The following is a 112,467-nucleotide window of genomic DNA, read 5'->3' as shown; positions in this document are numbered from 1 at the left end:
AAAAAAAAAAAAAAAAGAAGAAGAAAGAAACAGATTGGGCACCTGGGTGGCTCAGTCGATTAAGTGCCAGACTTTGGCTCAGGTCATGATCTCAGGTCTGTGAGTTCGAGCCCCTCAGCAGGCTCTGTGCTGACAGCTCAGAGCCTGGAGCCTGCTTTGGATTCCGTGTCTCCCTCTCTCCGCCCCTCCCCTGCTCCTGCTCTCTCTCTCTCAAAATAATATTAAAACAAATTTTTAACATATAAATAAATTACGAAGAAAAAATAAAGTAACATCTACCAGTCATTAAAAAAGTAATAAACTAAAAAACAAAGTTACTTAGCCCCAGTAAGGATATGCACCTTTAGGGCAGTTGAAGAAGATACTGGTAATTAATTGTGCTTACGAAAGACAATAAAAAGGTTAAGTATGTCAAGCTACAAATCTGATGAAAGTAGTATTTTAGAGAAATTGATCTTTTGTGGTAGCAACCAATCTATCCCTTTTCATGAAAAACATATAGAAAAGAGAACTTTGATTTCCCTAAGAAAAGACCTACTACATAGTTATGAGACATGTAGAGTGTGACAAGGTCTCTATGAACTCACTAAAGATGTCAGCAAGAAACAAAACTTTCCTGTTTAATAACAGGACACTTAGTTCACATGAGGTGGTGAAGACAAACATGGTATTATTCAATATGAAAACACCACATGACCACAGAATTATTAAAGCCTTGTTGAAAAGGCAAAGTAAGTCTCTAGGCCCCCCAGGAGTCCATCCCTTCTTTACCATATACCCCCTACTACCCACAACCAGACTAGCGCAATTATTCTTGAGTTTTGATCCTTCACAGGTGAGCATATCATTGACTTCAGTTCAATGATCTATGGATTCCTGTTTCGAATTCATGGAACTTATAAGTTCTTATCATTCGCTGTGGGATTTTCATTTTTCCAATTCCCAATCATTTTGCCTAACAAGGTAAGAGGTAATAATACTGAACACCTGCACAAATGTTGCTGTAAAGACATAAACCAAGATGGCCTGCTGTGGAGGTTGAACTATCGTGACTATCAGGTAACCAATGACGGTCCACTCTCAAAGGACTGAAGGAAGTTATGTCAACGAATCCATGGATAGTTTGCAAAAAGTGGAACAGGAGAAAATACAGGACTACCAGCAGAAGACAGAAAGGAAACAGCACATACCTCCTGTTCCCCGGCCAGTTCCCATTCTCAGTCATAACCATCTTAAACAACTGGATCACCAGTTTGCAGTGGGCTGTGTAGGCAGTTATGACAGGAGTACAATCCTTTTCCAAGTTTCAACTTCTCCAATTACTCAAATCATAATTCAAGTCTCAGATGCTTTGGGTAGCACTTCTAGCTATAGCCAAGTTAAAGAGGTCAGCAAATCCTCTCCTCAAAAATGCAACTATAATGCCAAGGGGGGTGGGGGGAAGTGGCAAAACAACTTTGGTGCTCTGGAAACTGGCCCAAAGCATACAGCAATCTGAGACGTGTTTGTTTGGAAAATTGCTGAACTTTGTGGATGAACAGTGGGAGACTGTGGCGTTCTCACCCAGGGCTGTTACCATTCCCTACTCCCCCAGCTCAGTCATCATGGAGGTTCTGTCCAGGCAAAACAGAACATGAAGACCAGCAGGTTCCTGTGGTTGAAGATGGGGTTCACTCAATTTGGAGTGACAGATGATACCAACATCCAATAGCTTTATCAATAGAAGTAATGACCACATTGCTATGCAAGCAGGACACCTGGTGGCTCTATTAACCCTGAGGTTGCAATCTAGTTGGAACGTGCAGCTTTCTGGCCGATCTGAAGCTGCACACATGCAGAGGAGAGACCAGAGAGGTCCAAGCTGTATATTTCTGGCTAACTCTGAGGCTGCTTTCATGTGCACAGGAACTTAAAAGGCGTTCAGCGAAAAGTAAAAGCCAGGACAGACTTGAAAACACCCCAAACACTGAAGTCACTCCCCATCTACAAACAGATCGATCAGCAGAGGGCAGAAATCTGACTGGTTGAGGTGCCTGTCTGGTGGTTGGCTGACCACTAAGCTATGCAGACACAGGGCAACCCCCTAGAAAACTGAGCTTAAAAATAAACACAAAGTTTCTTAAAAAATAACTAAAAAACTGAATAGAGACAGATTATATAAAAAAGAACCCAGTGAAATTGTAAGGTTGAAATGTACAGGGGCACCTGGGTGGCTCCTTCAGTTGAGTGTCCAACTTCGGCTCAGGTCATGATCTCGTGGTTCCTGAGTTGGAGCCCTACACTGGGCTCTGTGCTGACAGTTCAGAGCCTGGAGCCTGCTTCAGATTCTGTGTCTCCCTCTCTCTCTGCCCTCCCCTGCTCATGCTCTGTCTCTAAAAAATAAATAGATGTTAAAAAAAAATAAAAAAGAAATAAAAAGAAATGTACAATAACAAATGAAAAGTCCACTAGAGAAGCTCGGCAATAGATGACAGGAGAAAAAATAAGTGAACTTAAAGATAAATCAACAGAAATGATTCAATCTGAAGGACAGAGAAAAGAGATTGAAGAAAACAGAACAGCACCCTGGAGACCTATGGGACATACCAAGCACATCAACATATGTGTAATGAATCCAAGAAGGAGAGAAAAGAAAGGGTCAGAGAAATATTTCAAAAAACAATGGCAAAAAAACCTCAAAGTTGACAAAAACCATTAATCTATACTTCCAAAAACTCAAATAACTCCAAGAGGGATAAATACAAAGAGATCCCCACCTAAATACATAATATTTAAACTGTTGAATGCCAAAAAACAAAGAGAAAATTTGAAAGCAAGAGAAAAAAATGACTCATTACTTACTACAGGGGACCAATTAACATCAGACTCTTCATCTGAAACAATGGGAGTCCAGGAAGCAGCGGAATGACAGAGTGCTTAAAATCCAAGGATTTTGTATCACCCAAATCCACTCTTCAAAAGCAAAAGTAAATGAAAACATTGCTAGCAGACCTGCCTTATCAGAAATACTGGAGGAAGTCCTTCATGCTAAAAGCAAATTAAGACAGCAACTTGAATCCTTGGAAAGAAACGATCAGAAATGGTATAAATATATGGGTTAACGAAACTGGGTGTGTGTATTTTCTCGACTCTTCTATAAAGACCTAAGACTGTATAAAGCAATAATTTATAACATTGCATCACTGAGTTTATAATACATACAGCACACAGGAAGGAAGTCTAGGAAAAGGAAATAAATTGGAGCAAACTTTCTGAATTTTGCCAGAATATTAATTTGAAGTAGGTTGTGATAAATGAAGATATAACAACTATGGAAGTAACTCACAAATACAGTAAAAAAGAAAATCAAAAGGGATTAAAAGGATACACTAAAAAAATATTTAATGCAAAAGAATGCAGGTACAGGAGGAAGAGGAGGAAAAAGACAGGAGACATATAGAAACAAAATAGGAAATACAAAAAAAAAAAGAAAACAGAAAAAAATATCAATAATTCTATTAACTATAGATGGCTTAAATAACCCAAAAGGCAGAGTTCTGTCAGACTGAATTTAACAAGCAAGACAGAGCTTAAACTATATGCACCAATAGGCTAAAAGTAAGTAGATGGAAAAGATCCGCCATGGATACAAAACAGTAATCAACAGAGAGCTGGAGTGGCTCTACTAATACCAGACAAAATAGCTTTAGAACAAGAAATATTCATAGAAACAAAGGTATTTCATAATAAAAGCATCAACACATCAGAAAGATACAACAAACATAAACATTACATATGCAGCTAGAAGAGTTGTAGATGCTTTGAAGCAGTAATTATGACCAGAGGCCATGCCTGGAGTTGCCTTAGTGTTGGGTAAAACTATAGTTCTAGTAAATATTGCTTCAAATTTCCTGAAAACAGGAAATGTTTTCAGTTAAGAGAATGTTACCTTTTTTTTTTTTTTAGATGAATATTTCTCTGAGCATAGTGACCTCTACTGGTATTTACATAAATTAAAATGCCGTTTCTGCCATCATAGAAAGGTTCCATTCCAGCATAGGGTCATTTGCTTTGAGAAAGGAAAAGAGAAACATGATACATATTAGAACCTTCTTTTGAATCACATGAGTATTGCAAACTTTCTTACTATAGTAGCAAGAAGCCAGGCCAATCTGTCCAGTAACTAGTGAACTAGGAGAGGGCATCACTAACCCCTACAGCAATAGTTTTCTATTCTGGCTATATGTTAGAATCACCAGGGAATATTGTTACAATATTGATGCTCAGGCATCACTCTCAGCAATTTTGATTTCACTGGAATGTTTTGAAGGCTTCTGGGGGATCCTAATGCATAACTAGGGATGAGACACTCCCCTAGAGTAAAAGCTTTCACCAATATTATAAAGTACATAAATGTTTAGCTAGAATTTGCCCCCTTAGCTTCATGAAGCACTTCCTCAAGAATGAGTCACAGAGAAACAATCTTCCTAGACCAGAAGTATGTCTTGGTAAGGCCATCACAACCCTACCAGTAATGGCACCCAAGATCTGCAGAAATAATTATATTGAAGGTGGTGAAGAGCTAAAGATAAATACCTAAACCAGGGGTGGCATTTTCTGTAAATGGTCAAAGAGTAAATGTTTTAAACTTTTGGGACTTCCAGTCTGTCACAATTACTTACCTCTACCACTGTAACACAAAAAGTCAAGAAACAATAGGTAAACAAATGAGCCTGGCCACATTCCAATAATTCTTTACAGATGCTGCAATTTGAATTTCACATAATCTTCATGTCATTAAGTGTTATTATACTTTTAATTTTTTTCAACCACACAAAAATGTAGAAACCATCTTAGCTCATTAGCTGTATGAAAAAAGCAGTGGGCCAGATCTGGCCTGTGGGCCACAATTTTCTGAATCCTCGTCTAAATAAATAGCCTGCACTCTGAAGGAATATAAACATTAAAGTATTGTGCAGCCATCTTTAAAGAAAGCAGTATGTTCTTATTATAAGAGCCCTGGAACTCTGGTGATGGTTCTTCTGACAATGGCCAAGATAAACTAGCCCATCTACCTTTACCTCAGTCATACGTATTTGCTTTACAGCCAGAAATTTTTTAGCCTTGGCATTGAAAGAATTCATTTTCTGGAATCCAGATTTCTTGAAGATCTGCTACATTCCAAAATAAAAACTTAACAGTGCATTCGTATAGGATCACATCCAGACACCTTTAAGCAAGCTTTGGTCACTGAGGACAACCCAAGGGACCTGCAGAGCTGGATAGGATATAACCTTAGGCAGCTGATAGATGAAATGGTTGCTGTTGGTCTTATGACGTGACCTTTCTTACATGGGATAGGCTGACTCACCCCAGCTCACCAGTTCTTGGGGTGGTAAGTCTCCACCCTTCTCTGCAGAGAACTTTCTGCACAGAAATTTTCCACACCCTTTCTGAGCAGAACTCCTTGATGAGGAGAAAAGAAACCTTGCAATCGAGTTGCAGAGTAGAGCTGGACATTGTAAACAGCAGCCTAGGGATCTAGATCCTCCGCAGACAGACTCAGACAGGAGTCTTAGATGTGGCTAAATGGAAATGCGAGCTTTTAATTGAAATGGCGATTATAGGTCTCAGAGAAGAGAGGAGGTTCCAATTTTATATCCTCGGCTTAACAGATCATAATTCATTGATTCATTCACCCATTAACTTTCCTTCATCAAATATTTAAGTGTTAAGTACTAGGCAGTGAGGAAAACAGAACAAGGCCCGGTACCTGCTGTCGCCATTAGCCTTTTGGTGGCACACCTATAGAGAAGTAAACAGGCCAGTTCACTGTGTTGAGAGCAAAGGAGCCTAAACCAGACTTTTTAATACATGGAAACTTTCCAGAATAGGGGGAAAAACATGCATTTTACCACAGTTAAAACAAAAACCAAAAACTATGCTGAGACATCATTTTTCAACACCAGATTGGTAAAATTAAAAAGCTTGAAATCCCACCACATGGTTACACTATGTGTACCATGTAGGCAATGGTACAGAGAAACAAGATACTCCTTCACCTTGTCACCAGGACAGACTAACGATACCTAGCAAAAATATAAATGCAGGAGCACCTGGGTGGCTCAGACGCTAAGCATCCGACTTTGGCTCAGGTCATGATCTCACGGTTCATGGGCTCAAGCCCCACATCGGGCTCTGTGCTGACAGCTTGGAGTCTGGAGTCTGCTTCGGATTATGTCTCCTCTCTCTGTCCCTCCCCTGCTCGTGCTCTCTCTCAAAAGTTAAGTAAACGTTAAAAATTAAAAAAAAATAAATAAACAAACATATATATATACATATATATATACACACACACACACGTGTACACACACACGCACATCCTTTGACCCAGCAATTCAGCTTCTAGGGTCTATCCAATACATATAGTCACACGTGCAATGTATTGTACTATTCACTACAGCATTATTACTGTAATCAGAAACCCTCACATCCACTAAGAGGGAACTAATTCCTGCTACTTTGCTGAAAAACTCTCAGTGGAAAAGCAGCAAGTCCTCTCCAAGGTACACAGGTCCTATATAATCTATATCCTACACCGCTCTCCCTTCCTATGCCATCTCTTCCTGTTCTCTCCCAGTGTTCACTCCATGCTGGCATCCTTACCCGACACAAACCACTTCAGTTTCTGCACTTACTATGCCCTCTGCCAAGAACACTCTATCTCCACAAGCTGACGTGCCTTACTCCCTCACATGCGCAAACGTTACTATCAGAGGCCTCCCTTAGACATCCTTTACCCAACCCCAACCAATTCCCCTTCTCTCCCCGCCTCGTTGTTGTCCAAATCAGTTATTACCCACCTGTTTGTTCATCTGTCTCTCCAGAACTTAAGCTCCAGAAGATAAAGACTTTGTTCATCTGTTTTCCATGGCTAATAGTACCTGGCACATTGAAGGGGCACACAAGTTATCTGCGTCAATTATGCAACATCCAGGAACTAAATAGTATGCAACATAAAGAGTGCCATTTTTACATGTAATGGAAGAACTCCAAAATGTTAAACGAGGGAAAACAAGGTGCATCTATTCTGTGTTAAAAGGGAAATGGGGAAAATCTGTCCATATTTGCTCAGGCTATATTAATTGGTAACAATGGTTGCCTTTGGGGAGGTAACTGGGCAGCTGAGTCAGGGTTAGGGTGCCTTCTCACTATATACACCTTGAATATATTACCAAGTCAAAAAATGAAATAAAATGGAAAGTAAGTTGGGCCAGTGGCCTGTGGGAAAAAGAAACAGCACTAGATTCAAGAAGCAGCCTAGAGTGCTTCAACAATTAATTGGCTACTGCATTCCACACGTTCCAGTTATCCTTCTATCCAGCATCTTTGCCTCATGCAGTCTGGAAAGAAAATAGCCAAGTTATCAGCAAATCGACAATGAGTGGAATCATGGGTTGTATTTTCTGATTTTCCCATTAAGGTTTTTTTTAAAAAAGCAATAAGGTGCCTTATTGATAAGAAAACCAAGGGCTTTGAAACAACACATTAAGATTCAAACATTTCCTTTCTTCTAATAGACTAGTAAACGGTATTAACAATCTCACTGAACCCATTTCCTCCTCTGTGAGATGGGGTTACCAGCACTATATTGCTGTGTGGATCTCACAAAATGTCCTTCAACATCTTTACTAGAATGTTAACAGGAAACCTGTACGGTGTGGGGGGGAAAAAACCTATCAGGCTTTAAAACTGCCTGCTGGTGTTTCCCTGCCACCCTCCCTTCAAGATCGTTCTGGATATAATAGCTTTAATACTACCGCTTACCAGAAACCTAAGCATCTTCACTCCATGTCTTTGGTTTGTCACCAGTTCTCACCGCCCTCCAAACACTACAAGACCAGCCAGGCCCCTGGTATGTTACTTTGACCTTTACTTCAGGTCTTTCCGGCTATACAATTACTTATACATCCACTACGTTGTACCCTCCCTTCCAAAGGTCTCCAAACAGTTGCTAAGAGCCAGATCTGATTCTTTGCTATTACTCTTCACTCTGATTACCCTTTGCCAACCTGTCAGTTTTAGAGCTTACACTTCCTTTTACACGTACGTTGGAAATCACCATCCTCCTTTAGACTTCAAGATAGGCTACACAAAGAGGACAATCACAATCCTACACCACCATCCATTTCACCAAGTCTCAAAGTGATGGCATTTCAAAATTCCCTCAGATTTTTCACCGTCCTCAAGACAGGATATGGCAAGGTGGCAGGACCACACTTTCACTTTATGCTTAGCCTAGCTCCAAGTCCAAAGGAAAACTACCACTGTGAAATCAAGTGCAATCAAGGGTATGCATTACCTACCTCTCAACACCTCTGTAAGCAAGAGGACTAAAAGATTCTATGTCCAAAGTACTCAGTGTCTGATGTGTTCAATTAGTCACCAAGTAGTGCCAGGTATTTTAGGAATAAGCCTAGCCTAGTACTTATCAAGTCAGTCACATCAGTGTAGCATTCCCGACACCTGAAAATGCAAACAAAAAGAGCACACTGCATCAAAACGTATCACGTTAAGATGTATACTAACCACAAAGGTACCTGCTGTCAAGCATGTGCAAGGCACTGACCTAGATACCTAGCACTCCCTTTCCCATTAAAGGTTGAACTTCCTGTACTTGTTTCCTAGACCCATTTTTGCCCCTACCCCTCCTCCTAGCTTTTAGCCTTCTGTACTAATCTCTAGGTTACTGCTTAGTAATCATCCCAAAGCTACAGGATTAATGATTCCTACTCTTGGCTCAGCATTCCCACTTCCAAAAATTGAGTATCAGGGTTGTTTGTTCTCTGCAGATTTATTAAGTGAACTTATCTTTATGTAATACAGAACAATTAAAGCTGACCAAGTGCAACAAATAAGCCTCCCATTTACACACATAGCTTTACACCATTATAATTCAGCCAGTTGTCAAAATTCTGAAAAGAAAATATCCAATCTTCCAACGCACTAGTGATCATTCAGACCAAATAAATTTGATGCAGACCAGTATTCCCTTTTTGAACTGATGCTAAAGAATGCCTGGTAAAAGCTTGACCAGAAAACTCAAAATTAACTATTACTGTCCTACTAAGTTTGATAAAGTCTGAACAAAGAATCTACCAGCTATATTCTAAGATCTACCAGATGCTACCAAAACAACTACATGAGGTGTCGCTAAATGCAGATTTACAAAACTGCTTTAGTCTCATTAACATTTCTGATTGACATCTTTTTTCGGATTGACATCTTTATAATTACTTTGCACCAGCCTGGCAAAATAAAATGTTGGTAGTCAGGAACCGAAAAACCTAGGATGGGAATAATCTCTGCTCGGAATAAGGCAATCCATTTCAAGAGAGAGTATCTGGGCTGGAAAATTTTGCAAAGCTGGTTTACATGATGTTTTGTCCCAAATTCAGACAATTCTTCCAACATGCAAAAGTTGTGGTATAAAATTAATATTGAAAACAAAAGAACATTGGGTAGAATTTACTAAAATCAGGAGTTCTGATTTGACACCATCTCATCTCATAGCCTGAAAACCTCAATTAGTTACTGTACTAACAAGCCTTTGGAAGCAGTGATCCTCTAGGTTGACAAATTGAGATCGTTAGAGCTTGCTATTATCTAGTAATACCAACTCCAACAGATTATTTAGGGACTTGTCAGATACACTTAAGCTATTAAGTGGACTTGAGTTCTTATCTTACCCACAGCTCTAAGGATAAAAAGGAATTCCCCAAGTGTATGTATACTACAGCTAATGATGTTCACAACTCAAATAACACCATTAATGAATACAGATCTGTATGAATAGTTAATATCATGGTTTACCCCCTGATTCTTAAACTGAGTATTAACATTGAACACAAATCAAAAATCTAGTTAGAAACATTTTATTTAAATGTGCCAAATAAAAACCCACATTTTCAGACCATAGGATGTTAATACATTCAACAAAAATTTATATTATCTTACTGCTGTGAATTTACAGAGTAATAATCCAGATCCATTTTGATTAGATGGTTGAAATACCCTTCCTAGGTTACACTTTACAGACATCACAAATCCCTTATAATAATGTAAACAAAATAATTTTTCCCTAAAAGGTGAACTTGAGAACTTCAGTCCACTCTTTCAGGACTTGCACTTCTTCGTGGACTTCCTGATGGGGAACGACTAAAAAGAAAAACAATTAAGTTTGGAACTGATTAGTATCTACTAAAATTTACTGTTATGTACATATCAGGACAAAACTCAATTTCAGTAAACTCCTAGCTGGCCAAAAGTAATATATAGCAGAGATCTAAAAATTACCTAGAAGATTTACATACAAATCCTTTGTCCCTGCTTAAGATTAGGCTTCACAGCCTCCTTGCTAAAACCACAAGTCAAAGAAAACTAGTATTTGAATTCTGGGGTTTCGATCATTAAGTAGCAAGTAAGTAGTAAGATAATGCTTTAGCTCTAAGATTTCAACCTACAATTTTTTTTCCTTCATGTGGGTACTTCATTTATCTATTGTCCCACGTGGAGGAAAAAGCGCATGTTTAATGTGAAATTCTACACTTAAAGGTTTACAGGACTAAGCTTCTTAATAATCATCCTAAGGTTTTGTGACTAAATATCCTAACATTAATCTCAACTTGAAGTGGGAAAAGCAATCATTTAAGAAACTTAGTAACTAATAAGAATATATATATACACATATATATATATATATATAGCACCAATTCTCCAAAGAGCTCAAAGCCTGCAAAGCAAGCAGTAAGCAAACAAACTCTGCAGAGGCCATACTTGACAGTTAAGATTTGGCAACAAATTATTTAGCTTACCTTCTTTTTGGAGATGGAGATCTGGACTTTGATCGGCTGTCAAAACATGAGAAATTCTATTAAGAAAAGTACTACCAATACCTTTCTTATAATCACAGTATCATGAAATGAACCCCCAGGTTGCGCTGAGCTTAATATTAAAAGGTCAGGCTGCAGTTCAACTGAAAGAGAGCCTACCAGTTTTTGCTAACAAAAGCCAATCTTCCAACAACTGTTCTTCATAAAATGAGTGAACTACTTTATTGTATCATGATTAATTTCTACACTCTACTTCAAGCACAATGACCTCAGAATGCTTTTTTCCATGCACCTATCAGTTCTAACAAGGCCTCTTAATATAACCCCAAAGTCACAAACTTCTCTCTATAGCTTGACATTTTCTTGTCCAGGAAGTCAGTCAGAATAGGCCATGTACAAACCAAGTTCTAATGTTTGGTTTACTAGTAAGATTCTGTGTTTCCACGAACACCTAGGTTCTGAGTTTACACTTGAGATTTCAACAATTCAAAACACTTTGAACTCTTTGGATATTGGTGCCATATAACTAGAAGAGTATTAATCAGATTTTTACCCTACCTGCTTCTTGGTCGTGAAAGAGACCTGGATCTTGATCTTGACCTCGACCGGGATCTTAATAGAAAGAAAAACGGTATTGTTAGTTCAGAGGAGTAACGTCCTTCAACACCTACTACTGAGCACTACATTAGGTAAACTAAGAACAGAGAAGCTAAAATTAGGCAAGACACAGGGCGCCTGGCTGGCTGAATCAGGAGAGCATGCAACTCTTGATCTCAAGGTTGGGAGTTAGAGCCCCACGCTGGGTGAAGAGATTACCTAAAAAATGTTTAATTTAGTACTTAAAAAAAAAAAAACCAAAAGACTAAGCAAGACACAACTCTCAACTTACATCGGCCTAAGACTGAACAAATGATTACACTTTCAACAAGCTCGCAATATCAAAATAAAGAAGCACCAGCACTTCAATTATTTGTTTCTACCATACTCAGTGAGCTAGGTTGTCACAGTTCCTGTACAACGTTCTTAAACAGTATATAGTATCCAAGAGAAAGAAAAGGTTTTAAGACTGGTATCGTTTGGTTTAGTTGTATATCTCAAAACCAAATTCAACATTACACAGACCCCTAAACTGAGATTTCAATTCTTCAGGTAATAACCTCAATGAAAAGTCACAAATGGGTTAAGACTTTATTCTTAGATCATCAACAAGCTTTCGTGGTTCAGGACCACTTGTCACACAAACTAAATAAACCACAGCCTCTAACATACACACATTGGAGTCCTGCAATCAAATTAATGCATTCATTCATCTAGAGTCCAGAGCTTTCTGGAGCGGACCACAGGTTTCAGAATCCCTGCATTTTACAGATCTTGTGCTATTATCGAACAGCACTAACTCACAATGGCATACACTACTAGTGACTTGACCATAGTATTTGTCAACTCCTTATGTTCTATAAAATCTTACCCATTTTTTTGATTTATGTATTTTTTTCCCCATTTAATTTTTTTTAATGCTTATCTGTGAAACAGCGCAAGCAGGGATGGGGCAGAGAGGCAGAGAATCTGAAGCAGGCTCCAGGCTCTGAGCTGTCAGCAGAGTCCCACATGGGGCTCAAACCCACGAACCTTGAGATCACAACCTGAGTCTGAAGTCAGATGCTTAACCGACTGAGCCACCCAGGCACCTGAATCTTACCCATTTCTGCACCTAATTTAAAGGCCTTCTACAAAAAGAGTCAAAAAACCCTTAAGGTTTCTAATTTGATTTTTAATTTCTTACATTTTAGCGTGTATGTGGTTAAATAAGCCATATCCACCCACATGTACACAACTACTACCCTAAACAACTTCCCAGTCTCAAATTCACCCTCTCATTCCAAAAAGGAGAATTTTACGTCTCAACTTGCTTCTAAGTCTACCCCTGGTTCTAATGGGCCTCCAGCAGAAATCAAGCAACTATCACGTTTAAGAAGCACTGGAATGACTTGAGAATTTGTGCTTTGGACCCTCCTCTACCATGGCCTCTCAAACAAGCCTCTACAAATCTTTGATTGGTCTTTTCTTGATCATTTAGATGCAAGTCATGTACAAATTCAACTTTTAGAAATCAAAATATTTTCTGATGCAAACCACTTCATTTATGTCTTTAAGATAGTCTTAAAGTGCAGTCATTAAGACGTGACAAACCAAATACAAATAAGGGAAAGAAAGTGTTACATACTGGAAATACCTCGATCCTTTTATAGAACCAGACCTAGATCGTCTGAGTGAGGCTGATCTTGATCTCCGAAGAGACACAGACCTTGATCTTCGTGGAGATGCTGATCTTGACCTAAGAAATAAATCAAAGCTTAAGTCTTATGTCCAATTAAAGTTTATCAGTTGTTAAAACTTGAGTTAGATAATATTTCTCACCTCCTTCCCCTGCTCCTGCTGCGTGAGCGAGAGTATCGCCTACCTCTGGATCTCGAATGTGATCTAGACCGTGACCTATTTTATTAAGTTAGAAAAAAAAAGAATGTCAGATGATAACTCGTTTTGAGAGTTTGTGTGCCTCTGCTGAAACCAAATCTCAAACTATTTAAATTTAGTGTCTCATTTGGAAATAAACTCTGGGCCTATTAGTTTTTTTTTTTTTTTTAACTACCTAAAAAAAGATTTGTTAAAAGCTGAATTACATTTTAGAATTACATAATATAAAACACTGTAATGTGTATTTAAAATAAACCTTGCAAGTTTGCAGGTCGACCCTCTTTGGCCCATGGTCTAGTAGATCTAGACGATCTAGAAGTATCTATAGCCGATCGCTGCATCTAGATGTTTTCTTCAATCTAACGACGATCAAACTGACAGCCAAATGAGCCAGGTGAGGCTTGATTGACGCAAGAAGATTTTTCTAGTTGGGAATGTGGTCAATCTGGTGTTCCTCTTTCTAAACCGGAGGGGGCCCCAATTGTAAGCCAAATTTACTGTTACGGCGATCACCGTCTCAAATTTTCTGCCCTTTAAAGAATAAGGTGAAGCTAGGTGTAGATGACTCGAGGGGATCTGGCCTCTTATGCTGATCACCTCAAGGTCTAGGAGGATCTTAATTGTCGGATTTGCAAGGCGCCTCAGCATGATATCATAAGGCTCGTGACATTCTGAATCAAGGCGACTGACTCAAACGAAGAAACCTGAAAGGTTTTGACCAGGTTGATTATTAATATATTAGCATTTGTTTAATTAAACAAAAACTGTAAAATACACCTGTACAATTAACATTCAAGTTTATAGAAAAATACTAGTTTCTGCCTTGCTAATAAAAAAATTACTGATTAACTAGTATACCAACCATTCCTTTAATAAAATAAATACCTGCTTCGCCGCCGCCGGCTATAACGATGACAATCATAAGCATAATGTCCCTTTTCGCCACATTCATAGCATCTATCATTGGGATCAAAGGGACGGCGGGCTGGTGGTCTATCAAAACGAGACCTCCGAGGCATGCCTGTTGATAATTCAACTCTCACTCGGGAACCACAAATCACCCTATAAAAGAAAGGCAACAAATTTCTAATGCTAAAGAAAATACAAGTGACTTCTAGATTTAGAAATTTCCACTCTTTAACCTCAGAAGCTTCAGTTCTCTTTATAAACCCTTCCGACTCCAACCTTGCTCCCCCTTCTCAAGTATGTAGAATTAGGATTAACTATTTAGCTAGCTCGCTACCCAGCCCACAGGAATATTCTAATAAAGGCTGAGTTTCATGACCAACATCTTACTTACTTCCCATCCAGGCCTCGCACTGCATCTTCTGCATCTCTGGGATCTTCAAATTCCACAAAGGCAAATCCTGGAGGATTTCTTGCAATCCACACAGTTCTTAAGGGACCATAATAACTGAAAGCCCTTTCTAACTCTCCTTTGCCGGCACCGGTTCCCAGATTACCAACATACACCTTGGTTTCTGTTTAAAAACGCAAATACAAGAACGCACGTTATGCAAAATTTTGCCTAAGTTTGAGTGAACTCTTTGTCCCAAACAGGCCAACCTTAAGACTGTACAATGCATGTTTGTTTAATGCTCTATCAAGGATTTAGTCTTAAAACCAGGAATGCTCATAAATTTCCGGAAAGCTAGGCGTAAGGCGAAGTTCTTAACATTCAAACGGGGAGACGACCTCCAAAACACAAGCAGACACGTGGTAGGATATTCCGCGGCGTGGGGCGGGCTCCGCCCCCGCCCCGCCCCCGGGTCCCGGCAGCCCCGGGCGCGCGGGGAGCGCGCGGGCCGGCAGCGTCGGCGGCGGGCGGGCCCGGGCTGGGGCCGGACCAGGAGAGCTGGGCTGCGCCGGCTCTCGTCCTCCGCGGCAACAGCCCCAGGCGCTGGCTCGCCCAGGACTCCAGCTCCCCGCCCCTGAGCCATAAACCGCGCTCGAAAGAGCTAAAAGAGAAAAGAAAGCAGCCGCCAGACGAAAAGATTAGGTCTCCATTCCCACTCCACAACTCGACCGATTGTCTGACGAGAATGCGCAGCTCGAAGCTGCCACACTTTTGTCCAGTCTGAAATTCACCCTCGGTTTTACAGTTGGGACCAGATCTGTCTGCTAAAGTGGCGGGAAAGCGCCAAGGAAATGCGCCACCATGCTCGTCAATGTGCGCAAAATGGCAGCCGAGGGAGGGGGGGTGGGGGGCAGGCGGGCGGCTCGAAGAAGGGCAACAGGAAAACAGTAATCGTGGGCCTGCCTTGGGCTGTGGTGGAAGACGAATACGCCCAACAATACGGAACCCACCACAGACCTCCACCCGCCATCCCCAGGCTGCCTTCGACACCCCGCCCCCGCTGCCTCCGGCTTCGTATGGTGTGCGCCGAAGCCGCCATTACGCACGCGGAATAACCGTCTCCCAACCGCCGCGCCAACCCCACGGCCTCGCAATACTCACTATAGTCACAGCAACGTCCCTTACCGGGCCCTGGCCTCTTACCTCCTCCATAACGCCCGTAACGCGACATGATGACTGGCCCGCGAGCTCTGCTCTTTCAGCTCGCAGTGCCCAAGGAATGAGTAATACAAAAGCCACAAGACCAGACCAGTCGCCAACGGTCCCAGCGGCACTACGAGGAAGAGCTGAGTTCGCGCTTATATATGCGGCGGCTGGGTCTCTCTGCGCATGCGTCAGTTCGACGTTCTGCGCGGCACAAAGGAGCAGGGCGGAAACAGTAGAGAAGCCGCGCGGAGGGAACTGATGAAGCTAAGAAGCTGGGTCGGGCGGAGGGATACGTTTCCATGGGAACGCCAGATCTAGCCAGTAAACCCTCGGACTTCCCCGCGGTGTCCCGCCCCCTCCTCTCCCCCTTTTCCTGTACCCTCCTCATTTTCCTTCCCTTCTCCCTCCCTTCTTTCCCCGTACTAGGGACCCCCAACTCTAGCAATCTTACTGTAGGTACCTCTGAGACCGGCGTTATGAAAGGCTGTAAAATTTAACCGCTGATGTTGCAGCTGTCGCCGCCTTTCTGCTGGGGGACCTGGCCTAAACTGCTGCTCAGTCATCTTTGAGGCTCATCAGAGGTAATCGGGAGTTTGACCAGGGTGAGAACTCCAATGAACCCCGCCATTCTGTGTAGTGGTCTCTGCACCATGGGCCTCAAAAAGGAGTGGCGCCCCCAGGGACTGCACCGACCCTCCAGCCCCTTCAGAACCAATTTTCATCAACACGGTCCGAGTTCTTGGAGTCTGGGGGACAAAGGAATGGAGTACTTTGTTTTATTTTCCGGTGATACTGAAATTGTGCAAAAGCCCTAAATCCTTAAAGCATTCTAGCTAGTGGCAGTTATGAAATTATTTGCATTTGAAGCACACAGAGTTATTTGTGCTTCCTTTCTAGTGCTTTCTGCTTTGTATTATAGTATCACATCTCATCCACTAATACTCATATCCTGAGCACTGAGACATTGTTAAATTGTCTTTGACTAATAAGCCTTGCTGCTCAGCCACTCTCTTCATAAAATAAATGTAAACCTTTTCTTCAGATAGAATCACTGAAAAATCAAATTTGACTTGATTTTTTACTTTTATTAAGTAATATACAATGTTACATTAGTTTCACGTGTACAACATAGTGTTTGAACAATTCGTTATAGTCAGTACTCCGTGTTCACCATTAGTGACCATCTGTCACAGAACTTTATTGCAATATTACTATACTTCCTATGCTGTATTTTTCAGTTTTGATTTTATACAATGTATCTGCCAAACAGATTCAACTTCTTTTTCACCAGCCACACAAACACACACACAAAAGACAATTCATCGTGAATATTTGGAATACATGAGTTGGATTGGTTCACATGAAAGATGAAATCCTTAGGTATTTGTAGTTTTATGTTTCTCATTTGTAACTTAATGTGATGTATATAGGTATGTGGTACAGAGTACAAGAGAAAGGAGATTTAGTTGGTGAATAAAGTATGGATCCTCTTCTGATAATGCTACAAATTCATATATTTTTTTCAGACTTCTCGAATTATGGAAAGTGTATACATTGCAAGAAAATTCTAGCAAGAAAATAGAAGTTCTATAAAATATGTTATAGTTGTTCTCTCTTAGTCTCCTTGATCTTTGTTATCTACTTAACGGGCAGGGTTCTTCTCAAAGGATTAAATGATAAAGATCATTTTATATATCCCTGAAAGACATTATCAATCCTGTCAAGCCTCACTAATTTGACTTTCTTTTATTAAGAATTTATGAAAATTGTTGTGGGGCAAACTGTAGGTAACTTATTGAAAGATAGTACTTATTATACTATTAGGCCTCAGTAAATAGTTTTTGTTCTGAATACCAAGTCTGCTGTACTAAAGAGAATTTTTAAAGTAACGGTATAAAAATAAGAAAAGAAACAATTTTCCAACTTAAACTGCTTTCAAGCACATTAAAGGAAAAGGGGTAAACCCAGACTGGCTTGCCTGCCTCTCTAGGTGCTTTGATAAGCTAATTGCATGTTATTTATCTCTATTAAAGGAGGGCCAGTTCTAGGCTGGGTTTGCTATCCTAGGCACCATGAAAAAACAATAGTCCCTCATAGAATTTCCACACACTATTATACTCAACACTCACTCTGACACATAACCAGTTATTTTCACTAAACATCAATCCAAATCAGGGAGATATTGTATGGAGTACTTCTATTCCTACTGATTTCTTTTGAAATCAGTTTCAGCCATATAAATTTTGCCTATAGGATTGTGTGTTAAATTAGGATGACGTTCCCAGATTTAACTGGAATATGAAAGCTACTTAATTCAATGAATATTCTAAGATTTCCTAATATGCAGTTTTGAGTAATGCTTAACATGTTACTGTTGTTAAAAACTGATTATGTTATTAGTTTAGGAAAGGGTGAGTTCATTCTTAATCCTTTTACAGCAGCTTTCAAAATTTATCTGCTTTTTCTAGATTCAGTTTTTCCAGAAAAGCATTAAAGAAAAAGTTAACTCTATCATATTTTCTTCTCCATTTTAGTTTCACTTTTAAATCATTGCCACTATTTTAGCTTGCATGTGGAAACCTTAAAACAAAAACAAGTTTAGACCTTTTGTACATGTACTGTTTTTAATATAAAGAAATAGTCTGTACTTACAAACACTAGTCTTTTAATATGTATTCATGGATGTGCTGTAAATTTATGTACTGTGGGTCAGTCCAAAGATCTGTATTCAAGTACAACTTTCTTTTCTTTTTTCAACATTTCATAATCTTCAGTTCTGTCTAGGATGCTCTTACGAAATTCTAGGAAGGAAAAATCCTCAGAGGCATGTTTATAATTCTTTCATATTGTATAAAGAAATTAACTTTTCATTAGCCAAGTACTGAACTACAGTCAGTACTGAAATATGGAGATGGGGTAGGGAGAGCAACAGTTAAAGAACGTTAGAGCCTTGATCAGCTTCAAGGAGTGAAGAGCAAAAATGTGATGCAAGAGTGCTCCCCTGATACAAATAATACCTAAATGCGTAGTTTAGGAGTATAAAACAATCTAGTAAAAATGAGGCTTTCTGAGGAATGCCTGATTGTATTAAAAAGTGTGAAACTGTAAAACCATCCAACCCTAACCAGTTGTGTCAATTATGTTGCTCCTTCTCTAAAGAAGGATTAATGAAACTAATTAATGGTCAGCTTGTTGTCTTAACTAGGAAGAGCTAGACTAGTGTGGACAGAGTCGAGCAATTCATTCAGCACAGATAGCAGAGAACCTATGTTATCAGCCAGCTCCCAGTTGTATTTAAAGATGCGCAAGACCATTGACTTCCCTTATTTAATATTTGGATACTGACCTTCTAGTCCCTGGAAATGAATATTCTCTACTGTAAAACAATAAAAATGATTTTTGTTCACGAATCTTTTCCTTAAGACAGGCGGTGGGTGTAGTGATGAAGAGGAGGAGCTCGTGGAGTGTGCCAGAGTTGGGTTTGAAGCTGGGCTCCACTATTGGATAGCTGCCTAGCCTTGAGTAAGTAGCTAATCTCCGCCCACTTCAGCCTCCTCATCTGCAAAATAGGCTTTGATAGTAGTGGCCCATCTCAGAGAGTTGTTAGACGTAGACGAGGTAAATCAGGCAAATAACATTGCCCACTGTCTAGCACATATTGAGTGCTCAAGAAATGTTAGAAGGAGAAGGGGGAGGAGGAGAGAGAGGAGCGGTGGTTTGATTAACCTTTGTCAGTTGCTCAAAGTTTGATATGACTTGGGTGCATTGACAAAACTGAAGTTTTGTTTGGGCAAAGCTGGGGAGAAGACCCTGAAATATGGTGACCAGCCTTACGTAGCCACTCCGAAGACATCTTTGTCTCTTCACTTACCGACCTCTAAGTGGAATTGTCACTTTTCTCCTTTGACCCTGTCCACAGAGACAAAAACAATCTGACTCATATAAGAAGCAACAACTCAGAAGAAGAAATTTTCTTCGTGAAAAGTATATCTACAGGAATCCGCAAATCAAATGCTGAAACCTTAAAGGTTCTACGCAAGAGCATTTGTCTGTGGAATGGGGAGATAACGTATTCATGAGCAATGGGGACATTGTTGCTTTTTATTACAAAGTTTAGTCTTTGCAGCTAATTTCTATAAGATTAAGTACACCTTTTTTTAAAAAGGCAAGTAGAAAACCTATTCTCAAGCCAGTGACAAATGGGTACATACACTGCAACTCAAATAGATGAGTTTAGACTGCATATGAAAGAAATGGTTTGGAACACAGAGAAACAGGAGGAATTGTATTAAATCATTAGTCTAACCACTTCGTTTTTCAAATGAGACTAAGACCAAGAATTGTAGCATGGCAAATGCAGTGGTTCCCAAATCTTCCCACAAGGACTGTCAGAACTTTGATAAAAATATCTCCCAATTCCAGAAAAATTGGAAATATTGCCAACCACTCTTTTCCTGAAAAAGCCATCTTTTATTCTGTGACTATGTCTTTCTTACTCTTTTAAATGTTCCTCTTCGCATTTTTTTAAAATTTTTTTAACGTTTATTTATTTTTGAGACAGAGAGAGACAGAGCATGAACGGGGGAGGGTCAGAGAGAGGAAGACACAGAATCTGAAACAGGCTCCAGGCTCTGAGCTGTCAGCACAGAGCCTGACGCAGGTCTGGAACCCACAGACTGCGAGATCATGACCTGAGCCGAAGTCGGCCGCTTAACCGACTGAGCCACCCAGGCGCCTCCGCATTTTTTTTTTAATGAAAGGATGCTAAGTAATTTTTTTAACTCTCATGTCTTCTTTTTTTATTTTATTTGTTTGTTTGTTTATGTGTTTATTGTAATCTCTATGCCCAACGTGGAGCTTGAACTCAAGCCCCAAAATCAAGAGTCACATGCTTCTCTGACTGAACCAGCCGGGCCCCCCTCTCATGTTTTCTCTCTTTCTTTTTCTTTAAGTGTATTTATTTATTTTGAGAGAGAGAGTATATGTGAGCAGGGGAGGGGCAGAGAGAGAAGGAGAGAGAGAGAGAGAGAGAGAGAGAGAGAGAGAGAATCCCAAGCAGGCTCTGCGCTGTCAGCATAGAGCCCAGCACAGGGCTTGAACTCACAAACCATGAGATCATGACCTGAGCTGAAACCAAGTCAGATGCTTAACCCAGTGAGTCACCCAGATGCCTCTCATGTTTTCTTGGTAGAAAAATGTTTGTGCCCTCCATCCCCCAGTATTTCTCAGATCTACCTAGTTCCCAAAGTCCAGGAGTCTGGAATTGCTAGTTAAGAACAAAGAATGACAGGGCACTTGGCTGCCTCAGTAAGTAGAGCATGTGACTCTTGATCTCAGGGTCTTGAGTTCAAGCCTCATGTTGGGCATAGAGCTTCCTTTAAAAAAAAATGACTTCACTCAATAAAAAATAAGTTAAAAGAAAAAAAACAAGTAAAAAACCACAAAGAAGAAGAAAAACGTCTATCCTTTTTTTTTTTTTTTTCAACGTTTATTTATTTTTGGGACAGAGAGAGACAGAGCATGAACGGGGGAGGGGCAGAGAGAGAGGGAGACACAGAAGCGGAAACAGGCTCCAGGCTCTGAGCCATCAGCCCAGAGCCTGACGCGGGGCTCGAACTCACGGACCGCAAGATCGTGACCTGGCTGAAGTCGGACGCTTAACCGACTGCGCCACCCAGGCGCCCGAAAAACGTCTATCCTAAATGCAAATTAAAACAACATGCTATTTTTGTCAGGAGTGCAGTGAAATTGGCAGTTATACACATCAGAATGTGAAGTAATACAATATATCTGAGGGTCAGTTTGGCAATATGTTGTTTCCTTTCTTTAATAAAGCACATTTATAGCCTATACACACACACACACACACACACACACACACACACAAACTTTAGAATATATAGAATTTCATTCTTTCAAAATATCCTTTAACTTTTCACTAATTCAGATATAACACTTATAATTAGTATATAAGTTTTATTTATTTATTTATTTATTTATTTATTTATTTATTTATTCATTTTTAATTTTAACTAGACTTCACGCCCAATGTGGGGCTTAAACTCAGGGACCCTGAGATCAAGAGTTGCGTGCTCTACCAACTGAGCCAAATGGACACCCCAATTAGTGTATAATTTTGATATAGTACTGATTATGTTAGCCTGGGTGTTCTTCCTTTGGAAAAACAGCCTCCAGCAATTTGCAAATCATTGGTGTAGAGTATAATTCCCCACAGTCCGTGATCACTTCTCAGCCTGTGTTTACAGCCATATTCCAGCATAAATATGGTGAAGTGGCAAAAGTGTTGAATTGGGAAGTCCGACAACATACGTTCTCATCTTTATTATTAACTAATCATGTTATCCTAGATCTGTCACAAACTTTCTGGGCATCATTTTTCTCTCATATCAAAAGAGAGCTCTAGCCCCCAAATATCTTACTAAACGTTAGTATTCATTAAGCATTTACTATGTGCCAGGCACTATACTAAGTATTTATATTTATTAACTCTTTTTTTTTTCACTTTACAAATAAAACACAAACTGCTCATTTTGGGACAAACCTCTGCCGCTTTCCTTATGCTATTCTTATCCTTTAATATTAATATTCCTTGAGGGGCACCTCAAGGGTGGCTCAGTCCATTAAGCGTCCGACTTGGGCTCAGGTCATGATCTCACGGTTCATGGTTTGAGCCCCACATTGGGCTCTGTGCTGACAGCTCAGAGCCTGGAGCCTGCTTCGGATTCTGTCTCTCTCTCTCTCTGCCCCTCTCCCACTCATGCTCTGTCTCTCAAGAATGAATAAACTTAAAAAAATATATATATATATATTAATATTCCTTGATTGTTCCTACAAACAATCCTACCTATGAAAGTCCTACTCGTAGTTTATTTATTTATTAAAAAAAATTTTTTTAAACATTTATTTATTATTGAAAGACAGAGAGACACAGAGCGTGAGCAGGGTAGGGGTAGAGAGAGGGGGAGACATAGAATCTGAAGTAGGCTCCAGGCTCTGAGCTGTCAGCACAGAGCACGATGCGGGGCTTGAACTCATAAACTGGAAGATCGTGACCTGAGCCGAAGTCATTGGCCCAACCAACTGAGCCACCCAGGGGCCCCACCTACTCATACTTTAAAAACTTAACTTAAATGTATCACTTCCTAGAATCAGGAAAATTAAGTGATTTGCCCAAGGTCATCCAGCTACCTCTTTCATGAATACAGCCTGAGTTAATGAAAAGAGCAATGACCTGGGATTCAAAAGACTTGAAATTTAATCCTGTCTCTGCAATTTACTACTTAGTTCCAGAAAAATCACATAAATGCTTTATACATTCATTGTCTCATTTGTATTCATTCATAATATACGTTCAAGGATACTTTCAAAAATGATTCAAAGCTAATAATCAATACCATTCAAATTTTTGAATTATTTTAGACAGCAGGTTGTATATTCTGTATTTAGTTCAATTATTCCATTGGATCACATGGATAAGATTATTATCCATGTAAGGGTACCTGGCTGGCTCAGTCAGTAGAACATGTGATTCAATCCTGGAGTCAGAGTTCAAGGCCCATTGGGCATGGAGCCTACTTAAAAACAAAAAACAAAAAAAACCCACAAACCACAAAAATATTATCCATATGATATTAAATTGAAAATGTAAAAACTTTCTTAAATTATAAAAATAATTTACTTATGTTGTAGAAAATGGAAAATACAGAAAAGCAGAAAAAAAAAATCCAATCTTTTGAAAAACAGAAGTTAGCTCATGCTGTACTGTTGACAATGACTGTGAGGTCTGCAGTCCCACTACCTAGGTTTGAATCCTGTTCCTACACATACCAACTATGATTTGGGGCAGGCCACTTAACTTCACTTGGACTCAGTTTCCCCATGCATAAAAGAGAAATGACAGTAATACCCACCTCATACCGTTGTGAGAATTACATGAGATAAAGCATGCAAAACTATTACAAGCTTTTTTCCCCCGATTATAAGTAATATGTTGATTATAGAAACTATATAAAATAGGAAAAAAGTACAAATACCAGGCTATGAATTTTGTGAGGGCAGGGCCCAAATCTACCTCATTAACCAATGTATGCTAGTTCCTAGCATAGTCTTTATCATATAGTAGGTACTCAATATTTATTGAATGTTGATAAGTTGATAATTATTGAATGTTGATAAATGTTATCCATAATGCTGCCACTCTGATATCACCATTATTAATAATCTGGAATTTATAGTTTCAATTTTTACATATGCATGTATCACTTCTTTGAAAAAAAATTATATAGTTTTGCAAATAGTACATGTTATGGTTAACTTTATGTGTCAACATGACTGGTCCACACAGATGCCCAGAATTTGGTCAGACGCTATTCTGGGCGTGTCTGTGAGGGTGTTTGGATGAGATTAACATTTGAATCAGTAGACTGAGTAAAGCAGATTGCCTCCCCTAATGTGGGTGGGTCTCATCCAATCAATTGAAGGCCTGAATAGAACAAAAGGCTGAGCAAGAAGGAATTTCTCCTATGTGACTGCCTGAGCCAGGACACCAGTCTTTTCCTGTCTTATGACTCTTAACTGAAAAATTAGCTCTCCTTGGATTTTGAGCCTGCCAGCTTTCAGATTAGGATTTATACCATTGGCTCCTGGGCTTCAGTTTGCCTTTTACAAATCTTGGGACTTCTCAGCCTCCAGAATTGTATGAGCCAATTCCTTGTTTTATATATTATTTTATATATATCTGGTATTGGTTATGTTTCTCTGGAGAACCCCAACCAATATAGTGCATTACACCATAAACAATTTGCCAAGTCATTAAATACTCCTCAACATTATAGTATTGGCACAGTATTCCATTTCATCAATATCCTCTCTTGTAAGAAATTTAGATTATTTTCACTTTTTGTATTATAAATAATGTTGAAGTGTATATAACTTTTATAGATATTTATGTACATCCCTGATAATTTCTTTAGAATAATTCCATAAGTGAAATTGTTGGGTCAAAGAGTATAAAAAGGGGGGCCTGGGTAGCTCAGTCGATTAAGCATCTGACTGGATTTTGGCACAGGTTACGATCTCACAGTTCATGGGTTTGAGTCCCATGTTGGGCTCTGCACTGACAGCACTGACCTGCTTGGGATTCTCTCTCCCTCTCTCTGCTCCTCTTCCCCTCAAAATAAATAAGTAAACATTTAAAAAAGGAGTATAAAAAAATATTAAAGCTTTTAAAACATGTTGCCAAATAGCTCTCCAAAATGGTTGTAGCATTTATATACCCACCAAGAAGTCCACAAAAATACTTGGTTCTCTGCACCTTCATTAACACTGCATGAATTTTTTTAATCTGCCAAATTTCATTTTTAAGATGGGTATATAATTTTTTAATTTGTATTTTATTATTTACAATGAGATTCAACATTATGCTAATTGGCAATTCATTTATACCCTTTGCTGATTTTTCTGATGGGGTGCTTTTTCTTAGTTGAGTTTTAGGAACTCTTACTATATTAAGGATATCAATTCTTTTTTTTTTTTTAATTTTTTTTTTTAACATTTATTTATTTTTGAGACAGAGAGAGACAGAGCATGAACTGGGGAGGGTCAGAGAGAGGGAGACACAGAATCTGAAACAGCCTCCAGGCTCTGAGCTGTCAGCACAGAGCCCGACGCAGGGCTCGAACTCACGGACCGCGAGATCATGACCCAAGCCGAAGTCGGACGCTTAACCAACTGAGCCACCCAGGCGCCCCTCTTTTTTTTTTTTTTTTTTTTAATGTTTATTTATTTTTGAGAGAGAGAGAGAGCACAAGTGAGGGAGGGCCAGAGAGAGAGACACACACAGAATCTGAAGCAGGCTCCAGGCTCTGAGCTGTCAGCACAGAGCCCAATGCTGGGCTCGAACCCGTGGACCACAAGGTCATGAACTGAAGTCACTCAGCTGAAGACACTCAACCCACTGAGCCACCCAGGCACCCCAGGACATCAATTCTTTGTAGTATTCACTGTTACATGTTTCTGAGTCTCATAGTTTTAACAGTTACATGGTTACTTGGTTTTAGATTTGTCTTAGTGTATATAAATTGAAAACTGTCCTAGCCATTCAACAAATGCTAATTTTGGGGCGCCTGGGTGGCTCAGTCAGTTAAGTGTCTGACTTTGGCCCAAGTCGTGATCTCACAGTTTGTGAGTTCGAGCCCCACATCAGGCTCTGTGCTGACAGCTCAGAGCCTGGAGCCTGCTTCAGATTCTGTGACTCCCTCACTCTCTGTCCTTCCCCCACTTGCACTCTGTGTCTCAAAAATAAATAAACATTAAAAAAAAATTTTTTAATGCTAATTTAGTTTAATGATTGAGTGCCAACCATTGTACTTGGTGATGAAGATAGATATACATGATGCAAAAAGAAGACATATTTAAAAAAAAAAAAAATATATATATATATATATATCAAGTGCTAGGATAGAGGTAAGCACAAGACATCATGGGAACACATAGAATGTTCACTTATCTTAGACTGAAAGAAGAGATCAAGAGACTTTCACATCATCTACATCTCTGCTCAAATGTGACGTTATCGGGGAGGCCTTCCCTGACTGCCCTACATAAAATACCAAGTACCTCACACCCCATCACTCTCTAAATTCCTCATTCTGTCTTAATCTGGTTTACTCTTCTTTACAGCAAAAATCAACTGCTGACATGTTATTTATTCCTTTGTTTATTGTTTTCCATGGGACCCAGGTCTTTGTTTTGTTCACTGCTGTATCCCCAGCACTAAGAACAGTGCTTGGTATTATAGAAGGAGCTCAATTCAGTCTGTATTGAATGAATGACAGAAAGGAAGTCTCTTGTATTTAGTGCAAGAGGTTATTCTCATCCAAGGCTACTCCTTCCTGCACTTGTGCTCTGTGCATCCCCCTCTGCTTTCTTTTCATTGAATTGTTCCTTTCTGTACCTTCAGCCTCTCCCACTCAAGCCCCCTACTTGACTGATCTTCCTGGCTTAGTATTACTGTTCCCTAATCCATTCTCACTAGATTGATCCATTTTTTATTATTTTTTAAGATTTTATTTTTAAGTTATCTCTACACCCAATGTAGGGCTCAAGTTTACAACCCTGAGATCAAGAGTTGCATGATCTACCAACTGAGCCAGCCAGGCGCCCCACTAGATTGATCCTTTTAAGGTAGACAAGCAGATGGGGTGCCTGGGGGACTTAGTTGGCTAAGCATCCAACTTTGGCTCAAGTCATGATCTCACAGCTTGTGAGTTCGAGCCCTGCATTGGGCTCTGTGATGACAGCTCGGAGCCTGGAGCCTGCTTCATATTCTGTGTCCCTCTCTCTCTGTCCTTCCCCCACTCATGCTCTGTCTCTCTCAAAAATAAATAAACATTAAACAAAATTTTTTTTAAGTAAACAAGCAGAGGTGCCACTGGGTCAGTCTTAATTCTGGCTCAGGTCATGATCTCACACGTGGTGAGATTAGAGCCCCATGTGGGGCCCACCATCGAGCCCCACATCGGGCTTTGCACTGAAGGTGCAGGGATTCTCTCCCTACTTCTCTGTCTCTCCCCTGCATGCATGTGTGTGCTCTGGGGTTTGCTCTCTCTCTCCCTCTCTCTCTCTCTCTCTCTCAAAATAAATAAAACTTAAAAAAATAAAGGATACATTTTTTAAGAAGTAGACAAGCAGACAGGTAAAGACATTTCAGGTAGAACATTTTAGGCAAAAGAGTGATAGGAGGATGACTCCACCTCTATCACCAAAAGCTGTGGGACTCCCACACACAGCAGTCTACATCCCACACCTCATTTAAAACAATTTGAAAAAATAAAATAAAAAGTAATTTGGCGAGCACCTGCTATGTGCCAGACTATGGGGTTGGGGGGCAGTGTATAGAATAATATTGAGTATTGAGTATTTCCTATGTATGCCAGGTACTGTCCTGACCACTTTACATATATTAAATTACCTAATCCTGCCAACCACTCTTTGGTAGAAGTACTATTATTCTCTATTTGCACGTAAGGAAACAGAGGCACAGTGAGGCCAAGCAAATGGCAGAATCAGGATTCAAACCTAAGCAGTCTAACTTCACAGTCTGTGCATTTGACCATGCTAGTAACAAGCCTTGTTAAAGAATGTCCAGGGTGATTTGGAAGACAAGAGGTACTGCATTCAGCAAGTAGATCTGACAGGGTTTTGGAGGGGGTAAAAAAAGAGAGAGAGAGAGAGATCTAATGTGGATGATAGTATCAACCATCTAGAGAGGGAATACAAGAGTTGGAGGAGGAAGAGATGGCCTGTTAGGGATCAATAAATAACATCCCTTTTCCTGCCTGAGTTCAGAACCAATGGGATCCAGATGCAGGAGTCAGGCAGAAGGACACCAAAACATGACCTTTTTGATTAAGTTGATCGTTACTGTGATTTCAGACGTGATGGGCTGCCAAGTGGGCTGGCTGATGCTTTACCCCCTAATTAAACAGATTTGCCCACCTGGTCCCAGGCGCAGCTGGAGAGCAGAAAAGACAGGCTTCCTGGTTTTTGGTTTCAGACTTTGAACAGGCCAATTCCAGAAGGAGGAATTCAGAAGGCATAGAGCAACACTGGTCCAGGTTCTTTTATCTGTTCCCAGTCAGAAGTCAGCCCAGAGTATTCCTCTAGCAGAAAAGTCCCCTTATGAGAACATCAAGAACAAGGAGTTTGGGGGTAAGGGTAGGTGAAATAGGGAGAGGTTAGTGAAAAAAATACAAAATTTCAGTTATAAGATGAATAAGGTCTGAGGATCTAATATATAACATGGTGACTAAGTTGGTAACACTGTTTTGTATAAGTGAAATTTGCTGAGAGTAGAAAAATGTTCTCATTTCCCCCAAACCATCATGTTACATACTTTAATTATCTTCCAGTTTTGTCAGTTTTACCTCAATAAAACTGAGGGGGAAAAAATAGGGAGTGTGTCAACTATAGTCAAACATGTTTCTTTTAAAGGGAAGGAGCCTTCCTCCATTAACATTTCTGAAAATGTATAGTACCGACAAAAGAACTCTTTTTGTTTGCAAATGATTTGCTTCACATGTTTTCTATATATTACAAATGATTTGAACTTTTCAGAAGTACTTCTTCTAGGTAAATAAATTATCTTCACACCCCCCCCCCCTTTGTCTGGCATAGATGAGAATATCCTAATGCTACACCCACACTATTAGTTTGTCTGCCTCGGTTGTAGCAGTGACACTTCGGGCCGTGGAAGAAGTGAGCCCAGTCGGGAGAGCAGGAGCTACCCTCACTGCAGCCACATCGCTCCCCTTCAAATAATTCCCGTCTCAAAGTAGGGAAGCAAAGATGTCCGTTACTGTAAGTAAAAGAGAAAATGATAAAGGGAATGACTTGACATCATGTGTCCTGAGTAAGACAGAAGGTGACGAGGAAAAGTTTGAAGATGCCTATGAAATGATCCCTGTGGCCACAACCATGAACCTAAAATCTTCCCTGGAAGAGTGCACAACTGGATTGTATTTATTTCTAAATAACAGATTCTCAGATGCCATAAATCTCATTCATCCATGGTCGAAAACCAGCATATACCATGCTCTAATCTATAATATCCTTATGGTTGTCAAGGCCGTTTTGACTTTTGATCCACAGGATATACAGACTGGAATGGCTACTGCAAGGGAAGCTTTGAAAACCTGTAACAATTTCCGAAGAAAGTCTAGGATGATGAATTTTTCTCATCTCGTGAGTAAACAGGGAATAAAGACTATCAAAGAGGAGGAACTGCATGCTGAAGTCTGCTACGCGGAGTGTTTGATTCTGAAATCCACTGTCACATTTATACAGGATGACAGTATGCTTGGTTTTCTTAAATGTGCAATCAACATCGGGTTAAGTTACCAAATATACAAAGACTGCCAACAGGTATTAACACAGATGCCTAACAACCACAGCAAAACCTACAGACACCTGGTTGAAGGAGTAAAATTTGGACTTGGAGCATTCAATCTGCTATTATCACTTGTGCCACCAAAGACACTTAAACTACTCAATATTGTTGGATATTCTGGTGATAGAGAGGTAGGCTTGACTCTGCTTCACGAGAGTGCATCCAAATCCCATATAAATAATATCTTAAGTGTTTTGACTCTAGTCTTTTATTACACGTACATCTATGTAGCTATTGGTGCTGAAAAGGGCCACAGTTCTGCTGTAGAGGATCTCTTCCTAATCTACCTCCAGAAATTTCCAAACTGTGTCATACTTAAATTTTTTCAGGCACGTTTTAGTATGCTGAAAGGAAATTTTGAAAATGCCCGGTTAATATTAGAGGAGTGCATTTTTATTCAAAATGAATGGAAGCAGGTTCATCACCTCTGTTACTGGGAACTCATGTGGTGCCACATCTTTCTGCGGAATTGGAAGCAGGCTCACCACTACGCTGATATACTGTCTCGTAACAGCAGGTGGTCTAAGGCAATATACATGTACAGTAAAGCTATGCTACTCTCCTTGCTCCCTTCAGATTCTGTGAAATCAGTGAGTGAGGACATAAGCTCTCTCTTCTTGAAAGTGGATAGCCTGAGAATCAAAATTTTGGGAACTTCTGTGCCAATAGAAAAGTTCATCGCCGAGAAGGGGCAGCGCTATGGCACCACCACAGGCTGGTTTACAGCACAGCCCATTCTGGAGTTCATTTACGCCTGGAGTGGTTTCCGAGTCATGAGCAAAAAACTAGACCTTATTTCAAGCTGGCTGTCGATAATTGATAAAGGAGAAGACCTCTTACGAAAAAATCCAAATACCGAGTATGGCACAGATGACATAAGTCTGTTAAATTTGCTGAAAGGTCTGTGCCTGAAACATTTGGGCAGATATTCAATGGCTGAGCGTTACTTTAATCGTGTCCTTCAGAAGGAGAAATTGTTAAAATATGACCACTATTTGGTGCCATATACTTACTACGAACTAGGAATTCTCTACTATCTAAAAGGAGATTATGACAGTGCAACAAAAAACCTAGACAACATAAAAAACTACAAAGACTATTCCATGGAAGCTCGATTACAGTTTAGGGCTCACATAGCCCTTGAACAAATAGCTAAAGAAAAGTGATGGTTTTGACACAAAGCATGGTTTTGTTTATGATGCGTGAAGTAGCTGCAACCAGCAAGAAAACAGGTAGAAAAATCATTTCTTTGTGGAAGAAATCCAAGAAGAGACAGCTGCTAAGAATCTGATCAGTAACAAGTAAGAAAGGGATTGGCCATTACTTTTCCCTCTTTCCTTCTCCATACTTATAAAATGCAATGTCTTAGACTGGCAAATGGAGTGATGCCCATTCTTGAAAAACAAAAGGCAAAGGATGTATAGTTGACCGTTGAACAACACGGGGATTATGGGCGCTGACCCCACGCAGTCAAAAATCTATGTATAACTTTTGACATCCCCCAAATTTAACCGCTAATAGCCTACTGTTGACCAGAAGCCCTGCCAATAACATAAACATATACTTTACAGGGCTGTACCATATCAAACAAAAAATCCAGATGTAAGTGAACCTGCACAGTTCAAACCCGTGTTGTCCAAGGGTCAGCTGTACATTATAAAGTAAACCCTCCCTTGGAGCGCATGGGTGGCTCAGTTGGTTAAGCGTCTGACTTCAGCTCAGGTCATGATCTCATGGTTTGTGAGTTTGAGCCCCACGTCAGGCTCTGTGCTGACAGCTCAGAGCCTGGAGCCCGCTTTGGATTCTGTGTTTCCCCCTCTCTCTGCCCCTACCCTGCTCATGCTCTGTCTCTCAATAATAAAAGTTAAAAATTAAAAAAAAAAAAGTAAACCCCCTCTCTTATATGTTATGAATTTCTCAATTACATTAGATAACATTTTCAAAAACTCAAAAAACATTTTTTAACCTCTCACTAGATAATGCATACAACTTGCAAATAAAATATGAAACGTAGCTACACTGGGAATCCCAGTGCCTTATACATGTTTTTACACTCAAAAGAAAGAAAAAAACATTTAAGGTCTTTACTGACATTTCAAAACAATGATGCACTGAACAGCACAGACTCTGGTTTTCCCTCTTACACAGTAATTTTTTTTTAATGTGTATTTATTTTGAGAGAGTGCAGGCATGAGCAAGGAGGGGGCAGAGAGAGAGAGTGAGAATCCCAAACAGACTCGGTGCTGTCAATGCGGAGCCTGAGTTGGGGCTCAATGCCGTGAACCGGGAGATCACAACCTGAGCTGAAATCAAGAGTCAGATGCTTAACTGACCGAGCTTACACCGTAATTTTTAGTGGCTTTTTATAGCAGAGAAGATATTTTCCTCTGTGTGATCAGTAGTCTGTTTTACCTTTTTCCCTAGGAAGCTCAAAAATGGGTCTATAATTTGCCATAGAGTAGAGAAGAAAAAGCCCCCCCCCCCCCCCGCCAACTCTTTGAAGATACCTGGAGGAGGAGGGGAGGGAAGATAGATAACACTGGGTAGGAAAAAAGAAAAGGCTAGTCCTATGGAGGGAGATTTTAGTTACTGCCCTGCCCTCCCTTAGTTACCCTCTCTAAGGTATAAGGAGCTACAGCTTAATTAAACGTGTGTGTCTATCCTGTTGCTGTTGTCAGTGGGCTAATCTGAGAGTATATAGCAGCTGTAGGCATGGGGCTCAGTATTGCTTTACCTGCCTTGGGGATAGACCATTCAATTTCCAGACCATTAAATCTGACAGTGTGTGTCCTCCCTTGGAAAATCACCCTTGGAAACAGACCTTGCTGGGAAAGTCTGGTTTGTTAAAACACATGAGTGAAACACATTATTTTAATGCTTTGGGTGTCCCAAGCAATCAACTGGAACACAATGAGGAGCTAGTACTTAGATTTAAAAAGCTGACTTTGAAAAGCACAAATTTCATTAACTAAAAATAGACTTTTACACGTACAACTGTGCTGGGGTGCCTGGGTGGCTCAGTCGGTTAAGCGTTCGACTTTAGCTCAGGTCGTGATCTCGTGGTCCCTGGGTTTGAGCCCTGCGTGGGGCTCTGTGCTGACAGCTCAGAGCCTGGAGTCTGCTTCGGATTCTGTGTCTTCCTCTCTCTCTGCCCCTCCCCTGCTCGTGCTGTCTCTCTCTGTCTCTCAAAAATAAATAAATGTAAAAAAAAAAATTAAAAAAAAATTTAGATGTACAACTGTGCTTAAATTATCCCCCATTGTTTAGTTAGTATGGTATAGTGGTTAAGAGGGCAGGCTTTGGTCTGATTGTCTGGATTTGTATCCTTGCTCTGTCACTAGCTAGCCACATGGTCTTGGGCCTCTGTGCCTCAGTGTCCTTTGCAGGGATAATAGTTCCTATTTCATGTTTTTTCTGTGTTCATTAAGATTGAGTTAATACACAATTTATTATTACTACTACTACCAGTAGTAGGAATAATGATACACTGTTCCTCAGTGCAGAGGATTTAAGTTACTTTCTTAGAAACAGCAAAGGTCCCTTTGTTATCTGCTTTGCCAATCTAAAATTTGACCTGTTAATTTGCTTTTTCTGTTCTTGGTCACTTATGAAATAAGTAACTCTCCACCTAAATAATGGTCTTGTGATTTGTCCCAACTTCTGCCAAGGAATAGCAAACTAATTAATTGGTTAAATAAATATATATTGAAAGTCTACTATTTTTTTTAATGTTTATTTTTGAGAGAGACAGAGAGAGATACAGAGTGAGAATGGGTGAGGGTCAGAGAGAGAGGGAGACACAGAATCCAAAGCAGGCTCCAGGCTCTGAGCTGTCCACACACAGCCTGATGTGGGGCTCAAACTCACAAACCGTGAGATCATGATATGAGCTGAAGTTGGACGTTTAACTGACTGACACACCCAGGCATCCCAAAGCTTTCTCCTCCTTTTTTTATTTTATTTTATTTTATTTATTTATTTTGAGAGAGAGAGAGTGAGAAAGAGAGTGGGGAGGGGCAGAGAAAGGCAGACACAGAATCCTAAACAGGCTCCATGACGTCAGCGCAGAGCCTGATGCAGGGCTTGAACCCATGAACCCTGAGATCATGACCTGAGCCGTGATTAAGAGTTGGATGCTCAACTGACTGAGCCACCCAGGTGCCCCTAAAACACATTTAAATAAATTATTTATTTCTTTTCCCAGAGAAATACCCATGTTGCTGAAGATCTTTATTACTATTATTTTTAATGTTGATTTTTGAGAGAGAGAGACACAGAGCACAAGCGGGGGAGGGGCAGAGAGAGAGGGAGACACAGAATTCAAAGCAGGCTCCAGGCTCCGAGCTGTCAGCACAGAGCCTGATGGGGGGCTCGAACCCATGAACCATGAGATCATGACCTGAGCTGAAGTCGGATGTTTGACCAACTGAGCCACCCAGGTGCCCCTGAAGATCTTTCTTTTCTTTTTTTTTTTTTTCAACGTTTATTTATTTTGGGGACAGAGAGAGACAGAGCATGAACAGGGGAGGGGCAGAGAGAGAGGGAGACACAGAATCGGAAACAAGGCTCCAGGCTCTGAGCGGTCAGCACAGAGCCCGACGCGGGGCTCGAACTCACGGACCGCGAGATCGTGACCTGGCTGAAGTCGGACGCTTAACCGACTGCGCCACCCAGGCGCCCCAAGATCTTTATTTTCTAATAAAGCTTTGAGTCTCAGTATCAGAATTGTTTTCTATGTATAATGTAGGGCTCACACAAATTACAGTGACAGAGAAGTGTTCTCTGTCAGTTGTGGCCCACCATTGTTTTTAAAAAATATATTTATTTATTCTTTTAATTTACATCCAAGTTAGTTAGAATATAGTGCAATAATGGTTTCAAGAGTAGATTCCAGTGATTCATCCCCTATGTATAACACCCAGTGCTCATCCCAACAAGTGTCCTCCTTAATGCCCCTTGCCCATTTAGCCCATCCCCCCACCCACAACCGCACCAGCAACCCTCAGTTTGTTCTCTGTATTTAAGAGTCTCTTATGTTTTGTCCCCCTCCCTGTTTTCATATTATTTTTGCTTCCCTTCCCTTATGTTCATCTGTTTTGTATCTTAAATTTCACATATGAGTGAAATCATGATATTTGTCTTTCCTTGACGAATTTCACTTAGCATAATACACTCTAGTTCCATCCATGTTGTTGCAAAGGGCAAGATTTCATTCTTTATGATTGCCCAAGGCTTTCTCCTTAGGAGGCTTTGCCTTTTTATTTCAGAAGGGACAGCCTTCTGGGGGATTTCCATGTATATCTCACTGGCCAGAAGTATTTCATATAGCCATCTATCTGCAAGGGAAGCTGCAGATTGAGTTTTAGCTTTCTTCTTCTTTTTTTGTTTAATTTTCTAAAATGTTTTTATTCATTTTTGAGAGAGAGAGACAGAGAGACAGAGCATGAGCTGGGGAGGGGCACAGAGAGAGAGGGAGACACAGAATCCGAAGCAGCCTCCAGGCTCTGAGGTGTCAGCACAGAGCCCAATGCGGAGCTCAAACCCACGAACTATGAGATCAGCACCTGAGCCGAAGTCGGGGCACTTAACCGACTGAGCCACCCAGTGACCCTGAGTTTCAGCTTTCAAGCCTCATTAGGAGGTTGTGGGAAAGGACTATTAAATGAACCAACCTACAGTAAGTGCCACAACACATGTGTAAATAACAATAAGCTACACAAACGGTATGAAAAGGGCACAGATGAGAAGGAGGCAAGGCAACAAGACCAAGGAATCACCTAAAAAAGACTGTATGGAAATCCAACAGGAAATCTTGGAATTGGCATTTCCTTGGTAAAGTTGCTACTCACAGCCCAGCTTTCTGGCACTTAAGTGGCCCAAGAGTTGACTAGACACATCCAAGGCTGGTTCTTACCACCAGAGATTAAGGTATAATTTACTCTGCTAATTTATTTATTTATAGTAGGGACTATTCCAGAGTTGCAAATTCAATTTCCTGTGGGATCAGGCAGCTGATGTAAACAATATAGAGCAGCCAAACAAAAGCAATAAAAGTGGTACAAACTAGTGAGGAAGAGAGAGGAAAACTATACAAAAACTTCCAAATTAAAAAAAAATTTTTTTTTAATTTGAACTGTGCAGATATTAAACTATCTGCATGCCCTGATATGCCCCCTAGTTTGTGATTTCTGGTCTATTCCTTTCTATTGATTAGAAAGTGCTCGTTTCCCTCTCAAGAATCACCTCTCCTGATCAACACTGTGTCTAGAGAACCAGCATGGGGGAGTCACGAGGCATGGGGAGCATCAAATCAGAACAAGGCAGATAGTTTTAGGAAAATCTATTCCAGGCCAGGCTGAGACCTGATGAAGTATATCAGTTCCCCACAATAGGTATATTCCTCTGGAAAGTCCCTGCTTGCAGATTCAGGGTCTTTGAGAAATACCTCCCAATCTTCTACTTACTGACCTTTCTTCTTTTGTGCCTTCTGCTACCAACCCTGGGGTATTGACTGTCCCAGTAGGGTCTAATATAATTGAGTTTCCATTTACTAACATAAAATCCCATTCCAGTCCGGCTTCCAGAGAATACAACCAGGTCACTCAGTTTGGAATTTCGGTCATCCCCACATTCTCTGGTTATCCAGATAATAGATGGTCTCTTTGTACAAACGAATCACAGATCGAATCACATCCATTTTATTTAACGTTTAGGGTTAGTTTATAAGAGCTTGGAGGAGAGACCTCACTGTTGCCTTCCTGTGCCATAAAAACAAATAAAGTGTTATTGAAGCATTTTTTATTCTGTGAAGAAATTTCTTATCTAGTTTAGTAAATATAATAACTATGTGGAGGCCTGAGATCTTGAAAGAACAAAGAGGAAGGAGGGGTTATTATTGAATGAAGGAAAGAACAGAGAGAAGATCTGTTATAACAGATCAAAGTTCTCAACATGCCCTTGCCCCACTCCAATCAATCACCAAGCCAGTTGATTTTTCCCTTGAAGCATTCGTTGAATCTACTCCTTTTTTCCCTCTTTTTCATTTCCACTGCTATCAGCTTGTGTCCTGTCTGGACCATTGCAATAATTTTTAGGAGCTCAGTAGTCAACATCTTTAGCTCTGGTCAATCAAGAGTTGAATGCTTAACCAACTGAGCCACCCAGGCACCCCAGAGCATGCAACTCTTCATCTTGGGGTCATGAGTTTGAACCCCACGTTGGGTTTAGAGATTGCTTAAAAAATATTTCTTGTTAAAATTAAACAGAATGTACTCCAAAATCTAGAACATGCAATTTTGAACTTGGCAGAGGAAAGGGTTGAGAGTGTGTGTATGTGTGTAGGTTTGAGGGGGAAGCAGATACTAGGAAGAAGACGGAAGAAGAGAAGGGGAAGAGGGAGAAAAGTAGAGAATGTGAGAGAAGGGACATCAACTGGTAGGAGGGAGTCACCAGGGAGACCAAGAGTAGGGGTTGACGGGGAGAAGGAAATGGCACATGTGAACTTGTTGAGGGTGGACTACAGACAGGGTCTCTCTGTAAACCTCCATTAGAAGTGGGCAGGCTCAGTCTGTTATAAATCAGCGATTCCAATAGGCAGATGCTGTGAATGATTCTTTAGTTTATCCAGAAGACTAAAGGGAGAGGGGAGAGAAGGGAAGGAAACTGCCCCAGTCACATCAATTTAAAAGGAATAATTTGGGGCGCCTGGGTGGCGCAGTCGGTTAGGCGTCCGACTTCAGCCAGGTCACGATCTCGCGGTCCGCGAGTTCGAGCCCCGCGTCGGGCTCTGGGCTGATGGCTCAGAGCCTGGAGCCTGTTTCCGATTCTGTGTCTCCCTCTCTCTCTGCCCCTCCCCCGTTCATGCTCTGTCTCTCTCTGTCCCAAAAATAAATAAACGTTGAAAAAAAAAAATTTAAAAAAAAAAAAATAAATAAAAGGAATAATTTAAGCTTGAAGCTAGCTTCCAAAGTCTTTCATTCTGCAGGACAGTTAGAAGGCTTCAAATACAAATGATCAGTTGTCACAGTTGGTTCAAGCTCTTTTGGACTGAATTTTTATGAGGTCAAACGTTTCATTTCACATTGTAACAACTGGTATTTATATTAGCTCTTTGTAGATTTATAGAGGACTTTAACTGGCATAATCTAATTTAATCTACTAAAGCCACATTAATATAATCAGCCAATCATTCAACGACTCAAAGTTGCCAAAGGATTATTTGAAACGATGGCAATAAGAAACAATATACTTTAAGGATTATGTGAACTCAAATCCCAGACTGTAAGGGAAAAGCTGACTAATTCCTTTTTTTTTTTTTTTTTAAGTTTATTTTTTGAGAGAGAGCGGGAGCAGGGGAGGGTCAGGGAGACCTGAGGGTCAGGTCAGAGAGAGCTGAGGAAAGAGGATGTGAGGCAGCCTCCGTGCAGACATCAGAGAGCCCAGTGTGGGGCTCCAACTCAGGAGCCAGGAGATCACTAGCAGGGAGGTCATGAGCTGAGCCTAAATCCGAGGCTTAATAGACTGTGCCACCCAGATGCCCCAAGCTGATTTTCAATGTTTTCTACATCGTGGTTTGATAGGCCTCTAATTCAGTTTCCGTAAATCTCCCTTGGTGTTCCCATTTGCAGAAACTCAATGTTTAACACCTTGTACCATTTTTCAGGATCACAGTTGAGAAAAAAATTCCGGACTATGCCAGGAGCCACCTAAGTACCTGAACATAAATCTGCGGCAGAAGCGAGTCTTTTCCGCTTTTCTACTGGGGAGGGGGGCGGGGGTTGGAGGAGAGGCTGGGGCTTTCCCACTGAGAGATCTGCTAGGTGGAATTCATCCCGATCCTGTGCTTTATTCTTTCTGGCTTCTGCAACTCCTGCGGGACTATAGCAAGGGCACATCCCGAAGGAGCAGAGGTATTAACTGCCTCACACCAGCGGAACAAACAAGTCTCTTGGCTCTATCGCTCTTCTCCAAGGCACTTTCACCTCACACTTCTAAAGCTTTAGGATTTACCTAGAGGGTTCTTGTGCTTCGATTCCACGGCAAGGGTGCATTTCCATGTCTACTCTCAATGAGGACCGGGCACGAGACTTTTCCTCTTTAAAAACAAAAGGTTGAAATGTCCATCGTGGCAGTGAAGAGGGGTGGCTCTAGCGAACAAGGAGCCTTATTATACAAAAATCTCAAGTCCCGCCCGCATCCCGCGCCCGGCTTTTATCCCCCCAAGTCCGCCGACTCCCTCAGACCTCTAGGTGTGATCAGGGTCAAGGACTACAAAACAGAGACTTCTGGGGGAAGGAAGTGGCGCAAAGCATGCTGGGTTTAGACGGCGCCGCCGGGGAGACTCCTTCCTTACCGTGGTTGCTGCGTGCCTTTCGCTGTGAGGAGCTGTAACTGGTATATTTCTCGTTTGTCGGGATTAAACGTTAAACACCACCAGGTTTGAGTGCTGCTCTAAGTATTGTGCAGCTGCAAGCTAGGTCAGGGAGTCTGCTCTCTAGAGCCTTCGCTGCTGCCCCCTGGTTCGTGCATCTTCCAAACAGAAAAGAGGAAATGGTCGCAAATCCGAGGCCTCTCCCTGGCGGGATCCAGCGGAGAAACAGCCAGAGAGAGCGAGTGGGTGGATATCAAAGGAGTTTTGTTTTTCAGGTTTGGCTAAAAGTGGTGTGGAGAGCAGACAGAGTTAAAGGGTTTGAGCATCTGCCGACCGGAGTTCAAAGCCAGGGCGAAGGCCATCTGGAGTGGTACTGGGTGGTCGAATATAGAAGTAAGCCGGATGAGTTAGTCCCATGGCAACTCGGGATCTCCTAGCTTTCATATTGAATCGTGAATATCACCTGTTTCCTGATATGGAACCTGAGGCAAATCACAAGATGTTCTCTCTGCCTAGCATAGGGATTGGGGCATTTGCTTGAGTGGAACATCTATATTAACCCGGACTGGTGGTGGTTTTTGATCTAGTCAGCTGGCAGCCATGAATGAATGGATGAAGAAAGGCCCCTTAGAATGGCAAGATTACACGTACAAAGAAGTCAAAGTGACAGCCAGTGAGAAGGATTATAAAGGATGGGTTTTAACCACAGACCCAGTTTCTGCCAAGTGAGTATGGGTCCTGCTTCCCAGAAATCATAATGACACCCCTTTGTGCTGCCTGTATGTTATATCCAAACTAAGGAAGTAGATAAATGAAAGCCATGTAAGAATTCGTGTGTAAGAATTGTATTGTCTTTAGGGGCGCCTGGGTGGCTCGGTTAAGCCTCTGACTTCAGCTCAGGTCATGATCTCACGGTTCATGAGTTCAAGCCCGGCATCAGGCTCTGCTGACAGCTCAGAGCCTGGAGCCTGCTTCAGATTCTGTCTCTCTCTTTCTGCCTCTACCCCGCTCACTCTCTATCAAAAATAAACATTAAAAAAATTAAAAAAAAAAAAAAAAAGAATTGTATAGCCTTTGAATCTAAGTGCTGTTCAAACTATGGGTTACCCTGGCACCAGCCAGGTTTGTAGAAGTGAGACACTTTTTTGTTCCTACGTTTTTATTAGAAAATCTCAAACATACATAAATGTAGAGAGAATAGGATAACAGACAACTAGCTTTACCTTTCCCTTCTAAATATCTTTAAGCACAGCTCATTTAATTTTGTTCATAAATGCCTCAATGTAACTTTTAATAGATAAGAACTCTAATAAATGTAGCCACAATACCATTATCATTTTATTCATAAATACATCAATATATCTTTTAGCAGATAAACTCCTTAATAAACACAATAGCATTATAATACCCAATAAAAGTAATAATAACTTTATTAACAGTCGTGTTGAGATTTGCCTGGTTGTCTCAAAAGTATCTTTTTATATTGGTTTATCAATTTGGTTGATAACATCTCTCAAGTATCTTGATCTGTGACTGTGCACTTTCTCTAGTTTTCTTTTTTTTCCCCCCTATTATTTTGGAGAGAGGGAGAGCAAGTGAATGGGGAAGAGGGGTGAAGGGAGAGAGAATCTTAAGCAGTATCCATGCTAAGTGTGGAGCCTGACTCGGGACCCTGGGATCAACACCTGAGCCGAAATTGAGAATTAGACACGACCAATTGTGCCTCCCAGGCACCCCATCTTTTTAGTTTTCCATGTCATTTATTTGTTGAAGAAATGGAATCATTTGTCTTACAGGGTTGAACACATTCTGAGTTTAGCTTATTGCATTCTCACGGTGTAGTTTATTTCATCCTCTGTATTTCTATAAACTGGGATTCATATCCAGAGGTTTGATCAGGATCAGATTTGTTTCTTGCAAGACTACTTTAAAGGTGGTGATACACACACACTTTTTAAATTTTGGAATGATTTTAGATTTATAGAAAAGAAAGTACAGACAGGACCCATCTACCCAGCTTCCCCTGATATTGGCATCTTAACCTAACTGTGGTACATTCCTCAAAACTAAAAATTTACATTAACTAAAGACCTGTCATTTGGATTGCAACAGTTTTTCCACTAATTGTTTGCCTTTTTTCTGTTCCAGGATCCAATCTAGGATCCCACATTACATTTAATCATCATGTGTCCTTAGTCTCTGATCTGTGACACAGCTTTTCAGTCTTTCCTTGTTTTTCATGACCTTGACACTTTTGAAGAGTACTGATGAGTTATTTTGTAGAAGGTCTCTCAATTTGGGTTTGTGTGATGCTTTCTCATAAATAGCCTGGGGTTAAAGGCTTTGGGAAGAGTACCACAGAAGTGAAATCCCCTTCACATCACATTGCATCATATCATGTATTTTATTTAGTTAGGATTTTTGCATTTGTATTCATGAGTGAGATTAGCTTGTAGTTTAATTTTTTTAATTATCTCTGCTTTTGGTATTGGCCTCATTTAATGAGCTAAGGCACAGTCCACCTTTTATAGTCTCTAGAAGAGTTTGGTTAGATTAGAAATGTTTGGAGCTGGCTGGCTCAGTCAGTTAAGCGTCTGTCTTCGGCTCAGGTCATGATCTTGCGGTTTGTGAGTTCGAGCCCCGTGTCGGGCTCTGTGCTGACAGCTCGGAGCCTGGAGCCTGCTTCGGATTCTGTGTCTCCCCCTCTCTCTGCCCCTCCCATGCTCGTGCTCTCTCTCTGTCTCTCAGTAATAAATAAATGTTTCAAAAAAAGATAAAAATAAATGTTTGAACCTTGGAGCACTTGGCTGGTGGAGCACACGACTTTTGATGTTGGGGTTGTGGGTTTGAGCCCCACATTGGGTGTGGAGATTACTTAAAATTAAAATCTTGGAAAAAAAAAAAAAAGAAATGTTTGAACCTTAAAAATCGTATATAATTTGTTGGTAAAAAGCCTTTTTTCCCCCTCTTATGGGAAAATATTCTTAAATACTTACTCAGTTTTTATTAATGATTATAAGATGATTTATATTCTCTCTTTCTTTGACTCAGTAGTAGAAATTTATATTTCCCAGGAAGTTTTCTGTCTTAATTTTCAAAATGATTGACATAAATTTGTTCCTAATACTTTATACTGCCAATCTTTGCTGCCTTTTTTCTCCATTCTAATTAATCTTGCTTGAGTTTTATGAATTTTACATGTTTATTTTTTCTTAAAAAAATTTTTTTATATGTAATAAATAAAAAACTATTTATTTATGAGAGAGAGAGAGACAGAGCATGAGCAGGGGAGGGGCAGAGAGAGAGGGAGACACAAAATCCGAAGCAGGCTCCAGGCTCTGATCTATCAGCATAGGGCCCTATGCAGGGTTTGAACTCATGAAGTGTGAGATGACCCAAGCTGAAGTAGGGCACTCAACCAACTGAGCCACCCAGGTGCCCCTACATGGTTTTGTTTTTTTTTTATCTTTTTGTTTTTTTCAAAGAGCCAACATTTGGCTTTGGTGATCTTGTTATTAACTCTTTTATTTTCTATTTCATTAATTTTGTGTTTTGTTATTTTCTTTGATCTACTTTGAAGGTGAGTTACTCAGTTGTTTTTGAACTCTGAAAGTTAAGTCTGTGCCCTTTCTTCTTTTCTAATATACATTTAAGCCTTTCATAACTCTTTAATGCTTTAACTGCATTCCACAATGATTTAGGCTAGACAAAGTTTAGATGTGAGGTGCCTGGGTGGCTCAGTCAGTTAAGCGTCCGACTTTGGCTCAGGTCATGATCTCGCAGTTCGTGGTTTGAGCCCCACGTCAGGCTCTGTGCTGACAGCTCGGAGCCTGGAGCCTGCTTCGTATTCTGTGTCTCCCTCTCTCTCTGCCCCTCCCCTGATCCCAGTCTGTGTCTCTCTAAAAAATAAATAAATGTTAAAAAAAAAAAAAGTTTAGATGTATAGGACCCTCAGTGAATACTTATTGACCAAGTACAAACATTTGATGGTGAGAGGATTAATTTTAAACAGGGAAGTTCTTCTTCCCTGGTTTCATTACCTGTTGGGGCTGGTGATGCCTCTCATTCCATTGCTTCTTCCATAGATTTATGAGACTTTAGGTTTTTCTTTTACAAATCTGCTGTGCACTTACTTTTCCTCCAAAGTATCGTCCTTGTGAACTTCCTAGAAGATGGCAGCATATCTGTGACTGGAATTATGGGCCATGCCGTGCAGACTGTTGAAACTGTGAACGAAGGGGACCATGGAGTGAGAGAGAAGCTGGCACATTTGTTCATGTCTGGAGACTGCAAGGCATACAGCCCTGAGGACCTGGAGAAGAGGAAGAACAGCCTCAAGAAATGGCTGGAGAAGAACCACATTCCCATCACTGAACAGGGAGATTCACAACGGACTCTGTGTGTGGCTGGGGTGCTGACCATAGACCCCCCATATGGCCCCGAAAATTGCAGCAGTTCTAATGAGATTATTCTGTCCCGTGTTCAGGATCTTATTCAGGGACATCTTGCAGCTCCCCAGTGAGAAGCCAAGAACTGTGGATGTGCCGATTGAAATAAGACTTCATTTTTATTTTTTCCTTCGTGAAGTGTTTGGATGTTAAGTCCATCATATTACAAGACTTCAGAGGCACACGTGTGTCGTGTGTGAGTTTTTGTTCTCTGTTGTTTTGGTCAAATCAAAGATGTGGATTATGAGTGCTAATAAATAGGTAAACCACACGGATAGTCTCACATGCAACAAAATAGCACAAGGACCCTGAGATCAAGAGTTGCATGCTCTTCTGACTGAGCCGGCCAGACCTCAGTGTCCTTCCTTTTAATTTCAACATACAGGTGTCTGGTTTGTTTGTTTGTTTGTTTGTTTGTTTTTTTAAAAAAAACCTTCAGAGGCTCTTGCAGGGGTAAATTATGCTCTTGATTGAAAAATTCAAGTAAACTTTATTTCTCTATTGTCTTGTTTCTCCTGTGTCCCAGTTTATCTTTGTATCCTGAATTCCCAGGGTGGCTGGCACATAGCACCTGCTTAAAATAAGTTGGTTATATTGAAATTGTGAGCATAAGCGTGGGAGGATTTCCTGCAACCCCAATTTGGGTCTCAAACTAGCCGTGTAGCACACATTAGTTATAAACAGGACAATTAGCCTCCCTGTTAACTAATCAGATTGCACGCTTCAATTAATCCATCTTAGCCATGCTTACCATGGAAAAGGATGGTATAAAGATTTGTGGGCTAGAAATAATGGGGACAGCTGGAGTTTAAATGGGAAAGTGCATAGGTGAATTTCAGAGACAGAAGGGCGGCATTAACAAAAACGTCTATAATTACGGATTGTTTTGTGTTGGGTCTATAATCAATGGATTAGTTTCCTCCATATATGGGATAGTCCCTTGGTGCCTGTGTACAGCATGGCCCTTGATTTGTAAAGACATCTGTCTTCTAAAGAGCATAATGCATCTTTGACATTTAGTCTGGTAATCTTGCTAATAATTAAGTCCTAAAACCAACTGCTTTGTTTTTTCAGTTCAAACGATAGGAGAAGGGTTACTGAGCCTAGAAATTATAGTTCCTAGGTAAGCTTTATGTTAGATTTCAACATTTTACAGTCATCTACCTATAGAGCTATATACTCCCATCCCCCTTTTTAAAAATCCCCCTTTTTAAAAACCCTATTTGTGTTTTACCATATTGGCCAAAGTCTGCTAGGTTGGACTCCCTTCAAATAACGGAAAGATAAGGGAAGGGTGTGTGTGTGTGTGTGTGTGTGTGTGCATATGTGTGTGTATTTCAAACATTGTAATACGGGCCCGAGTGTGAGAACTTGAGTTTTGTAGTGGAAAACATTAGCAGTATTAGTGTCACATGCAAATTGTATTTCCTTTTTTTTTTTTAAAGTTTATTTATTTACTTTGAGGTGGGGGGTGTTGGGGTAGAGAGACAGAGAGGGAGAGAGAATCCCAAGCAGGCTCCCAGCTATCAGCATAGAGCCCAATGAGGGGCTTTGATCTCATGAACTGTGAGATCGTGACCTGAGCCAAAATCCAGAGTCAGATGCTCAGCTGACTTGAGTTCCCCGGGCGCCTCGAGTACTCTGTATTTTGGTAACAACGTGATGGACTCAAATTCTTATTCACACAGTACATGTTGATTGCAGTTGATGTGGGCATAACTTTTCAGAGAGATGTGTGGGCATAATTTGTATCTGACTAGTAACTAATAGCCAGACTTTGTAAGTGGTTACCTATCTATTTTGTTTAAATAGGTTTTCTCCACCTTGGCACTACTGACATCGTGAACTGGATAATTTGTTTGGGGGGTGGGGGGGCTCCTGTGCATTGTAGGGTATTTAGCAGCATCTCTGGCTTCCGACCACTAGATGCTAGGAGTACAACCCGATCCCCACTCAGTTGTGCTGCCTCCAGATACCGCCAAATGTCCCCCGGTGGGCAAAATTGCCTCCAGTTGAGAACCACTCGTTGAAAACAAGCAAAATCTACATTTTCTCCTGTGAGGAAACCTCCTTATGGTCCTTGTACATGATAAGGTCCTGTATTATAGTTAATCGACCTCCATGGACAAATAGAGTCTTCCTTGAAAGGTTAGCAGATACTTTGGAGACATTTGAAACCCAAGGATGGAATGAGGCAAACTTATTAAAAGGGGACTCTGGAGAAGTAAATGAGTCGTTTTAGCTACGTTATCCCGTTTTGAATTATTGCAGAAGAAAATCAGCCGTGGATAATCTCCCCTTTATAAAACAAGTTCAACTCGGAAGGAAAATTAACTCCTTCAGGACATTTTCAATAAAGCCTAGGTTGGAGGACGTAGCAGTAATTGCATTTTCTGCATAAGGAATAATAAAAAAGCCTTCGCTCTTTGAAATGCTTCTGTTGAAAATGTTTATTAGACACATTGTTATACCATATTTAGGAATACCGTATTTGTCATGTCAGGGTCGTCATCCTAAACAGATACTCATTGCTGGTATTTATAGGAAGTTGCCTTTTCAAACAAACCCCTTATACTGTCTTTTGTTGCCATTTGTTTCTTTCCTAAAATGTTGAAATACAGGAGGAAAAATCCAGTAAACTGATTTTTTTTTTTTTTTCTTTTTGAAAGAGAGAAGGCACAAGTAAGCAAGGGGCAGAGAGAGAGAGAGAATCATTCCCAGGAGGGGGAGAGAGAGAGAGAGCGAGCTCATGTCTACCCAAAGCAGGACTTGAGCTCACCCAATGTGGGGCTCAAACCCACGAACTGTGAGATTGCGACCTGAGCTGATGTCAGATGCTGAATGATTGGGCCACCCAGGCACCCCCGTACGTTGATTCGAAGTCATCGTCCTCACAGCTGTCTCACTGGGGCACCGCGTCCTGGCTTATTTATTCAATTAGCTGGGCTAGAACTGACTGGGGAGTAGACTCCGGGATGGTCCCCGTTAGGCAAAGAAGGAGCAGAGGCTGAACCGTCTGTGGGAACAAGCTCGTGTTTGGGCTGCTGCCCTGTATCTTTATGAAACACGGATGCCACTCCTTCCTGCTGGTCCACACGTAGGGCACGAGTGATTCTCCAGCAGAACTCTTTCTTTGCTCTTTGACAAAACAAATTATTAAAACATTTAAGATTTGAAAGCACTTTAAGGATTAGTGATTGGCCACAAATCTTATTTAAGACCAATCTCTTTGATATTATTGTGGGGGCGATAACTTAGAAGCTGGCAAGAAAAAGTCCCTCCTGTTAATGATTCATCGTGGTTAATGGTTTACACAGTCATTACGTAGCTTTACATGTGTGAGGCTGAGAGACATTGAATAAGTCTATCACTCTGGAACAGTCTGAAACTATTGCCGTGACAATAAATTGTGTTAGCTGGCTCTGTATTGTTTCCACCTGAGGCACTCTGTACTGTGAGTCCTCAAATATTGACTGACACAGTTTCATGACCAAGTTCTAACTTCTGAAAACAATTGCTCACCCTGTATTTATTAACCGGCTAAATATTTTAAGCAAACTCTACCCCCTGCATTTAGGAGAAAATAAGCCCTAGGAATTATGCTTAATTCTAGCATGATGTAGGAGGAAAGAGCCATCGTCTGCCCAAGCTTGTTCAAGCACAAGGGCAGTGGGAGCAGAATTCTGTCCCCAGAATCCTCATTTATGTGGCAACGAGGTGACCCTCACAAGACACCCTCGGAGTGTCAAGCCCAAGCTCACCAGCTCTCGGCCCAGCAACTGAGACAACGCAGCAGAATGCAGTCCTCAAGAAGCCAGCCTGGGCCGCACCTGAAAACCACACCGTTGGTCCCAATTTGCTTACCTTTGCTATATATTTTACAGAGTGACTTTCACAATGTCTTATTTTATGATACCCTCTTAGGGGCATATTCAAACCATTGCCTGGAAATGAAAAAGAACACTGACCACATGCTTGCAGACCCACAGTCTGTGTGCTCTGGTATATTATTTAAACTGCTCAAGTGACAAAATGGAAGGGTACAGACCAGAATTCATTCCTCGTCAGGGAGTTTGAATGGTAGTATTCAGATATGGAGCTCAAGCAGGAAGAAGGCACTTTGTCAACCTATGACCACCTCTGTGAGAATGTTACCTATTCTCATTTCCTGAGAAGTCCCCGCAGACATGCACTACAACAGTGTCACAGACTAATTTTGTAGCAGGTACTGCATCCATATTATTTCCTAGCTAGGTTCCAGTAAAACAAATGTTTGAGAAACATTTACAGAGTTCTTCAGAAAATGAACATTAAATGCTGATCATCTTTTACAATTTTTTTTTACAGTTTATTTTGAGGGAGAGCAAGCAGGGGAGGGGCAGAGAGGGAATCCCAACGGGGCTCCACATGGTCAACGCAGAGCCCCATGTGGGCCTTGAACTCACGAACTGCAAGATCATGACCTGAGCTGAGATCAAGAGTCAGATGCTTCAGACACCCAGGCTCCCCAATGCTGACCATCTTGTTGGGGCTTAGAAATCTGGTGTCACCTTGAAATGCTACACTGCACTCTGATCTTCAATCGCAAAGAAGTAATCCTATTTCATTGATCTCATGTTAGTGATGGGGCTTAAGAAGTTTAGTCTTGGAGGTGAGGATTTCTATTTTATGTTATTTTTTTTAATGTTTACTTTAATGTCTATTTTTGAGAGAGAGAGAGAGAGTGAACAGGGGAGGGGCAGAGAGAGAGGGAGACAATCCGAAGCAGGCTCCAGGCTCTGAGCTGTCAGCACAGAGCCCTACATGGGGCTTGAACCCATGAATCGTGAGATCATGACCCTAGCCAAAGTCTGGCACTTAGTCTGAGCTACCCAGGTGCCCCAAGGATTTTTCTTATTCAGCGCCTTCAGTCCAGGCTTCCCAGTCTTTTCCACCTTCTGGCCCATCTGTAAAATGACTTGTGCCTGGCTGCAGGTGGCCAGCCCATGATGACTGACCTGAGGGGAGCGATTTCTCAGTACTCTCAATGGATGGTTTTGTTAACTACCACCCGGCCAGCTGGCCAGTCGTATGCTGTGCTGCGGACTTGTGTTGAGAGCTGTGGGTCCACTCAGGCCGATGGCTCGATCTCGGGCAGCCAATATGAGCTCCGCTACGGCACCAAGAGTCCACACTGGTTTAAAAAAATGTATTAGGACGGTTTTCTCCTGCATTTCTCCTGAGCAGTTCTGTAATGTGAGCCTTGTTTCCAGGGCAAGTCAGAGCCTGAATGCTGTGGGTGCTGTGCATATGCGTGTCTTTTATTTAAAGTGATAACGTGAATTCATGCCTTTTATTTAAAAAAAAAATTTTTTTTTTCAACGTTTATTTTTTTTGGGACAGAGAGAGACAGAGCATGAACGGGGGAGGGGCAGAGAGAGAGGGAGACACAGAATCGGAAACAGGCTCCAGGCTCTGAGCCATCAGCCCAGAGCCTGACGCGGGGCTCGAACTCACGGACCGCGAGATTGTGACCTGGCTGAAGTCGGACGCCCAACCGACTGCGCCACCCAGGCGCCCCACATGCCTTTTAAAAATACTACTTAGAATCTCAGCTCTTCAAGTGTGCCAAAGTTTAAACATGCTTGGTAATGACCGTTTTGGACAGTCCAGGAGGTTTTCTGGAAACTGAACAGAAATAATACCTTAAAAAGTGACCATCCTTTACTGCAGTGGTTTTGCTGATTCGTTTGAATTCTATCTCTAGTGTGAAATCTATAGTGACTCTACCTGAGCGCTAGACAAACACAAGAATATTTTTTTCTACTCAGCCCTTCGGGATTCTTCCTGGCCACGCTGAAAAATGTCCAGAGGCAATGTAAATGTACTCATGGTTTTTCAACATGCTGGCTCCCCATTCACCTAAGTGGTGGTTGAAAATAAGCAGTCTCGTGGAAGATATTTTTATGGCTGTAAATCTGACACTAGCATGGCAAACTTTTCTACATCGACCGTGCCAACTCTGCTCTGAGAATGCCATCAAAATTTCCCTTTGGGTAAGGAGGAGTGTGGCCATTAGATCTGGGTGTGTGCCTAAGAGAGAGCACAGATTCCTAAATGGAAAACCTAAAATAGCACGAAGACACCTAAACGGTTCTGCTTTCGAGAATATGAATGTTAAGGGTGAGACCAGCTTGCATTCTAATAACAGATAAGAGCTCTTTAACTTTGTTTTTTTAGGTTGACCTTTAATGAGTAAAAGTAAAAATCCCCCACAAGTCAAGTTTGCTTTGTAGCCAAGAGCCTAAAATGAAATTTTAATTTTTCTTGCTCACATGATTTTTTTTTTGTCCTTTTTCTGTTCTAACTTCTTTCAGATGAGCCTTTATGATAGAAAAAACATTCAGTATTTCTCCTCATGCTCCTCCCTCACCCTAGTAAAAAGCAGGAGAAAAAAAAATACGTAGAATAAAACAGAATTGTATTAAACATTCACTTTTGTGTTACTGGGTGAATTTCCTTCATTCCAGGACAGTCCCAGAGAAAAAGACAGGCAAAGCTGGTTTTTCGACCACCTCACACCGACACTCCAAATTGTGCTGGGAGCGCCCCTGCTCGGTCTGGGGGTCTGGGAGGCTTCCCTCGTGCGCGGCGCCTCAGGGCTTGGCTGGAGGTAGAGGTGCTGCCGTTATTTCCCAGGGGAGCACAAGGGGCGGGGCAGGCGCTCTCCTGAGGCAGGTCTTTATTGTGTGGTGACAAGTTTCACAATCATGCTGATGATCCGGGATCCTCGAGGACACGTACACAGATCTGTGCTCGGGTTTTTTATCTTATCCTGGAGGAGCTGGTCAAGTTCACAACGAAGTTCCTTTACTAATTCGGCCACCTAAAATGAAAGTTGCAGCGTAAGCAGCGCTTGGGTCAACGGGGGAGGAAAGGTTATTACAGGAAACATCCCAGTGATGATTATCATTATTCTAGATTGCTGCTATTAATTTTACCTCCACATGGTGGGGGAGGAGAAACTAACACAATTTATTCTAAAAGCGCTTCTAAAATTTCTTGATGGAGGCGCCTGGGTGGCTCAGTCGGTTAAGCGTCTGACTCCGGCTCAGGTCATGATCTCACAGTCCGTGAGTTTGAGCCCCGCGTCAGGCTCTGTGCTGACAGCTGCAGCCCTAAGCCTGGAGCCTGCTTCCGATTTTGTGTCTCCCTCTCTCTCTGCCCCTCCTCCACTCATGCTCTGTCTCTCTTGCTCTCAAAAATAAATAAAAAATTTTTAAAAAGTTTTAATTTGTTGATGCAGCTATAGGAATGTTCACTCAATGTCCACATCTCCTTTCAAGAAAAGATTAAATCTGAAAGGATGGCTTTTATGTAGTGTTCTCCATATTAAAGCCTAGTTACCTTTTATAATTTGTTCCAAGAGGAGAAGCAGGAAAATGGAAAATTAAAAATGGTAGATACTAAGAGAAAAAATCTCTAGCTTTAGGATACATTCTATGCTTTGCTGGGGCTAATAGCTCCACATTCTTTATGGCATTTTGCTCATGCTGCTGTTGGAGCAGGCACTGGAGAGGTCTTCCCGACATGCTTTGCCCCTCCCCCGTCGTCTGGCCACCGTGCAGTTTGTGCCCAGACGGAACTCAAATGGGCTCGTGCCGTGGGCTTTGCCAGAGTGAATGGCTCAGGTGACCCGGGCCTTACAGTTTATGACACTCCTTTGGCCACAACAGTTGGTTTAAGAGAGGAGGTTTCTCGTCTCCCCTTCCGGACACTACGCTGCCACAGACGTGAGGCTGGGGGCCGCCGCAGCCATCCTGCCCCCACAAGGTCAGCCAGCCTCTCGTCACCCAGCTGCCTGGCCTTCCGGAAACTGTACTGGGCAACACGACGGCCACTCGTCACATGTGGCTCATCCAAGGGCCACTTTGAACTGAGATGTGCGGTGAGTGCGCACAGTCCAGATTATGAAGATGTCGCATGAAGAGTCAGTACGCCCTTATACGATGACACGATGACATGAAAACTTTTTAGATGTGTTAGGCTACATAAAATTAAGATGAACTGCGCCTATTTGTGTTTTTCAAATATGGCTACTAGAAAAATTGAAATTACACATGTGGCTCACGTATTTTTATTGGACTGTGCTGCTTTAGATGTTACAGTTCAATGTGCCAATAAATTCTCTTTAACGTTTGAGTTGGTGTTTCTGCTTCTTGCCGTCTAAGACCTCTACCCGATGCAAAGGCTAAAATGAATTTTTATTTCCTAAGCGTATACTCTGCCTCCAGTGTCTCTGCAGACACTCCAGTAGTGAACACGTGAGACCTGACAATAGACAATTCAGATCCATTACCTTTTTTTTTTAATGGTAGTGGTGGAATCAGGGTGATTTTTATTTATTTTTGCTCGCCTGTGTATTTTGGGACTTTTCTTTGGAGAACATGTGTTATCTGTTGAACAGTTAGGAAGGTCCAATGTCTCGCCTGCAGCTTCTGTCCTGAGCCTCCCACGCCAGCCCGTCCTGGGCTCCCCTCCCAGTGCCTTCCTGGTCTCTCACTGAGGCTCCGGGCCTGGCCTCCGTCCATGGCCCGCTACCCTCTCCTCATTCGCTCTTTGCCAGCTCTGCCGTCCTCGCTCCCTGCAGGAACCCGTCTTCTCCTCGAAGCCCCTCGGGGCCTGTGCCTCCTAGACAGGCCCGCCAGCCCTTACCTGATGGGAGGCAGCCGCGAAACGGATCCAGCCGTCATCCAGGGACACGACAAACGCTCCTCTCTGAAGCTGCACGCTCACCTGGCCTCCCCCGAACAAGACCAGCGGGTACACGGACACCATGCTGCAGTCTCGGATGAACACCCGACTGGTTCTGATCTTTTCGTGGTACACCAGGTAGGGGCTGTCAAAGTGTCTGACCTGGAACAGAAAACCTCAGATGTGGACACCGGCAACCGAAGGGGAACCCCACCCATTCCACAGATGTAAGCACCGCCTGGCCATCTGGGGCTCCCCAGATTGTCTCCGGCCCGAACCTTCCCCCTGAGGCCGGACTTGTACAGCGACTGCCCTCTTGACGTCTCCCTCTGGACGTCTAACGAGCATCTCAGACTTAGGTTCAAAAGGAATTCTTGATTTTCGCACTCCTTTCCAGCAGCATCCCCTCCAGCTCAGTAAATGATGTACCCCTCCTCGGCTGCTCACGTCCCAGACTGAGAAGCCTTCGACGGCTCTTTCCCCTCACTCCATCGAAATGGTCACTAAGTCCTGTCGCTTTTCAAAATACATAATGAAACGACATATTCTCACCACCGGTACGGCTCAAACCATCATCAACTCGCACAGCCCACTGCCAGGGCTTTCTAAGTGCTCGCTGGGTTTCTGCTTCGCATCTTCACGGTCTCTTTCCCACCCGGCAGCCACCATGATCTTTCAAAAACGACACCCGCCAGTGACTTCCCAAGAATAAAATCCCAAATCCGTACCATAGCCTACAAGGTCCCACACAACCTGACCTGTGCCTGCTTGTCTTAAAACACGTGCTGCTCTTGCACTGATTTCCTCTGCTGGAATGTTCTTCCCTGACCACTCTGGGCAAAATGGCCCCTCCCCTATCACTCCTAAAATCTCTTACTCTGTCCTATTTCTTTTTTTTTAATTCTTTTTTTAACATTTATTTATGTTTTGAGAGACAGAGAGAGACAGGGCACGAGCAGGGGAGGTGCAGAGAGAGAGGGAGACACAGAATCCGAAGCAGGCTCCAGGCTCTGAGCTGTCAGCACAGAGCCCGACTCGGGGCTCAAACTCACCAACCGTGAGATCATGACCTGAGCCAAAGTCGGTCGCTTAACTGACTGAGCCACCCAGGCGCCTCACAATTTCTATTGTTCTATTTCTCTTGATAGCATTTGTTACTAAGATGAGATGACTTGTTTCTTGCCTGTCTTCCTCAGCAGAGCATAAGCTCCCCGAGGGCAGAGACCCAGTCTGTCTAGTTCACCTGCCCACAACAGGGCCTGGAAAAGAGAAGGCACTGGTAAGTACCAAAGGACGCACTGCATGAATGTCATGATGAACTCAGAAGAGGGGTGGCCCCAACTCAGTCCTCTGGCCCCTAGGTACGTATGCAGCTGACAGCCAGAGGACCTCCGGGTCCTCCAATTCTTCTGGGCTCTCGGAGATACTTTTCATGCTTTGCGGACACGTTACTCAGTAGTTCCAGGGGGCCGAGCAGCCCGAACACTTCAAACTCTCTTCCCCCATCCCCTGTCCCCTGTCCCCCCCCCCCCCCAGAGCTTTACTGAGCATCTGCTTTGGGCCGGGTGCCAGGCTAGCCAATGAGGACATAGAAATGAATACACGTCCTGTCTTTAGGAATTTCACAATTCCATGAAGACGTACCATGAACCGTAAAATAATGGGATAAACGCAACAGTGGACAAAATGCACACCTCGTGCTGGTGGGACAGAGGAGCAACTTCGAGGGGGAGGGACCCCGGGGAGGTGGTTTTTAATGGAAGCTCCGAGGACAGGTAGGAGCCTGCTGAGAATGGGACTGTCATCCCAGGCTCCGAGGGAGTGCGTCGTACATCATGGCACACAGAGTGACGGAGGGAGGAGTGACAGGGGACATGGTAAAGAGGGGCAGGCGTGAAGGGTCGGATGAGAGTGTATGGGAGCCTCCATATAAGAAGAGTTTTAAGCAAGGGGATGATATGACCAAACGGAGGTTTTGTAAAGTTAATTGTGGCAGCAGTACTGTAAAAGGTGGGAGAGAAAGGACCAGAAGTCAGATCGTTACAGCACTCCAGGCAAGAGGCGGATGGTGGGCTTTGAACTGAGGCAGGGAGGTGGGGAGAGGACGCGCAGGCACATCTGGGAGTGTCGACAGGCGGAACTGCTGCCCGGCGCCCAGATGGACTGGAGTGAGGCGAAGAGTGGCAGGGTCTCTGTGCGCGGGGGGCCTCCGGCTGGGAAGGTGCTATTTGCCCAGGACAGGCGAGAGAGGAGAGAGGAGAGAAGTGGGAGACAAGGAGCCTGAGCTGACTGGCAGGCGTCCGGCTGGGGCTTCCAGCAGGAGGGCTCAGGACAAGCCCAGGCACAGGGAGAGCAAGCTGGGGGCTCTGTGACAGCTCCAGGTGGCAGTTTGGAACCGCAGGGTCATGCTCTGCGGGTTCGGGAAGAGTAAGTGCTCCGCAGTGAGACAATGAGGACGAGGGACAGAGCGCCATTTCAGAGCAAAGGAGAGAAACCAGCAAAAGGGGTATCGGGCGGTGATGGGAGAGAGAGAAGAAAGTGGTATTTCAGGAGCAAAAACACATCAAAGATGGTTTCAAGAGGACGGGAGGTTAGCAGGGTCGAATACTACACTAGAGTCAAGGGGGAGGAGGACCAGGGAGGGGGTGGACCCCGAGGAGGTCACACGTCACTTCTGGGGCTGGGACAGTGTGTTGGCAGCAGGCAGGAGGGGGTGCAAAGTGAGGGAGCGCCGGCAGCAAGTGCCCGTCACTCCCTCCCTGGTCAGGCGCGGATTTAGGGATGCGATTAGATCCTGACTGCTTAAGTCACCGCTGCAAAGACGCAAGCTTATGCTTGAAAGCAGGCTTGAGCGGTTTTTTTTTTTTTGTATCCAGTAGAATTTTCGTCAAATGGAAATAGTCTTTCCAAACACAGTCCAATTTCCAGTCTGTTCACGCTTTCTCAACCTTCCCCCAGTCAGTGGTGCTGCTGGGGACAGCAGGTGATGGGATGAGGTCTGCTGACTAGAAGGGGCTGTGTTGCTCCCCTGAGACTTGCCCTATGCAAACGTGAGTGGACCCGCCATTCCGACCTGATAGTTCACCGAGGAAGGGTGAATGTGCACATATCCATCGTTCTTGGTGACAAACTTCAGCTCCTCTGATTTTGGTTGCATTCTGACAGCTCCGGTACTGGTCTTGTGAAATTTCCCTTCTGGGCTTTTCACCTAAACAACAGGTATTCACAAAAAATATATATATATAACATATATATATTTCCATTGAAAAACGAGCAGACAATGTGTCAGACGTTCATTGCAGATGTCAACTGAGCATTTAACAAAACGTTAAATGAAAAACAATTTAGTACTCTCACAAATTCAGTCTTTCTAAGTTTGACAAGGGCTGGATAATTAAAACTCAGGTAAAAGTCCGACAGCACATACAGGTAGGGTTTTCCAGAAAGCTAGCCACAAGTGGTCCCATGGCAAAGCACTGACTTGTTTGATTTTGTTCCTACCTAACCGTAGTGCAGAGTAGAGACCGTAAGGAAAACTGTAGTAGAATCAAGTTTCTACCCAACATAAAAGGCTAGTTATGTACACGTTGCCTGAAAGGATAACGTTTATGTCCATTTAAATTTCTAGTATGTCAGAAGGATTCAAAACAAGCACCTCATTTTATACAATAAATGTGTTCTTGAACAATGTTATCTTAACAAATTTGGATAACTGAAGCACTGGAAATGTATACAAAGTTTAAAAGGCTCTGTGTGTGTGTGTGTGTGTGTGTGTGTGTGTATGTATCTCTTTTTTTTTTTTTTTTTTTTTTTAAAGTTTATTTATTTTTGGGACAGAGAGAGACAGAGCATGAACGGGGGAGGGACAGAGAGAGAGGGAGACACAGAATCGGAAACAGGCTCCAGGTTCCGAGCCATCAGTCCAGAGCCTGACGCGGGGCTCGAACTCACGGACCGCGAGATCGTGACCTGGCTGAAGTCGGACGCTTAACCGACTGCGCCACCCAGGCGCCCCTGTATGTATCTCTTTAAGGTGATTAATGTGTATGTCTTAACTTAAGTCCCTTGGCTACGAATCAAAGAAGTGGGAGGACCCAGGAAAAATGTTTTGTTACCTGCACTACATTTGGATAAAGAGCAGCACACAGCATTGCTGATATCAGCTTGGGGTTCTCAGCATTTGAGTTTGCCTAGGAGAGAAAGACAGCATTGATCTTATAAGTAATGTGGCCACTTCTGTTTGTACCCTGGAACTTATCATCACATTTCACTTGCTTCCTATCTTAAAACAAAACAAAACAAACCAAAAATACCTCATTTCTATCCTTGTGCTGGAAAAACTCTTCCTAAGTAAAAAACAAGGTAAAGTAAAAAACCATATGCACATAGGGTCCACTCCAAGAAGCCCACGGTTAACTCTGGGTCTCTGCAAAGCAATTACAAAGCCAGTGCTCCTAAGGATCCGTGGAGACAGACTCTGGTTCAGGAGATGGTCATAAACTGCAGAAAGTACTAACTGCACTGAGAACAGCGGGGCATCAGGTTCGTCTTGAAGAAGTATTCTTCCTGTGGTCACAGAAAAAACTATCCTTGGTTGGAAAAAGGCTGGTGTGATTTAAGAAGACATTACTGAAACACGTTTCACCTCTTATGGGCTTATCAAGAACCAGTGTGAAAATTTAAAAACAAAAATAGCAGCAACAGGAGACCTGGGTGGCCCAGTCGGTTGAGTATCCGACTTCGGCTCAGGTTTGTGGGTTCGAGCCTAGCATCAGGCTCACTGCTGTCAGTATGGAGCTCGCTTCAGATCCTCTGTCCCCCCCTCCCCCCGCCCCTCCCTTGCTCTCGCTCTCTCCCTCAAAAATAAATTAGAAAACATGTTAAAAAAATAGCAACAATTAACAACAACAAAAAAAACCCTTTTGTTTTTTGGAGTGTTTACCTGACACTTATTGTGGAAAGAAAACCAAGAATGTCACTAAGCCCACTGCTCCTAGTGCTTAAGTGAATAAGACCTACCAATGTTCCTGTGCTGATTAAAGAGAAATAACAGCACTAACTACACATTCTTTACCTCTTCGCCTGTGGCGTCCAAGATACCGTCTCCTGCTTGGGCCCTTTTCTCAATTTCCCTTGCTCTGAGTCCCTCCTTTACAAAGCCGATGTCTGATAACAGTTCAGTGAATTGTCGTTTGAGGCTGGCCATTTCCTGAAAGAAGTGGGAAAAAATATTCAAGCACAGGCATCAGCAAATCAAAGGTAAGTGCAGGGTCTTTGCTTCAGTGGCTAGTAATGAGGCTCATCTGGGTTCACCAAATAGGTACGAAGATTATCTTGTCTGGTCATTTCCAGAAGGGCAGTTTTCACTTAGGCAAATTGGCAGAGAGAGTGAAAAGAGTTACACAGACATTCACCAACTTCATAAAACCCAAGGATCATTTATTTGACTTAGTCACATTTATAAAAACACATTCATTGGATCTGGGGTAGGTCTGACTTCCTGGAAATTCTCAGGACAGCAAAAAATGTAGTTTACTTTGTTTGTAGTTTACTTTGACCCCGGCTCAAGGTGCCGTGACATCATCTGCTTTTTCCAACTTGCATTTCTGCTCAGATCCTCGTAGCTCCTTACCGGAGCCTAGAGTGTGCTCTCTCAATGTGTGCAGGACACCCAGCTCACTTACCCAGCTTACTTAGAAAGTAAGTAATAGAACTTACTTTCTATTACCTTGTGATGTCTCTGGCTCACATCTCTTCCTAGGAATAAGGATATTATTAAGTGGTTTAGATTTAGATGTCCCCCTGTGTAACTGAGCACAAGTGTGAGAAAGAAAAGAACAGACCTCTTTTTCTTCTGGCTTCTGTTCAAGCATAGGCTATGTATCAGATGATGGGGAAGAGGTTAGAACTGTCAAAGGAACTGAGAGCTAAGCACTATCTTGTCTCCTGATGACAGTTCAAGTATTTTCTTGGAATATCTCAAGTACGCATGGATAATACGGCAAAATAGAGCTAGGACTTCTCTATCATGACAAGGTTTTAATTGCTAATCTTTTTTTTTTTTTTTAATGTGTGTTTTTGAACGAGAGACAGAGCATGAGTGGGGGAGGGGCAGAGAGGGATACAAGGAATCCGAAGCAGGCTCCAGGCTCTGAGCTGTCAGCATACAGCCCGATGTGGGGCTCTAACTCATGAACCATAAGATCATGACCTGAGCCTAAATCGGACGCTCAACTGACTGAGCCACCCAGGCACCCCCCCCCCCTTTTTTGATAGTCTTAATCTTAATGTCTTTAGTGAGAAGAGGGAACTCTGATGAGCATCCTGAAGAAAATGAATAAATAAATTTAGTAAGAAATGTAATTTTTTTTATGTTTATTTTTGAGAGGGAGAGAGAGAGTGGGTGAGGGGTAGAGAAGGAAGGAGACACAGAATCCGAACCAGGCTCCAGGCCCTGAGCTGTCAGCACAGAGCTGGATGTGGGGCTCAAACTCACAAACTATGAGACCATGACCTGAGCCGAAGTCGGACGCTTAACCTACTGAGCCACCCAGGCGCCCCGTAAGAGGTGTAATTTAAAGGAAGTATCACTTTACACTTAAATGTTAATGACTTGAAGAAAGATCTATTACTGCACCTCACATATAACACACCCTTCAGACCAGTGGTTCTCAACGCCAGCTGCATACTATCACCTGGGGTGCCCAACAGACATCAACAGATGCTTAGGCTCTACCCACAGAGATCCAGGTGTAACTGGCCTGGGGTGAACCTGAGTGTGTTTACTTATTTACTTTATGAATCTATTGTGATTGACAATGACTGCTTTTGATGAACTTAGAATGTATCTAGAGCTTTTCTCCTCTCCTGATGCCTCACCTCCAGGCAGAGAATGGAGGCAAACAGTGGGATGCTCCTGAGGTCTCTTACTTCATTGTAAATAACCAAATTCACTCACTCACGCATTTCTTCAGTGAATCTTTCCTGAGCGCCAGCTATGTGTTAAGCAAAGTTCTGGTGCTGGGAATACGGTAAGGTCTCTGCTCTGACGGACCTTGTAGGGTAGAGAGATAAATATCCAGGCAGTGGTAAGTACTAAGGACATAAATTTTGTGTTCTACTCCAAGACGTCTTTTAATATGAAAATAAACTCCTTCCCCTTGAAGGAAAAATAAGATACAAACAGAGAGGGAGGCAAACCATAAGAGACTCTTAAATACAGAGAACAGACTGAGGGTTGATGGGGGTGGGGGGTCGGGGAGGTAGGGGGAAGATGGGTGATGGGCATTGAGGAGGGCACTTGTTGGGACAAGCACTGGGTGTTGGATGTAAGTGATGAATCATGGGATTCTACTCCTGAAGCCAAGACTATACTGTATGTTAGCTAACTTAACAACAACAACAAAAAAGTCCTTCCCCTTCCCAGCCTCAAAATCTTTGAGTAAAACAGATGCTTTGCAAAGATGTGTACCAGCATTAGTCTGGCTTCGCAAACCACTTTGGAAAGGGGCCTACAACACTGTCACAACAGAAGACAGAACCCTCTCTACTATTACAAGATAATAAACTTTCTCTTTCTTGTGCACTCGTTATTGACATCGTAGCCTCTGACGGTCATAAGAAAAATTAAAATCCAGTTCAGTATTCGTTGTCTGGTTTTGAGGAGAAGGTGAAGAGTTTGGGATGCTCACTGTCCACTTTGAGAACATCATGAAAGCTATGGTCCCTCTCTCCAGAATAAAGCACATATGTACAAGCATATACTTTTGTGCACAATTTCAGGGGTTTATGGACACAGGTTAAGAATGCCTGGTATAAGGGCGCCTGGGTGGCTCAGTCGGTTAAGAGTCTGACTGGCTCGGGTCATAATCTTGCGGTTCATGAGTTGGAGCCTGCTGACAGTGCAGAGCCTGCTTCAAATCCTCTCCCTCTCTCTCTCAAAAATAAATAAACATTTAAAAAAAAAAAAAAAGAAAGAAACACAAATTCACTGAAAAGAAGTAAAATGGGTCAATTGGACGGTTCAGCACAGAGGGCCTCATGTGAGAGGATGTGAAATAGGAGTGTGTTTTACACAGCTTTTAAAGCCAAGCGTATTCCAGAAATAACACTTTCAATGTCAAGGGAGGACAAATAAGACAAAGTTACAACACCCTCTGGTGTGCCCCTGCAATAAAACGAACGTAAACAAACTGCCACAGAAACAACTCACCTGAAGAACTCTTCCGGACAGGAAGTTCTGTCTGCAGTAATTGTAACTTGCACGCATGCCTTCTTTCGTACTTAGCTGCCATCCCTAAGTTTTGAAGAAAATATAAGTGAACTTACTTTTGCTGCCAATTGTGGTAAAATACCTCAGCTATGAGGTTAGATACTTACCTTATATGCTCGCAGAAGGGCCAGATAATCACTGTTGGCAAATGCAAATTCTAGCTTTTTCTGGTTAGCTTCCTCTTTTTTATCCCAGGGAGACACCTAAATGAGGAAAACCAAGTTTGAAGGGCACATTTACCTGAGGTTTCTTTTCTATGTTTCTTTTTTAAATAATCACTGCCTTTTATTTTATTTTTTAAGTTTATTTATTCTGTGAGAGAGAGAGAGAGAGAGAGAGAGAGAAAGCACATACAAGGGAGTGAGGGGCAGAGAGAGAGGGAGAGAGAGAGAATCCCAAGCAGGCTCTGCACTGTCAGCACAGAGCCTGATGCGGGGCTCAGTCTCACCAACCATGAGATCATGACCTGAGCGGAAACCAAGTGTTGGATGCTTAACTGACTGAGCCACCCAGGCGGCTCAAGATTTTATTTTCAAATAATCTCTACACCCAACAGAGGACTCAAATTTACAACCCCTAGATCAGAAGTCGTATGCTTTTCCTGACTGAGCCACCCAGGCGCCCCTACCTGAGGTTTCTAATGGCACTTTCCCATGGCTGAAGCCAGGTGCCTTGGGAAGTGTTTTGTGCGGATCACAAAGTAGACAGTGAGTGGCTGATTAAAGGCCAAGTGTGGTGGTAACTGGCAAGCTAATAGTCCTATTGCCCTTGAGTCTCTCTGCCCATGCAAACCAAGCTCTGGCGGGTCTTTTAGTTCCTTGTGCCAAGATGTCATGTCATCAAAGAGCCACTCGTTCTAAAAGCCAGATCTAAACTCTAACATTCTGTTTGTTTTGGGGCGCCTGGGTGGCTCAGTCACTTAAACGTCTGACTGTTGATTTCATCTCAGGTCATGATCTCACGGTTCATGAGATTGAGCCCCACGCAGAGCCTGCTTGGGATTCTCTCTCTCTCTCTCTCTCTCTCTCTCTCTCTCTCTCTCTGTTCTGCCTGTGTGTGCTCTGTCTCTCTCTCAAAACAAACTTAAAAAAAAATTGTTAACTCTGTGGTATCTTTATTTTACAATTTCTTATTCGCTCATCTTTTATGCTTGAGTCTCCCCTACTTCCATACCCATAACTAATGTTTTTTTTGCTATAGACTAATACCTCTTATGAATATAGATGTAAAAATTCCTACTAAAATGATAAAAAGAACAAGGCTACAAGACTCACATTTTTAAATTTCAAAATAGAATAATCAAGATAGTGTGGTACCAGCATAAGGACAGACATTCTACTCAATGGAATAGAATTGACAGTCCAGAAATAAACCCATATATCTATGGTCAACTAATTATTTATTTATTTATTTATTTATTTATTTTTTAATTTTTTTTTTCAACGTTTATTTATTTTTGGGACAGAGAGAGACAGAGCATGAACGGGGGAGGGGCAGAGAAAGAGGGAGACACAGAATCGGAAACAGGCTCCAGGCTCTGAGCCATCAGCCCAGAGCCCGACGCGGGGCTCGAACTCACGGACCGCGAGATCGTGACCTGGCTGAAGTCGGACGCTTAACCGACTGCGCCACCCAGGTGCCCCTATTTATTTATTTATAGTAATCTCTACACCCAACATGGGGCTCGAATTCATGACTGTGAGATCGAGAGTCACACACTCTCCCGAATCAGTCAAGTGCGCCCCAGTGGTCAACTGATTTTTGACAAGAATGCCAAGACCATTCAATGGTGAAAGAATAGTCTTTTTCAACAAATGGAACTGGGACAACTGTATAGTCATATGCAAAAGAATGAAGTTGGGCTCTTACCGCATGCCGTATACAAAATTGACCAAAGACCAGGGCGCCTGGGTGGCCTAGTCGGTTAAGCGTCCGACTTTGGCTCAGGTAATGATTGCATGCTTCATAAGTTCGAGCCCCGCAATGAACTCTGTGCTGACAGCTTGGAGCCTGGAGCCTGCTTCAGATTCTGTGTTTCCCTCCCCTGCGCTCTCTCTCTCTCTCTCTGCCCTTCCCTCACTTGCACTCTTTCTCTCAAAAATAAATAAACACTTAAAAAAAAAATAGACCAAAGACTATAATGTAAGAGCTAAAACTATAATACTCTTAGAAAAAAATGTAGGGATAAATGGGATAAATCTTCATGACTTTGGATCTGGAAATGGATTTTTTTTTTTTTTTTTTTTTTTTTAGTGTAGTTGACACACAATGTTACATTAGTTTCAGGTATACAACACAGTGATTTGACAAGTCATAATTGATACATTATGCTACGCTCACCACAAGTATACCTACCATCTGTCACTAGACAATGCTATTACAGTGTCATTGACTATATTCCTTATGCCTTGCCTTTTAATCCCATGACTTACTCATTCTGTAAGTGGAAGCCAGTAACTTCCATTCCCCTTCAGCCATTTTGGCAATGGATTCTTTAACTATGGCAGTGGAAGCTTGAGGAACAAAAAACTGGGTAAATTGGACTTCATCAAAGTTAAAACCTTTTGGGTTTCAAAGGACATATCAAGAAAGTAAGAAAGGTAACCCACAGAATGGGAGAAAATATCTGTAGATCATATGTCTGATAAGAGACCTGTATCCAAAATGTATAAAGAACTCTTATGAATCAGTAATAAAAAGATGAATAACCCAATTTAAAAATGGGCAAAAGGGGGCGCCTGGGTGGCTCAGTCGGTTAAGCATCTGACTTTGGCTCAGGTCATGATCTCGCGGTCCGTGAGTTCGAGCCCCGCGTCGGGTTCTGTGCTGACAGCTCAGAGCCTGGAGCGTGTTTCGGATTCTGTGTCTCCCTCTCTCTCTGACCCTGCCCCATTCATGCTCTGTCTCTCCCTGTCTCAAAAATAAATAAACATTAAAAAACAACAACAACAACAACAAAAAATGGGCAAAGGATCTACACAGACATTTCTTGAAAGAAGATATACAAATGGCAAATAAGCAAATGAAAAAATGTTCTCTATCATTAGCTATTGGGGAAATACAAATCGAAACCACAAATTTACACCCCCTAGGATGATTAAAATAAAAATGTTAGATAATAACAACTGTTGGTGAAGATGTGGAAAAATTGCAACCTTGATAAAATGCTGGTGGAATGTAATATGCAGCTACTCTGGAAAAAAAGTCTGGAAGTTCCTCGAAGAGTTACCATATTTGATCAAGTAACTTCCCTCTGAATACCCAAGACAAATGAAAACATATCTCTACATAAAAATGTGTACATGAATGTTTACAGGCAAAGGTGGAAACAATCCCAAGTGTCCATCAGTGCTGGACAGATAAAATGAGGTATGTCCATTCACAGGAGTATTGTTTGGTAAAGGAATGAAGACTGATTCATGCTATAACATAGATGTACCTTAAAAGCATTATGCTAAGTGAAGAAGCCAATCACAAAAGAACATACATTATATTATTTTACTAATACAAAATGTCTAGAGGAGGTCCATCTGTAAAGGCAGAAAGCAAACTGGTGGGTGCCTAGGGCTGCAGTGGATGAGGGTTTTGAGGGGAAAGAGGGAGTGACTGCTGAGGGGTTTCTTTATGAGGTACTAAAAATGTTCTAAAACTGACAATGGCGAGGACTGCATAATATTAAAAACTTCTGAATGTACAACTTAAATGGGCGAATTATATTTCAATAATGCTGTTTTAAAAAAGTGATCTGGGGAGCCTGGGTCAGTCAACTAAGCATCTGGCTCAGTTTCGGCCCAGGTGGTGACCTCGTAATTTGTGGGTTTGAGCCCCCTGTTGGGCTCTACACTGACAGCGCGGAGCCTGCTTGAGATTCTCTCTCTCCCTCTCTCTCTGTCCCTACCTGCTCATACTCTGTCTACAAACAAACAAACAAACAAAAACAGGGATCCAGTGTATTTTATGCAGGGGCACCTTTCGCTTGCATTTTCTGATTTTTCTTTCTTTTTTTTTTATTTTTAAATTTTTTAAAAATGTTTATTTTCTGAGAAAGCAAGACACAGTGCAAGCGGGGGAGGGGCAGAGAGAGAGGGAGACACAGAATCCAAAGCAGGCTCCAGGCTCTGAGCTGTCTGCACAGAACCTGACGTGGGGCTCAAACCCATGAACCATGAGATCATGACCTGAGCCGAAGTCAGACGCTTAACTGACTGAGCCACCCAGGCGCCCCATTCTGATTTTTCTTTAATGAGCAAGGACAGTGGATACCATAAAAAGCACATTTATGGTATTTCAGGAAGTTGGATCTTCAGGTCTTAATCTTTACTTGGGGCATGGATTTCTTTGAGGATCAGACAAAAGTTAAAGACATTGTGACCTGAAGAAGTCCCATATATCACCCTCACAAGAAAACATGTAGGAGGATCACATAACCCTGAAGCCCCCATGGTCCCCTTAGAGACCTATGGACTCCAGTTTCAATGAATGTTGTTTACTTACAAAAGGAGACTTAAACGCCAAGCTGGCGGCAATGGTGAGGGCAGGATCCAAGCAGCGGAAGATAGACCCAAACAGCATCAGTTTGCCGATTCTCACGTCCACCGGCAGGGAGGCCAGGTGATACCCTAGAGGGGTCAGCTTTTCATCTGGAGTTAATGCTCCTAAGTCTCGTAATCGTATTTTTGAGGCACGGAGAGAATCTGGGTGCGGTGGCTCAATGAGCCGAGAGAAAACAGACTGGAGACTGTGAGTGCTAAACATCTCTAAAATTTTAATTCTACAAAAAGAAAAAAAAACATAATGCGTCCATTTTATTTCTGGAGAGATGACACAGAGGAACAAGCTTCTTTCTTGAACGAAAATAGTTGCCAATTTCCAAGGCACATGCTTTCATAAGCTAGACCATGCTAGGTGAAATACATTAAAAAAAAAAAAAAATCTCTTATGTCTTCTAGTTCTAGCAATAAATTATAGAAACACTTTCAAATCCTACCCTGAAACTTATGGGGATTCAGGATAAAATTCTGTCTATAAACTTTCAAAATGCTTCTCTCTATCAAATATGGGTTCAAATTATGAAACAAGTCAAATGATCCATTTACTCTTTCCCACATCTGAAATTGTACCATAATTGCTGATAAGCTTAATCTGCAATGTGTCTTGCCTTGAAGAGCTACTCTTTTAAATTATGAATTTAAGCAGTTTTCAGAAGAAAAAAAAATATATATATACAAAATTTATTTATTTCACTTATAATTCCTTTTTAAGCTGTCAACCTAGAAACATAGTTGTTTATTTTTACTAATTTTTTACTAATTTTTACTAATGTATATATGCATTTGGTACCTAGCTTTCTCCCACTTCAACTCTCTAGATATTTCACTTTAAGACATGCATGGACAGTAATCCACTTACTTAGATTTTAAATGAAAAAAAAAAAAAAAAGATAAGACAAAAAGATGAACCATGTTGGCCTATATAATTTGCCTATTTCCCCACTGCTGTATATCTGAGTTGTTTTTAAATCATATGTGCCACATATATTACATTTCCCCTCTCTCGTCCCCTCTCGTGGGTCATTCCACTTCCAAAGCTTTCTCAAGTCCCTTCACTCCTCATCTGCACTATTACTACCTTAGTAAGGTAGTAACTTCTTAAGACCTGACTGTGGACACTTAAAAGCAGGGCCTGGGTCTTGTATCCTACAGTAGCTCTAGTGCTCAGCCCAACCCCTGGCAAATGGAAGGCTTTCAAAATATACCTGCTGGATAAGAGGAGAGCTATAACATCTTTGTATAAGTAATTTGCTTTGGGTTATTATTTTATGGGCATATTCCCTCATAGGGACTGGGTCAGAGGGCATGGATGGTTTGAGTTCTTACATAACACCAACCACATTTTCAGGAAGGTTGAACCAAACGTTCCCTAGCTTCAATAACACTGAGTTTGATCATTCATTCATTAAATCCTCTTTTATGATATTTGTTCTTGTTTGTTTATCAGCTAAATAATGGTGTTTTTGAGTTGTTTTTGTTCACTTTGCTCTGATCACGAGGCTGTAGACTTTTGACCTTTGATGATTCAATATTGGCATTGCCCCTACCAGAAATTTCTTGATAAATTAGATCACTTTCCTGACTTCCAAATGTATTCTTAAGCTCTATTTTAGGGCCATTGTTTGCAATGTAAGAGATCTTCGTGTGCAGAAAGTTAAATCCAATGGTAAAAGCAACACTGAACAGCTCCTTTTTTGCAAATGAATGAGTTCATCCATGCCCACTCTTGGCAAAATGTCTTCTACTAAGAAAAATAAACCCACAGAACTTAGGGTGAGAAACATGTAGACCTTCTGGAAGCAGAACAGAAAGATCAAGATGTACCTCAGACACAGCTGTTCCAATGGCACTCTTTGTATTTCTGGTAGCTGCTGCTTTAAGAGCTGGTGATTGAAGTGATGGCTGGTAAATAAATGGAAGCAGACCCCAGAAGCAACACGGCCCGCTCGACCTTTTCTTTGCAGAGCATTGGCTTGAGAGACAAAAGTATCCTCTAGGCTTTCCATCCCTTTGCTGGCATCATATCTATAAGAAAAAGAAAATGTAGAGAAGAGTTTTTTATAAAAACATGGGTAAGACCCGACCTAGCACGGACAGAACAAATGAACTACCTCACTTCCAAGGAAGGACAGTGTCCTGTGTGTTCCGGGAATAGTTCAGCCCCTGGAGGGAGCACACAGTGCTGTTTTAAGTGGTATCAAATGCTACTACACATAGTTCCTTTATGCAACCTTTTCTCTTTTTTTAAGTTTATTTTATTTATTTAGAGAGAGAGCAAGCAGGGGAGGGGCAGAGAGAGAGGGAAAGACAGAGAATCCCAAGCAGGCTCCGTCAGCACAGAGCCTGACGTGGGGCTTGAACTCACCAACCGTGAGATCATGATCTGAGCCACAATCAAGAGCCGGACGCTTAACCGACTGAGCGACCTAGGTGCCCCAACCTTTTCTCTCTTTATTCTTTTTCATGGTTTATTTTGACAAATAAAAACTGGACATAGGTGTACAAAGTGGTTTTGATATATGTATGCATTATGAAATGATTTCCACAATCAAATTAATTAACACACCCATCACCTCCCATATCATTCCATCTTTTTCATTCAAGCACATGTAAAGCACATGGAAAAAAGAGGAAAAATAATTAATTACTTCCAAGGGAAAGCCTTAAACCTTCCACCTCTGTTTGACTTTAAGACTATGGTCCTGGTATAGAATCACTCATATATACCCATATGCGGTTTCCATAAAATATTTTTCCAAACGGTAACCCATGTAGCTCAAAAGCATCAGCCATTAACAGCCGTGGCACTCTAATGCATCTTTAGCCCCTCTCTCACATTGCCAAAAGAGAATACCTCTTTTCTTTCATTTTCCCAGAATCGATGACATAGACAACATCATCAATGGTTATGGATGTCTCAGCAATGTTGGTAGAAATTATAATCTTAGTTACACCCACAGGGGGTTTTACAAACACAGCCTGCTGCTCTTCACTGGATAAAGATGAATGAAGTGGGTGAACCACGCATCTGGAAGGAAACAAACGCACATTTAATATTCTGGCACAAAAGGCTGGAACTGGATTAATGGTGGATGAATTTCTATTAAAATTAACAATAGAACTCCAAGTATCAGCAGCTTCTCTAGAACCTGCCCTCAGGGTCCAGCTCTTCTAAATGAGAAGGTTCTTTCTGAGCCTTACAAAATGTTGACTCGGCTCTATGAACTAGAAATCTTGCACTGACTTGGGAAAAACTGGAATGTAACTCAGTAGTAAGTAATCAAGAGAACTATATAGCTGATATTCTATAAGTAACAAGCCTCAGACACTAACCAGGAGAGAATCATTTTTCCTCTACCTTTAAATCCAGAGAACCAGAGGCAGAGGTAGTGATGTGAGTTAAGCCAAGATATTCCTATATTCCTGGGAGTGTTTCTCTATTTAGTAGCTGTCGCTTTAGATATAAAAACACATGTCTTGCTACTGGAAAAGGAACTGTTGCAAATTATTTTTTTCTCAAATGGTAACATTTCTTTGTTGTTACTTACACTGGCTTCTCCCATCCCTCCCCACTCCCCATCTGGCAACTGAAATTACATGCAATTTTGCTGAGTCACTACGCTAAGTGAAGAGAAAAATTTTTATTTAATGGAATGGGAATGATTGATTATCTGGAACAAATAGGTTTGTCTACTTCCAGCTGGCATAAACAGACATGTTCTCAAGCAGTGACACCATGGTCTAAAGAGGGTGATGACTGTCACAGACCATTCTGGTTATTCATCTTTGCATACAATACAACTGCAGATGGTTAAGGCTACAGAAAGCAATTAACTTACCGATTACTGCGTCTGTTGTTGAAAAGAGAATTGGACTGTAGCTGTTCATATAGCATTTTGATTTCTGCTAGTCCCGGTAAAAATACAAGTATAGCCCCTGGGTATACAAAAAGAATCGATCTGACAGATGCAAAAAAGGAAAAACTAATATGGATTACAGAGCTATTTTAAACTTTAAAAAATGTAATAATCTGAGATTTTTCACTATCAATTTTCTTTTTTTTAAAAAGTCCCCAAGGATTTAAATGGATGACACTGTTTTTTATCCATTTTCTGATTTACCTTTCTACAAGAGGAAAACTGAAGTGTAGAAAAATATAACACTTTAGGCCATATAAGAATCATTAGCAAAGCTCTTTTTAATTCTTTTAACGTTTATTCAGTTTTGAGAGACAGAGAGAGACAGCGTGTGAGCAGGGGAGGGGCAGAGAATGAGGGAGACAGAATCTGAAGTAGGCTCCAGGCTCTGAGCTGTCAGCACAGAGCCTGACGTGGGGCTCGAACTCACAAACTGTGAGATCATGACCTGAGCTGAAGTTGGACGGTTAACCAGTTAACTGACTGAACCATCCAGGCACCTCTCATCAGCAAAGCTCTTTAAATATACTTCTTTAGTGCACTGGGCACTGACATTCTGTTTCTATAGGAAGAGTAATCCTTCTAATCTTATAAGACAGGAAGACTCTTCTCTCTGTTAGTAAATAAAACCCATAAACATTTTACTGGAAATGAGAAAAAGAAAAGAAAATTGGCTGGTCAACCTGATAATCTAAATTCAGATAGATGTTAGAGAGGCAGCACATTAACTGGCCATGCCCTATTGAAGGTTTTATGGGCTTTTAAATTTTAATTAAAGAAAATAAGCAGTGATAACTGATTACAAAATATTTCTGTGCCAAGAGTGGCCACTCAGCAAGTCACCTTCTTCTGAACTTTATTCAAAGAGGGAATTGACACCATCTTCTCTAGCCCCTCCCTTTAATCCTACAAATATTTATTGGGGGCCTATGTCCGCTCTGTGCTAGGTAGAATGGAATATAAACCAAAAATCTGCCCACAAGGAACTCAGGACCTATTATTTATCACAGTTATTTGCTCTACTAAGTAAATAAGGAAATTAAGTTATTATGAAAATGGAACTCTGAAGAGGGCAAAAGACATCTTTCAGGGTTAATTTCAAACACCTCATAGTATACAAAGTATGTTTACATACATTGTCTCATTTGATCCTCATGGCCACTCATTAAGAAGGTTATTAGTACCTTTAAAGTGACTCAATAACTCAGCCAGGCGACAGAGTTAATGAGAGTAGGGCCTGGACACAAACCTGGGTTTCTGGGACCCTCTCCCCTCTCCCTCCCTTCTCCCTATATCTATATCATCTATATCATCTATATCATCTATATCTGTATCTGTATCTGTATCTATATCTGTATCTATCTTTAAGAGACAGAGAAAGCACAAGCAGGGGAGAAGGACAGAGAGAATCTTAAGCAGGCTTCATGCTTAGTGCGGAACCCGATGTAGTGCTTGATCCCACAACCCTGGGATCATGACCTGAACCGAAATCAAGAGTCAGACACTTGACTAAGCCACCCAGGTGCTCCTGTCCATATTTTTATGTGCCTCCTGATGTGCTCTGCCCTCACAGCTTGGCCATTTGTATCAGCGGTATCTTTTTTTTTTTTTTTTTTTTTAAAGTAATGTGGGGCTTAAACTCAAGACCCCGAAATCAAGAGTCATATATGCTCTTCCCGCTGAGCCAGGGAAGAGGTGTCCCTTTAACATTCACAAATATGTCAGCACCCCCACTCACTACATCTACTCCGCTTTGAATTCAGGTAATTTTCTAGCAGTTCTTTTGTCCGCTATACCTGATTTTTTTCAATAATAGTCTTTTCTTTTGGGATGAAACAAGATACGTAGACCAGTGATAATGCGTTAGCAAACACGGACTACCCGCCTGAGATGACAACAAGGTACTTCAATCCTTTTGCGTGGCTCATACGTCTCTTCAGGAAATATCATGTAATGATTAAAGTCTAAGTGGTGGAGGACAGCCACTCCCATTTCTCTTAAGCGCTGTGCAGCGAGCACATGAGGTAAGTGTTTGATCTGTCGTTCAACTTATGATCACCCAACAATGGCTGCATCTATTCAGGCAGCAAATATTCCAGGTACTGCCCTAGGGTCTGAGGAACACAGTGGTGCCTGATAAATCCACATTCTTGAGCAGTTTACATGCTATTGAAGGAGACCGTCAGTAAGCAGAACTATGCTTCTGGATAGTGCATGGTGCTACGATGAAAATGAAAATCACTTTTGGATACCACGATAGAGTAAGAGTTCAGAGAAGACTCCTCTGAAGAGAAAATGTTTGGCAGAAACCTGAATGATGTGACGGATTCAGTTACGAGAAGATTTGGGGGATGAGGGTCTGCCCAGTGAGCTTAAGAAGGCCATTGGGATAGGACGACGGCGAGTAAGGGGAAAGTAGTCGTTGGTCTGCGTCACAGTAGTAGCAACGATCATAGGAATAATAATGACGAAATACGTTATCATCGCAACGGTATCGTTTTTAGGCGGAGTATCGATGGGCATTAACTGCATGCCAGGCACTGTGCCAAGTGCTTTACATATGGTTTCTTTCTTTCTTCCTTTCTTTTTCTTTTTTTTTAAAGATTTTATCTTTAAGTAATCTCTACTCCCAGTGTGAGGCTTGAACTCTCAGCCCTGAGATCAAGAGTCCTGTGCTCCACTGACTGAGCCAGCCAGGAGCCAGGGACCCCATACAATGGTTTCTTTTAATCCTCAAAATATCTTCATGTCAGAGGACTTATTATAATGTCTTCATTTCACAAACAAGGAAACTGAGGCATAGCAAAGATAAGGGCTCTCTACCTGCGACTACACAGTTCCTGAGTAGCAGAGCTAGGACTTTATCAGACTCGAGAGTCTGTTCTCTTAACCCCCCTGCCCTGTGACCTTCATGTGCATCAAACACTCATTACCAGACTCCCATTTAGCCTGGGGCTAGGTGTTTAATATGTGGATCACCCAGGCCTTCTTTTCAAACTTCCTCCTTGTGGATTTTGTGTTGTTAACATCTTTTTGCCTGGCGGGAACAAAAGAGTGCTGAGTGAAAGCTGCAGGTGAACCTCGAAAAGTAAAAGGTAAAATCCTCCCCCCTGAAAAGCCTAATAAGCAACTTTACATACAACTGGCAGTGAAAAAGTGAGGATGGGGGTGACGGCTCCAGGAAGGGAGGTCGCTCCCACAGCACCCATCATCTAAGTGAGCCGCCTTCCTTTTGCCGTCTCCCACACAAATGAAGAAGCGATTACCTGGAGGGTAGGAGTGCTTTCCATCCACGATCCACTCTAACAAGGCCTCTATTAATTCCAGATTAACCTTTTCGAAATCCATGATGGACATAGTTTTGATGACTGATTTGCTAACCCCTGAAAGAAAGGTAAAAATCAGAAGGATAACTAAACTTCATTAAAGACAGCGATGCCTGTGAACTAGGTGGGTCTCACCTTGAATTGCCAACACAGATGTTCACACTGATGCACTGAAATGACCTGGTTTCTTTCAGTCGCTCAGAAAGTACACGTTTACTAGGAGAACTTTTTGCTTGAACAAGGACCCAAAGAACAGGCTCCTGACCCTGCTGGAAAGGCTCAGATAGGCTGCTGTTTCCTTTCTTCCTCCCCCCTTTTACCCATCACACACTTAGTGACCATTTAAATACCAGAAACAAAATTCAAAGACAAATACACTTTAGAAACCCCTCCTAGATTCAATCAAGTCATGAGTCAGATCAGATGGAAGTCCAGGCAATAGTAATCCAGGGAAATCAACAGAGACCAAAGCTTTCACTGACATCTTCACAATAGTGACTCTTTCCCGCCCCCACCCAAAGTTTATTTTGAGAGAGAGTGTGAGCAGGGGAGGGGCAGAGAGAGAGGGAGAGACAGAATCCAAAGCAGGCTCTGCACCAGCCGTGCAGAGCCCAGCACAGGGCTTGAACCCTCGAACCATGAGATCATGACCTGAACCGAAATCAACAGCCCAAAGCTTAACCGACTGAGCCACCCACATGCCCCACACAAGTTTTGGATCTTCCCTGAAAAATACATGTGATTTTAATGGCTTCACAAACAACTCCTGAAGGCTATCCTCAGACTTCTAGTTTAAGGGTTTCTAGTCTCCTCCGAATCTATCTGAGGCCTAGTGAAAGACACAGTTCTTTGTGCTTGGGCTATAAGAGCTATAAGCTTGGGCTCTTTTAAAAACAAATAGCATATTCTTGGGAGTCTAACTCTCTAAAGACTACTGGCCTTTCTTCTTGGGTCCTCTTAATAGCCCATCACCCTAAATATAGTCTAACTAGAACAAAATAGCTGCAGGTAGTATCATGGAAGAGAAGTTTCCTATATTAGGCTAAAAAGTTTGAAAAGGGGCAAAAGCAGTTTCTAAACAATGTTGTTCTACAGTGTGGAGCCTGTGTGGGTCAAAAATGAAAGAAAGAAACAGGTTATATAAATAAGGGTGTGGTGGGGTGTGGAAGGCAGAGAAGGAATCATTTTTATCTGTCAAGATTCCAAAAAGCTAGACTTGACTTTTTTTTTTTTAAGTAAGCTTCATGCTCAGCGTGGAGCCCAGTGCAGGGCTTGAACTCATGACCCTGAGATCACGACCTGAGCTGAGGTCAAGAGTTGAATGCTTAACCCACTGAACTGTCCAGGCGCCCCCAAAAAGCTAGACTTTTTTTTCAAAAAGGAGAAAAGATCAGCTAACAGAAAAAAAGAAAGGTGAAATCGTTTTTTAAAAAAATTTTTAGGGGCAGCTGGGTGGCTCAGGCGGTGAAGGTGTCCCACTCTTGGTTTCTCGTGGTCCGTGGGTTCATCCCTGCATCAGGCTCTTCACTGACGGCGCACAGCCTGCTTCAGATCCTCTGTCTCCCTCTCTCTCTGCCCCCCCTCCCCAAAAATAAACATTAAACAAAATTTTTCAGGGGCTCCTTGGAGGCTCAGTTGGTTAAGCATCTGACTCTTGATTTGGGTTCAGGTCATGATCTCACAGTTTCAGGAGTTCGAGCCCGTGTCGGGCTCTGCCCTGACAGCAGGAAGCCCGGCTTGAGACTCTTCCTCTCTCTCTGCCCCTCCCCTGCTTGCACTCTCTCTTTCCCAAAAATTAAAAAACAAAACAAAACTTTAAAAAAATAAAAGCAAAGGGGCACCTCAGTGGCCCAGTTGGTTAAGTGTCAGACTTTGGCTCAGGTCATGATCTCACAGTTTGTGGGTTCGAACCCCGCGTCAGGCTCTGTGCTGAATTCCTGCTCGGAGCCTGGAGCCTGCTTCAGATTCTGTGTCTTCTCTCTCTGCCCCTCCCCCACTTATGCTCTGTCTCTCTATCAAAAATAAATAAATGTAATAAAAGAAATTAAAGAAATAATAAATAAAAGAAAGTTTTTATAGTTGGGCAGTTTTTACTACTTAAAAGGACGGATTATTACTTTTTTTAACTAGAAAAAGTTTTAAGAGTTGACCTCAGAAACATTGATTTTCTGAAAAATGAGAGAGTCTTGAGATCAACCAGATTTAGTCTTTTTGTTATAGGGAAAGAGAAGCTAGTGACAGAGCTGGGTTTCATGACCCCAAATCTTCTATCCTCCTCCCCCCTCAGAAAGGAATTCTCAAAAGTGCTTTCTGAACTTTGGTAAACTGTGTGATTGAAATTGGAAAGGCCTGGCTTAGATCCCATCATAATTTTTAAAGAAGATTCCGAAATTTCAAAAGAGAAACCAAAGGGGTTTTCCTGTTCCATAATTTAATAGAATAAGGAAATGGGAATTATCAGCTGGTATGATGTACAGAAGGAACACAAACTTTTGACTCAGACATATTTCAGTTAAAATTACTAATGTGTATTGACTAGATGGGCACCGTGCTGTGGATTTGTATTATCTCATTTAACTCCCTAAACAACTCCATTTTATAGATTAGGAAACTGAGGTACAGAGAGGACAAGGGACTTGCTTGAGGAATTCTGAGGGAGCAAGTTGAACCCAGGTCTATATGATGCAAGTTCATACTCTCAACCTTACTTCTCAGGATGTTGGGAAGATTAAGTGAAATATTTAGGAGCTATGCATATCTTTCTGAACAGCAGAATAATAGCTAATCCCCTAATTCCTGGATGATTACCACTCCCCACACAGGACTGGGAAGATAGTCTTCGACGGAAGGAGAAAAAGGAAAACTCATTTGCTTCTTCTCCTATAGAACAGGGGGATGCAGGCTCTTACTCCTTGAAAGGTAAGCACTTTTGTTTTTTGGAAGGGCTAGAGGAGTTGGGGTGGCAGTCCAGGGAAAAGAGCAGGGAGGGCAGTTGAGACATGTCTCTGGTCTAGACTTTAAGGAAGAAAGCAACAGTAGTAATGTTGCAGTGTCTGTGTGTTTAGCCCAGCTCATATGCACAGAAGACTATCTAGGAACAAAGAACAGTTAGGTGGGACCTGGCATAGGAGGAGGGATCAGCTAAGAACACATAAAGAAATGCTCAGTATAGGATGGACCCACAAAAGACGCTATTTGAAAGCCTGTGAGTAATGCTAAAACTAGTGGATGACATTTTGAGGATTTTAGAGGCTATTTAAAAAGTCTTCAAATATCTCTCCACAAATGACTTATTAACTATAAAGGGAACAAACAGTGACCTACACAGGGGAGACACGTAGCCAACATCTCCTTAACCAAGTGATCAAAAACAACACTGCCAATAAAGGGACAAACCAATGTCATATGCCTCCTGATACGGTGTACCAAAAAGGACTCAACATTGTTTCTGTGGTTTTCTAACCAAAAATGAAACCCAAAAGGTTGGGTTTTCTAACCTAAATTTAATCATGGGGAAACATTAGACAAATCTAAATGAAGGGATATTTTAGAAAATAGCTGGCCCAAACTCCTAAAAAATGTCAAGATCTTAAAAGAAAAATAAAGGCTGAGGAGTTTTTCCAGATCAAAAGAAACTAAAGACAGACAACAATGAATGCAATACATAATTGTGGGTTGGATTCTGGGCCAGAAAAAAATAGCAATAAAGGACATTTTTGAGATAATTGGCAAATTAGAATAGTGACTATGGATTAAATAATAGTATTATATCAGTTAAATGTCTTCATTTTGATCATGTTCTGTGCTTATGGTCTTAAGAAATACATATGTCCGTTCTTGACTTCAGCTCAGATCATGATCTCCCAGTTCATGGGTTTGAGCCCTGCATCAGGCTCTGTGCTGACAGTGCAGAGCCCGCTTGGGGTTCTCTCTCTCCTTTCTCTGATCCTCCCCTGCTTGCAGGCGCACGTGTGCTCTCTCTTTTTCTCTCTCAAAATACGTAAACATTAAAAAAGAAAAAAGAGAAAGAAATATGTACTCATATACGAGGGATTAAAGGACATGATATCTGCAACCTACTCAAAAGGTTCAAGAAAAAAATATATAACGTGTGCACAGTGCAAATGATAAAGGAAATGAAGCAAAATAATAATTGGTGAGCTGGGGTAAAGGATATATGAGAGTTCATTGTATGGTCCTGCCAGCTTTTATTATGAATTTGCAATCATATCAAAATAAAAAGTTACAGGGGCGCCTGGGTGGCGCAGTCGGTTAAGCGTCCGACTTCAGCCAGGTCACGATCTCGCGGTCCGTGAGTTCGAGCCCCGCGTCGGGCTCTGGGCTGATGGCTCAGAGCCTGGAGCCTGTTTCCGATTCTGTGTCTCCCTCTCTCTCTGCCCCTCCCCCGTTCATGCTCTGTCTCTCTGTCCCAAAAATAAATAAACGTTGAAAAAAAAATAAAAAAAAAAAATAAAAAAAAAAATAAAAAGTTACAAAATACGAAGGAATATACTTGTATTTCACTACTTCCCAATTTTTCTATAATAAACATTTCTTTTATAATCAGAAAACACCTATATGTAAATATAATAACAATTACATCTAATATGTGTTGAAACTACTATTTTTTTTTTTTTTTTCCAAGTTTAAGGTTGTTCTGATGCATTAAAGACAATGTAGCTGTGAAACAAGGGCCACGTTTTTCTTCCTCTGGATCACGGTGGGGAGCGGCGGGGGGAAACTGGTTCCCTATGACATAACCGTAATATTCCCCCAGGAAACACATTACCTTTATAGCGGGCCAGGAGCTGCTTGAAATCCAACTGTTGGTCTGGCACTGCATCTCTGACAGAATCCTGGTGCTGGAGGTGAAGGGAGAGCCTCAGGTCTTCCTCTACTTCTTCAAACGCAGTTCTGCTGCGCCTCGCTTTAAGCTTCTCCTTTGACATCTGTTTCATGGAGCGCAGATAAGGGCTCCCATCCTGCAGCACGTACCTGAGGAAGTTAAACAAAGGCACGGGGCTGTTAGTATGTAGGTCTGTTGGTGAGGAATGAAAATATTCACCTATTTATGTTTTCCGATCAGCAGAGTGTTGCTCTGTCTCTGCCCCATTCATGTGCTTCTCTTTCACCAGTCCAGGGTTCTGCTGGCCTGTGTCCTATTTCTGGTAGGGAACACACTAGAATGTTTTTGGTTCTGTTTCAAGGTAATTCTGGAGGCAGTGAGTTTGAGAAAGTGAGAGAATAAAGACAGGTAAACTAGTTAACACGTTAATTTCCCCAGAGATTCACAGCGGAAATGGGGTAGGGCCCCCACATAACAATTTATTTAATAAGTTCCCTACATAGGCTTATTGCACGCAAAAGTTTGAGAGCCACTGTTTTGGGGTTTTTCGCTTGAGAAAACTGTACCATTAAATAAATAGAGAATTAGAAGTAGGTCTTATTAGAAAGGGAAGGAGCAGGGAGTAGGAGAAAAATTCTGAACTGAGTTTTCAGTGCCAGACTGCAAGGGCATTTTCTTTCTGGAGCTCAGAGGTCAGGAACAAAGATACTGATTTGGAAATTCTTGGCACAGAGGTGACATCTGAAATCACATGAGTCTAACAGAGGGACAAAAGAGTTTAATGGTGAGAAGGAATAGCGCAAGGATAAAACCATGGGGGGGGGGGGGGCGGGTGGTGGTTTCATGGTCAAAGAGTAGGAAGAGGAATCAGGGCTTTCAAAGGAGAGAAATATGTTTGCATCCAATGGAAATGGCCATTTTTTACCCAGCACTGAAATTATGCAGACATCCTGACTCTCACACTAGACTGCAAGCTCCCTGAGCACTGCAGGATGATGATGATGATGATGATGATGATGATAATAGCTAACATTTGTTAGGTGCCAGGCACAGTTCTAAGCATCTGCAGCTATTAACTCTAAGAATTATTTAATCCATCCTCATGACAACCCTGTGAAGCAGCTATTAATATACCATTTTACTTGTGATGAACCTGAGTCACACAGAGATCAAGCTACTCATCAATGTTACAGTTAGTAAGTAGAGGGATTTAAATATTGGCAGTTTATCTGCAGAATGGGTACTTTTTTCATATTAAATTCTCCATATATCTGGTCCTTCATCATTTAAAAAAATTTTTTTTTAATGTTTATCTATTTTTGAGAGAGAAAGAGAGAGAGACAGAGACAGAGAGACAGAGCGTGAGCAGGGGAGGGCAGAGAGAGAGAGGGAGACACAGAATCCGAAACAGGCGCCAGGCTACAAGCTGTCTGCACAGAGCCTGATGCGGGGCTTGAACCCATGAACCATGAGATCATGACCTGAGCCAAAGTCAGATACCTAACTGACTGAGCCACTCAGGTGCCCCTGTCCTTCATCATTTTTTCAATAGACTTCATTCTTCAGTACAGTTTTAGGTTCACAGCAATATTGAGCAGAAGGAACAGAGGTTTCCTGATACTCCCTGTTTCCACAAACGTACAGCCTTCCCCATTATCAACACCCCCCCTCCCCCGCCCCCCAACACCAGGGTGGTATAACTGTTATACTGATGAAGCTACAATGGTACATCATGATCACCCAAAGTCCATAGTTTACATAGTTCCAGTCAGTACTCTTAACATACAATGTGTACTGTGATGTGAATTGCAAATGATTTGTATAATATTTGCTGAAAAGGGAAAACCAAACACTCAAATGGAAAAATTAGAAGAAAAACTAACATGTCTATTAAAATGAGGGCACACTGAGGATAAATAATGTTTTCAAAGACTTTCACCAAACCTTAATTAATGTCTTCCTTACCTTGTCACAGCAATTGCATCTTCCAGAAAAAACTGATCAACAGGAAACGTACGACCTAGAAGGACAAGAAAATAAAAGACTCAGGATACCTGTTCAACTACCTTGAAATAAATAGTTTGCAAATGTAAAATTCTCTTAAAACAAAGCTTGGCACATTAAGGTACTGTTTGCTCTGTTGTCTTAAACATATCAGAAGAAAAGAAAAGCTTTTGATGAGAGAAATTAGAAGGGATAGATTCCAGCTCATAAAAAAACAGAAGTATATAGGTGGAAATGCTCATTTGGTAATAGGACATTTTTTAACCTCTTTTTTTGTTTTAAACCTGTTACACTTTTCCCACCCTCCCCTCCCCCAAGGGGACTTTTAAACATTCAACAACTAGAAGAAATAGTACGATTATTCGTCAAAATCGTCCATAAATTGTTCTTGTGACAATCAACTGCAGAAGGATAAAGCAACGTCCAAGGTGATAAATTAATCCCACAGTGAGACTGTGAAAGCACCAGAACACACAGACTACTCAACTTCACTTTCTCCCAGAGTGGACCAACATCCAGGAAGTTAGCAGAATCCTGTAGTGAACAAATCTGCTATACACAGAGATAGCTCTATGACAGATTACCACTATTAACTCAATATTAAACACAACGGAATTCTAGAAATCCTAATAACCGAGACTTTTTTCAAAAGCACATGTAAAACTGAAATCTCTTAGCAAATGGATATAATGTTGCTTCTTTATTAATTTCATTATATGGTCATTAATTTTATTTGTTATAAATCTAATCACTTCTTGAGAAAATATCAATACCTGTTATTTTATATCTCAGATGAACTTTAAAAATAATTATATTTGCTTATCAGAACAAGGCATATTTAATGATGCATATTAATCACCTGGTATAGTAATAATTGGGCAGGAACTGAAATATTCTGAAAAGAGCTCAGCATTTAAAGTTGCACTCATTAGAATAACTTGAAGAGTTGGTCTCTGCAACAAAATGTCCTTCAAGACGAGCAGCAAGAAGTCACTAAGTGAAATAAAAGAAACACCTCAAGATCAAACAAATTTCATACATAAAAATGAATTAGCTTTATTGTTTTAAACATTTATTTTATTTTTGAGGGGGGAGGGAGAGAGGAGAGAGAGAGAGAGAGAGAGAGAGAGAGAGAGAGAGAGAGAGAGAGAGAGAATGAGCAGGGGAGGGGCAGAGAGAGACAGAGACACAGAATCTAAAGCAGGCTCCACGCTCCGAGTTGTCAGCACAGAGCCTGACGTGGGGCTCGAACCCGTGGACCGTGAGATCATGGCCTGAGCTGAAGTCAGATGCTTAACCAACTGAGCCACCCAGGCACCCCAAAATGAATTAGCTTTTGATGCATTTTGAGCAAGGAATGTGTAGACCTATGTGAAAAAAAAACACCTCTACATCTTATAGAAAGATGTGTCATGATCCTAGATATGAAGACTTAAAATTATGAAGATATAAACTCAAATAACCAAATAAACTCAAATCAGTGTAGTATCAATCAAAGTACCAACAGGATCTATCACTGCATTTGATAATTCTACTTCCGGATATCTACACATACATAATGAAGAATATACAAAGATTTTCATAATAACATTGTTCGTAATAGTAAAACAATGACAACTGCCTAAATGTCCATCGACCAAGAAGTGGTTGGCTAAAAAGAAATCACCCAATCTGTGGAATAACATGAGGCAGACAGTAGGAAATAACACAGAGCTTTAGATACTGATATGAAAACATCTCTGAAAAAAACCCAAGTATGTACTGCAACAAGTGCTGCACAAAAGCAGTATCCTTACTGGTCTCCCTGCTTTGGCCCATCCCCTTGCAGTCTCTTCTCAATAGAGCAGACCAATGGTTCTGTTCGAATGTAAATCTTACTGTGCCAGTCTTCAGCTCATAATCCTTTGATGACTTATTAAAATCCCCACTAACAAGTTAGGTCCTACATGACATTTTCTGCCCCTACCACCACTTGTCTCCGGCTGCTCTCCCCTTATTCACTCACTCCAGCCACACGGTCCTCTTTGTTGTCCTGGAGGCATGTACCTCAGGTCTTTTGCACATGTTATTGATCTGCCTGCAATGGGCTTCTCCCAGACATTCACACGTAGTTCCCTCATTTCCTTCAAGTTTTTACTCAAAGATACCTTTGTAGCCAGGCCTTCCCTAGTCACTCTATTTAAAAATTCAAATGCTCCCCTCCCCTGCATTTCATATCACCTTTTCTCTTCTTGGCACTTAACATATTTTACTTATTTATCATTCTTATTGTTGAGCTCACCCATCAGAATAGAAGCTCTATGAGGACAGGGATTTGGGTCTATTTTGTTTACTAATATAATAATCTAGAACAATGTCTGGAACAATAGTAGCTGCTCAAAAAACCTGTTGACTTACTAAATGAACACAACAGTTGTATAAGAAAAAAAGGTCAGAAAGCAAAAGTACCTATTGCTAACAAAGTAAACATAAATGTCAATGTATAAAAAGGACATATCACTAGTCTCATCACCACAGTTATCTCTGGGGAAGAGACTGGTAATGCTTTGGAAGTGTTAAGGGAGACTTTCATTTTATCTGTATTGCTTGGATGGATAGATAGGTAGGTAGGTAGGTAGATAGATAGATAGATAGATAGATAGATAGATAGATGGATAGATAGATGGATAGATAGACGGATAGATAGATAGATAGATAGATAGATAGATAGATAGTAGGCTCCATGCCCAATGTGAGTCTCAAACTCACGACCCCAAGACCAAGAGTTGCATGTTCCATTGACTGAACCAGCCAGGTGCCTCCTGGATAGCTTTAATTTTTAATGAGAGCATATTCCTGTACTATTTCGTTCTCTTTAATTTCATGAGCTAATTAACTTACATGTACAACTTTTGTTTCTTTTTTAGGGAAAAGGACATAATATAACAATTAAGCAATGCTTAAATAATTTATAATACACGCATACTTAAAATCTCCTTCTGCAATTATTAATAACTTCAAAGATAGTTCATGCTATCACGGTAACTATTATATGAGAAGCAGCACACACAACTCCAATAGTGTTTGTGGAGACATATATCTCTCTCTACCACATCTCTCTCCTAACTCCTAATATACTCCCAGAAGAAAACAGACCAAAATTGTAACAGGTAATTATTATACAGGGGACAAAAAATATTTTTTGACATTTCTTTGATACTTTCCAAACATTGAGAAAAATCATGTTATCTCTATGGTCAGAAAATCTATTAAAAATTTTAAACAAACACAGCTATAACTTTTCTATATTTAACCTTTAATCTTATGTATATTTTTACTGATCTTGAGTCCTAGATTTTACTCCTATTTTTTTGTTTTTCTTTTTCCATCTGAGCCGGCAAATATTCCCCTTTTTCTTGTAATTTGTACATTCCTTTCCCAAAGGCTGCTATTTATAAATGACTGAATCTCCCTTCTCCAGAGTGTAATTTATCTTTCATCTCGTATTATTTTGAATTTTTAACTGTTGATACTCTACAAGTCATTAAGTTTTATATAAAAATCTTTCTCTTTTGAGATCACGATTGAGAAACCAGATCTAGTACTATGCTCTAGTTTCTCTGAGTTTGTGGAAATATAGATGTTATGAAAGCCAAAACCATTTTTTATATTTAGTATTATACTGGATATAATTTCCCCTAAAATTTTAAATGTACCTTTAGAATATAACATTTAAATATTATTAGTCTGGTAGAATGTCATATTTGATTTCCTCCTCCAAGTTGTTTAGTGATTCTGTGAAAATATTTTCTTCTTTCAAATGTTCACTTGAACATTTACCTGCAAAAATGAAATGACTTACCATTTATTTTTCCCCCCACTGTTTTCTGGAGTCTCTACAAAAAAATTATTTGCCCCTCAAAGATTCCCAGTGTTTTGTGTATAGTCATTTAAAATTTACTATTGCCATGTCCTAGGAATTATTTCTTTTTATTTTGATCTATTCTTTTTATATGTAAGTCTGTTTTTCTTTAGTTTCCAATTACTTGATATTTCTTATTTACTAGAGTATCAGTGTATTTATTTCTTTGAGCAAATAGTCTTCTGGTCCTATGTCTTCCTTGCTCAGTTCTTAAAAACTTTTTATTAGCAGTAGCAGGGAATCCTTTTCATGTTTTTTTGTTTGTTTCTTTTTTAAATTTTGCTATTAGCTATTTTCTGCTTCTCTGGCAATCTGCCAACTTTAGTTACTTAGATTTTCCTTCCATTCAAGGTACTTATAATAGTATAGTCCTTTTTGGGAAAGTCTAATAATTTTCATGGGATTCTTTTTTTTCCATACTACTTTTTTTTTTATTGCTCTAGAACATGATCCACATGACAAACTATGATTAATGCCATCTATTCACTAGGCCCTTCCCTTTAAAATACTCAGAATTTTGATTTTACATCCCAGCCCTTTAATGACTTCTAATTTCATAGAATAAAATCTAAATGCTTTATTGTCATGGTATATAAGCCCCTGGAAGATCTGGTTTCTTCCTTTTCTACCTGCTACTTTTTCCCTCATTTACTACAACCAGCTGCACAGGCTTCCTCCAGTTTCTGGGCTCATGATACCCTTTCCCACTGCAGAATCTGAGAATGGTGGCTTTGCCCCCATTTGTCACACAGGATGCCTTCTCATACTTCTGTTTTTAATTTAAATATCATCTCTTGAGAGATAGCAGCTCTGACCATCTCAGGGATCTCTCCCCTGCAAACACAGCAACCTGTTTATTCCTTCATAGTACTTACTCCAATTCATAATTGTTTATGTATTTATTTGCTCATTATTTGTTTTTCCTACTAGACGATGAGATAAAGGGGAGTCATATATGTTTGCTCACTATAGCAACCCCAGCAATTAACAGATCACTTGGCACTTAATACAGTCTCAATAAATGTATGAAAGAATGTCAGGACTGAATGACTGACCAAATGAACAAAGAAGGAAGGACATACTGACCAATCCATCAACTACAGCATGCCTTACATCTGCTACTCCTAAGTACAGTGCCCAGCTCAGCATGATGCCCAGGAGGTGTTAAGTATCTCCTGGGAGAAGATGTCCATCTGACAGGATGACTCTTCTAGTGATGAACATATGCCCTCCTAGCCTTTTTAGTATTACAGACCCTGGAGATCAGGAAAGCGTTCCTCTTCTCTAACTTGGGCCTCCTCTGTGGCCTTCCTCTCTAGCTCTGTGAAACTGAACTGGAAACAGAACAAAATTCTTTCAGCCATGTCTTCATTTTATGTGTGTGGCTATTTGTTTGGAAAATCTTTGTTTTACCTTTCTTCTGTCCTCTCATGAACTTCATCAACAATGATATGGGTGATTCCTTGTAGAGCTGTGTCTCCCTCCAGCCTTCTCAGCAGCACGCCTGTGGTGCAGTACAACAGTCTGGTGGCTGAGGACTTACACAGAAAAGGGCATAGAAGGCATTCATGGAATTTTTGAAAAAAGGAAACTCTTTCTTTTTTCTTTTCTAAATTTTAACGAGGCTCCACATCCAACTTGAGCCCACGTGGCTTGAACCCATGACCCTGAGCTTAACAGTCATATGCTCTACTGACTGAGCCAGCCAGGCACCCCAGGGAACACTTTCAAAGCCAAAATGGCAAGGCCATTTTGAATGGATAGGGACAAAGAATACTGAAAACGTCAGCAGTTGCATTTAATCTGAAACCACACTAAATGCATAGTTTCTTTCTGGCAACAACAGTAAAAGCTTTTCTACTTTATATCAAAAATTTAAGTTTAAACCTCATAAAAAACATTCAGAAAGTATTATAAAACATAAAAACAACAGTGAATAATAAACCCAATTCTAAATTTGTCTGTTCCTTATTTGGTTAAATGGATTAAGTCTCAGGATTAAGAGTAAAATAGCAGTTACTAGATCACTTCTGCCAATAAAGAAAAAAAGGTCTTTAAAAAAAAATGTTTCTTTTATTTTAAAAGAGAGAGAGGGAGAGTGGGCTTGCATGTGCAGGCAAGCAGGGAAGGAGCAGAGAGAGAGAGGGAGAGAGAGAATCCCAAGCAGGCTCCGTGCAATCAGCACAGAGACTGATGATGTAGGTCTCAATCCCATGAACCATGAGATCACGACCTGAGCCAAAATCAAGAGTGGGACGCTTAAATGACTGAGTCACCCAGGTGCCTCAGAATAAAAGGTAGAGGAAATTAAGTACACCCAAATAAGAGTTTATACCAAAATATTTCTGAAAGGTCTTTAGCCCTACCTAAGTCTATATCCCGAATTGCCCATGTGTCTCCAGACCCCAAACACTCTTTATACTTGAAAACTAAATTTCTGTTATCAGGAAACAAGCAGAGCATACGAACCTTGACACTTTCCAGCCGGATCTGGTACCCCACAGTCAGACCCACTCTTTCTGTCCTTTCTTTAGCAACACGTTCAGCAACAGATATTGCCGAGATTCGTCTGGGTTGCGTACAGATGATATTGGCCACCTTCTCAGGTGGTCCATTCAGAGAATCATCCAGAATAAACTGAGGAATCTGTGTGGTTTTTCCACATCTGTATGTCAAAACAAAGAAGTCCTAATACGAGAGTTTTCAAGTGCTAGTTACCAAAAAAACAAAAACCAAACTAAAAAAAAAAAAAAAAACCCAAAACAATCATGTGCAGTGAGGAAAGTGAGAAACCTGATTATGATAAAATGTGTTCCACTTCATTTATCTTCTAAACTGACCTACTGACTTGTTACCTACAGCTCATAACTGCTAGGAATTTGCACTCAGATTAACAGGGCAATCAAATAATCATTTAGTATCATTTGTAAAATTGAGACAATTGAACAGACATTAGATTAAGTTCTGTAAACACCACCACAAATGACCTCTATGTTTGAATCCTAAAGAAATGGGAGTATTATGTTATGATTTTTATGTATTATCCTACTGATTTGGCTACAAGTAGACTGAGGTTAAAAAGATATGAAACTGAGGGGCGCCTGGGTGACTCAGCCGGTTGAGCGTCCAACTTCGGCTCAGGTCATGATCTCAGTTAGTGAGTTCGAGCCCCGCGTGGGGCTCCGTGCTGACAGCTCAGAGCCTGGAGCCCACTTCAGATTCTGTGTCTCCCTCTCTCTCTGCCCACCTCCCCTCTTGCGCTGTCCTCCTCTCTCTCTCTCTCTCTCTCAAAAATAAACATTAAAAATTTTTTCTTAAAAATATAAGAAACTGGAAGATCTCTTTAAATGTTTATTTATTTATTTTGAGAGAAAGAGAGGGCCAGCAGGGGAGAGGGGCATAGGGAGAGGGAGAGAGAATCCCAAGCAGGCTCCACACTGAACCGACATGGGGCTCAATCCCATGACCACAAGATCACAACCTGAGCTGCTATCAAGAGTCAGACTCTTAACTGACTGAGCCACCCAGACACCCCAAGAAACTGGAAGATCTCAAATTACTACTATATCGGTGAGTCTGGGCACGAATGTAATTATTAGGTTAAATACTTTTGAATATAGAACTAAATTAAGGCTACAACCTATCGCTGCTAAATAAATTTGGATAGCATGCGAAAAGGGTAAAGTAGGAAAAATAATATGCCCTAAGTTGTTATTAAAAGAACAAATAAAAGCTCTAAGGAAATCAGAATAAATTTAGCAGATGGAAATTTCCAAGTTAAATGTTCTAGAACTATCCTTTACATTTAAAAATGGGCCTGGTAAAAGTCTTCATTTAGACCTTTTACCTTAAAATTGTCTCAGGGAAGAGGTGTGCAATGTCTATAAATTACTTGATGGATTTCTGAGGTGTTTTTTTGTTTTTTGTTTGTAATTTGGGTCTGTTGGCTAAAGATCTGTAAAATTAGGTTCTGTGAAATATTATTTAATATCTGACAAGTTAAGCACAAATAACAACAGTTACTAGTTTTTTACAAGTAGAACTGGTTATGGTAACCAGGGTGCATACCATATTCATGGATGAAAGCTGCATTACAAATAAATTGCATTCTTACCCAGTCATACCACTTATAACAAGCACTTGGTGATCGCTCAACAATTTAAGAATGGTTTCTTTTTCTTCCCAAGCAGGGAGTGATTGTCTTTCTTGCAGAATTGCCTGGAACTGTCTGGAAGCCTAATAATATAAAAGATAAGGCATCAGTTACGTTACTTTGAATCATCTTTCACAAAGATCTCAGGTTGGAATCTCATAGCTAGACCCACCCTTTCTGCTGTTTCTTTAACAATTTGTTCAGAGACAGAAATTGCAGATTTGTTAGGATTGGGGGCTGGTGACTTCAGCAGAAGGCTGCTTAGAGAATCAGCCAGAGAAAGCTGTGAAATCTTTGTGATTTTCCTACATCTGAATAAACTGCAAGATCTTGTAAGAGAAATAAGCCATCTTGTTTAGCACTACCCAGCTCTTCCTAGCAGGATTCTCTGCACCAGCACTATCCAGTAGAACCTTCCATGTTAATGGAAATGTTCTATAATAGCATTGTCCAAAAGAACAATCTCTGACTACATGTGGCTAGTGAGTATTTGAAATGTGGTTAGTGCTACTGAGGAACTGAATTTTTAATTTTATTTAATTTTAATTAACTTAAATTTAAACACCTGCATGTGGCCAGGGGCTACCACACTGGATAGCATAGTTCTATCAGATTTTTACTAAAATCAGTAATAGTAAGAACACTCATGAAAGGTTCTTTTTGGCCATGCATCACATATATGTAACTCAGTCTGATGTCCAATGGCCAATAAACATTGTAGCATATGTTAAATCTAAAGATATATTTTTGAATAATATAAGAAATTTACATTAACACATCATTTTCTGCATATAATGTTATCATATAAATCTATCACCTCTAAACACAAACTGATCAAACTGAATATGTAATTTTTTGTTTTTACTATCTTACTACTTATGGTATGAATTTCTATTCATTTTGATGTTCTATAGGCATTGCACTACGTATGCCATAGTGTTATGCTGTGTCAAAAATCAGAATCAGAACTTCACAATTAGAAATGCTGCTAGACAGTATCCAATCCAATCCCCAAACTGGCTAAGCAACTTGTTTTGGTCCTACATCCAACCCTGCCCTAACAGTTCACTTACAGTTTCTTTGAAAACAATCTTCATGTGAATGGGATAAAAACAATATGGACTTTGGAAACAGAGATTTAACTTGAAGCCCTTGTGTGGCCACCTGCTAGCTATGTGACCTTGGGCAAGTTATTCATCCTAGGATTCTCTCAAATGGAGTCAGAGTCCCTCCTTCTCCTTTCTCCACTATTTTTTCTAATAGAAATCACAGCACTAATTTTCATTTCACTTATCACATTGCCTGTCATAGTACCAGAGCCACAAGATTCTGAGAATATTTGGTATATATGCGTGCATTTCACTTTCACCAGCCATTGGATTTTCCAAAACTATCTAGAACATGTACCCAAGTTTGCTGTGGCTTGCAGAAACTGACCACGCAGAGTTAAAGAGAAACAAAAGCATACTAGGGAGGGTAGCGAGGCTTTCTAACTCCTAACCAGTTCATCTGTACAGTAGGGAGGCAATGCTAGCCAATCTCTGGGAACACCCTACCTGTTTGATTCGGAACTGCTTGCAGAGTTTAGCATTTTCAGCATGTACTGATTTTGCCTGCCAGTCATATCTTCTGGAAATCTTTTTCTTAAGATTCACATAGCTCTCATTCTCCACTATAACTGGTGCAGGACCTTCATCCTCCTCTGAATCCTCCTCAGGTTCTGATTCTTTTTCAACTTGCAGGGGATAAAAGGAAACATTTTCCATATGGAGCCCTTTCTTTAGCAAAGGGGGAGAGTCACTCTCTAACAAAGTAACAACAACAAAAAAATCGTAAGATGGAGAAAAAGCTAACGCTTGAATAAAGCAGGTTCATTTGTTTCAAACAACTACTTCTACTGCTAAAGAACTTAAAATGCATCTTCAAATATACTTTAATTAGGAATAAGTGGCTATTGCTAAACCAAATTAAAAACGAAGAAGAAAAAAATCATGGCATGCTTTGTTAATTCTGTAGACTCTTTACATTCAAGGAATTAACTGACAGTTTCAACTATTTGCAAGTGTTCCTAAAATTCTATGACATGAAACCCAAATGTCTACTGAATGATAAATCAATACACAAAATATGGCATGTCCTTATAATGGAGTGTTATTCAGCAATAAAATGAAGTACTGATATATCCTACATGAACAAACCTTGAAAACATTATGCTGAGTGAAAGAAGCTGATCACAAAAGCCACATATTGTATGATTCCATTTCCAGGAAGTATACAGAATGGGCAAATGCACAGACACAGAATGTAGATTCATAGTTGTCAGGGGTTGAGGAAAGGGAGAAATGAGCACTTGCTGCTAGTAAGTATGGGGTTTCTTTTAGGGTTGATCAAAATGTTCTGGAATTAGACAGTTGTCATGGTTGGGGCGCCTGGGTGGCTCAGTCAGTTAAGCGTCTGACTACGGCTCTGCCATTCCTGAGTTGGAGCCCCGCATCAGGCTCTGTGCTGACAGCTCAGAGCCTGGAGCCTGCTTCAGATTCTGTGTCTTCCTCTCTCTCTGCCCCTTCCCCACTGACGCTCTGTCTCTCACTCATTCAAAAATAAAGATTAAAAAAAAAAATAGTCGTCATGGTTGCACCACTCTGTGAATATACTAAAAAGCCACTGGATTGTACCCTTTAAAGAGTGAATTTTATAGTATGTACATTATATCTCAATAAAGGTGTTACTTAAAAAAAAAAAAGGCCCTGTCACACAATCTGTCATTTCTCCAGGAATATATTTGAATCCCACATACTAGAAACTGCTGTTTGGCAGCAAGTGGCTAGTGAGTGAACCTGGCCAACTGTATGCCATCCACACCTTAATGCAGTTTCATTGTTCTCTACTTACTGATGTTTACCTAAGAACTCTTGTGAAATCAGGAAAACTTGTTTCTCTCAAAGAAAGATGGCAACAAATAAGAATTCCTTGAAGAACTTTGAAAAAGGAGTTTAACTGTGGTGTACGAATCTGTATGGCAAATCCGCAAAGCGATCAAGCCAGAAGGTTCCACAAACATTTTTTAAACTGAGGGTTTAGGACTTCATAAAGATAGCCTTAACACTAATGGACTTTGGGGGTCTAGTATACTGTGGAAAGAGAAATATCTCTAAAAACTCAGTTGAAAGTAATTCCATGTAAAACATCAGAAGTAAACATGTGAAACCAAATGGATTAAATCAAACAGATTTTCTGGGAAGATGCTTTAAGGTTCTTCCAACCCCCAACTGTAGAATAAACTTCTGTATCACTACAAACTTTCAACGCAGACAGCTCAATCACAGTGACAAAACTGGGGCTTTCAATTAAAGTCAGGCCACAGTTCAGGGGATTCTCATTCCCTTTTGCCCTTGGACTGAAGAGACTGATTGGCCTAAGATCACCGGGAGATCCTAGAGAAGCCCTCAGAAGCTCCATCTTCCTTAATCCATCCTGAATGCCCCCTCCACAAAACCCTCCACTCAATCAAAGCCTTAATTACCTTCAGGAGTCTGATTTGGAGCGAAAGAATTGTTTGGGATCACTGGTTTACGACAGACAGGATTATTTATTCTGGTCCCAGACGACACTGGCGGAAAGTTCACAGGAGGGACACTGTATTTGTGATGGGTATTTGTTAGTAAATTGACTATTTCTGATTCTTCCTCTAAAAGGGTTATCAAAGAATATACAACAGGTTCGGAAGTTTCTGCAAATGTCAAGGCCTTGCCATAAAGGAACTCAGAGATATGTAAACGACAAGCCAGAGGTAGATTCTCATTGGTGGAATAAAATGCCACAAGGGGAGCTTGATAGGGGTATTTGTGGTCTTTAGAAAATCGAATTTCAAGTTCATATAAAAAAGAGGCATCTTCATGAGCATTAAGATGAGAATCATCTACAATTCTTTCTGCTCTTCCGACAATTTGATTTGGGGGCACTTCATGTTTGAATTTGCATCTTGATCCAAATTTACAATTTCCTTTGAGGTAAAATTTACAGATTTCAAGTGAAGTCTCCTGTGTAGTTTTGGTACTTTCCTTTTGCTTTGATTTGCAGAATTTACTCGTCAAATACTCCAATTCCAATCCAATGGTCCAGACTCGGTTCTGAATTCTTTCGATAAATTTTTCTCCACAGATTGACTTCAGAGCAAATGCCTCTTCCTGCCGCTGTTCCACACACTCATCCACGCTCACATGGGCAACCGCCTCAGAGAGCTTCATCCTCTCCCCAAATGTCTCTGAAAAACACTGTGTGAGCAGATGTTCCAGCGATGCCCCCACATCTCCATCACAGATCCGCAGGGCTGCCTGACAGCGTTCAGGGTTGAACCCGTACCTACCAAGTGTGAAACATGACAAAAAATATTGAGTAATTTCAAATCACAGAAGTGAAGCTCATTTAAACATGCTCATGTGAAGTTATAACTGTATATAGGCAGGATTGGCATTTTGAGAAAGTATCCCTGGTAACATGGATTCCTCCCTAGTCACCCTGTCCTGAAAGAGAGGGTATTAGGCACATCAGCACCGCAGCAGCCCCTGCAACAGGAGAGCTTTCCAGGAGGGGGGAGTAGGGTTTGTAATGTGATCCCAGTTTCTTCAGTTCTCCCCCCCCCGCCGCCGCCGTAAATGTTGAAAGCAATCACCTGGCAAGTTTCTGCACTGCAAATGTTGAGACTGTGAATTCTGGATTAGGAGGCTCCACTAGGCCTGAGCCAGCACATTCCAAAGGGTCACAGTCGGGAACAAGGGAAGCTTCTCGGCCAGCAGACCAGTACTGTTCATCATCACAATCAGGCTCGTCATCTTCCTCTTCCCCAGAAATGCCTCTTCTGACAAAGGTAACATGTTCATATTATTAGATATTAAGTTCCACTTACTTCAAAGTAAAATTTAGCAAGAGTCTAAGAATTTAATTCAGGGAGCCAAAGGACACAGGACCCTAACCATTCTTCAGTCACTGATTTGAACTTTTACTGATCTAACTTCTATCTTGGCAGTTAATATTTATCAGGCATTTATTAATGCCAGGTTCTATGCTAAGTGTTGGATGTGTTCTATCTCTTTAAAAATCTCCCCACAACCCTCGATCAGATACTGCTGGGATGTCCATTTTTCAGATGATCAACTAAAAGTTAGAGAGGGTTAGTAATTGCCAAAGGTTATACAGTAAAGAGCAACTAGAGATTTTAACCCAGGCAGTGTGACCCCAGAGCCTGTACTCTTAACTACAGAAGCCCTGGCCATCCTCTTTCTCCTCTTTCATAAAAACCATCCCTGATTTTTTTGCTTTGCCTAACCACCTTTCCTAAATCTAAGGCAGATAAGAGATATGTAGGTAAGACGGAGGCTGAACTGTTGACTAACCCACCCATCGGTTCTGGTGAATGGAATGCATTGACTTCTTTGACTGAAATCACAGAGCAAAAACAGCCAAAATATTAAAAGTTGTTTCTCTGAGGCAGATGGTTATGAGAAAGTGTAATCCTAAGACTTCATCTGATCAACTCAATATTTGCTCCTCGAACAACACGTCTACTTGTTCACTGCAGGGTTTTATTTGGAAGGCTGTCAATAAAGCAATTACTGAATCCATATCAGCATTGTCCTCAGAAGAAAAGACGCAAAGGCAATCTGTACTGCTCCCAGATATTGCAAAACAAACGCACTCTAAAACTGCTGCTGAATAATTATTCTTGTTTTGCTTTTGGCTCACTTTCAACTAATCACATTGTCACAATAGGATCAGTACTGAAAAGCATTCCAACGACACACTGGACGGACGGACGTTCCCACTGCCCCCACTGCCCCCATTGCCGATACATCTTCCTTAACATAATAATTGACTCAAATAAAATAACTCACTCAGATCCAGCATCCGCATCTTGTTCTTGCAGGTCTCGGAGAAGAGCTTTCACTTTCTCTTGATTCTCAGAAGTCATATGCAGAGTCTGAAGGGGCATTTTGGCTTCGGGCTTCCATTTGGGGCGTGCCTCTCCTTTTCTACTGTTGCTAGGTCTGCAAAGGACACATTTACCTGTGACCAGAACTCTTACGCTCTCCTCACAGTCCTCAAACAGATACAACATGGACTGGACTGTCAAGTGTTTTACAAAAGATGACAATGACTGTGAAGAATTTCCCCTTTTCTACAGTATTTACCACACTTCATTATCTTGCAACTGCTGGGGAAAAAAAACAACCTGGTTAGATTCCTAATCACTAAATCTGGTTTCACTAACTCAAGAATCCTCTGGAAAAAGTAATGCTATGATGACTCCTGCTGCAGTTGAGAGTAGAGACTTTCGAAAGGAATGTTACACGCAAAGCATTTATTTCATTCTGTTTTAGGTGCCCAATCTGAAAACAATGGGAATATTAGGCCTTACTTTTGAAATATTTACTGACCTTATTGTTATTTCCTGATTACAAAAAAAATAATAATAAACACATGTTCACTGGAAAAAAGCAGAAAACAGAAGTCATCGTAATTCATATCAATTCTTTTTATATACACTTTTAAGTGAAAGTATACAGCACATATAATCTTTTATAATTTATTTTATTTCCTCATCAAAATAAAACTGGAATTATCGTAAGATTAAATATTTTTCTACAACATATTTTAATTTTTTTCTTTTTAATATTATCTGTTATTTTAGAGAGAGAGTGCATGTGAATGAGGGAGAGGGGCAGAGGGGGAGAGAGAAAGAGAGAGAAAGAGAGAGAATGAGAGAGAGAGAGAGGGAGAATCTTAAGCAGGTTCCATGCTCAGCACGGAGCCCAACACAGGGCTCAGTCTCACGACCCTGGGATCATGACCTGAGCTGAAGTCAAGAGTTGGAAGCTCAACCTACTGAGCCATCCAGGCGCCCCACCTATATTCCTTTTTAACTAATATTTAGTTGGGAGTTATTCCCAGAAAAGGGAGAGAAAGAGAGAGTAGCTAATCTCTAAAAATTCCAGTAGACAGCTTGCAGCGCTGTTTAAGAGACAATGAGAATTCTATACCTATACTGCATAACATGCAGTAGTAAAATCTTTACTTTCATTAAATATTCACTAGAATGATCAGAATTTATTTGTTATTTAAAAGTTGAATATGCATGAGTTCGAGCCCTTCGTGGGGCTGACAGTGTGGAGACTGCTTGGGATTCTCTCTCTCCTCTCTCTCTGCCCCTCCTGGGAGCTCGCTCTCTCTCTCTCTCTCTCTCTCAAAGTAAATAAACTTAAAACAACTTTTTAATTAAAAAAAATAACACAAGAGTATAAGTCCCACAGATTAGAAATCGATACCGTTTCTATCTCTGAACATGAGAAGGGCATAATGACCTGAATGTGCGCCTCGATTCACTGAAGATACAAAAGTCGTCACCGTCATCCCAAATTCTACTCGAGGCCTTTCTGTTGCCAGCACTGCCACCACCACTGCTGCCACCCCCATGAGATTTACTAGTGTGACTCCTGCCTCCTCTTCCTCCTCTAGAAGACCCTTTTCCACCTCCTTTGCCTGGCTTGCCTTTTCTTCTTACTGAGGAACTCATTTTCACCTGCAAGAGAAAAAAGTAATACAGACACCATAAAACCAGACAAATATAATAACCCTTTGTCGAAGTTATGGATATAGCCCATTATAGACAGATAAGGAACTACATATTTTTACAAGGGTCAGTCTAGGGGAAACATAGGTAAATTCTTTTACAAAAGTTTTACAAGCACATCCCTCTGAGGATTAATATTTTTAGTGACTTTCTCTGACACAGATTGCTTAACCAAGGATGTGCATCAAAAATACATGGAGAAGTTTCCAAACACGTGTCCTTAAGCCTCAATCCTTCATTCTGATTTGGTTAGATTTGGTATAGGGTTTTAAAAACTCTAGTCGAGGGGCGCCTGGGTGGCGCAGTCGGTTAAGCGTCCGACTTCAGCCAGGTCACGATCTCGTGGTCCGTGAGTTCGAGCCCCGTGTCAGGCTCTGGGCTGATGGCTCAGAGCCTGGAGCCTGTTTCCGATTCTGTGTCTCCCTCTCTCTCTGCCCCTCCCCCGTTCATGCTCTGTCTCTCTCTGTCCCAAAAATAAATAAATGTTGAAAAAAAAATAATTAAAAATAAATAAATAAATAAAAAATAAAAACTCTAGTCGAGAGGGGCACCTGGGTGGCTCAGTTGGTTAAGGATCCAACTCTCGATTTTGGCTCAGGTCATGATCTCACAGGTTCGTGAGACTGAGCCCCACGTTGGGAGGAGCTTGCTTGGGATTCTCTCTCTGTCCCTCCCCCCATGTGCACATGTGTGCTGTCTCTCTCTTTCTCAAAATAAACAAACATTTAAAAAAATACTTTAAGTGCTCGCTTCGGCAGCACATATACTAAAATTGGAACGATACAGAGAAGATTAGCATGGCCCCTGCGCAAGGATGACACGCAAATTCGTGAAGCGTTCCATATTTTTTCAGGAGACTATAGATGCTGGAGAGGATGTGGAGAAACGGGAACCCTCTTGCACTGTTGGTGGGAATGCAAATTGGTGCAGCCGCTCTGGAAAGCAGTGTGGAGGTTCCTCAGAAAATTAAAAATAGACCTACCCTATGACCCAGCAATAGCACTGCTAGGAATTTATCCAAGGGATACAGGAGTACTGATGCATAGGGGCACTTGTACCCCAATGTTCATAGCAGCACTCTCAACAATAGCCAAATTATGGAAAGAGCCTAAATGTCCATCAACTGATGAATGGATAAAGAAATTGTGGTTTATATACACAATGGAATACTACGTGGCAATGAGAAAAAATGAAATATGGCCTTTTGTAGCAACGTGGATGGAACTGGAGAGTGTGATGCTAAGTGAAATAAGCCATACAGAGAAAGACAGATACCATATGGTTTCACTCTTATGTGGATCCTGAGAAACTTGACAGGAACCCATGGGGGAGGGGGAGGAAAAGAGAAAAAAAAAAAAAAAAAAAAAGAGGTTAGAGTGGGAGAGAGCCAAAGCATGAGAGACTGTTAAAAACTGAGAACAAGCTGAGGGTTGATGGGGGGTGGGAGGGAGGAGAGGGTGGGTGATGGGTATTGAGGAGGGCACCTTTTGGGATGAGCACTGGGTGTTGTATGGAAACCAATTTGACAATAAATTTCATATAATAAAAAAAATAAAAAATAAAAAAATAAATAAAAATAAAAAAATACTTTAAAAAACACTGTAGTTGAGAAGAGATATTTTTCATGTATTTAATATGTGATTTGATAAAATTTTACTTTACGTATACACTTTCAGAGACGAAGACCTGGCTCAGAGATTTTGCCTGGGTAGAGTAAAAGTATAGGGGCTTTGTATGTTGTTGAAGTTGTTAATCAGTTTAAAATAGAAGGTTATAACTATAAGATGTTTTATGTAAGCCTCATGGAAACTACAAAGCAAAAATCTACAGTAGGTACACAAAAGAGAAAGGAAATCAACATACTGCTACAGAAAAAGCATCAAATGACAAAGACAGCAAGAGAGGAAGAAAGAAATGAAGGATCTATAAACCAGGAAACAATGAATAAAATGTCAATTATTAAGCCCTTAACCTCTCAATAATTACTTTAAATGTAAATGGATTAACTTCTCTAAGCAAAAGACACAGAGTGGCTGAACAGATGAAAAAAACAAGACCCACTTATATGCTGCCTAAACAGAATTGATTCAGCTTTATGGACACACACAGGCTGAAAGTGAAGGAATGGCAAAAGCTATTCCGTGCAAATGGAAACCAAAAGAGAGCAGGGGCAGCTATACTTTTATTGGGTAAAATAGACTTTAAGGCAAAAACTGTATCTAGAGACAAAGATGGTCATTATATAATGATAAAGGGATTAATTCATCAAGAGGATCTAGCAGTTCTAAGTATTTATGCACTTAACATCAGAGCATCTACCTATATAAAGCAAAATGGAAGTTATAGACCAAAAAGAAAGTAAAAATGAAAATATGACACATTAAAATTATAAAATACAGCCAAAATTAGATTCAAGATATTTTTTTTGGATTACATATTCCTATAATAAGAGAAAATTGTTTTCACTCAAGAAGTAATAGGCTGCACTGTTTCCGATTCTGTGTCTCCCTCACTCTGCCCCTCCCCCGTTCATGCTCTGTCTCTCTCTGTCCCAAAAATAAATAACCGTTGAAAAAAAAAAAAAATTAAAAAAAAAAAAAAAAAAAGGGGGCGCCTGGGTGGCGCAGTCAGTTAAGCGTCTGACTTCAGCCAGGTCACGATCTCGCGGTCCGTGGGTTCGAGCCCCGCGTCGGGCTCTGGGCTGATGGCTCAGAGCCTGGAGCCTGTTTCCGATTCTGTGTCTCCCTCTCTCTGCCCCTCCCCCGTTCATGCTCTGTCTCTCTCTGTCCCAAAAATAAATAACCGTTGGAAAAAAAAAAAAATTTAAAAAAAGAAGTAATAGGCTGCATTACAAAGAATAAAATACCTAGGAATAAACTTAACCAAGGAGGTGAAAGAACCGTGTGCTGAAAAGTATAAGACATTGATGAAAGAAACTGAAGAAGATACATATAAATGGAAAGACAGTCCCTGCTCATAGATCAGAAGTGATACTATTAGAATGTCCACAATGCCCAAAGTAATCTCCAGATTCAATTCAATCTCTATCAAAATTTCAATTGCATTTTTCACAGAAATAGAGCAAACAATCCTAAAATTTGCATGAAGTCACAAAAGACCCTGAATAGCCAAAGCAATCTCGAGAAAGAAGAACAAAGCTGGAGGCATCACACTCTGATTTCAAACTATATTAAAAAGTTATGGTAAACCGTATGGTATTGGTATAAAAACAGACACAGAGATGAATGGAACAGAATAGAGACCCCAGAAACAAACCCATACATACACAGTCAATTAACTCACAACAAAGGAGCAAAGAGTATAATTTAAAAAAAATTTTTTTTAATGTTTATTTATTTTTGAGAGAGAGAGCGAGCGAGCGAGACAGACAGAGCACAAGCTGAGGGAGGCACAGAGAGAGAGGGAGATATAGAATTCGAAGCAGGCTCCAGGCTCTGAGCTGTGAGCACAGAGCCCAACGTGGGGCTCGAACTCACAAACTGTGAGATCATGACCTGAGCTGAAGTTGGATACTCAACCGACTGAGTCACCCAGGTGCCCCAAGAATATACAAGGAAAGAAGTTTCTTCAATAAACGGTGTTGGGAAAACTGGACAGCCATGTATGGAAGAATGAAATTCAACTACTATCTTATACCACACACAAAAATGAACTCAAAATGGATTATAGACTTGAATGTAAGACTTGCAGCCATATAACTCCTAGAAGAAAACATAGGCAGTAAGCTCCTTAGCATCAGTGTTGGTGACGCTTTTTGACTCTGACTCCAAAATCAAAGGCAGTAAAAGCAAAAATAAACAAGCAGGATTACATTAAACTAAAAAGGTTTTGCAAAGCAAAGGAAAACATCAATAAAATGAAAAGGCAAGCTACTGAATGTGAGAAAATATTTGCAAATCATATATCTGATAAGGGGTTAATATCTAAAATATATAAGGAGCTCATACAACTCAACAGCCAAAAGGCCAAACAATCCAATTAAAAAATTGGCAGAGGATCTGAATAGACATCTTTCCAAGGAGAACATACAGATGACCCACAGGTACATGAAAAGATGCTCAACACCACTAATGGGAAATATAAACCAAAACTACAATGAAATATCACCTCAGACCTGTTAGAATAGCTATTATAAAAAAGACAAGAAATAACGAGTGTTGGTAAGGACGTGGAGAAAATGAACTCTTGTATACTGTCGGTAGGAATGTAAACTGGTGTAGCCACTATGGAAAACAGTATGGAGGTTCTTCAAAAAATTAAAAATAGAACTACCATACAATCCAATAATTTTATTTCTAGGTATTTAGCCAAAGAAAATGAAAACACTGATTAAAAAGATATATACACCACCATGTTCACTGCAGCATTATTTACAATAGCCAAGACATGGAAACAATCTAACTGTCCACTGATGGATGAATGGATATAGAACAGGTGATACACACACACATATACCATGGAATACTATTCAGTCATAAAAGAGAATGAAATCTTGTTATTTGCAACAACAAGGACGGACATCGAGGGCATTTTGCTACATTAGTCAGAGAGAGAAAGACAAATACTGTATGACCTCACTTTTATGTGGAATTTAAAAACAAAAACAACCAAGCTCATAGAAACAGAGAACAGATTGGTGGTCACCAGAAGTCAGAGGTTGAGGGTAGGTAAAATGGGTGAAGGGGGTCAAAAGTTACAAACTTCCACTTACGACATAAGTAAGTCATGGAGATGTAAAGTAAAACATGGTGACTCTAGTTAATAATACTATATTGCATACTTGAAAGTTGCTAAGATAGTAAACCTTAAAAGTCCTTACCACAAGAAAAAAATTTTTTTGGTAACTATGTATGGTGATGGATGCTAACTAGACTTACTGTGGTGATCGTTTCACAATATATACAAGTATCAAATCATTATGTTGTATACCCAGAACTAATATAATGTTACATGTCAATTACACCTCAATTTAAAAAATGATCCAACTACATGGTATTTATCACTTGAAATTCAAAGATACAGACAAATGAAAAGTAAATGGGTGGAAAAAGATAAATTATGCAGACAGCAACCACCAGAAAGTTGGAATGGCTAATAGCAGACAAAATAGACTTTAAAGCAAAAAATGTTACTAGAAATAAAGAAGGACATTTCATAATGATAAAGGGGTCCTGTTATATCAGGAAGATATAACAATGATAAATATATATGTACCTAATAACAGAGCACCAAAATACATGAAGCAACAACTGACAGACATGAAGAGAGAGATAGACACTTCAATAATAACAGAGGAGATTTCAATACCCCAGTTTCACCAATAGTGTTAGAACAACTAGATAGAAGATCAACAAGGAAACAGAAGACTTGAAATACAGTATAAACCAACTAGACCTAAGGGGCATCTATAGAACACTCTACCCAACACGATACACATTTTTCTCACATGCACAAGGAAAATTTTCCAGGATACACCATATCCTAGGCTATAAAACAAATCTCAATAAATTAAAATAGATATAAAACAAAATATGTTTTGCAACCACAGTGAAATGAAATTAGAAATCAAAAGCGGGAAAAAATGTGGGCAACTCAGTCAATGTGGAAATTAAACTAGGCCTCTTGGTATTCCTTTCTTCAAAATCCTTCATAATCATACATTTTTATACAGTGTTTATCTTATACTTATCTCCTCCTTCCTCCTCTCAAAAAAGTTCTTTGAAGGCAAAGGATTATGTCTCTTTTTTAAGTAACACAGTACCTCTAACACAGTGTTGGGTGTATAGCAGTAATTCATGACTAAAGGCTGAATAAATGACTGATATGAGAATGGAGATTCATTCAGTCCACAAACATTTATTGAGCACTTATTATGTGTCAGTTCCTAGGGATATAACAGCAAAAAAGACAAATTCCTCATGAAGCTTATGTTCCAGAGGGTAAGACAGACAATAAACAAATAAATAGTTAATATCAGCCAAGTGCTATAAAGAAAAAAAACAAAACAAAATCCTGAGACTGTTATTTTAATTTTTTTAACATTTATTCATTTTTGAGAGACAGAGAGACAGAGGGGCAAAGAGAGAGGGAGACACAGAATCCGAAGCAGGCTCCAGGCTTGGAGCTGTTAGCACAAAGCCTGATGTGGGGCTTAAACTCATGAACTGTGAGATCATGACCTGAGTCGAAGTCAGATGCTTAACCCATTGAGCCACCCAGGCACCCCTTGAGACTGTTATTTTAAATACAGTGGTCAGGAAAAGCCCGAGATCATATTTGAGCAGACAGCTGAACAAATTGAGACAGTGAGCCATGAAATATTTGTGAAAAGAATATTCTAAGGGGAAGGTGCCAAGTCCAGAATAGCTTCAATACACCGAGCTGGACAAACAGTCAGAAGTCTGATGGGTCCGTACTGAAGTGAGGAGAGGGGATGAGGTCAGAGAGCAGAGAAGGGCCAAGAAAAAGCTGGAGACAGGGAGCACAAGGAGGAGAGGCAAAAGATAACAGGTTGTGACCTCAATAAAACCTGCAGGCCACAGAGCAAAAGCTGTAGAACCACAGTAACGATCTAGGTGTTTAGGTTTTAATTTAAGTTGCAGTTATTGACAATTTAGGCTAATACTTGGCTTTTGTGTGTTATACGTCATGACTTGGAGATCTCTGCTCTAAACAAGAGAATGAATTTTCTTAAAGTGAGCTTAGTTTCTGAACTTTTGGTGATTCATGTATGCACATAGATTCTGTGATCCTGTTTCATAGTGCACCATACAGGAACACTTCCTATAAATGAACTGCTTTTTATTTTCATGTTATTAGTACTATTATGGTCCCATTACATGCCTATTAACCTCATACATTTGTCATTAGTCTTTGAAGGAAAAAAATATGTAAATATGTATGTGTAATATAAGAATTCCTCTCTAAAGCAGGGCTTAAAGTTTTTTGAAAAAGTTTGAAAAAGTGTATCATGTGAATTCCGATTTATCTCCATGCCAAGAATTATGTTTAGACAGGAAAAAAGAGACTTGTTTTCATCTCAAGTAGAGAAATAGATTGCTTTGGGTTTTATGCAGCTTTAGACTTTATTTATTTTTTAATGTTTATTTTTGTTTTTAAAAAATTTTTTTAATGTTTATTTATTTTTGAGAGAGAGACAGAGAGAGACAGAGTGCAAGCAGGGGAGGGGTAGAGAGAGAGAGAGGGAGACACAAAATCTGAAATAGGCTCCACGCTCTGAGCTGTCAGCATAGGGCTGGACGCGGGGCTCAAACTCGGGATTGGCAAGCTCATGACCCGAGCCAAAATCTGACGCTTAACCGACTGGGCCACCAAGGCACCCCTGTAGCTTTAGACTTTAAAAAGGCTAGAATTTATTCTGTTTAAGAGATGCTAAATATGATAGGAAGTCACTAAAGAGCCGAGGCAAAAGACTGCTAAGACTGACTCATGTTTTCAGAAAATTACTAGCTGGTATGTGAACAATAGACTGCAGAGGGGTGAGAAGCCAGGAGGCCAACTAAGAAACTACTCAGTTGTTCAGGCCAAACAAATACAGAAAAAATACAGTGGGTCGGACTAGGGTGGTAGGAGCAGAGTTGAAAAGTGGTCACAGATTCTGAATGTATTTTTTTCAATGTTTTATTTAGTTTTGAGAGAGCACAAGCAGGGGAAGGGCAGAGAGAGAGGGACAGAGGACCTGAAGCGGGCTCTGTGCTGACAGCAGAGAACCTGATGTGGGGCTTGAACTCATGAACCATGAGATCATGACCAGAGCCAAAATCGGATGCTCAACTAATGGAGCCACCCAGGTGCCCCCCGAATGTCTTTTAAATGTAGACAAATTATAGGACAAGTATGAGACAGAAACGTCTAGAATTACTATAAGATTTTTTTGGCTTAGGTTAACTGGGTAAATAGTGGTGCCATATGCTCAGAACTGTAATATTGGAAAGGAAAAGATCTGGGTGGGGGAGTCACAAGTTCAGGTTGGATATGTTACATTTGAGCTGTCGGTTAGATACTCAAATGGAGACATGTTGAAGGTAGCTGAATACACAAGTTTGCATCGAGGGGAAACGTAAGATGATTTCATTTAACCCTCTAAAAACCTTGCAAGGTAAATATTATTTTCTATATTTCATAGAGGAGAGGAGACTAGAGCGTAGATAAATTATATGACTTGTTTAATGTCACCTAATGTCTAGCAGCAAAGTCTGGAGCCAGGGTTTGAAACAATCCGTTTGACACCAAAGCCCAAATTCTTTCTGCCACATCTTCTCCTGCTCACCACATGAATGTACCTTGTATCGTCAATTCAAAGTTTAATGATAAACCAAACCCCTTTGAGTTGTACCTGGGTCTTAATTTATAAAAGTAACCACAAGGAGAGGTCAATGTCACTGAAAGAAAAGCTTAATGTTATTCACCGTTCGGCCAGGAAGGAGAGAGGCATGTCATGCCATGCCATGCCAGGCCACAGGAGGAAACACCGGTGTCAGGAGGCACAGAGGAGCCAGCGGAAGGCAGAAGGCACAGCCTTTCTTGGGGTTTCTGCCAGAAAGGCAGGACAGAGTAAATAGTTTAGGATTGGCTAAGTAAGATAATTCCAGCAGGCTTTGGGGATAGGGGCTGTCCCTCCTTGGTTGATTTCGGGGAAGGGAGGAATTGGCTTGATGTGCAAAAATTAGATAAAGGAGGTAGGTGGTTGGGGGTTGGTTTGCAGATGAGAGGTGTGTTCACAGGTCAAGGTGTTAATTAGCTACCCCCAGGAAGGGCAGTTTCTTCCTGGCCAGCGAGGCCCCCAGTGTGTCAAAATATAACAAAGTATGACAATAAAAAATGATTAATACACTTTTCCAATCCAAATTTTAAAATCCTTTCACTGTAAGTTTCCTCTGACTCCAGATCCTCTCAGATAAGAATATCATAACTCTCAAACTCTTCTGTAAAAACGGTGAAACTTATACATATACTCACAAAAATGTAGGGTCATTAAAAGCTTAACGGGAGGCCAAAACAATGAGACAAACTGAATTCTATAAACTTGCGCATCAATAATTACCTACTATTTCTAAAATTCAGAAAAAGGGAAAGGATATACAAATCAGACAAAAAGATCAGTGCTTCAGCTCAAAAACCACCCAGACCAGGTAAATCTGTGTAGTAAAATACATTAGGGAAAAAAAGCAAAAAGAGACTGTCCTCTGATTTTTAAAAAGAAGAGTGGCTGGCCAACCAGACCAAGCCACAGCTAGCTCCCTAAATAACGATCAACAACTTGTCTCATACCAACCCAGAAAATGTCACCTTTACCTGATCTGAGATCTGCTCTCAAAATGTTGAAGGAAAACTTGCTGGCTATATCCAATAGGACTCTGCCCACATGTTGGAAAAGGAATGGGAATTAGGTTGTATAATCTACATGGATGGACCTCACTATTCTATTCCATTTAGCCTGGGAAGGTCCCAACTATCTTTCTACACCGTAGACACAGGGACCTAAGTTTGGCTCAAAGAGTATCCTTTGTTTCACACCCCAAATAGGCCCCCAGGAACAGAATCACCAGCGGGGCACTGAAAACTGATCACACACCATTCCGCTCCCAGGCAAATCTCTGACTGACCCCATATATCCGGCTCCACGCTGATACCTGCACCTGGTACCTTTCTTCCAGCATACATCGTCTCCAGTGAGCCACTCAGTTTGAGACGGCGACAGAGACAGGATGCAATGCAACCCCTTACCCCTCTTTGAGCTGAATTGGGCTCCCCCCCTCTTGCCGGGGTGTGGACAACCCGGAATCCTGATGGTCCAGACTCACCGGCCCCAGCTAGCCAGGGTGGATCCCGCCGGGCGGGATGCTCCTCAGACCCTGGCCACCCCCTGAGAGGGAGGCGGTAGAAGGATCCGCACACGGACAACCAGGGCGGAGCGCAGACCACGCACACGGGCACACATCCCTTGCCCGCGGAAAGGGAGGTCGTAGCGGGTTGGCAGCGCTGCTTCCCGGGGTGGCTGTCAGGAAGGAGCGCCCAGGATTGAGGGGTCCCACCAGGGCTTCGCCACCCACCGCGATCTCACCTGGAGCGGCTCAGCCGCGGCCCGGCTGCAGCTGCACAGCCTGCTGCCTCCCGATTGGCTCAGCTTCGGCCCCTCGCCTATTCGCTTCCGGGTGAGAGGTGCCTGGTCGCCCCGGCAACCGAGTCGCGGTCCGCGCTGAGTAAGCGTTTGGTTCCTTCAAGGCCGTAGAGCTGGCTGCCCAGGAGGAATCGCCGAGTCAAGAAAATCTTAGCAACACACCTCTGTCAAGTAAGTGCCCTTCTCCCAACGCCCTGAGCGGGGAAGGGCACCTTTAAGTAGAACTCGCATGAAGCCAGATAGCTTCATGGTGGTAGCTCAGGTGTGGGTGTGACTATTTCCTGATAGTCCTACACAGCTGGTGGCGTGGGGGCGCAGAGACCCCCCTCCCCCGGCCTAGAAATCAGACACGTGGATTCTAGCTCTGATTCGGCCATTGATTTGCTGTTGTGACATCTTAGGCAAGTGCCATCCTCTCTGGGTTTGTTTCCTCCATGATTCCAGATGGTCTCCATCTCTTAGGTTGCCCTCTAGCTGTAACATTACAAAGTTTCGAATGTGGAACCATGTTTTAGGGCATTTGAAGGCAGTTCTGTTTTTTGTATGATCAAGTTAAGCGCTCTGCTTAATAAGCATTTAGCGATTGCTTTCCAAATGCCATTCATTCACTAGACATTGAGTTCCTACCAGCAAATACTAAGCACTGAGCTAGTCACTAGAGTGAGAACAAAGATTCGACTAATCCCTGATCCCTAACCTAAATGAGCTGGGTATTGTGATAGGGGATTCCACCACAAAAGCGTTATTTTATTAGGGTTCTAAGTACTATGGTAGGGATCAGCCCAGGGTGCTGTGGAGACTCCCAGATGCATCTGGGAGTGAAGGGAGATCAGACAGGCTTTGCTCAGGTAATACTTGTCTTTTTCTTAGTGCCTTTTTCTGGGATAAATTTTAAACCTCGTTTTCCAGTTCACCAATTTACTTTTCAGTTGTGTCCATTATGCTCTTCAGTCCTTACACTAGTTACATAATTCATTTCCTAGATTGCTAATTGGTTCTTTTTCATAACCACCTCTTCTGTCTTAAGGATACTAGACTCTCCCTTTCTCTCTGTTACAGTATTTTACAGTATGTTATAGTATTTTAAAGTCTTCTGCCTATTTTCTTATATTTCCTCAAAGGGGATGAATCTCTGGTATTTCTCAATTGGCACCTAAACTAATTTAAAATTTTTTTTTAATGTTTATTCATTTTTGAGAGACAGAGACAGACAGACAGACAAAGACAGAGAGACAGAGAAAGTGGGGGAAGGGCAGAGAGAGAGAGAGGGAGACACAGAATCTGAAGCAGGATCCAGGCTCTGAGCTGTCAGCACACAGCCCAATGTAGGGCTCAAATTCTAGAACTGCAAGATCAAGATCTGAGCCAATGTTGTATCCTTAACTGACTGAGCCACCCCGGCGTCTCCTGAATTAATTTTTAAATTAAAAATATCAGTTCTCTTGCCCTACCCATAGAAATTCTGATTCAGTAGTATAGGAACTTGCAAGCATCCCAGGTGATTCTGATGCACGAGACACATTTTGAGTAACATTCTGGTAGACTCTATTGTCCTAGAAGTTAAAATTTACTTATCTTCTCTACATATACGTTTTCTTTGGTATTGGAAAAAAATAATTTCTACTGATTTGGCCCGCTAAATATTCCTGTGCTTTGATGCATTGATTCCCCTCAGTTCTGTGGTTTTCTTTCTTTCTTTTGACTTGGTCTCCATTCCAATCTCATTTTGTTTAGACACCTTCACTGCTACTTCTCCCCACTATCATTTACTATCTTTCTTTATTTTCTATTCCCTCCTTTCGCCAATTCCTCACTCCATTTTACCTTTGTGAGGGCATCAATAGGTCATATAGGCTACCCAAGAGAAAGAAAAACATATATCTGTACAAAAACTTATACATGAGTATCCATAGCAATGTTGTTCATAACAGCCCAAACTGGAAACAACCGAACTGTCCACCAATTGATGAATGTATAAACAAACTGTTATTTCTGTACAACGGACTATTATTTGGCAGTAAAAAGGGATGACATACAGCTACATGCTACAACATGGATGAACCTTGAGAACATGCTTAATAAGTCAATCACAAAAGGCCACATATTATATGATTCCATTTATATGAAGTGTCCAGAGTAGGCAAATCCATAGAGGCAGAAAGTAAATCAGTGGTTGCCAGGGGCTGGGGCTAGGGCTGGGGTGAGGTGGAGATGGGGGTAGAGAAGAGGTGGGAGTAAAAATTAGGGGAATAGAGATTAACTGCTAACATATTCTAAAGTCAGATTGTGGTGATGGTTGCACGGCTATGAATATGCTTAAAAACATTGAATTATATACTTTTAAAGGGTAAGTTTTCTGGTATGTGAATTATATATTAATAAAGCTATTATAATAAACACATAAAAATAGATCATCTAGACAAAGTTATTTATTTCCCCAAGATCCTGCAGTAGACACTGGAAATCATGATATGCTTGTGATCATATGAAGTGAGTCTGTTTGGTTAGCTCTTAAAGCACATTTGTTATAGGTCTTCTGACATAAAAATACATAAGCTTATGTGATGTTTCTTAAATCTTTTAAAACAGCTGCAGAAGTGTATAAGATAAACTTTGTATTTCCAAATGGAGACAAGTATGGTAAGCATACATTTCAATTACTTTTTCTATCTAGACTAAGATTAAATAGCAAAGAGTAACAGCATCATGAGACTGTAAATTTTGTAAAACTACTATTGGGATATCAACTCCATTAAATAAAACTAACATAGAAATACAAATAGATGGACAGATTTTAAATTTAAACTCTAATGTTAAGTCTAGACAGTATGCATTGGAAACATATGTACAGGATCTATCAGTCTTCCTGGCTGGTTTGTTTCAATGGTTACAAGACCTCCTAAGGGGTACCTCACTGGCTCAGTCGGAAGAGCATATGACTCTTGATCTCAGGGTTGTGAGTTTGAGCCCCATGATGGGTGTAGAGATTACTTAAATAAATAAATAAACTTAAAAAAAAAAACACAGGACCTTCCAAGTCCATGGATCTCCTTATCTCTGGTCTCATTGGTTTCAATGCTAGACTCAGAGACCCATAAGGTGCAGCTGTGATTAGTCCTGAACATAAATACTTTATTACCTAGTGAAATAAGGTTCCCATTTATAATGGATCACAATATATTTCTCTCTTGTTTAGATGGTGACTGTACAAGAACATCTTCTGGAATCTTTGAGAGAAATGGAATAGGTATTCATACCACTCCTAATGGGATTGTCTACACAGGAAGCTGGAAAGATGACAAGGTATCATTGCTGTTTTCAATACTGACAGTGGATAAGTAAGTCTATTGGTTACATGATTCTTGGCATTTCACCATTAATCAAAAGCACATGTGAGTAGGCTACACAGTACAAATAACTGATACAAACATAGGAGTAATATTAAAGTCATACAGTGTTTATTATCTTTTTTTTAAGTTTTATTTATTTAGGTAATTTCTATACCCACTGTGGAGCTTGAACTCACAATTACCGCCCCCCACTCAATGAAGAGTCACTTATTCCTCCCACCCAGCCAGCAAGGCACCCCTATCATCTTTATTATCATCTTTCTCATCTCCTATTCACTGGGTAAGGCTAACCTCACTACAGAATTTTCTCATTTAATCCTCACAGCAACCGCATGGGGTAGGTACTATTAATGTTCCTGTTTTATAAGTGAAGGAAATCAAGCTCAGGTTTCTTGCTCAGTGAGTGATGAAACCAGATGCGTACTCAGGTCTGCCTGAATACAAATGTTTGTTCCTAACAACTTTTTTGTACTGTTTCCTGGGCTAACTAAACTGGTTGTCCTTTAAGATTTTTGATATATTCAAGATATCTTGAGGACCCTATTTTCACCATCATGGACCCCCCCTAGATGTTCAAATGCCCCAGATCAGGAACATTTGACTTGGTGGACTTCAGGGAGAGATATATTTAAAGGACAATGATAAATGGTAAATGTTGTCTAATTTTTGTGGAAATGGTGATACAATGATAGATTAAATAATAACTAAGTGGATGATAGACATATATGTGCCTTTTTGAAGTGTTCTAGGGAAACTGAATATTAGTTACTGAGGTCATTTCCTTTGTCACAAACAGATGAATGGTTTTGGAAGACTTGAGCACTTTTCAGGAGCAGTATATGAAGGACACTTTAAGGACAATATGTTTCATGGATTGGGGACTTACACATTCCCAACTGGGGCAAAGTATACTGGAAACTTCAATGAAAATAGGTGAGCTTAAAATAAAAAGTCATTGTAGTTCTAAAAGGTTCTTTTCAGGCACGTTTGCTTAATTATTATATTTAGTCAATGCTAAATATTCTTTTGTAATATATTTCATTAAGATATATTTATTAAGAATTCTTGGGTTAGAAAAAGTAAAAAGGAAAGAATTGTTGGGTTATTTTGGGGGGCAGAATGTTATAAGAGAGGCTAAGACCATTATGAGCCTCCAAAAGAAAATCCCATTCTTGGGATTATGAGCCCATGAGGGGCTTGAACACAAGCCATGAGATCATGACCTGGACCGAAGTCGGACGCCTAACTGACTGAGACACCCAGGTGCCCCTAGGATGCTGAATTTTAAATCAAAGTTTGAAAGTGGAAAGATACCATTTTTTAGGCATAGAGTATAATATGCCAGACAATCTTCTTTCCGGACTCTAAATTCTTGGTCTTGATTAACGAACAAACTTACTTTTCTCTATTGCAGGGTAGAAGGTGAAGGACAATACACTGATGTCCAAGGACTGGAATGGTGCGGTAACTTCCATTTCACTGCTGCTCCAGGCCTGAGACTAAAGCTCCACATGTAGGATATCCTGCAGTAAAGTTTTAATGTAGTAATGAAAGCTTTTAGTTGTAAGGAAAACACTGAAATCTGTCAGCTGAAATAACTTCATACCCTACCTCTAGATCTTAACTTTGCCAATAAAACCATCACTCACACCTCTTTGAACTTGATTTTCATCATCGTATACTCAGTGTAAAATAAATTATGTGATTCCTTTTAATAAACACAGCAGAACTATCTAAATCTTGGTAAAGTCAATTTCCAATTCTGTGCCTGAGTTTTGTCATCTTATTTAAAAAGTATACCTGTGTGGTGGTACCTGGGTGGCTCAGTTGGTTGAGTGTCCAACTTCGGCTCAGGTCATGATCTCATGGTCTGTGAGTTCAAGCACCGCATCAGGCTCTCTGCTGTCAGCATAGAGCCTGCTTCAGATCCTTTGTCCCCCTTTCTCTCTGTCCCTACCCTGCTCACACTCTCTCTCTAAAAATAAACATAAAAAAAAAGCATATCCGTGTGTTAAAGGAAACTATCAAGAAAATGAAAAGACAATCCACAGAATGGGAGAAAGTATTTACCCATCATATATCTGATACAGGTTTAGATTCCAGAGTATGTAAAGAACTCATACGTAAATGTATGTAAATAAAAACACAAGAGTATGTAAAGAACTCATACGTAAATGTATGTAAATAAAAACACAAACCCAATTAAAAAATGGGTTGAATAGACTTGTCTTCAAAGAAGATATGCAAATATCTAATAAGCAAATGAAAAGATGCTCAACATCATTACTCTCTAGGAAAATGTGAATTAAAACTACAATAAGACAGAACTTTACAATCAGTAGGCTATATTAAAAAAGACACAACAAAGGTTGGCAATGATAGGGAGAAATTGGAAACTGCCAACAGTTCTGGCAGGAATGTAAAATGGTACAGTTGCTATGGAAAACAGTTTCTTAAAAAGTTAGACATGTAGTTCTCATATGATCCAGCAATTCCTACCTTGGGGACATTCCCCAAAAGAATTGGCCTGTATGGGAATGTTCATAGCAGCATTGCTCGTAACAGCTCAATATTGGAAACAACCTAACTGTCCATCAACTGATGAACGGATAAACGAAGTATGGGATATCCATAGAAAGGAATGTTTTCAGTCATAAAAAGGAATGAAGTACTGACCATGCTACAAGACAGATGAACCTTGAAAACATTATACTAAGGGGCGCCTGGGTGGCGCAGTCGGTTAAGCGTCCGACTTCAGCCAGGTCACGATCTCGCGGTCCGTGAGTTCGAGCCCCGCGTCAGGCTCTGGGCTGACGGCTCAGAGCCTGGAGCCTGTTTCCGATTCTGTGTCTCCCTCTCTCTGCCCCTCCCCCGTTCATGCTCTGTCTCTCTCTGTCCCAAAAATAAATAAACGTTGAAAAAAAAAAAATTTAAAAAAAAAAAAAAAAAAAAGAAAACATTATACTAAGTGAAAGAAGCCAGTTGCAAAAGGCCACAGATTAGCCTTTATGTGAAATGTCCAGAATAGGCAAATCCAGAGAGATAGGAAGTAGATTAGTGGTTGCTGTGGGAGGGAGGAATTGGAACGCATGGGTTTCTTTGTGGGGTGATGGAAATTTCTGGAAATAGTGGTGATGATCACACAACCTTGGGAATACTAAAAAACACTGGATTGTTCACATTAAAAGGGCAAATTTTATGTGTGGTATGTGAATTATATTTCAATTTCGTCAAAAGTAGATCTATGTGTCCTCACATATTCTATGCCAAGGAAGCTTCTTTACCTTGTAGATAATATAATTTAAAAATTATCAGAGCAGTATATGAAAACTACATATTAAAACTACAATAAACTACAATAAAACTACAATAAAGACCTGAGGGTTTGCTGAAACTATTTTCCAAAACTGACAAATGGTGTAAACAATAGCTTCCATATCATATTTCTTCATTCAAAATCTTATTGAAATTTGTACTTCTCAATATATAATTGCTAAATTAAAAAAAATTTCTGTTGTACTACTATAAATCTGGGTTAAAATGTTTTTTAAAATCTATAAACAAAGGGGTGCCTGGGTGGCTCAGTCAGTTAAGCGTCCAACTCTTGATCTTGGCTCAGGTCATGATCTCACAGTTGTGAGAACGAACCCCATGTCAGGTTCCATGCTGAGTGCTGAGTGTGGAGCCTGCTTAAGTTTCTCTCTCTCTCTCTCTCTCTCTCTCTCTCACTGTCTTAGCCCCTCCCCTGCTTGCGCACTCAATCTCTCTCTCTCTCAAAAAATATATATAAATAAAAGTGGTATTTGTGTTAGTTTTTCATAATCATAAATCATGTATTTAATTTCAAAAGACCCTATTTTTAACTGTTCAAAGATACATTTTTGAAATTAGACACTTTTGGGAGTGCCTGGGTAGCTCGTGTCTGTTAAGTGTCCAACTTGGGCTCAGGTCATGATCTCACAGTTCATGAGTTCAAGCCCCACGTTGGGC

At 40.9% G+C, this 112,467-nt stretch overlaps 5 protein-coding genes and 1 non-coding gene across 19 annotated transcripts; 4 read left to right on the top strand and 2 right to left on the bottom strand.

The window, feature by feature from the left end:
* Positions 1–9,898: 9,898 nt before the first annotated feature.
* SRSF7 (serine and arginine rich splicing factor 7) lies at positions 9,899–15,992 on the bottom strand. Of its 4 annotated transcripts, none has more exons than XM_045447088.1 (8): positions 15,847–15,992; positions 14,647–14,827; positions 14,232–14,408; positions 13,290–13,364; positions 13,096–13,206; positions 11,430–11,483; positions 10,854–10,889; positions 9,899–10,197 (listed from the first exon to the last, which is right to left on the bottom strand). In XM_045447088.1, the coding sequence occupies exons 1-8, from the start codon at positions 15,872–15,874 to the stop codon at positions 10,143–10,145; spliced, it is 717 nt and encodes a 238-aa protein (XP_045303044.1). In that variant the 5' UTR covers positions 15,875–15,992; the 3' UTR covers positions 9,899–10,142. The 4 variants fall into 4 exon arrangements, with proteins under 4 accessions (XP_045303044.1, XP_045303045.1, XP_045303046.1 ...); XM_045447089.1 differs by having other exon boundaries at positions 13,105–13,206; positions 15,847–15,988; XM_045447090.1 differs by lacking the exon at positions 10,854–10,889 and having other exon boundaries at positions 15,847–15,988.
* Positions 15,993–16,106: 114 nt separating this feature from the next.
* On the top strand, positions 16,107–31,196 carry LOC123581217 (tetratricopeptide repeat protein 39B-like). Of its 7 annotated transcripts, none has more exons than XM_045447086.1 (3): positions 16,107–16,430; positions 19,277–19,371; positions 29,102–31,196. In XM_045447086.1, the coding sequence occupies exon 3, from the start codon at positions 29,218–29,220 to the stop codon at positions 30,982–30,984; it is 1,767 nt and encodes a 588-aa protein (XP_045303042.1). In that variant the 5' UTR covers positions 16,107–16,430; positions 19,277–19,371; positions 29,102–29,217; the 3' UTR covers positions 30,985–31,196. The 7 variants fall into 7 exon arrangements, with proteins under 7 accessions (XP_045303042.1, XP_045303037.1, XP_045303041.1 ...); XM_045447081.1 differs by having other exon boundaries at positions 29,047–31,196; XM_045447085.1 differs by having other exon boundaries at positions 19,273–19,371.
* A 7,915-nt stretch (positions 31,197–39,111) lies between these two features.
* On the top strand, positions 39,112–44,147 carry GEMIN6 (gem nuclear organelle associated protein 6). Of its 2 annotated transcripts, none has more exons than XM_045447092.1 (3): positions 39,112–39,211; positions 39,776–39,913; positions 43,335–44,147. In XM_045447092.1, the coding sequence occupies exons 2-3, from the start codon at positions 39,789–39,791 to the stop codon at positions 43,708–43,710; spliced, it is 501 nt and encodes a 166-aa protein (XP_045303048.1). In that variant the 5' UTR covers positions 39,112–39,211; positions 39,776–39,788; the 3' UTR covers positions 43,711–44,147. The 2 variants fall into 2 exon arrangements, with proteins under 2 accessions (XP_045303048.1, XP_045303050.1); XM_045447094.1 differs by having other exon boundaries at positions 39,126–39,211; positions 39,780–39,913.
* Positions 44,148–49,842: 5,695 nt separating this feature from the next.
* Positions 49,843–105,296, bottom strand: DHX57 (DExH-box helicase 57). Of its 4 annotated transcripts, none has more exons than XM_045447076.1 (24): positions 105,071–105,296; positions 94,697–94,914; positions 93,230–93,382; positions 92,011–92,196; positions 90,862–91,700; positions 88,895–89,142; positions 87,300–87,421; positions 85,655–85,850; positions 84,599–84,723; positions 80,144–80,277; positions 79,246–79,300; positions 77,224–77,429; positions 72,375–72,491; positions 69,031–69,127; positions 68,046–68,219; positions 67,016–67,216; positions 65,136–65,412; positions 60,749–60,844; positions 60,582–60,665; positions 57,444–57,578; positions 56,485–56,559; positions 55,443–55,577; positions 52,331–52,531; positions 49,843–50,501 (listed from the first exon to the last, which is right to left on the bottom strand). In XM_045447076.1, exons 2-24 carry the CDS (start codon positions 94,906–94,908, stop codon positions 50,358–50,360), a joined length of 4,212 nt encoding a protein of 1,403 aa, XP_045303032.1. In that variant the 5' UTR covers positions 94,909–94,914; positions 105,071–105,296; the 3' UTR covers positions 49,843–50,357. The 4 variants fall into 4 exon arrangements, with proteins under 4 accessions (XP_045303032.1, XP_045303035.1, XP_045303033.1 ...); XM_045447079.1 differs by having other exon boundaries at positions 88,895–89,073; XM_045447077.1 differs by having other exon boundaries at positions 104,811–105,121.
* LOC123581822 lies at positions 95,708–95,814 on the top strand. Its single transcript, XR_006704035.1, has one exon. It is a non-coding gene; the product is annotated as a U6 spliceosomal RNA (small nuclear RNA).
* MORN2 (MORN repeat containing 2) lies at positions 104,848–110,215 on the top strand. The gene is made up of 6 exons (XM_045447488.1): positions 104,848–105,006; positions 105,232–105,298; positions 107,717–107,767; positions 108,324–108,430; positions 109,274–109,410; positions 109,892–110,215. The coding sequence occupies exons 1-6, from the start codon at positions 104,848–104,850 to the stop codon at positions 109,992–109,994; spliced, it is 624 nt and encodes a 207-aa protein (XP_045303444.1). The 3' UTR covers positions 109,995–110,215.
* The last annotated feature ends 2,252 nt before the right edge of the window (positions 110,216–112,467 follow it).

The sequence above is a fragment of the Leopardus geoffroyi genome, chromosome A3, assembly GCF_018350155.1.
Source record: "Leopardus geoffroyi isolate Oge1 chromosome A3, O.geoffroyi_Oge1_pat1.0, whole genome shotgun sequence".
NCBI classification, from domain to species: Eukaryota; Metazoa; Chordata; class Mammalia; order Carnivora; family Felidae; genus Leopardus; species Leopardus geoffroyi.
This window is presented reverse-complemented; position numbering and strand designations above follow the sequence as displayed.

Excerpts from the sequence above, each read along its gene's own strand:
- SRSF7 (XM_045447088.1), bottom strand. The coding sequence starts at position 15,874 with ATGTCGCGTTACGGGCGTTATGGAGGAG. Across the intron at positions 13,207-13,289 it reads AGCAGGAGCAGGGGAAGGAG|GTCAAGATCAGCATCTCCAC; the intron begins GTGAGAAATATT and ends TTTATTTCTTAG. Across the intron at positions 10,890-11,429 it reads CTTTCACGACCAAGAAGCAG|CCGATCAAAGTCCAGATCTC; the intron begins GTAGGGTAAAAA and ends ATGTTTTGACAG.
- LOC123581217 (XM_045447087.1), top strand. The coding sequence starts at position 29,218 with ATGTCCGTTACTGTAAGTAAAAGAGAAAATGATAAAGGGAATGACTTG.
- GEMIN6 (XM_045447092.1), top strand. The coding sequence starts at position 39,789 with ATGAATGAATGGATGAAGAAAGGCCCCTTAGAATGGCAAGATTACACG. Across the intron at positions 39,914-43,334 it reads ACAGACCCAGTTTCTGCCAA|TATCGTCCTTGTGAACTTCC; the intron begins GTGAGTATGGGT and ends TTTCCTCCAAAG.
- DHX57 (XM_045447076.1), bottom strand. The coding sequence starts at position 94,908 with ATGAGTTCCTCAGTAAGAAGAAAAGGCAAGCCAGGCAAAGGAGGTGGA. Across the intron at positions 67,217-68,045 it reads GGGAAAATGAAAGAAAAGAG|ATATGATGCCAGCAAAGGGA; the intron begins GTATTCTCTTTT and ends TTTTTCTTATAG. Across the intron at positions 57,579-60,581 it reads TGTCCGGAAGAGTTCTTCAG|GAAATGGCCAGCCTCAAACG; the intron begins GTGAGTTGTTTC and ends CACTTCTTTCAG.
- MORN2 (XM_045447488.1), top strand. The coding sequence starts at position 104,848 with ATGCTCCTCAGACCCTGGCCACCCCCTGAGAGGGAGGCGGTAGAAGGA. Across the intron at positions 105,007-105,231 it reads CGCTGCTTCCCGGGGTGGCT|GCCGTAGAGCTGGCTGCCCA; the intron begins GTCAGGAAGGAG and ends GGTTCCTTCAAG. Across the intron at positions 109,411-109,891 it reads GGAAACTTCAATGAAAATAG|GGTAGAAGGTGAAGGACAAT; the intron begins GTGAGCTTAAAA and ends TCTCTATTGCAG.